At 42.9% G+C, this 144,179-nt stretch overlaps 1 protein-coding gene across 1 annotated transcript; it reads left to right on the top strand.

Annotated features, from left to right (window-relative positions):
- The first annotated feature begins 68,130 nt into the window (after window positions 1-68,130).
- On the top strand, window positions 68,131-121,720 carry VWC2L (von Willebrand factor C domain containing 2 like). The gene is made up of 6 exons (XM_030454494.1): window positions 68,131-68,214; window positions 68,609-68,928; window positions 69,378-69,478; window positions 71,039-71,505; window positions 90,549-90,678; window positions 121,572-121,720. The coding sequence occupies exons 4-6, from the start codon at window positions 71,095-71,097 to the stop codon at window positions 121,718-121,720; spliced, it is 690 nt and encodes a 229-aa protein (XP_030310354.1). The 5' UTR covers window positions 68,131-68,214; window positions 68,609-68,928; window positions 69,378-69,478; window positions 71,039-71,094.
- Window positions 121,721-144,179: the final 22,459 nt, after the last annotated feature.

The raw sequence follows: 144,179 nt of genomic DNA, 5'->3' as shown, positions 1-144,179 counted from the left end.
TTACAGCTGACCTCAGCTGTTCTTTACAATAGCTATTATCAAAATGAATTGATTATGTTCCATTTCTAGTGGCTTTTTGTTCTTCCTGCTGACTTCTGAAATAATGATGAGCTCCTGGACAAGCAATTTGCAGTAGTGAATTGGATGTTGTGGTCATCAGAGGTTTCATGTCTCTTTCAAATCTTCCTGAAGTCAGTGGCCTCAGAGATTCAGCAAGGTAGATTTGTACTGTGGACTCTTGATCTGCTCGAGATGCATAGGAAATGCAAATAACATCACTGTGGCTATGCTGGGTCAATATAGAGGATTGCAATCTTCTTTCCTTGTGTGTTGTAGACAGAGGAAAATTATCAGTATGGAATTTGTCCCTGACCTTGAAGAAGTCCTTGGACTAAGCAAGCTCTTTTGTTTTGGGTCTGTAGGCCAATCCCTGTTCCAATACACCATGAAGTCTAGAAAAGTACCTTTCAGGATTTCCTATAGTTTCATCAGGACCCCAACTTTGGATTCCTCCTGTTTCTAGCAAACAGTTTCTCTGAAATCTCTGCTTTTCTTGAGGAAAGCAGTGTCAGGAAGCTGCACGTTTAGCTTGGGCTTGCTGCAGTCTGCACTCTTGCAAAGAGTCATCATGTGCCCCTTCACCTCAGTGACCCACAGTGCAGGTGGACCCTTGGCCTTGATCTGGAAATACTATATAGCCCTTAGAATATATAGAAGAACACTGATGAAAGAACTTGCTAATTCTCTGTGAAATATATGGTGGTAGAAAAGTTGGGAAAAAAAGGTCCATCAGTTAATGAGCATGAAAGCCTGACTAATAATAATGAACTTTTTTTTCCTGTGTGTTTCTTCAACTTTTTTCTATTTTTGCATGTTAATTTTTACCATAAAAGTATTTATTTTGACAATAATAATAAAAAAAGTCTTAGATATGTCTACTTATGCTGAATTCACGCATTTGGACATCATATACTTTTGAACCTTACATATATTTTTGTGTTCCTTTTAAAAAACAAACAAAAAAACCAACAAAAAAAAACCAAAACCAAAACCAAAAAACCCCAAACAAACAGAAAAAACCCTTAAAAACGAAAAATAAAACCCAAACAAAAATTGTCATTTTTGTTGTATTTGTGTTTGTTATGTACTTATTACAATTGTCATTATAATGGTAGTTCTTAAAAAAAAAAAAAAAAAAAAAAAAAAAAAGGGGGGAAATGTAGTGAAATGAGGCAACCAGGTGCCACTAATTGCCAGGTAGTGGGCATGAGCTTGTGTTAAGCCCACCTGTGCCTGATTAGGGTGGGCCCCAACTGCACATGAGCAGGATTAGGGGGCCAATAAAAGGTGAGGCTTGAAGCACAGGCTCAGCTCAGTCCCGAGCAAGCCAGCAGAGGGATGGCACTGATCCAGGCTAGTCAACCTTGAGGGCTATAGTCTCAGAGCACTATTTGTGAGTTTCTGCTGGAACACCTGGTTGGACCTTGGAGCATCATGCCCTAAGAGAGATTCGTCTTGCTACATGCTTACCTGGTGAGCAGATTATTTCATTTTGCTTCCTTTTAACACATCTGTTAGCTAGAAATGAGTAACACTGTTCCTCTGAATTTGAGTAGACAAGGATGAAGTCATTTAGGAGCTTGAAATATTTCTTTTTCCAGCTTTTGACAGAATTCCTATTAATGCGAGTACAATATAGACAAGTACCCTGATTATGAAGATGAAGAGAGGATTTCTTTCAGTAACACCAAAAGCAAAGAAAAAAGGCCATTTCAGTTGCTTCATTGTTAGATAAAAATAATTTGACAAAAAAAATCCCAAAGTGTCAGCCATGAGAAAATCTAATTATTAATTAACTTCCAAACATCACTAAGTAGCTTTAATTGGCAGTGTGGCTGAAAGTTTGCTTAAAAAAAGCTTTCCTAATGAACAGAACCATCAGCATCTGAGGCAGCATACACGGGTTCTCAAATGTTTCATTATAGATGCACAAAAATGTGATTGAGGATGACCATGCATCTGATTTATAGTTTAGTCTCTCTGTTCATGGTAGAATATAATTTAACTATTTAAACTGTAAATACTGAAAATATTTCATTTCCAAAGGGAGAAAGTTCCCAAGATGAAATAATTTATCTCAACTGTTACTTTCCCTACTCAGTCAACAAACTTAAGAACATTGTAATATTTTTCTCTATTAGTAGCAGGGAAAAGGTTATTTTATTTGAACTTCTTTTTTATTATTTTATTTTTTTGTTCTTTCCCACATTAGACAGTTCACATTTTAGACACTTGGGGAACAAGTGGAATATGCACAGCGAGTGATGAGGCTGTTTGGGGACATACACAGCTGTTAGAAAATAACATCGAGAGCACTAAAAGCCCCTGTTAGTTCATTGATACCAAGGTGCATCCTGATGTGAAGGTGTGGAAGCTGCTGTGGGGAGTTGAGGCAGTTCTTTAGGGGTCCTCTGGTTTGGTGTGAGCTCTAGAAATCTGAGGGCCAGAGATCACCTTTCTGGCAGACTTTCTGCTTGTTAGTCTGTTCACTCCTCTTGTGATTGCATGATTACAGGACATTAGCTATATTGTTCCCAGAATCTTTACCAATAGAGAAGAAGATGTTCTTTTCATCCTTGGCCACTTCTCTTCCTACTCAGAGCAGGACAAGAAGTCTGCAGAGTATTAGATCTGTAGGATGTATTATTGGAGATGACTGCTGTAACTTTTCAATCAATATGTTGGAGAAATGTGAAGTTTTTCCTACTGCTGTTGTCTATGGGAAGGAAAAAGTTCTTCCTGTTTTATTTCTTCCACCCCAGAGCTATGCAGATCAGGTTAATGGAATGACTGCATCATTCTTGATGTCGTGTGAGAGAGCCACTCTCTGTGAGAGCTATGGAAATACATACTGATTTTCTTCACCTGAAGTCCCTGGAAGTCAATGATAAACCCCCCCCCCAGCATATCTGGCAGTCATTAAATTCAGTCTAAATTTTGAAGTTAAATCAAAGAGAAAAAATGAATGAAGTGGTAACCCTAAGGGGACAATGCTGCATGAAGCTGCCTGTAAACTGTCTAATTTTCATATGCCCACCTCCATTTGAGAAATTACACTTTTTTTGTGGCATCTGGATTTAGGATAGATGTTCTCAGATTTTTTGTGGACATGACTTAATCATTCCATAATTATCCTAGAGGAAGAATTGTGGAGACTTGCAATTAGTGTAAAACCTGTTAAATTTAAAACACGATGTACAGAATCCATCACAATATCAGCAAAAGCAAAATTCAGGTTTCACAGGAGGTAAGAAATACAGAAGTAACAGCATAGCATAGTAAATTTGGACATTACTAATTACAGTATGGGTTCACAATAATTTTTCTTGATTGCTCAAGCCTTTATCATCTTTTGGTAAGAAATGGAAATTTTTTAAATAACAGAATTATATACTATAGCCACTTGAAAAGTAATGTAAAAACATATTAATGCCTTTCATTTTGGATGCCTTTTTCTGACCTACTATGATAGTGATGCTACAATTCATAGCTTGATCTATTACTTCAGAAAATAAGTTTTTGGGTTTTTTTTAATTAATGTGGTCTGGAAAACATAGTGTTGAATGTGCATATTTGAAATACTTGGATTACTTTAAAATCTGGGATTTGAGTAATGGGAACAAATGAATGAGGGAGGATTCCCAGAGCTGTGAAGTTGTCAGTATGGATTGCCTACAGTTTTGGCACATTGTGATTTTTTTCAAAGACCTGGTTCATCTCAAAAGACACTAAAATGAACCACTTATGAGCAAGCATGAATTAGGAAGCAAAAAACTGGGTCAGTGGCATTTGCATTGATTCCTCCTCACATCATAGGGGGTCATTGCAAATCTTACAAGTAAGGTAAACACTGCAGTGTGGGAAATGTCAAGTTTTTGAACTGTTTGTGCTCATGGTACATGTACCAGTGGGACACCAGCTGTTTCCATTTTGAGCCTTTAGAACTTGTGTGTAAGTGGGCTCCATGTGGAGCTGCTTCACTTGTGCAGGTAAAAAGGATTATGGATGCAGTGGGTCAGGTGGAAATAGGCAGTGATTCAAGTCGTAATGAAATGTCCTGGCTCTTGAGCTGATTTTGTATCTAAATGAACAAATTGATAGAATACATTTTCATCACTGTTTGTAGGGGCAGTAAAGGACAACCTACTTTAATGATACTGGCTGTATTTTCCAGCTGTGCTTGCTTAAATCGTGGTGAAGTTTTATTGGGATGGTTAATCAGATTGTATTGCCTCAAAGAAACAATAGTTTGGCTTTAAATTTTCCCATTTCAGCACAAGAAGAGGTACTATATCAGCTTTGTAGCTTTAGTTGTTACCTATGGGCAAAAGCTTCTTTCTTGACTTTTCAGTAGGTGCCTTCTTAAGTGGCAGTGAAATTCCTTTTTGCTAATAGGAAATCAGATGTGAGCCAGAGGGCCAAGTAAGGGGTGGCTGAGTGGAGTCCTGAGCTGCAATTTACAGGCCATGCCTATGAGCAGGACTTCAAATTTGGCTCAGCATCAGACTGGTGTGTTTTCTGGATTAGCTCTTAGTCCATATACACAAAGAACAAGTCTGTGTTTTGAATTTCTCTGTGAATCATTTCTCTTTCAAAGGTGAATTGTGAAAATAAATGTTAAATTCAAGGTATTTGGATGCCATGCTGATGGCTGTATGATTGTGAGTATCTTGAAACCTAATGCACTATCTAATGCCTGCAAGTAGCAGACTGGGAATTTAGCCTGGTATTTTCAACCTACCCTTGAGTTCAAGGACTTGCGAAGAAGGGCATCAGACTTTGTCTTCAGATAAAGCAGAAAACATTTCCAATCCCAGGTATCCCGGGCACATTTTTATTTAGTGTTTAATCATTTACTTTTAGATGGCAGCGCCCGGCTTGATAACAGAGTGTGAATTTAAATGTTGTAAAGCAATATAAATGGCCATTAAGGTAGGAAGCAAAGTATGACCTTTTTGAAATATTATTCCAAACATTGTGTTTGCTTTGTTAGCTAAGTGGAACTTCTGGAAGCCTGTTGGTGATGAAAGGCACTGGTTAGGTCTCTGGGGAGAGAGCAGATTATTACAAGATGAATTTGGAAATCTGACAAAAATAGCAAACAAAGCTGTAAGGCGTTTCGATTTAAACAGGAAGAAATTCAGATTGATTGCTGGGACTTTCGTATGCCTTTATTTTTTCAGAACACAACAAATGCATATTTTATCTTTACCCTAACTTTTGGGCTTTAAAGATGTGCTATCAAATCCTGAAAGATGCTTGAAAGGGCAACTGAAGGAGAGCCTTAGTGTACACTTGTCAAATATGTATGTACTTTCAGTAGTAATATTCTAGCTTTTGTTACTAAGTATTAGAGCAGCAATTAAGAGCCCTTAACCAGTGCTGATGTCCCAGTACTATATGTGGTCGTATGAAAAGGCGAGGGAGAAGCTGGTGAGGCAGGCAGGAGGGTACAGTGTAAATGGAAATGAGGTGCAGTGAAGATGTGTAAAGGGATGCTTGGAGAGACTGCCTGGAGCCACTCAGGGTATACACAGCCCAGCCAGCATTAACCCTGGGAGCGAGGCAAGAGGCAATTCAATTCTGAATTCTTGAATATTGACATATCTAAAACGCACCCTGAAAGCAGCAGGAGGTATTGATTTTGTTTCTCCAGATTAAGCCTCAAAGCTTCTCTCTACACAAGCAACTAGAAGATTTGGACTCTTTCTTTTGGTGCAGAAGTGGTTGATCTTTGCTACTTTGTAAAGGACATAACTGCCAAAAAAAAAAAGTGATGAGGAATGGGTACTGGGATATTTAAGAGAAGAAACATCCCAAGTAAAACTGTAATCTAGTTCCAGTCACTTTGTTTGCAGCCCTTTCTGTATCTCCTCTTCAGTTCAGATATTGCCTCAATCATAGGTTTGCTCTTGAAGGAGAGTACCCCAGCATTAACAATAAGTTGCAGTATAGTGTCCAAGTTTTATGTATACCACAGATAAATAAGTAGCTTGCAAATCAACATGAAACTGACTTTGGGTCCTGGCTTTGTGGCTGATGTATCACAGTGGAATGAAGCAGTTTCTGTACTTACATTGTGGGCAATTGAAATAAACTTGCATAAGCTTTATGATTGCAGGGGAAATATTTGTCATTTTCTCCAAAATGCTGTGTATGGTGCTGTCCTGGAACAGGTAAATCACAGATATAACCATTTTCACTCTGCAGGAATATGTGGCTTAAACCATTGCTTCTCAGCTGGAGAGATACATCTCCCTTGGGAGTCATCCCAGCTATAAAAGTTAGGCTCATATTGTACTGCAGAAAAAGTGCTGAACTAACAATTTCAGCATTCATTTTGAAGAATGTTTATAACATGTTTTTTCCTCACCATTTCCTTACCATAGAAGAGAGAAAAAAGTGTATTTTCCAAGCACCTCTGGATTCAAAATTAGCTTTTACCTTTCAGTTGGCTCAGCATTGTCATGTTTCTTGGTAAGGTCTTCTGTTTATAATCTGTGCACTACAAATAGAACATAGTCTGATTTGCTTTTATTCTTGTTGCATAAAACTTTCAGAGAGAATGCAGTATTTTAAGCTTCCTTTTTATTTCGCCAAATACATTTTTTGTCCTGATTTTAAATTAAGTTTAAAAAAGGTTGAAAGAATTTCAACAGTGTACCTTTGAATACCATACCAAGATGCTTTAAAATACTGGGTTTTTTTAAATGAAATCTTGAAAGAGGATATCTAGTCATCTATTGCAGAAGACATTGTCTCTTCCTCAATTTTTTTTTTTTTAAGAAAGTTGGTGATTTTTCTAGCTGAGCTCATAGACAGCTAACAAGCTTTTCACATTAGCAGTCATAGCAATATGTAACCTTCTTGTGTTACAGAACCAGTCCTCTCAGTGTTTATATAAAAATGTTAACAGGTTCTACAAAAATTTGTCCTGCATGCAAGGCAATTATATCAGAAATAATCATTTATACAGAGCAGTTCCAAATCGAGCAGCTTGGATAAATTTCAGCGTATTAAGGGCTTTGCAGGAAGAAAGTGTGTACTTTAAGAAAATGTTTAGCACCTTTTCTAATAGCCTTGTAGCCTTCCAACCATACTAACCTTTTGTGCAAAGTGAGATGGAGACAGGCCTGGTCTTCACAAAATTGCTCTGTTAAGGCTTATGTACACTCCTGGTTGTAAAGCTGCATCCCTGATTGTATTCAGTCAGTTCTCATTCTAAAATGCATCTTAAAATATTTCTCACTACAAAGCCAGTGTTTGTATCAAACCAACATCCATGCAAAGAAATGCCTCCTAGAACCCTAAACATTTGCAGTCATCTTCTACAAGGAGCAAAGTCCCTGTGACTGTCAGACCCCAGAAGAGGAATCAAGCATGACCATATTAGTTCTTTCCAGCAATGGATCCCTCTTCCACCCTTGCCTCCACAAGGCTTTGTGTTTGCTAGGCTACCCTTACCCTGCAGCTGAGACTATGAGAGCTGCCAGCAGGCAGAATTTTAACATTTTTACTACTTAGTTGTGATCTGAGTAATGGGAACAAATGAATGAGGGAGGATTCCTAGAGCTGTGAAGTTGTCAGTATGGATTGCCTACAACTTTGGCACATTGAGATGAACCAAGTCTCTGAAAAAAATCACAAAAGACACTAAAATGAGCCATGTATGAGCAAGCATGAATTAGGAAGCAAAAAACTGGGTCAGTGGCATCTGGTTTGCATCCTGTCCTTGAGGTACGGGTGCAGCTCTTGTCTGTGCCTCTCTCCTGTGGGTAGACAGGAGATTTCTGGTTTGCAAGCCCATCGTGGGTTTGGTGCAGCTTTAGCCACTGAACAAATCCCTGTTAGTGATGACTTCTGAAGCACAATTTTAATAATTACATTCTTTACTTACGTGATGTCGCACTTTTCAAAGCACTTAGGAATTATTACTGCAGTGTCAAAATGCATCCTTAGGATATGTTTAGTTCAAGCAGTTCAGGTTGAGAAACAGAAGCACAGGGGTTTAAATAACTTGCCAAAAGTTGTAGAAGTTTGTAGTTATGCTGAACTGGATTCTTGGATCCCTGCTGTCTTCATGGGATATTAAGGTCTTTTCTATATCACTATTGAAGTTCTAACTTTTGTTATTGTCCTTTCTTTACTTTTGAAATTAAATCAGTCTTCTGAAGACTGGATTTTGCTTTTTTCCAATCTGGTGCATATCCAGTAAATAAAACACATTTCTTCATATGCCATGCAAGCTGGAAAGGGCATTTGTGTTGTAACACATGACTTAATTGCACCTTTCCAGCTAAGCCTGCTCCTGGCTTTGGTAGTGCCAGTACATCAAACATCTGTCAATCCACAGCAGAATTCTGAACTATGAAACACATATATAAGCAAAAGGCTGCAAGTACTTATTTGGGAAAATAAAAAGAATAATTATATGCATTGCTTTAAACAGTTGAACCTGGGTGCTCAGGTGATGTAAATCACCATAGTAACATTGCATTCAGTGAATTTCACTTTGCACAAACAGATTTATTCTATTTTTCATGTTTCCTTCATCCCTAAAAGACTTCAAGTTCCTCTCAGCTTCTCTGTCCTTTACCTTGTCACCTAACCTTTTGCACTCCTTTTATTAGTACTTGGATCATGTTCTCAGCAAACTCTTTCTCCCAGGATGCTCCTGTCTTTACAAAGCATCTCACAGCCACAGGTAACACTCTCCTTTCAAAACCAGCTGCCTTTTCTCACACATAACCCCTGACCTCTTCCAGTGACATCCCCACCTTCTGCTGCTCATTCTCACCTGTTATAACTCATCCCTTTTGCCATGTATTCCCTTGCTCCCCACCCCTTCAGCAACGTACCCACACACTTTCTCTTTACTTCCAGCATGATTCCTGTTCTTCATGGTTTGTCCTCTTTCCAGCCTGAATGCCTGAGTAATTAAGGCTTATATAATTGGCCCATCTGTCAGGCCTTTGGTGTGTTTCTCAATCCTTCTTTAATAACCTGGGACCTCTTTGCTAATTGCAAGAAAACCAGAAGAAGGGCCAGCATGGAATGAGATGGCAAACTCCCTAATGTTTCATGACAAGGAGTCATGTCCTCTCTTGGGGAGAGGACAATGTGTGAGCAGAGATGGAGGAATATGTAGCAGAGCTCAAACCTCATACATTACATCTTGCAGAAAATGTCTGTCCAGTACAATCCTTTCTGCAGCTCAGTGCTATTTCTAGTGTGTGCTGGCCAAATGGAACTGGTGGGGTGACCAGGGTGACTGTGGCAAGGATGGGAGAGCTAGGCAACAGAATGTACAAAGCTACCCTAAATCAGACAGCATTAATAAAATATCTCATAGGATAATGCTATTTCTTCATGTTCCTCATTCCATTTGGTTTTCCTTTAGCTTTTCTCCCCTTTCTTTTGCCTTCTCTGCCAGTTCTTGCCTCTGAAGTTTTCCTCTTTCCTCCTTTTTCCCCTCTTTCACCTCTGCGTCCTTATCCTCTCTTCATAAATTCCTTTTCTTCTAAGGAATGCCTCAATAGTAATTTCAGTCTTACCTTTCATCCTGCACTCCCCCCCACACTCTCTTGTTACTGCTAATTGTGCTCCCTTCCTGGACTGACACTCCTTCCCGAGAGGAAGGAGAACTGCTGTAATGATTGGTGGCAGCAATGTCTTAACCATGTTCTTAGAGCACAAACACTGTCACAGTGTTTGAAAAGATACATTAATTGAACATAGATTTGCTCAAGCTTCTCATTGAATGCATTTCCCTAGTGCCTGGCTTGTGTTAGAGCTTGTGTTAGCTATAGACAGAATTTCAGCAGCAGTCATTACTCCTGCCAGTGGCTGCCTCCACCAGATGCTCTTGATCAGAGCAAGGTCCTTTGTGTGCACCAGTGGAGGCTTTCCAGCATTTATGGACACCAACAACTGGGTGCTGAGAAGAATGCTTGGTTATGGAACTGGAGTGGAAAGAAAATGTGGCTTCACATGGCATAGATTTTACTTAAGATCGACTTCTGCCAAGAAGTTAATGTGCCACCTGTGTAGCAGGTTGTGGATTTGGGCTCTGCCCATCCTGGGACCATGTCTGCTGAGGGGCCTGGCAGGGAAAGGGGAGGGCTCTGTGACACATGCAACATCAGCTGCATTTGTGTGTCAGCTTTACTGTGTCTGTGTGTGACTTCTGTGTGTTGTGCACTGTGGATGTTCAAATATGTTCCTTCCCAGCTCTATTTCCTTTGGCTTATAAGTCATCAGCCTGCTGCCCAGAGTCCCTACAGAAGTGGCATTGCCACGTTCAGCATTCCTGGGAGAAGTCTTCCACCTCATCCCCAGCCCTTTTTTGTTTTGTTCATTTTTTGTTTGTTGCTTTTTCTTTTAGTGTTTTTTCCTGCAACTCCAATAATGCCAACAATGGTTTCCAAAAAAATGGAAGCGGTTGCTGCTATTTCCCTTGTTTGCCTTGCTGTTTGCTGGTTGCCTTGTAATAAACAAGGAGTGTGTCAACATCCCATTGGTGGCCGCTCACCAGTGGTGTCCCCCAGGGATCAGTGTTGGGCCCGGTTCTCTTTAATATCTTCATTGATGATTTTGAAGAGGAGGCTGAGTCCACCTTCAGCAAATTCACAGGTGACACTAAGCTGGGGGGGAGTGTGGATCAGCTGGAAGGCAGGAGGGCTCTGCAGAGGGACCTGGACAGACTGGAGAGTTGGGCTGATTCCAACGGGATGAGGTTCAACACGGCCAAGTGCCGGGTCCTGCGCTTTGGCCACAACAACCCCATGGGGAGCTCCAGGCTGGGCACAGAGTGGTTGGAGAGCAGCCAGGCAGAAAGGGACCTGGGAGTCTGGATTGACAGGAAGCTGAACATGAGCCAGCAGTGTGCCCAGGTGGCCAAGAAGGCCAATGGCATCCTGGCCTGTATCAGGAACTGTGTGGCCAGCAGGTCCCAGGGAAGTGATTCTGCCCCTGTACTCAGCTCTGGTGAGGCCACACCTCGAGTCCTGTGTCCAGTTCTGGGCCCCTCAGTTTAGGAAGGATATTGAGGTGCTGGAGCAGGTCCAGAGAAGAGCAAGGAGGCTGTGAAGGGATCCAGCACAAGTCCTGTGAGGAAGGGCTGGGGGAGCTGGGGGTGTTCAGCCTGGAGAAGAGGAGGCTCAGGGGAGACCTCATCACTCTCTACAACTCCCTGAAAGGAGGTTGGAGCCAGGGGGGGCTTTGTCTCTTTTCCCAGGCAACTCTCAGCAAGACAAGAGGGCATGGTCTCAAGTTGTGCCAGGGGAAGTTTAGGCTGGATATTTTGAAGAAATTTCTTTTAGTGAGGGTGATCAGACACTGGAATTTGGATGCCCAGGGAGGTGGTGGATTCTACATCCCTGGAGGTTTTTAAGAAGAGTCTGATGTGCCATGATCTGGTAACCACAGTGGTAGTGGATCAAGGGTTGGACTTGATGATCTTAGAGGTCCTTTCCAACCTGGCTGATGGTGTTATTGTGTTTTTCACAACTTAGACTGCTCCACAGCCACTTGTTGAAAGATCAGTACAGTGGTAGAGAGGTTACTCAGTCCATGAAGGTCTGCTAACCTGCAGGGAGTTGGGGACATTTTCATCCATGTTCATTCATGAATGGCCTCTCTCAGATGTGTAATTTCCAGGACATGAAGTAGTGCTTCTGCTCATGGTAATTCATCTATAGCCATGCACTTCTTACAATGCTAGTGATTCCTTATGATGACAGCCTTTGTTCTCAAGTGTGATTGGAAAAGCAGGACACATGGAGGCAGCAAGATAATTTCTGAGATGAGGACCTCCAGCCTCTTGCTGCCATTGTTGTCTGAAATGAATGTTCACAATATCTTGAAATTTTGCATATACATTTTCAACCCTAACTTGTGATTTCAGCAAATTTTAGATAAAACCAGAACTCTAAAAATTAAGAAGCTATGGCCAATATAAATCTCCAGTTAGAAATTCATTTTTGTCTTTGTTTACATTTTTGTGAAATCAGCAATAAAAACTGCTTCCAGGTGTGTGCTGGAAACTGATAGAAATACTCTAAAGCTCACCATATATGTTGCCCTGTAGAAGTGCTTGCTCATCTGAATAGATTTGAGATGTAAGGTTGTTGAGATCAGCCCAGCTAGGTATCCTTGTGTAAAACCATGGCCCATGGAGATCTATATCTCACAGGTTCTCCTGTGAACTTTGGAAGCAACCAGCTAAATATAACATCCCAGGCTGACCCAAGGAGCCTCCTGCTGCCTCTGTCACTGGAAGCAGTGTCAGTGGCAGTCAGGGCTTGCTTGTGTGTTTTTGTTTTATGAATACAACAAACCGCTGTTTATGTGGCCTTAGGTGCCAAACAAGCACAGCTCTGTGTGACGGCAGTGGAAACACCACATCTCTAGGAGCTCACTGCTGCTCTGTGAGCTGTACCCTGGGGGACTGTCTGCAATTGGGCTTGCTGATGTAGTGGTTTAGCTGGGGCACAGGTGCAGTGGCCCCGTACATGTAAGCAGGATGTATTTGCATTTCATCTCTCTGAATCAGCGCAATTCCCCTAACTACCCTCTTCAGTAAATTCCTAATTGCCAGCAATTTATGTCTTTACCTATTTATTGCAGCCTGCAAAGTTTGCAGTAAATTTGGCTTGTGATTTTGTGTTTGTGCAGCAGTTAAATCATTTATGTTCTGAGAACTTTAAAGAAACATATGCTTTAAAATCAGCAAAGCATTTATTACCTGTGCATACATGATGAAGTCTATTTTGTTTTATTGCATTACATTATGAAATAACCTTGGTTGTTATTCTTCAAGGTCTCAGTGTGTTGAGCCATTAACAACTATGGAATGTATCTAAACTGCATTATAGCTGCATAACTACAAGCTAAGGGGTAATCGAAGATCGGTCAGGCTTAACATAAGCATATGGACAGCTCTAATATAGGAGGCAAAAAAAAGCCCACAATTAATTTGGAATTTTTAGGCAGAAATCTCTAAGGATTCTTTTACTTAAGTGATCTTCAGCTTATACAATGCAACACCACTGTGGGAAAACAAGGAAGCAGGGGTTACTATTTTCTGAAAGGGAGAGGGAGCACATGAATTTTTAATATGTGTATCTATATAAAATTAGAACAGAGATTAAAATTTTGATGAATAATGATGCATATATTTAATTCATAATTTTATGCATTTTTAAAGAAAATGTAAGTAGGTGGAAGCTTGAGCTTAATTAAAATAGCAAAAGAAGCATTCAGGCTGGTTTATTCTCTGCTGGACATTGAAATACACCAAGACAACTTCTGAAAATTGCAGTTCCTGAAAGGGAGAAACCAGAAGAACCTGTGAGATTTTACAAGAGTTCTCGTTACTCTGTGGACAGTGGGCTTTTCACAAGGACTGCAGATTTTGTGGAAATACAGTATATTGACCCTTTCAAGGTTTGCCACCAGACATGCCTTCCATCATTAGAGCACCATCACTGCCAAAGCTGTGGAAGTCATCAGACGTTTTGACACTACACTGCTATTCTTTTTTGGGTTTTGTTCTAACTTTTGTACTATTAAGACCAAGTGATTAATACAGCCACTGGGAAATGGTATGAAATATATTTTCTTCTTTATTCTGAGAGCCACTGTCAAGCAATTTTTCAGGAAGAATGATGCAGTTTTGAGAAATCCAAATCTTAAGTTCATATATTGACTCAACAGGAGCCTAACTCTGTGCTGACTCAGATCCAGCTGATATTAGAGCAGAACAGCAGCCAGAGTGCAGATCTGAAAGAATCTTCCAAGGGGCAAGCAAAGCAGCTGTGAATTGCTGCATCCCTCCTCTAGGTACTCCCACACAGCTGGTCAATTGGTGTCTGTATTACCCAGCAACGCCTCCAAGCTGTAACCAGAATTGGAGTGGCATTGTACTGCTGTTACCTTCATCTCTGTAGGCACAATTTTTTTTCCTCCTCTTAGAGAAGCCACAAGATTTTATATACGAATTTAGAAGTGATATATGCAGTATGGGAATGGAAGAAGTACAATCTAATATGGGATATAGTAGAGTAAGAGGTAATACATAAAGAGAGGCACCGTGCAAGAATTACTAGCAGCTATTTTACTGGAATCAGGATAGATTTTTACTGTAATGTTTTTATCCGGAACTCCTGTATTGTGTTTTATTGAGAAGTTATGTTATTGCTTTTAATTTTGAAGACTCATCTATAACCTGTTCACAGGAATGAAAGGCAAGAAAACCATATGTTCAGCATATTGTTGTTAGTGCGTTATGTTTTATGCTTCTTGAAGATGCCTTAAATGACTTCTCTGTCGGCAGGTTTTTATTTTGTGGGTATTGTAGGTAGCTCTAGAATCCAAGTAAATTAAATCCTGTTGTGTTGCTGCTACTTCTTCAGAAATAATTTCTATCTTTATGGAAAAAAACATTGAGCAAATACATAATTTGCCCCCTGCTATTGTAAATACTATTATTGTTTTTTTTGTAATCTTTTTGAAATCAGTAAGCCTAAAAAGAAGCATGAAAATGGCAATGTCGTGGTTAACAAAAGAAATTGGGGAAGGATGAACAAAGATGTTTGAGAGGCTGACAAGCTCATGTGTAGTTACTGAGGAAACGTGCCAAATCAGGCCAGTCAAGCCACCCCTTTGCTCTGTCACAGCTAAACTGAGGCATAGTACAAGCTGTCTGCCATATCAAAAACCCATCAGCAGTGTCACGTTTTCTTCATTTCACTGACATGCACTGAATGTGCAGGTCATGTGTGGCATCTTTCTGTGTTTAATTGGACAGTTGCCAGGTCTGGATTATATACCTTTTACTGGAGTAGCATTGTCAAGTCCCTCATAAATCTACCCCCCTAGCAGTATGAAGGGTGTCTCAGCAGCACGCATGGAAAAAAAGACTCTTTTTAAAGGTAATACTCTTAGCATTATATCTGAACGTGTTCCCAAGTAGAAGGCTTGCATGTACATATGTGATGCACAATAAATCTGGAAAAGTTGTTTTGATGTTGCTCTACAAGCACTAACAAGCAGTGCCTTGGGAAAACACCGTGCAAGTGAGCCTGATGCCACAGGCAGCTTTGGAGCTACTTGGAGCTGGTGCTGAGCATTCAGAGATAACTACAATTTGTGTAATTTAATAGACCACCACGATATTATTTACTGGAGGAGATATTAACTGGATAGTTATTTTTAGTCTCTCAACCAGTTGCGGAGCTGGGAAGTCATGATAACTCCATTTACTTCTAGGAAAAAATGTTATGTTTTGTCAGGCATACTTGCTCACCTAAGACATGTTTAGTTAAAGGAAGTAGAAGTAGCAGGTGAATGTGTGTCATCCCAGATGGCTTCCTGCTGTTCTTCAGGAATATCTCCTGAAGATGAAGTTAAATACTCTGTGGAAAGGGTTGAAAGGTCTCGTCTCTAGCTAAATGCAATTCGTGCTACTGTCACAGACCCACTCTCTTGACAGAGATATGATTTGGACTCTGAAGTGCAGCAGGAAATTATTGTGTACCTCTGGTTCTGTGTGTAGAAATTCAATTTAGGAAAGTTGAGGTAAATCTAAGAACCAGATTTAAGTTGGTAGGCTGTGTCCGTAGCTATTAGATGTATGTATGCAAATGAAAGAGACAAACACCTTGCTATGCCTGCATATAAATATGCTTTAAAAATTACATTTTTTAGTATTTTTTTTTTGCCTGAAATTATTGGGTTCAAATTTTAGAAGTAATTGTGTTTGGGTTTTGTTTTATTTCCTTTTCTAAATTAGCATATCTCAGGTTGTTAGGTAAATGCATGCAGTGCTTTGTCTGTCAATTGAAGCATGAATTGCCTTATGCCTTCACACTATAGCAACCTGAATTAATTCATATTCCCCTTCACTTCTGTAGTTTGAGTGCCTGAGAAATTGTGAGAGCTGGACTAGGGCAATGTGCAAGAGAGTAGGGAGGGTTCTTAAGCCCTGGGTTTCGGTCCATGAATTAATACAGCTTCTGGGATAAGGTGACTGTATCTTCCCAATTCCCTGAAGTGCTTAGCTCACTATTTGTGTGCCATAAAGTAAGAGGCAATAACAATAATCCATGTCTGATCATTCAGAGGAGTGAATCCACCATGCCTTCAAGGAGTTCACAGTCAGTAAATGGGTTCATACGGTGCATACTATCTGCATTTAGTGTGACTGCCTGATACAGAGAATATTGATTATTTTTCCATATTATCATTCTGAGTTTATAGCCTCATTTCTTTTCCTATCAGAGAACCACTCTTTTAGCCCAGTGTGTTTCTCAGGAAAGAGAAACCTACGAAAGGAACAGGTTGGAACTGAGTGTGACTGGTCACAGTGCTCAGGGATGCCCACATGTGTGAATATGGTGGATCAATACAAAAATCCTTCTGGCAATAATACAGTTGACCATCTAATTTTTGTGGACTTTTCATTGCTTTTCATATATGCTGTCTATAAGAGCCAAAATAACACGACCATTCTTACAAGACAAGGAACACTTCTTTTTCACCAAAATGTATTCTGAAAAACTATGCAGATTCTTATATGAGAACTGTCAGGTTATTTGCTCTACACCTGGATTAATGGATATCGCTCATATGGTGTAAGAACTTAAGACAGCAGGTAGTACTTAGCTATTTTAAGAACTTATATTTAGTCCCAGGGAAATGTAGAAAGGATGTACCAGCTTTTGAAAGAGAGATGAAGGGCTGAGGCTGGTTTTCTGCCTTTCATCTTGATATATTGTGCAACACCAGTTGGACAGACAAACATTATCTTTCTAAGAAAGGGAGCAAGACTTCCTTCAGGCTGAGGGGATCACGTTTGCAGAATAGATGAAAATTCATGATAGGTTGATGGGGTGAGCCTGAGACAGCCTCAGGATGCTGGGTAACAATACTGACAGTCATTGCCACCACATGTTTTTAGATGCAGATGGGAGCTATCCCAAATAGGATGGCAAGTTATCAGCTATGATTCCACATTATTGTGATCCAGTTACTACCTAGGAGTAACTGAGTTTCCATGGATTTTGATGGTGATGTTTCACTTTACCATTTGCCAGCAAAATCACAGGATTTGTTTTCCCAGCAAACACAGGTAAATTTGTTTAGTTGGTACTTCTTTAATTATTCACATGCAACCTAGACACTGGAGCTCATACAGAATAAAAAGCTTTATTCCAAACTAACGATGAAGATACATTAAAAGAATGTTGGCAGCATTTTAAACTATTCCAACACTTTGTGCTTAGTGAGGAAAATGCTTTAAATGCCCACATACCATTGTTGCAGGAAGGCTGAAGTTGTCTAAGTGGACTCTTCCATTTGTGATCATTCCAATCCTTTCCTTTTTGTTTTATAAGCAACTGATATTAACATACAAATACAAAATGTAATACTGAGAGCTTTTAGTGAAGTAGATGCTCACACAAATTGTCAGAGGGAAGAAAAGAAATTCAGTGAAATAAAACTAATACTGAGTTTAGCTGCAGTTAACTAAGATGCAAATTCATTAAACCCAGTTGTTAAACAATTCCTCTTCATTTAGGAGCTCTAGAGTTCACCAATTAATTGGAAAGCTCATCTAACATCTAGAAACAAGTGGCAAACATGCTGTCACCACTGTTTTGAGGAGTAAAGACTTGTGATGTTGTAGCTGCTGCATGTACAGTTTAATCTGTACATGCAGATTTGCCCTTTCAAGGTGAAAAAAGCATTTAAATGAAGAACCCAAAACCTTGGCTCTGGTCACTTGACTTCAAGATGATAATTTTCAATTTCTATCATGGAATAGTCAAGCTCTGTTTCTCTGTGCCATTTTCCTTGCTGTGGACTTGCCATTCCTGTAACTCTGAAGTGTGTCTGCTTTGTATAACAGCTGAAGATCCAGCTCATTTGACATTATTTGCCATACTGGTACTCTGTACAGATCCAGGATGTGACCCAGAGCTGCTCTAAGTTAAACTGATTCCTCTGCTGAGAAACAGAGTTATGCCCCAGCTGCAGCTCTGGCATATGATCCCAATAAATGTTTTCCATGGGGAAAGGAGGTGATTTTGCTACTGAGATATAATTTGTGGAAAAAGTAAACCCAAAGGAAGTCCAGTCATGTTGAATTTGTGAATGATGGGAACAAAAGGAAAACCTCGTATGGACAAGTACTTTTTACTCTCTTGGTCTGCTCATTTTTTTTGTGGTGGAATAAAATGAGGACTGAGGGAAAGAATAGAAAAGATCAAAAGGTGCAGAAAGAGGGACATTGCCCTCATCAGGCAGCTGCTTCAAACAAGGATGTCCTTAGTGGGAAGACAAAGAGTTCCTGCCATATTAAACAAGCTATGAATCTGACTTCTGTTACTTTCATGTATTTTTCTTCATTTTTCTATTAGGGACATGTCATGCGTGCTTTCTCTTAGTGTCTAGGAAAAACACCTGCCCAAGAGCATAGTTGTAATGAATCCACTAACTTCATACCAAAGCAACATTTCCAATTATAAATCCCTATAGACTAGTTTCTTTCTGGGAATGGGAAAGCAGTTCTGGGTGGACTGACTAACATATTGATTGAGAAAACGTTTTGAAGACATACCTGTTGTTCATTCAGAGGTCTTGTAGAGAGATTATTCCCCTTTTCCAGGAAGCCCTGCACTGGCATATTTTGTCTTTGAAATTTTTCCCCTTCTTCTCCTGATTGTTATTCAGTGCTCTCCTGCTTGCCTTTTCTCCTTGGTAACTGCACAAAGACAAATTCAGTCCATAAATTCAGGAAAATCTCTTTTCACATTAAAAATTAATTTTATTTAATGCATCTTATGGCGAAGTATTTAAACTGTGATATTGCTGAACTTTGCCTTTCTGAGTTTCTTTTTTAGGATGACCCAGCATTATTTTCTTTTCACCATCCAATAAATTATTTCCCTCTGTATGTCTAACCTTTAATGTTTGCCTCCATTCAGATTCTAGGGAATGTTTCCTTTTCAATCCTTATTAAGGACTTAATAAATCCTCTGTTAATATCTGTTGTTTTGACTGAGTACCATGGAACTGCAAGAGAGTAACAGTGTGCCTGCATGTATTTTTCTCATCTTCCCCTTTTAACTCATGCTACAGCTTTTTTTTTCTTTCTCCAAGGGCAAAAATACAGAACCAGATCTTTTATTCTTGGTAAACTGTTTAGAAATAAATCACTGCCCTGATCTTCTGAGTAAAAAAAGGGAATTTGGAACTACACATAGGCAAAAGGTGCTACTGCCTATTGCATCCTGTACATTCAGATACAAAGCATTTAAATATTGGTGTGGCTATGTTTTTGGTAGTAATCAGACTGAATACTCAAATGAAAGAAATAAAAGCTCAACCTTTTTATACTAGTTCTCTGAAAATAAGCTGTGATCATACCTGTACTTCTGGAAGGTGAATGGATGTGATTAATGAAGCAAATAATGAATTTTAATGTGTACGATAAGACAGTTATTCCAAACGGAAAACAATATCTTTAGCAATTCAAAAGATTGTTATTTGCACCCATTTTTAATCTGTTTTTCTTTCAATTGCTTTCAAATTGCGGGTGGATGGCATTTATTGCCATGACATTGGTATTTCAAATCTTTCCCTTCCTGTTTGACTTTCCATCTTCTATGCACATAATGTCTGTGGCCATTCCCTCTCAAGCTGAAATGCTTTTTGTATTGCATGTTTTTCTAAGTCTTTCTGCAGAAAAATTAACCACATGAGGGAACTTTGCAGCGATCTTTCCTGTTGCTATTAAGTGGTAGTTCATAGTAGTATGCAAAGGGTAAAATATGTCTCTAAATGTTAGATCCATTAACTTCCCAACCTTTAAAAAGGTTGGATGGCAAGTGAAACTTGGTATGCCTGGTGATTTTCAGTCATTGAAAACTAACTAAAGCTGAGTGTAAGTGAAAAACTTTATGAAATACTGAGAATGCCTTTATATGATGTGTTTCGTATTCTACTGGATGTACTGGAAACCCACTGGTTTCAGCTAGCTTGTGGAAGAGGCTAGTTTGCTTCTTACATTATTTAAATAGACTGATTTTTTTCTGTGGTCCATTATTGTATGGCCCTCAGAGGTATGCATTGTCTAATGGTTTCACATCAGCTCTTGTTGACAATTTATGCCCTAAACCACAGATGTTTCAGTGCCATTCTTAGTATAGTAATCACAGGTGGCTTCCTTTCTCTTATATAAAGTTCTGAGATGGTTTTAAAAGTTTTTAAGCATTTTGGGTTTTTTTTTTTTTTTTTGTCCCAAATAATTCTACTGTAAAGCTGTTTGAACACCTCACGTTTCTAATGGTTTTCACTCCAAGGTTACATTTGTAATTGGTCAATTTGTACCAAATCATAGAATCAGAATGGTAGGGACTGGAAGGGGCTGATCTCTGGAGATCACTGAGTCCACTCAGTGTCCCAGAGTAGGAGAAGCCTAGGACAGGTCAGATAGGAATGCATCCAGACAGGTCTTGAAAGTCTCTAGAGAAGGAGACTCCCCAGCATGTCTGGACAAGACTGTTCCAGTGCTCTGTGACACTTACAAATAAAGAAGTCTTTCCTCATGTTGAGCTGGAGCTTTCTGTGTTCTGGTTTGTGTCCATTGTCCCTCATCCTACCACAGGGCACCACTGAAAAGAGACTGGCCCCTTCTTGGCACCCAGATATTTGTAACCATTACAGTATCTACTCTCAGTCTTGTCTTCTTCAGACTAAGCAGCCCCAAGTCTCTCAGCCTTTCCTCATAAGACAGATGGTCCAGTCCTTTGATCATCCTTGTAGACCTTGATTGGACTCTCCCTAGTATATCCCTGTCCCTCTTGAACTGGGGTGCCCAGAACTGGACACAGTAGTCCAGTTGTGGTGTCACTAGGACAGAGTGGAGGGGAAGGAGAACCTTCCCTATACAGGAATGAGCTTCCTGTAGGCTTTTCTTTCACTTAAAATGTCATGCTTACTCTTGTAGCTTACATTATCACATCAGAATTATACTCACTCACACCCCATTATTAATCTACTACATTACAACTTTTATGCTCCTGGTTTCCTTAATCTACCCCTTGGACTTCCCAAACGTTCTACTTTAGCCTAAGCTGTTAAGCTATAGTTTAAACAGTGTTCCAGATGAAGTTGCAGGAGGAATTAGGAAAAGGGCATTAATACTCCTGCACTTGGACTCTGTACTCCTGTTCGTCGTATGATCAAATGCATCTTTCTCAGACCTGACATGTTTGAAGGAGGTATGATCAGTGTGTGAGCTCTGTGATGGGTGGATTGTGTTGCTGTGAACTCATTAATAAGTCATATGCCAGTCTGTAGACCATCCTTAGTTTCTACAGAGAGTTTCTTCTGTGTTTAAAGTTCTGTGTTCCCAAGAACAAGGTGAGGAGCTGTTCCTTTCAAACATATCCCTCAATGTTTGTAATGATCAGTGTAAAAAAAACAAGTTCAGAGTCTTGGAAAACACTTTGAAGTTGATAGGTAAGGTGAAGTGTCACTGAGAACTACAAGGGAACTGAACTATTTTGCAGTGGTCTTATTTTCTAACAAGCTGAATGTTAGAGCTTACCCTATGCTGGTTTTCTATATCCCACTTTTCTCTATGCCAAGCTGCCTCCAGTTTCCCTCCAGACAGTCATACTCCTCAGCTCTGGCTCTTGGCATTGGCCAGGCTTTACCCTCTGGAATGCCTTTGCCTCTCATTTTGGTCTCAGATAAATATGACAAGCTAAAACACTGCTGCCTTGTGCTGCTTGATATTTCTTCTCCTATGGCCAATGTTAGCTTAGCCTTTGGATTTTGCATGTGTGTAGGCAAGTAGTGCACAGGCTGCTAGAGGAGTGGCTGCTTCTGTCAAAAAAAGGAAGTCTGAATATTATGAAGCAGTTGTTTCTTACACTGAGGTGGTTATCTGTAATAGTTTGCCTGCTAGCATGGCTGTGGGCTGGGTGAAACAGGAGTGTTGGGTGAAACCTTCACCTGGAAGTGGAGCTCGGTGTGCTCACCTCCCTCATATGTTGTTTCTCACTGGGAGCACCCTCTCATGTCCATGCTCTTTGCTTTCCTTTCCTTTGAAGCATTTTTGCTTCCAGCTTCCAGTCATTCAAAGCAAGAGTGACTACACCTCAAGCGTGGCTTTTGAAGACGATGAAATGCCAATGTTTAGCAGCTATTTCATATGCAAACTCCTCTATCGTGGAGCCTGCAGTCAGTTTGCTGGTGTGGATATTGCTACATAAATTATAGAATTGTCTGCTGTAACTCCTAGGTCTTCTCTTAAGATGCTGCAATTCACTTGGAACACATCTAGGTTTATGTTAGAAGTTTGATTAAATTAAATGTGCAATGAATCTTTGTTAAAAGCCACAATGTCATTTTAGTGTTTAATCCAAGCAGAGAAAATGTTTTTTTAAAAACATCTTTAAAAAGTTAAAAATGGTTTTAAAAACTATTTTTCTTTCATCAGAAAGCTAATTCCACTTGTGGAATACCCGATATGTTGTTTGGTTGTTACACTGGATGTGAACAGATTATTTTGTGATATGAAAATCAGTCATTTAAGATTGAAACAGTTACTGAAAACAGAAGATTTTACTGTGAAATATGCATCTTGTGGGAAAGAATAGTTCTAAAAAAATGTGCCTTTTTGTTCAGAGAGAATCTGACTGCTTCTCCAAAATTTACCAAATTAACACCAGTGCTTCAAGGAAACTTTAGAAATTGGTTTTCTAATGATATTCTGATGCTTAAATATGTTTAAACAAGGTCAGTAGTTTGTGAATAATAGACAGTTAGCATCTTTTAGTTGAGAATCAGGCAAAATATTCCATTACGTCTTCCTAACTGGTACAGTTTGTTCATTTATCCGTGAAAGATTCCATCTCAACTGTCTTTAATCATCCAGAATCTGCTCTCCCTGTGGTCTCTGGAGAGACAAAGAGCTATTTTTCTGAATGATTATTCATCTCATCCAAAAATAGTTTAAATAAATCACAAGTATATTTTAGACATCCTGCCTATGGATAGGTGGCATGGGGTGAGATGTTCTTCTCCTTTGATGGGTGATGTTGTTAACATTTTCATATGTGTTTATGAAAATGAAAGATTTGGTTTAAATGGCACATAATTAAGATCAAGACCACGTTCTATCTTCTACATGTTCTGAAGTGACCAATCTTTCCATCAGTCCATCTTCCAGGAAATTTGTGTTTACACAGATTAATCCTGAATTTTTACCATCCGCAGCTAATTTATAAGATAGCAAGAGACTGGAAGGAAGAGGCAGGGGGTCTTGTTGCTTCTTAGAAGAGCCTTTCACCTTCTCATGGTCCAACCTGGACTTGCTGCCTCCCAAGGCGTTGCATTGTTCACCTTGGGAAGTGTGCATCAAGAAAAGCCTCAATGAAACTCCTCTTCTAAACAGAGTGCTTGTATTTTCAAGGTTCCCACTGAAAGAATGACAAAAGCTGAAGGTTTTGTTTGAAGATGGGTTAATTATTGAGATGGAGGGAAATAGTCTGATCTCTTCTTCAGGGAACAAAGAGAAGCTGAAGCAGGTAAATGATGAAGAGGGGGAAAGGAGACAGCAAGTACCAAGCAGAAAGGACTGACTGAGAGCTCTTAGGAGTGCCAGGAGAGGTTTGGAGAGTTGTATTTGGAGAAGTTCTCATCTCATTGTCATCTCAGGAGTGTTCACTCTGTAGCACTTTTCATTCAAGTGTGTGTCTTTCTGTAAGCCACTTGAACACAGGTAGCTTGTGGCAAGGGAGCAACCTGGTTTGATCCTTCTCACTCTGAGACTGGTGCTATATCCAGTCCTGTACCTTGAACCAGCCAGTTTACCTCCATTCATGAAGCTTCAGCTTTCTCTGTAATAATAAGTGTACCAGAGGTGCTTCAGTTTCCTAACTAGACAGTTTTTGATTACAAAACTGCTTTAAAATATCTCTTAATACAATCTGTTGTTACCAGATACCTGAGTGAACCTGGTTTTAGTTCAGTATCTCCATGATCTCAGTCTCAATAGCTTTATTTTTTTTCCTTGTCGTTTTCATTATTTTTGCTTTCTTTTCTTTTTCATTTTTCTCTAGGAGCACGTTCTATAATAAATACACACTCAAGAGAAAATGTGCTAATGCTCTGAACAAAGCAGGCTTTGATTTCATGGTTTAGCAAATCAGACAAATTTTATCCTTCCTTGTCACTAGTTGCTGCTTCCACAAACACAACCTGTAGCAGCCTTTTTTTTTTTTCCTTTGGAAGGCTTAACTCCCTCACAAACAGAATAAAATAAATTCCCATTGATCAAAGCAAGAAAGAGGCAAATCCATTTGTATCAATGAAAAAGGCATTTAAGAGATATATTTGGATACTTTTGAAGTAGATTATCTCCATAAAAGATCTCTCTGACTTTGGTTATAACTGGGTTGCCAGTAGGAATTTTCCTCATGTTTGTAGATGTCTCAGAAGAATATATATATATATACTATATATATAAATACTTATCCCCCAAAACTCAAAGTGTTTGTGTTGAACTATCTGTGACCTGAAGAAGAAACAAATGGCACCACCAGATCTCACCTGATTTTATGGTGGAATGGCTGGAACCCTAATTTGTTAGCATTAACACACACAGTGCTACAGTCCACTCAATGTCACATCACTTCAGAATTATTGCTCAGTTCAAGTTAGGCAGAATGATGAGGACTTTGCAAAATTGGCTCCTTTTGCCTTAACTCTTTTCATTTTGTCAGGGGATACATAATGGGGGGAAGTGGGTCCAGGTGGTATAAAATGTGTGATCACACATACTTGGATTCCCATGGTAGTACAGTAGTACAGTATCTTTAAAAATTATTGATTTGCTAAAATGTCTTAGCTAAAATTAGTAAGACTATAATTTATCATAAATGCATTATTGATATTTTCCCTTTCTTTAAGATCCAAAAAAAAAGATAATAAATAAATGAATTGTGAACCTAGCAAAAAAAGATGCTGTCCAAGGCAAATCAGAGTCAACTGAAACACAGATATCAACATCAGTGGAACCTGAATTTTGGAGGATCTAAGAGAGGGAGAATGGTCAAAATTGGAACTTCAAAGACCCAATTATTTCTCCAAGAATCTTCTCTATACTGTTTCAAGTGCAGCCTTGTTCCCAAAAGTACACTTAAAGAGTGTGGAGGCCCAGGCAGGAAAAAGAGCAAGCTCACAATAGAAAGCCTTCTTGTAAATGCATTATGTACCCAGAGGATACTAGAATTTGGGGAAAATTGTACAATTGTACCCTGGCTGACAAAGACAAGCACCTATAATTATACTGTGTGGTATTTATTCACTAGTGAATTCTCTTAATTCTTTTCCCCCACAGGATATTCTTTATTTACAGGTCACATATTTTGGGTGTACTTCATTTTTAATACTATTCATAATTTTGTTTTGGAATCACGATCTTTATCAGAAGAGTATAGCCTATAAAAGCCACCTTTTTGCCTTTGTGCAGCTAAAATAAATATATATATATATAATAATACACATCCACATCAGTGATGAATATCACATACACTTTCACAGCGCTGTACTTTTCAGCATCCAACTCCATGATTTAACTCTGCTCTGTACTATTTTTTTTTAATAAATAGGACAGACTGGTGATCTATTTTGCAGTGCCTGGAATGTAAACAGTCCCTGGTCCCCTTCATTCTCTGGACACCCTCTGTTCTTTAAGATATTTATTGAAATGGTTGGTGAGTTGCAACAAGCTAGACATAATATTCCCCTCGCCTTTTGTGAGGCTACACTGTAATGAAGAATTAATGACAGATTCCTGAAGAATATTAATCATACTTTCAGAAGCCAGTGGGGAACAATTTAAGTGCAGGAAAATTAATGTAATGGTCCAACTCATAAGTCCATGCAGAAAGTCAGGAAAAATCTGTCCTGCTAGAGGGCTTTCCTGCCTAGCCAGCACGGGGTTAGGAAGGGCAGGTCCTGTCTGACCAACCTGATCTCCTTTTATGATCAGGGGACCCGTCTGGTGGATGAGGGGAAGGCTGTGGATGTGGTCTACCTGGACTTCAGCAAAGCCTTTGACACCATCTCCCACAGCATCCTCCTGAAAAAGCTGTCAGCCCACAGCTTGGACAGGGGCACTCTGTGCTGGGTTAGGAACTGGCTGGAGGGCCGGGCCCAGAGAGTGGTGCTGAACGGGGCTGCATCAAAATGGTGGCCGGTCACTAGTGGTGTCCCCCAGGGATCAGTGTTGGGCCCAGTTCTGTTCAATATCTTCATTGATGATTTAGATGAAGGGATTGAGTCCATCATCAGCTAATTCGCAGGTGACACTAAGCAGGGGGGAGTGTGGATCAGCTGGAAGGCAGGAGGGCTCTGCAGAGGGACCTGGGCAGACTGGAGAGTTGGGCTGATTCCAATGGGATGAGGTTCAACACGGCCAAGTGCCGGGTCCTGCACTTTGGCCACAACAACCCCATGGGGAGCTCCAGGCTGGGCACAGAGTGGCAGAAAGGGACCTGGATTTGACAGGAAGCTGAACATGAGCCAGCAGTGTGCCCAGGTAGCCAAGAAGGCTAATGGCATCCTGGCCTGGATCAGGAACAGCGTGGCCAGCAGGTCCAGGGAAGTGATTCTGCCCCTGTACTCAGCGCTGGTGAGGCCACACCTCGAGTCCTGTGTCCAGTTCTGGGCCCCTCAGTTCAGGAAAGAGATTGAGGTCCTGGAGCAGGTCCAAAGGAGGGCAACTGGGCTGGTGAAGGGACTCGAGCACAGATCCTATGAGGAGAGGCTGAGGGAGCTGGGGGTGTTCAGCCTGGAAAAGAGGAGGCTCAGGGGAGACCTCATCACTCTCTACAACTCCCTGAAAGGAGGATGGAGCCAGGGGGTGGTTGGTCTCTTTTCCCAGGCAACTCTCAGCAAGACAAGAGGGCAGGGTCTCAAGTTGTGCCAGGGGAGGTTTAGGTTGGATATTAGAAAGAATTTCTTTATGGAGAGGGTGATCAGGCATTGGAATGGGCTGCCCAGGGAAGTAGTGGATTCTCCATCCCTGGAGATATTTAAACAGAGACTGGATGTGGCACTCAGTGCCATGGTCTGGTAACTGCAGAGGTAGTGGATCAAGGTTGGAGTTGATGATCTCTGAGGTCCCTTCCAACCCAGCCAATTCTATGATTCTATGAAGCATTAGCACTGACCACTGAGCTGCCTCTGTCCTTAGCAGCTTTTGGTCTTCCAAAGAGCCTGGCCATGTTCTCCTCTCTCATCCTGAATTTTGTGCATAGGTACTTCTTGATCTGCACAGGATCAAGAATAGAACTAAATGGAAAGCATTTCTTCCTGTAAGAATATTCCCAGTTTAAATAAAAGGTGATCTGACAGTCACATTCATACATTAGCATATGGGGGGAAAAAATCATGAGGCAAGTGAAAATATTTACTTCTGATGCTTTAAAAATATTTCTTTTTGGTATCTTCAAAATATTTCATTAAAAATTTCATCCTGTATTATTTTATATTTCACCTTTTTTGTGGTTTTTAAGCAAGCCTCCCTTTGAATTTTTTCATCCTAAAGACATCAGAATGAAAATTCTGGTCATTTGTATGTTTCTTACCCAGCATTTTTCCAGATCTGAAGGATCACCAGAATCCTTTGATTCAGGGAAGCAGTTTGAATTTTGACAAATGGATGTTTCTAGAGGAAAAAAAATAAGTCTGTCAGACATGGTCTGATTAGCCAGAAGCAAATTTCCCAATGAGGTTTTACAACACCAAGTTTTCTTGACATGAAAAATCTACGATAACTCTGCAGTAGTTGGTGCCTTCTATTTTTGCAAAATGCAGGGTCAGAAGTTGACCCTGCAAAATGTCTTAAATGAAAAATTATAACGATCTGAGTATAACCTGTGAAGTAATTAATTTTTCAGAATCTCTTAAAATATTACACAGAGGGCAATCATGTTAAAGGAATCGTATTAATTAGACACTGTGTTTAAATTTAAAAGGCTTTAGGAAGCTAAAGAGTACAGTGAAGCTAAAGAGTACAGCTAAGAGTACAGTGTTTCACTGCAGTCTCGGATTTTTCATCAGAATAAACACATTGCAAGGAAGAGATGTATGTTTTTATTAAGCTCACAGCTTTACTAAATCAGGACCAAATCTTAGTCCCATAGTTAAGCATAGAAGTGACTACCAGTGGGAAGAAGGGACTGCATGTGAGTGTGATGATTACTTTGGGAGAAAAATCTTCTGGTCCTAGCTCAGTTGTTTTCAGAGGTTTGATTAACAGAAGTGACTCCAATGAAGTAGCCATGAAAAACTGTCATAGATACCCATTTAGCTGGGGCTGTTCAGCCTGGAGAAGAGGAGGCTCAGGGGAGACCTCATCACTCTCTACAACTCCCTGAAAGGAGGTTGGAGCCAGGGGGGGTTGGTCTCTTCCCAGGCAACTCTCAGCAAGACAAGAGGGCACGGTCTCAAGTTGTGCCAGGGGAGGTTTAGGTTGGATATTAGAAAGAATTTCTTTATGGAGAGGGTGATCAGACATTGGAATGGGCTGCCCAGGGAAGTAGTGGATTCTCCATCCCTGGAGATATTTCAAAAGAGACTGGATGTGGCACTCAGTGCCATGGTCTAGCAACCGCAATGGTGGTTCAAGGATTGGACTTGATGATCTCTGAGGTCCCTTCCAACCCAGCCAATTCTATGATTCTATGATATCATAGATACCCATGTCATAGATACCCAGTCATTTGCTATGCCCAGTGAATTTTTTGTTCATCTCTAATGTAAAGTATGTTCATGGTGTATAAGTGGGTGGGGTAGATATAGGTGGGATGCTCATTGCAGCAGGTGACAGTGGGAGCTGGAGCTGCTCATGGCACAATCATAGATGCTGGGGCTCAACTTTTCTCTTCTAGCAGCTCGTCCCACATGCTTCCTGCTGTCCTGTTGTATTAAATACTGAGGATAACACCCCTGACTGTGCACTTAGTCATGGGCCACTGTGCAATGTTGTGAGGAGCTCAGCCTTTCTGACAAACTAAGTGCTTAGAAATCTGAAGCAAGCCATGGGGATGTGCTTGTGGCTCAGAGGAGCAGTGTGGGGAGCCTTGCATTAAGGTAGCTGAACCTGGTAATGGTTATTCTTTATTTTCAGAGGAGCCTCTGTCCTGGATTCTGTAACAGTCTTACTGCAAAACAAGGACACAGGTCCAGGTTCATCCCTAGTCAACCAACTAAAAGGGACCTCTTGCCCCACTTAGCAATAAAGGCAGAAGATGTCCTTGAAAAACCCCACAAATAGTACAGACTCTAGAGACTCCAAGGCCTTTAGGATTTCTCTGATTCTTGCTTAAATATAGGGACAAAGAGGGTATTATACACTCCTCTTGTCTTCCTACACGTGAGCCCTTCAGGTAAAATCTCCAGATACCACACAACAGAAAAGGCTCAGTTTGGTTTTATTTTGCCTTTGTTTTAGGACAAGAGCATCTACGGGCTAAAGTGTTCAAATATTGATTCTGAATATGCATGCTGGATATAGATTTTGCATCTTTCAGGCAAAGGAGGAATGACTTTGCATGTTGAAAGCAGTAATCAAAATGCAGAGTCTAAATTCAAGCTCTGGTGTAAACGCTCCCCAAAATACCCATCAGCTCCTAGCAGAATTTCATAAGCACACACAAAGAACACCTTGATTAAAACAGTGGTGTAGTGAGCCTACTTTCTAACTGCTTTAATTCAAAGTTTTTCTCTTCCTGGAAAATTAAGTAGCAGGTGTAGTTTTAATGAACTGTAGCAGACTGGGCTTAGTGGTGTGGTAAATAGATTGTGATATTCATTTCCAATTAAATTTCTTCTGCAAAGATCAATGAAGCACATTCTCATAAATTGAATCACAGTAAACTAATAAACAAATATCTTTCAGCCCTCTGATGGCAAATTCTTATTTCCTTAACGTGTTAGATCACATAATGTTATAAATTATATGATGCAGGAGCAACAAAGAAGCAATTAGTTATTTAACAATAATTTTATATTTATTTTTACATTGGAATTATCTTTACAGGTAATTCCATACTTATAGGCAAGGAACATTAGGCATTAGAAAAAGGAAATTTCGTTAATATCTTTACTGTTTGACTTCTGTCTATCATCCAGAAAGATTTTTAGAAACTTGACAATTAAAGTGCTGCATCATTTGTTTTGCTGATTAAAAGGATCACTACATCTGGAAGGGTGCACTCTGACCTTGAAACCCAATTAGTATGAGACATGCACACCAGTAGTAAGTGTTCATGAACGACAGAGCAAAGGCTTAATTCTGAATCTGTAAACACAGTGCTATAGTAATATTAAAAAAGATACTAATTTACCAATCTTAAATGTCAGCAGCATGTTCTTAAAATATAGTAACAGTGTGGCAGTTTATTGGGAATCTACTCTGATTGTATATTTGAACCTATTTTGGTGCTGAATAGAACCCTGATTATTGAGTTCCCTGGGGAGATACCAGCACATAGACTAGGCTAATAAAAAGGATAAAATAAAGCTCTCACTGTATAATAATGTCATTTCTTGAGATTCTGTCATTATTGTAGGCATGCGAGGTGCCTATCAGAATGGATTAAGCATCCCCAGAAGCAGCTTTTTTAGGCTTCTACTACCTGAAGTTACAAAAGCTGAGCTCAAGGTTGGAAAGCCAGGCTTTCCTTCAGTCCCTTTCTAGGCTGCTGAAGAGAGATTGGTTTTGCTGGAGACCATTCAAAACCCCAAGGTTAACCTGCCAAATGCTTTGCATAAGGCCAAATAGATGATGTAAATTGTTCTCCCCTTGTCCACTCACTGTGACCCCATTGTAAAAAGCCACCACATTTGTCAGGCAGGGTTTGTCCTTGGTGAAGCCACACTGGTTGCTACCAACTACCTCCACCTTTTCTGGCATTCTGCCTGCCTTCTTTGTTGGGATGTGTGGCTGCTGGTCTTGGAGGAGGTGGCCCTTGACTACTGTCAAGCTTTCTTGGGCTCCTCTCCCCTTCAGGGCTTTATTCCATGGTTCGCTAACAAACAGGTCACTGAAGAGGTCAAAATTTTGTCTCTTGAAGTCCAGGGTTGTGATCCTGCTTGTTGCTTTGCAAACAATCTTAAACTCCACCATGTCATGATTACTACAGCCAAGGCTGCCTCCAACCTTCACATGCTCAACAAGTCCTTTCAAGATCCAGCAGTTCTCCTCTCCTTGGTGGTTCCTTCACCAGCTGTGCCATGCAGTTATCATCAATGCACTGCAGGAACCGTATGGACTTTGCTGGCTGTGTGGCCTTTCCAACAAATGTCAGGGTGATTGAAATCCCCTATAAGAACAGTCAGCTTCCTCATTCTGATCAGGTGGCTCCTCTCTCCCATATCACCTACCCCTTCATCTTTAGTCATAACCTCTCAACTGGCTCTTCCTCTGCCCCTGGGAGTAGCTCAGTACATCCCAGTTGTTCTCTCACCACCACATCTTGGTAGGCTGGTTTTGCTAAAAAAGAATACAACCATCCATGCCAGCATTCCAGTCTTGCAAGCTATCCCACCATGGCTCTGTAAAACTGCAATAAGATCATAGCCCTTCAACCACACACACATTTTTAATTCCTTCTTTTATTCCCATTGCTGCCTGTATGGGTGTGCAGGCTCTTCAGAGAGTAAGCTGAGTACCCAGCTGTCACCCAGAAGGTTGGAAAACCTCCTGATTCTCATCATAGCAGGTGTTTGAGGAACCTTTGTTATTGCTGATTCCCCAGCTGGATGTAGTGGCCCCCAGGTTCTTCAGTTTAAAACCCATTTACCTAAGCTGGCCCTCCTGTTAGTGCAGATCTCTTTGTGAGCCATGGATTCCTTTCATCCAGACTTCTCCGGTGTGCCCTCTGGAGAGGTCCATTTTTCATCCTCAGTTATAGAGAGAAAGAGAAGACTCTTGCTTGTTTTGTGAATGCCTTCTATGTAAGTAATATTTACTTGTAAATATTTTTCTGAATAATTTTAAGTCTAGGCTTACTTGTCTTCTGCAGTTTTTTTCACAGCATTCATGCATCCACAGCACTTTTTCCTCTGGCTTAATGAAAGCTGCTGCTTTATTGGACTTCAGGATTTTACCATCTTTTCTTTATGTCAGGCTAATGACTTTATTATTATTTAATTTATTGCTAATGACTGACTCCTGCTAGTTAACAGTTTTCAAAAAAGCATTCTGTTAGGACTACCCAAGTGCTTCAGAGCTGCCTATCAGTTTGCAAGTGGAAAGCTATTGTTTCCTGCTATGGATGGGCACTGACTGTGGAGAATTCCATTTTTGAAATTAATAAAACCCTGTGGTTGCTTTTTTTCCTATTTTTAATGCAAAACATGTCTTGGTGAAATTCTGCAGACAGCCAAAAGCCTTTTCCAGGCTTAAATGTGTGCACATTCAGGCTACCCAAAAATCCAGCATTTATTTTCCTTATGAGACCGGAACAGGAGATAGAAGGGAAAGATTTAGGTTACATAAAAGGCAACTAAAGTTGCTGGTGAATTTGTGTAGCACACTCATGGATCTCCTTTTCTGGGCTGCCCTTGTCCTTCAGTTCTTTGTGTTCCTCATGTTGCCTAAGAGGTGAGCTGTAAAATACAATCACAGTCATGTTCTTCAGTCTTCCAGCCACCATTCTCTGGTGAGAATGTATTTTCTATTCTTTTAAGTGATCTTTTACAAAAGCTTCCATAAAAGTGATTATTCTCTTTCAGTCATAATATTAAGTTTCTTGTGGGAAAACAAAAGGAGAGAGAAACCTGGCTGTAAATATAAAACATTAGGTTTGCAGTATGTGGCAGTTTTCAGAGTGAAGGATGGGTCTGTATCTAGGCATGTCAAAGTCTTGTGATGATGCTGGGTGGCCACAGTCACTTAAAAAATGTACTGTCAGGTAGCCCTTGCAAAAGATAAAAAAGTTTCCTGCTTCACAGTGAGCAGAGTCTGTCTTGGGTCTTATGTCTGCCTTAGAGAATTTTCAGAATCTTTTCCAGAAGGTTTGAAGTTGTAATTCTTCCAAACAAGCCCAAACCTGTGTTATCCTCAAGCTGTGGATATCTATGCTCAGAATGTAGATGCCTGGACCCTTTGTCTCACTGTGTGGCATCAGGGATTGCTCCAGGCATGGGTTCTCATTTGTCCTCTGAAGGTTTCTCTCTACTGCAGCTGTGGCTGTGACTCAGTATTGCCCAGTGAGATTTATGAATCAGTATGAATTAATGGTGATGAGGAGAAGTGTTAGTGCTAATCAGACACTAGCCAAAGGTACTGTAACCACTGGGAAGTACCATTCCATCTCATGCACTCAATTGGAGTTATTCTTTTAAGCTAACAAGTTTGGAAATGGAAGGAAAGGAACCATTTCTATAACATAACAGAGACTTGAGGTGGGAGGAAAATTAACCTCTAGCCTAACAGCCTGAGAAACACTCACTGTAGTACAAATAAGGTTGGCAGTATGATGGATTGTGTGGAACAGGATGACACAACATGAGAGAAAGTTTATACATTAATTTTCTTGAGAGAGCAAGGCTTGAGTGCATTTGATATCATCATCCCTGGTCCCTTCTTAGCAAAAAATACCAACAGCCCCACCAGCTGTGCAAGTGTTAATTGGGGTGAGTTGGAAGCCATACAAATGTGTGGCTGGATGGCTTGTGTATTTTTTTACATGAAGGTTTGTTTAATATGTGCACCTTTGTATGCAGTCACCTCAGATTTCTAAGAATTTTCTGGTTTTGCTCAGGATTCCTGGTAAGATTTCCCACCAGTGTCATTATAACACACTGAAAGCAAAAGTCATAGCTGCACTGTAGTTAATTATGGTATTCCCACCAACTTAATATAGGACAAAGACTTCTGCCTAGATCTTTAGGAGAGAGGATACGAGTTTTTTGTATTACTGAAAATAAAATGTATATTTTGGTAAAAATATTAATAGTACTGAAAAAACTAAATAGCTTTTGTGTATGAAATAGTAATTTTTATCCATAAAAGCTCAGAATTATATATATAACACCAGAGTTGGCAGCATGGAACCTGTAGCTGGTAAAAGAACACATGTAGTCTCTCTACAGTTTCTTGGTAAATTTTTCTGACTCTGATCTGTATCAACACATTGAGTTTCCTTACTTTGTCTCAGCTCTCCCTAAATTTTCCTTCACTGTCTCTCATTCCCATATTTCAGAGTTAAGCATTTTATCTCTCCTGTGAATTAGCATGACATCCAAGCCACTCGTGAGTAAAGTGGATATTTTATGTGCTAAAAGCTTGTGTAGGTTGGAATCAGGTGAAAGGCTGTTAAATGGAACTGGGCTACCCTGGCACAGGAAAGCTGCAGGTTGGTGACAGCCAGGAAATTATTCTAAAAAGTTTCACTGTGTCCCTACCCTCTTATCCTTTTTTTCCAGGCAGGGAGGGTTTAGATTAAATGGACCTTTTGACCCATCTGTATGGATTTTCTTATATTCTTAGTTCCTGTTTTATTTTGGTTTTTTGTTTGTTTTTTTTAATCTAGTACACTATTCACACCCCTGCTTAAAATCCACTTCTTCCAAAGTTTTTTTCTTCCTCCTTTTAATCGTACTCAGCCTTTGCCAGGGTAATAATATCATCTCTTATGACTGATGGAAAAAATAAATTTTTAATTCCTAAAAATAGTTCAAGGTATCTGGCAAACTGGGGGGATAGATGCTGGAGTGGAAATGATGTGGAGATTTGTTTAAAGATTTAGGCTTCTCTATTCTTGTGGGAGATTCCAACTTACACAGTTTGAGAACTGTGATCACCAGGTAATGATAAAGGTAACAAGACTGGATTTCCTGCAAGAAGCAATTATCTTCATTGATAAGAAATCTTGACAAAATTAATTCAAGAATTAATGAGACTGACAAGGTCATGGTTGATCCAGGAATCTACCTTGAATAGAAACTATTATGTGTTTAGAAGAAGTTTAGAAGAAGACAAAAAGTTCCACTAAAATGGATCATTTTTATCTATGCTGAGATGATGAGTGAAAACATTAGATTTTGCTTCTGATGGAGAATCTGGGTTGTGAAGATCAGGAGAGGTTTTTCCACCGAGTCATTTATAGCATTAGTAGTGCTGCTGTCCCTTTTTTTATACCATGAAGAATATGAAAATGACTTTCAGAATCTTTGTGGCCTCAAAAAATCGCCACAATCTTATAACTCTGTGAGGTGCTTTGACTGTCAAGAAAACTGGAGGTCATATGACGGGATATTATTCCTGCCTGCAGGATCATCTGCTGCAATCCACAGTGGGAGCCCTTAGGGCTGTCAGTGAGGCCAAAACACTTTTAAATTCATGAATCCTAGAAATAGATGAAAAAAGAGGAGATGATTTATAATTTCAAATGTAGCAGGAGTCATTTATGGGGGAAATAGATTTACACACCCATAATTGCTGTCTAAGTGATGCAGTGGATTTTGGTTTTTTGGTTTTTTGTTGCAAGTGGTAAGAAATGGATGTGAGCAATATAAAAGGTAACTGATACTTTTTAGTGGACTTTCGATCTGAGTGTTTGACATCAAATGAAAAATAAGATGTGTCCCAAATTTAACTGTATGGTGGTTTTCTGCTAAACTTTCTTGATGTGTCAAAACTTCTGAAACAGTCTCATTTAGAAATGTCTAACTAGATCTCATTCCAGCTCCTAGGAGTTAGGATTTTCATTATTTTCACTATTTTAATATTTACTTGTGCCCTTGATGCAATATTTTAATTATCACAGTCACAAAATATTCTGGGCAGGTTACTCTCCTCTCTTTTCCCCACTGTTTCTATGAGCTGGTTTTGGGGAAGTGAAATGAAAATTGAATTTAATCTAGGCATTTGTCAGAATATGGAAACTGTCATAATAAATCAGAGCCATGGCTCATCTGGAGTTGCTAAGGTATGTTCCCTGTGACAGGAGCCAAGACCAGATGCTTCAGAAAATTATTTAGAACTCTAATGGATAGTTCAGCAACATATTGGGGTGTGGGAGTTGGGAGTTCTGGCCAACTTCAAGCAGGTAGCAACTGCCTTATGTCCTGAAGTATGAAGACTGAAATCTCTTAAAACACTGGAACAACAGAATTCCCATGACTGGCCACAGAAACTCATTTAAATGTCACATTTCTCCTTTCAATGAGCACACAGTTTTGTGCTGTTTTCTCTTTAAGCTTCAATTTTCCCTACATTGCACTTTAATTATTTGCCCTGTACAGCTCTTCCCAGCCCATGCTTTCCTCTCTGCCTCCACCTGGGTAGTTTATGCCCATTTGAATAAGAATCAATCTTGTGCCTTGCAGCCTCCTGCAGATGCTCTTTTGAGCACTTGACAAGTGTCTCTGGTGCCACAGCAAAAAGGCACTGTCATCTGTCCCTGGTGCTGTAGATCCTGTCAGCACCAGCAGCATGTGCTGCCAGGATACTACAGAACATAAATCTGTTGGTAGTGACAGCTCTTCCACGGCCTCTTCAATCTGCAGTGATCAGAAACCTAGCTTTGGACAACAGCCATTCCTTCATTTAGCTCTTGGATGGATAGCTGGCTGGGTTGATTCCTGTCTCTCTGGAAGTGGTAGTACTTCCAAACTGCCTGGAAAACCTCCCTCTCTCCCACTGTGGACATGAAATTTCAAATACCATCTTTAAAAGAGAATTTGAATTGTATTTTTGAAGTGTCCTTGCAGAGAATTATGCGGTGCCTGACTGGTTTTTATTCTGGCATCTGAATGAATATACATTGAGAGTGTCTGGGTAGATTTATGTAGAAGCCTGTCTGTTTCAAATGCACAAGTTAATAAGAATTTTGAATGCAAAAGGGCCATGAGATGAGAACTGTGAACAAATCTGCCTTCCAGTGATTTCCTCTCACCCCCCCAAGTATTCTGCTGCCTGGTTTATGCTCAGATACAAAGTTATTTAATGTAAATGAATGAGAATATGCACTAGTTTGATCTCTTCCTTCTCTTATCTCCTCCTCTGCTTCTGGTGGTTGTAAGGAGGATCTAATGGTAAAATGCAGCAGTAGTGTGGCTTTTTTCTCTTGGGAAGAAAGCCTTGGCTCTGTTTCATGTCAGTGAGGTTCCAGATGAGAGCTGAGGTGGTCAGAGCTTGATTCTCCTCCTCAGTTACACTGGTGTTATGCTGGTTTGGTGCTCCTGAAAAAACAGCAAATAGACCAAAAATATAATATCTGCATATAGGTGTGGGGTTGGCTGACTTGTTTTCATCACTGAAACTCTGAGATGAGGTTCTAAGCTCAAGGATGTTTTCAGTACAATGCAAGACATCTTGCCACAATGCATGGGACTAGATCCTGAATCCAATGATCCATCCCTGCCTAAGATGGGCTTGGCATAGAGCACTGTGAAATTAATTTGGCACTAGAACAGATTATATACAAATATTGACTTTTTAAATCATTATCTTAATACAGTAGGGTAACTGCCTAAAGAAAAGCTGAGCTCTATTGCATTTAATTATGTTTTATGCTGGCAATATTAAAATTAAAAGAATCACTCTCTTAAATCTGGTCTTAGTAGAAAACCCCAGGTGTTTGTAATGATTTATTTATTACACTTCTTATGTTGCTATGAGTTGCTCATGATGAAAATACCATGGTATGCAAATGCTGTAGTAAAGCCATAGATTGAGGCTCATTTAAGGCAACATTTATAGCTATGATGCCTTTCATCCCCACACCCACCTCGTTCATTTTGTGCTCTTTCCAGGTCAATCATATCTCGGTACAGAAACTGTTTACATCTTAGAGGGATTTTTTCATAGTAATCCTAATTATTTTTTTATAATAGCATAACGGAAAGGAAAGCTCTGTCTTCTGAGTGCAGTCTGCTGCAACTCATGGAAGGATTTTCTGCAATGTCAGTAATTCACTTCTGTGTACTGTGCTTGGCCCTGTAGTGATGGTTTTATCCTTCCAACATAAACACTGAATATTTTTACTCACATTGTTTACTTGAGAAGGTGAAAAAAATTTACCAGCTTTCCTCATCTTCACTTTCAAAGATTCCCTGTCATTTATTTAAGAAAACTTTGGATTTCATCTGTGTCTCTTCTCAAGCAAATGTCTTGTCTTGGGTTAGTGCAGTGGTGGTTTTGAAGCAGGGGGTGACACAGGGCTGGCTTCTGCGAGAAGCTGCTGTAAGCTTTCCCAGGTCCAGTCCTTGCCCTGCATCTGCCCAAGGCCAAAGAGATTTGGGAAGCTGGATCTCTGCAGGTAATGTATTCAAGAAAGGGAAAATGAAACTGCAAAAATATAAGGAAAGGATCCACAGAGCAAGAGGATGGAGTGAGAGAAATGCCAGAGAAAACACACCAAGGTCAGTGAAGAAGGAGGGGGAAAGGTGCCCAAGCAGGGATTTCCCTACAGCCCGTGGTGAGGTGGCAGCTGTGTCCTGCAGCCCATGGAGGAGCACAGGGAGCAGTCCCTGAAGTACAGCCATGGGGTAATGTGGATTTGTAGTCCCTGAAGTGTCACAGATGGGCAGACGTGAAAATGACGTAGGTGTTTCTGTGGATCTCCAGTGCTTTTCTTCCTGCTGGGAAAAAATACTTTGTGCTCCTCTGCTCTTTGTTCTGATGATAATCTGTGGCCATGGCCTCTAAAGGATTTCCAGGGTCATCTGTATATGTGGCTTAGGGGGTAGACCAAGTTCATGGTCATCCTACAAAATCCTGTGCATTGAGAAGTCCCTTAAGGAGAACTTGGAGGATCTCCATCACCTTACTATTTGAGTGTTTTGGGCTGGTGTAGCAGGACTTTGTTAGCAGGGGGACAGATGTGGATCTTCAGCCATGGAGAACACTGTGCCAGAGGAGGTGACTGTCCTGAAGCAGCCCTGACTCTGGGGCAGCCCAGGCTGGAGCAGTTCCTGAGAGACTGCACCTGGTGAGAGGGACTCATGTTGGAGGGGTTTGTGTAGGACTTTCTCCCATGAGAGGGACCCCACACTGGAGCAGGGGAAGGAGGAGTCCTCACCCTGAGGAGGAAGGAGCAGCAGAAACCCCATGTGGGGAACTGACCCTGAACCCCCTCTGCCCTGAGGGGGAGGGAGGGGTGAAGTGATCTGGGCCAGGGAGAAGGGAGGGATGAGGGGAAGGTATTTAAGATCTGGTTGTGCTTTTTCTTTCTCCTGTTCTGATAGATTGTTATTTTCTTTTTTTCTCCCCAAGCTCAGTTTTTTGCCTGTTACCATAACTGGGAAGTGAAAACCTCCCTGCCTTTGTCTCGATTAACAACAGCCTTCAGGTGAATTTTTTCCTCCCTCTGCCACTCCTCCTGGTTAGTACTGGCTGGGCCTAAACTGGGACAATGAGCCAAAATAGTCAAGTCCCCAGAGCTCCTCTATCAGCAGGGAAGTGCCTGGCACCACATCAGATTGGATCTTGTCCCACACTGGGTGCATTTGGGTGCAAAACTCTTGCTGCAGCCTGTGGCACTGGGGTGTTGCTCTCTTGGGCAGCCCAGGCTGGAGCAGTTCCTGAGGGACTGTACCTGGTGAGAGGGGCTCATGCTGGAGGGGTTTGTGTAGGACTCTCTCCGTTAAGACCCCACATTGGAGCAGGGGAAGTTGTGGGGAGTCCTCAACCTCAGCAGGAAAGAGCAGCAGAAAGATCAGCAGAAACACTCTGTGGGGAACTGACCCTGAACCCCCCTGCCCATCCCTGTGCCCTGCAGGGGAGGGAGGGGCAAAGTGATCTGGACCTGAGAAGAAGGGAGGGATGAGGGGAGAAGGCATTAAGATCTGATCATGTTTCCTCTTTTCTCCTGGTGGATTATATAAGGGTTTTTGTTTTTCCTTCCTGAGTTAAACCTGTCTGGTATTTGCCTGTTACTGTAACTGGGGAAGGAAAAAGTCCCTGTCCTTGTTTTGATTAATGAACCTCAAGGTGGATTTTCTCCTCCCTGTCCCATGGTGGGGGTGAGGGGTGAGCAAGCAGAAGCCTGGTTGGGACCAGCTGGGCTTAAACTGTGACATTTCTTTAATGCTACTTCTGAGAAAAGCCAAAGCAGATGCAAATCTAGTTTTCAGGTTGCAATGTGGTGCCTGAAAATTTCTATAAAGTCACAATTTTTAGCATTATTAGAACCTCAGTACAAACATTATTAAGTTTCAGACTTTTTGGTTATTTAGCAGACTGTGAAATAGAGGATTGCGAAACTTTTCAGAGAGACTGTCATTTCCTTCTAGAATAAAAAGAGAATGTGTGTTCATGTTGTTGGTTAAATTGGAGACAAGTAGCCTGGCAGCAAAGCCACCTTGGTGATATTTGACCATCACTGAAATTTAGTTCTGTGTATGCTTTTCCCATTGTGCTTGCAGAAATGCTCTGAGAAATCACCAAGCACTGCAGTCACATGGATTCTGTTGATTTATTAAAAAAAATTTTAAAAGTCCAAGCCTATTTGAAACTTGCTACATTTTTTGATCTATTTTATAGTTGATTCTTCAATATTTTTGGACAGCTGATCCAAGAAATCCGAGGCCGTCATCTTAACCCCAACTTGGTTGAGTAGCAAATCCTTCTAGAAAGAAAGAAAAAAAAAACATACTGAAATTGCTAGAAGATAATAAAATTAATTAAAGCATCAAACCCTCACATTTTCCAAATGGCAGGTATATCAAAAGCTGTATTTTTATAAACCCTCCAAGTGAAGAAGTGAAGGCTGAGGAGGAGTGCAGCCCTGCAATCTCCCAGCACATCTGTTTGGGACTATGCAGGTGCCTGGTATCCTCCACCAAATGCTTAAATAAAATGAGTCTGGACACTGTCATAAACTGACACAGCACTACTTCAAAGTTGGGCTATTTCTCTGAAGCTTGCCAACCCTCACAATTCTGTTTTGCTGTATTGATACCACAGTCAATTCCCATCAAACTTGTTTGTAATGAAAATACATTAATAAGTGCAAACTGTATCTTAACTCTTTACAATAGTGGCCCTTCCCTGTGAAAATACCATATTTTACAAAGTAGATGACTGTCAAGAGTGTTCTTAAGGGCTAACAAGAAACAGATCTGGTTTTTAAAAACTCTGCCTTTAAGTAGTAGTCAGCAAAAATAACTTCAATGCAGATCATTGCCTGTTACTTTCTGCCCATCACAGATGGCAGGTGGTACATTTGGGACCATTAATAACAGAAGCTGTCAGTGATTCTTTTAATGATGCAACAGTGCTGCTTCCTCTAAATGGCAAATAACATGATTTGCTTAGCAAAAACTATTGCTTAGTGATAGGGACATCATCATCTGTCATCTCTGTTTAACTCGTTAGGGAGCTAATCAGGAAACTGGCAGTGCTTTAAACAACCAGCTACCGGTTGCCTTCTTAACTTCACACTCAGTGCAAAGCCAGGTTTTTTTCTTTTCTGTAACTGATCAGTTCTTCTGGAATACTTATTTGCTATGTTTCTGCATTCAGCCAGTGAGGTCTGCTATTCAATACTCTTATTTTTCCCCCAAAGATGCTTCCAGGTCTACTTGGTTTAAATCTGCAGTGTTCTGTGGGTTTTGAAGACGTCTGTGGACGCTGCAGTTGTTTTTCCCTGCTGCATTGGCTCTGAGACAGATTTGATCTCTTCATTTTAGTAGCATTCCAGACCTTTCCATTTCACTTGAAAGAGAACTTGGGCCTTTCGTGACGAATTCTTGGATTTATCATTATTTCTTAACTAGTCTATGATTCTGCATCTTATCCCTGATGCTAAGGGGGGGAGACTGTTTTGCTATACAGAGTCTTAATATTTCCCTGGACACAGGCAGGTCAGTTCTACAAACAATGAGGATATGCTATGAATATTTTCCCTTTTTGTTGACATGAATGTTTGTAAATTACATGTGTTTTCAGTTTGTTCTCTGGTTTGAATTTCTCCTGAGGTTCTCAGAAGTACTGGAAAGTTAAGCTTCCCATCTTCAGCAAGTCAGAAAGGGATTCACTATTCTCTGTGATTTTATTTTTTTTTTTAACATTCTATTGATGGGCATTAATTTATATTCATTTATATGTGCCTCTCTTCATACAATGAGAAAACAGTATAGCAGTACTGGTAGGGAGGAGAACATCACTAATGTTCCCTTGCTTCTTATTTAAAAGTTGATTCAGCTAAGTTTGTTTCATATTATTTCCTTTTATCTGAATTTATTTTTCTATCATTGCTTTTCCTGTTGACATATTTTCTTGGTTCGTTTTCCTTAATCCCTTATAATTTTCCTCTTGATATTCATCTCCATCTCTCTTTATTTGTTCTCTTTTCTTTCCTTCTCTTATTATTTTGCTTTAGTAAAATTCCCTAATTTCTTCTCTGTTTTTTATCCTTTTGCAAGATACTGCCACTCTATTCCCTGTGATCAAATAGCATAATTGTGCTTCATCTGACACGGAGGAGAGTGCCTGTCCTTTTCTTCTTAAGTGCTACAGACAGCTCTCAAGTGATGACAAAATTCAGCTAAACAGTGATGAAATATGAACGTTTCCTGGCACACTGCTGAAAGCCTGCATGGAAGAGAGGTGGGGCCATTTTGATTGATTTTCTGGGGGGATCCAGGGAGAGAGGGATGGAGCTGTTGAAGTGTTGAATGTCTTCACTACCAGCACATCTGACAGACTTTAAACAAGCCCTAAGGAAAATGTCTTTTGAAATTTAATAACAGAAGAAGAAAAATATTCCACGCTGCACTAGCAAATCTAATGCAACACAGTACAAGCATTATGAAGTGTCTTTTTAAATTTTATTTTTTTTTCTTTTTAGAAAAAGGAACAGAGTTGATTTATAAAAGCTGATTAAGAATGTGGTTTCCACATTGCTTCATTTCAGAAAATCATGCTGATGGCTGATGTGTGCTTTCCTGCACATTATAACTTTTGGAGTGTAATAACTTTCCCTGTTGGGGAAAATGTCATGCAAGAAAGTTGGGGGAGGTGTGAGGGGGCCTGACATCCATATTTTGCTGTCACATAAAGATTACTTCTTTAGACTCTTTAAGGTCTGTGTCTCTGTAAGAGTGACAGACTAATAGTTTCCATTCTTAAATTCTAAGCATCCTTGATAGTGTACCAAGGAATTTATCTAAAATAATAAATGAAAAAATTTCTGCTGATACATAGTTGCAGAAAGTCACTGAGAGATAGCTGAATAAAATTGAATTTCTCTTATCTTGTGGAAATATAAACACAGAGTATTGACATGCTTGTCTCTGAGTGCCTGTATCTTCACAGTATAGGCCCAGATGTAATTACCAATTTACTATGAATTTCATTTCCACCACAGGATCTCAAGTTGTGAATATCATATGCTCCTGATCCTGCAAGCAAATGCAATGTTTCCAATGGGAATAATGACTTCTGATGAAATGATCCATTGTGGCGTGAAATAAGTTCACATTGTTATGTGTATGTGGGTGAAGCACAAAAAAAAAAATATACTAGCACAGAAATAAATCAAATACAAACCATGTATTCGCCACCAGGTCCCTAAGATCAGAAATCTGGAGCTTAGTAGTACTGGGAACAGCTGAGTTTCAGGACTGGATGATACTGGTATTTTGCCTCTGATGCCAGAAGTGTTGAATCCAGCCATAGGTTTCTAGCCATGAGAATGCAGTAAGATGCTAGGTGAGCATTTTGAAGAGTGATAAGCATCATAAACATATAGAAAGCATAAGCTCAGATAGGGCAGGGAATTTGCCTAAACAACTGAGATAGTCAGTGAATTACCTGTTCCTGCTAAATGAGTAACTCTTAAAAGCATCCAGGTTGGCCCCTGACTGTGCAAAATAGGCAATATAAATGCACCTCCTGTCATTCAGCTACATACACACAAGATGAACCAAAAAAAAAAAAATTTTTTTTTAAGCAAATCAGGTGTCTTCACAGCATTGTTTTAGTTTTGTTTTGACTTGTCTTGAAATTGCAGAGTAGATAGGAGGGAAATGAAGATGCTGAATTGTGAACTGACTGCAAGAATATACAGGCAACCTGAGTCATGGTTCATCTCAGGATAGCATTGAGCTTACTTGGGAAGCTGTTTTTCCTAAGTCTTTCCTGATTCTTCTTAGCTGCTTTTCTAATGACTGGTATCAATCAGCAAAAATGCAATTTCTCATTCTACTCTAGAAAACTGGGAATTATCAATCATCTCTGATAGAAATGCAGCTCACCTCACTGTCCCTTGTCCCTCTCTGCTTTTTCCTCATGTTGCCCTTGTCCTAAATCCATCCACCCATGGCAATTAGAAGTTGAGCCCTGCAGTACCCTGTGCCTAACAGATACCTCTAATTGCCATCTCATTTTCTTTTAACACACAGAAAAATGCTAATTCTGAACTACTCTTTCACTGCTTATTTTCTTTTATTTGCTTGCTTTTTTTTTTTTTTAACATCCTTTGGTGTCAACAGTGTTCATGACCACAAATCTGGGGGGCAGTCATCAAGAAAAAATTAACTTCTTATTTCTTAGAGGGTGGAAGGTGGAATTTCTCCTATCCAGTCCCTGGCACTGCAGGTGTACTCTTGCTCAGAGCTTAGCTCCTGTGTAACTTCAGCTCACTTAACACTGACTTAACACTTAACACTGATTTATTCTTTCACAAGTGACCTCTTGCTTGATTTGATACACTTCTCTATCTTTTATGCCTGTGGCCTCCAAAGAGAACTTCCCTCTTCTGCCAGAATCAATTTGAGTGGTTTATTCCTCTTAATTGGTGCTATGTGCTTAAAATAATTTACTAGTTTAGATAAAACCAGGTTAATTTGAAATGATGTCTTGTTTCCATGCTTGCCTATACGATAAAATCACTCTACTCAGACTTGTTTTTTTTTTTAATTATTGTCCTACTTCAAACTTAGGCCAGACAGAAGTTAGCTCTTTAGCTAAATTTGACTGTGAAACATAGGAACTACTCACTTTCCACAAGGAAAGAGATAAATATTAGTGAGAGAGAGCTTATATTAATAAGCAATATAATGTTACTGGGGCAATATTCTGTTTTCAGACCACCTGAAGCTTGCAGCTTGAAGATACCAAAAAGGGGATGCTATTTTACCTGTAATACTGGCAGTGAACTTCAGTGCCTGAGCATGTGTGGATTTATAAATGCACCAAGAGGCAGGGAGTATGATGCCCTCATTGAGGGAATTACACTTCTCCATTTGCATGCACTTAATCTTTGCCATACATAATTATAATTATATTCTTTTTCATCTCCTAATTAATCCAACTACAGTACAAGTTACTAATGAAACAAAGATTGAAACATAGTTGTGCAGAAGATAAATGGGTGTACCAACTGCATACACTGGCAATGGAGGATGCAAACCATTTGTAATGTGCCCCTGCCTTTCAGAGTAATTAAAGCCTTAATCCATGCATCCTATTGAGGCAGCTGATGTGATGAGAAGCAGCACGTGTTTTGGGGCTAAGAGAATTTCTAAAGGTTTTCTGACATGATTTAACATTCTTGACAAACAGGTTCTACTTCAGGTTCTAATCCTGAATTTGCTCTTGACTTCTATTCATCCAGATCCACTACTCTGAAGTTTTTGCAGGCTTAAGGATCTGAATTATGGATATTCAAGTACTAAGGGAAAATTATTTTAATTTTTAAGCATACTCTCTCTTTAGCATCCACAACGAAGGACTTCTGTCTGTGTAGGTTTCTCTTCTTTTCCTGATTTACCTAAATTAGAGAGGCTTATTCACTTCTGCCTAAAAGTTGAGACTGATTTTTTCTTGTAAAGTACCAATATCTCTCATACAGGCCAGGAAGCTGCAGAAGCTTTGTTGGTACTGTGCACAGGATGGCTTGATTATAGGTGCTCTTTCTTCTTCCTGCATTTCAGTCTCAAAACTGCACTAAAAGAAAATGTTTCTGAAAAGCCTTCCTCAGTATTGCTGAATTGGAGCCAATTCATTCCTTCAATACCATGGAAATGAGGGGTAAAGTATCTGTGATAGCAAGCACTGAGGTTGGTTCTCTCAAGCCAGCATGTTTTCTGTATCCAACTTCGTGAATTTCATTAGCAAATTAAAACCTATCTCATTAAATAATTAGGTGGATTAACTGATGCCCTCCTCTGTTGTTCTGTTACCTCCAGATGAAGGTTTTCTAATGAAGTCCTGGATCTGTTCTGTCTCGGGGATGTGCAACTGACTCTTAGTTAATGCAGTCTTCCCATAATTGCTTTTTAATGCAGTAGATTAGAAGATTATCTTTAAATAAAACTGTATTTATAACAACAAAGGAAATAGCATGAATTATACGTTAATCAGAAGATTCTTCGAGTTGAATTATTTTCTAATACTAGTTATTAAATTACTTGATGTCTTTAGGACCTCAGATTTAATGAGTAGTTTACCCATGATTTATTGTGGTGCAGAAACCAAAATCATAAGGAACAAAATACATACCACCAGTGAGGACAGAGAAAATGATAATAACAAATTATTTCTAGTCATTATCATCTGTTTGCTGGAATTCTCATCCTTACTATCCCAGATATATTAGTTCAGTGACAGCTGCAGGAAGTACAGAAACTAGATTTTTTTCCTTAGGCTGGATCCCTTTTTGAAAGTTCTTTCATTGGTAAATGATTACTAGCTGCAAAGCACCAAAGTCCTTATCTTGTTTGTTGTTTACAATATATTTTTTCAGAGAAAGCATTGCTTGTGCAATGGAACTGGGGCAGATCTTTTTTAGTGCACAGGAGGTGCACTAAGAAATGGACTTGAGGGTCATATGCCAAATCAAAATTACTTTCAGCACAACCTGAGTCTTTGGTGCCCTAACTCATACTTCAGCTTCATAGGAAGCTGAATATGAGCCAGCAGTGTGCCCAGGTTGCCAACAAGGCCAATGGCATCCTGGCCTGTATCCGGACCAGCGTCGCCAGCAGGTCCAAGGAAGTGATTCTGCCCCTGTACTCAGCCCTGGTGAGGCCACACCTCGAGTCCTGTGTCCAGTTCTGGGCCCCTCAGTTCAGGAAGGATATCAAGGTCCTGGAGCAGGTCCAAAGGAGGGCAACCAAGCTGGTGAAGGGACTCAAGCACAGACCCTATGAGGAGAGGCTGAGGGAGCTGGGGGTGTTCAGGCTGGAGAAGAGGAGGCTCAGGGGAGACCTCATCACTCTCTACAACTCCCTGAAAGGAGGGTGTAGCCAGGGGGGGGTTGGGCTCTTTTGCCAGACGACTTTCAACAAGACAAGAGGGCATGGTCTTAAGTTGTGCCAGGGGAAGTTCAGGTTAGATATTAGAAAGAATTTCTTTATGGAGAGGGTGGTCAGACATTGGAATGGACTGCCCGGTGAGGTGGTAGATTCTCCGTCCCTGGAGCTATTTAAAAAGAGACTGGATGTGGCACTCAGTGCCATGGTCTAGCAACCGCAACGGTGGGTCAAGGGTTGGACTCGATGATCTCTGAGGTCCCTTCCAACCCAGCCAATTCTATGATTCTATGATACTAAAAACCTCAAGTCTACCCTGATAATTAGGATGGAATGCAGGTAAAAAGAGGTGGCATGGTTGCTGATTATAGAGATGTGTCCCTGATGCTGGGGTAAAACAGGAATAAACAGATCTGATAGAATCTGGGGCATTTTCCACCTCTTTCCTGCCTTCTTGATTTATTGCTGATACATTTCTACCTGCTAAACCATAGAGCATCTGCCCCTGTTCAGACTTCTGAATTTGCAACAAGTCCCATGGAAAGCTGTTTTCTCAACATTGATTACTAAAAGCATGAAGAAAGTTCAACAGGTGCCTTTGCCAAAGAAAAAGGAACCCTGTTGAACAGCTCTCTGACAGAGGAAATTTTGCATCCGTGGCTTCCATTGAGCTTATCCAAGAGTTCTCTGTGTTTTTGAAGAAAGTGTCAATAAGTTATTTGAGTCATAGAAGTTTTCATGCTGAGAAGTTCTAAGTGAATTAGGCAAATGAGACACTGAAAGCTAAACCAGTGGAATGGAAGGAGCTGAAAAAAAAAAACTTAAATGACAGGAATTCAGGAATACAGTTAAGTTATGTAGGAAAAAAATTAGAGACACAAAGGCACAACTTGAACTAAATCTCGCCACCTCTGTGAAGGATAACAAGAAGTCCTTCTACAGATACATCAGTGGCAAAAGGAGGGGCAAGGAAAACATTCATTCTTTAATGGACATGGACGGGAATGTAATTGTCAAAGATGAAGAAAAGGCTGAGGTATTTAACACTTTCTTTGCCTCAGTTTTTAACAGTAAAACGGGCTATCCTGATGACAGCTGGCTTCTGGAGCCTATAGGAGACAAGAATCTAAACACTCTCCCTGCAATCCAGAAGGAAACTGTCAGTGATCTACTGGGCTGCTTGGATCCCCACAAGTCTATGGGACCAGATGAACTCCATCCAAAGGTGATGAGAGAGTTGGCAGAAGAGCTCGCCAAGCCTCTCTCTATCATCTACCAGAAGTCCTGGCTCACTGGGGACATCCCAGATGACTGGAAGTTGGCGAATGTCACGCCAATCCACAAGAAGGGCCGGAAGGAAGACCCGGGAAACTACAGGCCTGTCAGCCTGACCTCAGTGCCTGGCAGGGTTATGGAGCAGATCATCCTGGGGGCAATCACACAGCACCTGCAGGATGGACAGGGGATCAGACCCAGCCAGCATGGGTTTAGGAAGGGCAGGTCCTGTCTGACCAACCTGATCTCCTTTTATGATCAGGTGACCCGCCTGGTGGATGAGGGGAAGGCTGTGGATGTGGTCTACCTGGACTTCAGCAAGGCCTTCGACACCGTCTCCCACAGCATCCTCCTGAGAAAGCTGGCTGCCCACAGCTTGGATAAGCGTACTCTGCACTGGGTTAGGAACTGCCTGGAGGGCCGGGCCCAGAGAGTGGTGCTGAATGGGGCTGCTTCCAGTTGGCGGCCGGTCACCAGCGGTGTCCCCCAGGGATCAATACTGGGCCCAGTCCTGTTCAATATCTTCATTGATGACTTGGATGAGGGGATTGAGTCCATCATCAGCAAGTTTGCCGATGACACCAAGCTGGGGAGAAGTGTTGATCAGCTGGAAGGCAGGAGGGCTCTGCAGAGGGACCTGGACAGACTGGAGAGATGGGCTGACTCCAATGGGATGAGCTTCAACAAGGCCAAGTGCCGGGTCCTCCACTTTGGCCACAACAACCCTATGCAGCGCTACAAGCTCGGGACAGAGTGGTTGGAGAGCAGCCAGGCAGAAAGGGACCTGGGAGTCTGGATTGACAGGAAGCTGAACATGAGCCAGCAGTGTGCCCAGGTGGCCAAGAAGGCCAATGGCATCCTGGCATGTATCAGAAACAGCGTCACCAGCAGGTCCAAGGAGGTGATTCTGCCCCTGTACTCAGCCCTGGTGAGGCCACACCTCGAGTCCTGTGTTCAGTTTTGGGCCCCTCAGTTCAAGAAGGATATTGAGGTCCTTGAACAGGTCCAAAGGAGGGCAACCAAGCTGGTGAAGGGACTCGAACACAGATCCTATGAGGAGAGGCTGAGGGAGCTGGGGCTGTTCAGCCTGAGGAAGAGGAGGCTCAGGGGAGACCTCATTGCTCTCTACAACTACCTGAAAGGAGGATGGAGCCAGGCAGGGGTTGGTCTCTTTTCCCAGGCAACTCTCAAAAAGACAAGAGGGCATGGTCTTAAATTGTGCCGGGGGAAGTTCAGATTGGCTATTAGAAAGAATTTTTTCACGGAAAGGGTGATCAGACATTGGAACGGGCTGCCTGGGGAGGTGGTGGACTCTTCGTCCCTGGAGACATTTAAAAAGCGACTCGATATGGCACTCAGTGCCATGGTCTAGTGACTGTGGCGGTAGCTGATCAAGGGTTGGACTCGATGATCTCTGAGGTCCCTTCCAACCCAGCCTATTCTATGATTCTATGATATTTATTTGGAGAAGGAAGTTTGGGTGCAGTTGAGGAGTGGAGACCATTGAGAGTGGTAGGTTGAAGAGTTGAGAGTGCTGATCTCAGGAGCAGCACTTAGCTCTGGGAGAGGCAGAATGGGGGTGGTTTGTTTCATTATGGACATTGTCCCAAAGAGCTGAGGGTGATTCAGTGGAGATGTCGTTGAAGAAGTGGTGAAGCTGTATATAATTGGGATGTTTTAATGGAAGACATTGAAGCTAATGTTCAGGTTCTTGACCTCTTTATTGCTCATAAAGAATAAGGGAGGCTGGAGAAGGCTCCCTTACAAGTTTTCTGTTATGATAAGATGGAGGCAAACCAGAAATCTGGGTTGGATAGAATTTTCCTGGTGGGTTTTCCCAAAGCATATTTCCTCAGAGCTCTGCTTTAAACATGCTCCTTGATTTTACAAGCAGAAATGAGAACAAAGAAACAAACTCTTTAAAATCAAGCTTATCAGGCCAGATTCCAGTGCTAGCAATATTGGCATCTGCTACTGCATTTATATCTGAAGATAAAATCTTGGCCCTTAGCCTGTGAGCAGCCATTTACGACTATTCTGGATACAGTTCAGAGTTATGCTAAGTGGTTCCAATTGAAAGACATTTTTCAATTATAAAAAAAACAATTTTGGGAAGAGGTTCTATTCAAAAGTACTTGTTCAGATTCCTGGCACAGTTGCTTTGGTTATATTGCTGGAGCTTTTGTGAAACCAAGCTAACACCCTGGCAAATGTATTTTCACTGCATAGGGAAAATAGGAGCTGAATCTGAATCAAACCTATGGATATATCTCTATATTTCCATATAAATATTCATATATGGGCTTGGAGATTTGAAAGTGAAGGCTGATTTTTCCCTTCTGTGATAAAAACCTCAATACTGAGCATCTCAAGCTTTGGAGAAAACCTAGAACCAGATTTGAAGCCTGTTTTAAAACAATTAAAGCCATGTGAGTTTGCAGCCTAAACTCAAAGGTGGTAGAACTAAAGGGTCACTTAGAGTTGAGAAAAGAACAGACACAATAAAAATATAATCTAATGGAGATGTCAGATTAATTTAATCATAGAGGTTATTAAATCTTAATAACAAACAATGAGTGTCACTTGGAGAACCTAAATGAAAGAGATCTGCACCCCTGGGAATGGAATTCTGGGAGTGCAGTGGTGAATTTAGAATACAAGGTCACTTGAAATAAAGGAATATCACCTTCCACAGACAATTTCCTGGAATTCTGCCCTAAAATCATCCTTCCTTGTTTATCAGAGGAGAATGCGGAGAGCCCTGTGTATAAATGAAAAAATATAATGGTTGGTGTTTTCTTTGGCTAAGGGTGGCAAATAACTCTGTCCTGCCAGAGAACCTGAGCTTTTCTTGGAACAGTACATGAGTCCACGTGCTGTCCCATAACACATGGCCCTGCAAAAATAAGACATGCTTTGACAGTGAAAATTGAGCACTGTAATAAGACTGTGTCTGTACAATATTCATAAGCAACTTCCTAATTAGGAATAATGTAGAAGACATTTAAAACAGCATTTAAAAATTGCATAGAGCAATGGAATTTGAGTGATTTTTGCATAAAATCATTTTTTTGTCATATCAGAATAGTCATTTAGATGATTTAGTAATCCATGAGGTTACATAAGCCTAGTTGCATCAATATGCTGGTTAGAAAGCTAAATGAAAAATATCTTTTTTTTTATTTTTGAGAAATCATCAGAAGAACGTGCAACTTGGAGGAAAAAAAAACAACAAAGCAATGGTTCAAGTGGGAAACGTGTCAGGAAAAGAGTAGGTTTTGTATGGGGGCTGGAAGAGAGGAAAGGATATGTTTTGGCCTGAGGAATGAAATGAGGGGTGGGTAAGTGGAATCTGTCTTACAAGAGGACCATAGCATAGGTGAGCATAGGGTGAGAAGAAGAATATGGAGTGTGGAATGAAGAACTGGACTGGAAGATGGAGGGCACAGAAAGACCAAGATCCATAGAGAAGAACACCTGCAGGCAGTTGTAGAGCTTCAGTACAAGGAGAAGAAAAATTATTGTTGGAGAAGGAAAGGAGCATCAAGTAAATTTTCAAAGAAAGGGAAAACAATGAGATATTCACCAGGAGTTTTCTGGGATAAAATGGAAGAAGTCAGGAAGGTTGCAAAAAATTACATGCTTTCATATGAAAACTATGGGGCTTGCATTCAATTCTTCTAAGATCTTACAAGCTAGAATTAGCTCCTATCACTGTGGGTTTGCCAGAATATAAACACAGAAAAAGCAGTGAGAAAAAATAATACAATGGTGGAGAAGACTGCAATCTTCCCTCTTTTGGAGACCATGACAGCCTAAATATTAACTGAAACATCCAGCAAATGAAAGGTGGAAACCTCTATTTGACAGGGTTGCTTTGAAAACTTGGCTTTAATAAACATACTTTAAACTACCAGTGCTGGTAGGAAGATGATGGATTGGATTTACAAAGCCCTAACTCCATAATTTCAGCGCCTAACTGGCTCTGGGAGCACAGGAAAGAGCAAATACCATCTCTGAGAAGCCAGAAGTATTGCAAGTGGCAAGTTCAAGGAGAAGGAATATAGTTCAAGGCACATTTTAAATCTTAACCTGACCTATGAGAGACTACAGGGGTATAGAAGGACATTTTCATTTTGGAAACTGTTTTACATCATGGTAGAGCAGTTCAGTTTGCAGAGTCTGAGACAATCTCATTCAGACTTGACCTATGCTGGCTCCTCGGGGAAGCAATGAATAATCCACAAAGAATTAAAAATACTTTTTGTCTGTGAGTAAAAGCAGCCGTGTACCAGTCAGTCCAGGACAACAAATGAAAAACAATTCATATGTTTCAGACCCTTACAGCATGGGTGCTGCCACAAAACGATCAGAAATGTTAACCCCACGTAAAACCTTGGCAAGGAGCACGGTGAGGAACTGCACTTGGTGTACTATAAATCTGTAAAATGTCTAATGTATCCTACAATGAGCTTTTTAAAAATGTTTTTTAACTATCACTTAGCTATAGTATTACAAGATATTTTGTGTATACTTGAAACTCTAAGAACCATATTAGATGAGGATTCCTTTTCAACACCCTAGCTACATCCAGTTACCTCACCACAGATTTTTATTGGATACAACCCAGTGATTCAGTATTAGTGTCAGAAGTGCCTTTATGAGTATAACAACATTTGTTATACTTGACAGCAGCATTCATTACTGTAAGCAATAGCAGCCAGACTGCATTTCCTTACAGTATTTAGCCATTCCTTGATGAGAGGTGAGACTAATTTGGCAGCCCAGGGAAGTGACACTGTGTGTTACCTCCCATGGTTCAGCTGATGCCTCAGGTGCTCGTGGAGGCAGGAGATTTGCTGTTGATTTACAGCAATAAACAGGTTGGGGTTTTTAGGGCTTTTTTGTTTGTTTTTTAATAACATCTAGAAGCTCCACTGGGCAAGCTGGGAGAGCTTCTACCCTGGTCATTTGAAGGAGATGTGCTGAACAACATAGTGCCAGTGCTTTCTGATGCAGGTGGGGAGCTCAGGCAGGGGGCAGTTCAGTGATTGGTGCTGTCAGCAAGTGAGGCACTTCCCAGAACAGATCTCCAGACTTGTCCTACCTCTGTCTCAGCTACAGTCTGTTGATTCTCCTCTAAAGCTCTTGTAGGGTGTTCATGGATTCGTGCATATAAAATTTATTAGTTTCCTGCAGCAAATGTTCTTTGGCAATTAAAGTACTTCAGAGCTAAATTTGTGTTCCCTTCTCTGTGAATAGAAACTCTTGGACCACTAATATGGATGCTTAAAGCTACATAACCATCTACCTATGGCTGCTGGTAGCTTAACTAACTCAAGCCACCTGAAAGCATGTATATGTATGTTTATTACACTCTTAGTTCTTGCAGGTGGAGCTTCCTAAATCTATTGACCACATGGGTTCTATGGAGCCAGGCACACTGTGACTGATTCGACTGTCACTAATAGCAGAGACTGCTGCATTGCAAGGATCCTGATCTGGAAGCTATTAATTAATTTCTACAAGCTTCTTAATTTTTTTTTATTAATTTTGTTTTTCACCAAGTAGTATATAAAAACAGGAAAGATTCAAAAAGGCATTCCAGAATAATTATGAGCTCAGGAAACTGCTCAGTGTCACTGGGGGACAACAGTGGAGCAGGATCATAGATACTCTCCCCCTGGTGAAATAAGTGTCATAAACACTGGAGGCCATTGCCTCTTCTTGTCTGATTTACTGCTTTTCCTCTTCTCCTCTTGATTTTGTTTCAATATTGAATCAAAGGAATTTTGCATTATGGAAAACTTACTGCCTACTGAGCTCATCTTCTCCATTAATATACCTACAGACAAAACAGTCCAGGGGGAGAAGGTTTATTTTAACCAGCGGAGTTTCACCTACTCCTGTCAATAATTGTTACACCAACTACAGCTCCCCACTCAAAACAAAACCAAAACCCCAAACAAGTAAACAAGTCACACAAGAAAGTTTAAGAAAATGCTAAATAAGGCTTCATTTTACAAATATAACTCCATGGGTAAGTGAGCCAGACAAATCTCTACAACAGATCTATGGCAGCAGGATTTTCTAGGATGGAACTCCAAGGGCACAAAAGTCAGGATTTCATAGTAGTGATTAAATGCTAATCATTGCATTAATGATATAATACTAATTGATTAATTATTGATTAATTATATGATTAATAATAAATAGCTAATGATTAAAGTTTCTGTGATGGTGGTCACAGTGAGAGCACCGAACACGGAAGCACCCACCTTTCTCTTAGGTGTTCTGACAGACTGATATTAAAGACCTGCAAGTGTCAGAAGATGCAGGAAATCAACTGGCCTCTTTACAGCACAGTGTTTGTGCTGGCAAGGCAGTAAATATGACAGTCCTGAAGAAATGACAGTAATAGGAATTCTTACAGAAAGGAAGAAGCTGCTGTTAATAATAACGTGCTTATGTTAAAAGTAGACTCTTCGTCTGAGCTCTAATTTGGATAAGATTTTATTAAGCCTGTTTTTTCTTCTCCTGTTGTTGTTTTCTTTTGTTTTAGAGGCTCCTTATGTGTCTGGTTTTACTACCATGGTAAAATACTCTTTAGTTGTAATGTGGCAGGAAAATACAAGTCATTCTGTAACACACACAATAGTAGTAGTTTCCATGTAGTAGTAGGCAACATGTAAAAACTGCATTGATCAGGATTAAAAGACACCTTTTTTTTTTTTTAATCCTGAAAAGTTTATAAAGAATGAAACCGATTTAAGAGTTGGAGAGCAGAAGTCTGAGAAAATTAAGGATGACATTGAATCCACCTATTGAATCCACCTATTGAATCACCTATTGAACGACATTGAATCCTACCTAAAAATGAGGTAATTTGTTGAAGCTCTGGAGTGAATGGAGAGTGGGGGCCATTTTCTTCCACTCATTTCTTTTCAGTTATCACAGAAAATGCCCAGACAGGTTCAATAGATTTAGCACAGAAAAGCAGAAAGTAACCTCAGGCTAAGCTGGAGGCACACACAGCGCAAGCCAATGGCTTTCCCAGCCACCTTGCAGCACTTAAACCATCAGAGCTCCTCTCCAGGGATCATAGGACTGGGAACAATTTTGCTTGCTGGGAAACCAGAATCCACATGCATTAGATCATCTTCTAAGCTTGAAATAATTATAACAAGAAACTACCTTAAAATGTTTCCTGATCTTACTTGCTAGAAAAGACTGATGAGTGCAAGAAGCATTAGGAATCAACAGTGTTCGTTCAGCCAGGGCTTGTGCTCTGATCTGGGTTCATAAGGACACTGGATTTCTCTTTATGTGCATGGCAAAACACTGAGGTAAAGCAATATAACTATTATTTTTCCTCAAAATTTTTTCCCTGCTAAAATAGTAGTTTTCATGACTCCTGCTTGAAATGAAGTTTGGCTTCCAGGGTTACAGAACCCCAGGAAAACTCTTTGGTCTGAGTCCACCTTCATCTCAGACTTCAGTCACCTGCAGTGGTTATTAGCTGCGGTATAAGACCTGGCTCTGGAAGACGAGATTTGTATGAAAAAGGAAGTGCTAATTACAGTCTGTTTCAATAAGCTTATAAACATCCTGGAGACAAGTCCATTAGCTCAGAGCTGTTGGGGTTACAAGATGTTGACAATGCATGCAGACTGCTCTGTTACCAAACACCACTGAAATTATGGATTGTTGCCACAGCCTGAGAGTTCCCCCAGGTATTAAACGTTGGGTTTGGTAGAGGTCATTGCCTATGTAACTCTGCATACTTTCAATGATATTTAAGAGCTAGAGGTGCATACAGGAACCATTACATTTTCGGTAGCTCTGGTGCACACAGGTGTGAGAGCAGGGCAAAATAGAGAACTGCTTTTGAAAATTTCTTTGGGGTGCCTGGTTGTGAGTTTTCAGTGGGATTTCATCTCACCCTGCCTCAGCCACCTGAAAATCAACTCTGCTGAGTCCCTCTGTAGCTGGTACACTGAGATGAACCCCTGCCCCAGCAGTCTGAGAGAGGCAGGGTGAGTACACAAAAAGGTCCAGAAGGACAACCCAGAAAACTCCAGGCCTGTCAGCCTGACCTCAGTGCCTGGCAGGGTTATGGAACAGATCATCCTGGGGGCAATCACACAGCACCTGCAGGATGGACAAAGAATCAGACCCAGCCAGCACGGGTTTAGGAAGGGCAGGTCCTGTCTGACCAACCTGATCTCCTTTTATGATCGGGTGACCCGCCTGGTGGATGAGGGGAAGGCTGTGGATGTGGTCTACCTGGACTTCAGCAAAGCCTTTGACACCGTCTCCCACAGCATCCTCCTGAAAAAGCTGTCAGCCCACAGCTTGGACAGGGGCACTCTGTGCTGGGTTAGGAACTGGCTGGAGGGCCGGGCCCAGAGAGTGGTGCTGAACGGGGCTGCATCAAAATGGCGGCCGGTCACTAGTGGTGTCCCCCAGGGATCAGTGTTGGGCCCAGTTCTGTTCAATATCTTTATTGATGATTTAGATGAGGGGATTGAGTCCATCAATAGCAAATTCACAGATGACACTAAGCTGGGGGGGGGTGTGGATCAGCTGGAAGGCAGGAGGGCTCTGCAGAGGGACCTGGACAGACTGGAGAGTTGGGCTGATTCCAACGGGATGAGGTTCAACACGGCCAAGTGCCGGGTCCTGCACTTTGGCCACAACAACCCCATGGGGAGCTCCAGGCTGGGCACAGAGTGGCTGAGAGCAGCCAGGCAGAAAGGGACCTGGGAGTCTGGATTGACAGGAAGCTGAACATGAGCCAGCAGTGTGCCCAGGTGGCCAAGAAGGCCAAGGGCATCCTGGCCTGGATCAGGAACAGCGTGGCCAGCAGGTCCAAGAAAGTGATTCTGCCCCTGTACTCAGCTCTGGTGAGGCCACACCTCGAGTCCTGTGTCCAGTTCTGGGCCCCTCAGTTCAGGAAGGATATCAAGGTCCTGGAGCAGGTCCAAAGGAGGGCAACTGGGCTGGTGAAAGGACTCGAGCACAGACCCTATGAGGAGAGGCTGAGGGAGCTGGAGCTGTTCAGCCTGGAGAAGAGGAGGCTCAGGGGAGACCTCATCACTCTCTACAACTCCCTGAAAGGAGGGTGTAGCCAGGGGGGGGTTGGTCTCTTTTCCCAGGCAACTCTCAGCAAGACAAGAGGGCAGGGTCTCAAGTTGTGCCAGGGGAGGTTTAGGTCGGATATTAGAAAGAATTTCTTTATGGAGAGGGTGATCAGACATTGGAATGGGCTGCCCAGGGAAGTAGTGGATTCTCCATCCCTGGAGATATTTCAAAAGAGACTGGATGTGGCACTCAGTGCCATGGTCTGGGAACCACAGTGGCAGTGGATCAAGGGTTGGACTTGATGATCTCTGAGGTCCCTTCCATCCCAGCCAGTTCTATGATTCTGTGATTCTTTACAAAGGAAGTTTTTTCACACTGGTAGCTGCAGAAGGAGTCCTGCTGAACCAACTACTCATCTTGGGATGGCAAGGTTAGATGAGATGAATCCCACTCTGTGTCCAAAAATGATTACGCATCTGGCCCTTCCTTCAGAGTTGATGGAGAGGATGATGTGCGTGCTGGCCAAGGGAAAAATAAATCAAAAAATAAATCACTGTTCACATCCTGGTCTCATCTTCTCTAATATATATGTCTTATTGTTTGAGAAAGGAAGGAGGATCAAAGAGGCTTTAGCTGAATGTCTGAGACATCTGAAAATAGAGGGAGGGGGGGGAAGGAGAAAGAACAGAATATTAATTAACAGGTTATTTTCTGTTCTGAGAATGCTTCTGAAATGCTGTTTCCATTAGTCAGAGCTATGTTCCTGCGTACCTGGAATTTTTCTTGTCTTTCTACACTGCTCAACTCCACTGAATTCTTTAAAATGAGACATCCTGATGCCTGAAATACAAACAGCTACAATCAAGTAGGAAGTTCAGAGAAAAACATGTTTTTACACCCAGATCTATACTCAAGAATTTCAGTTTGTGGTGACAGCAGTTTTGCTTTGATTTAATTTTTCTAAGTTTACTTGTCAGTAAGCTTTATTTTTATTTGTTCTATTAAATTTTTTTTAACTCGTGTGACTACTTTTTCTCTCAGACTCTTGAAACATGAAGAAACTAAACAATGTATTGCAGAGATAATATTAACCAGAGTACAGTACTTGATATGCTAGTCCCAATATGTAAGCTAAGCAGAAGAGAAAAGCTTGTTCTTCAGATTAAGATTCTAGTGTGGACTCTGACCATGCTCTGAAGACTTTGTCATCCCATAAAAAGTCCTTCAGAAAGTTTCTTTTGTATCCTTAATGTTGATATAAAAAAATATAGGCTGCATTTTTTTATTTATGAAGCGCTCAGTAGGTCTGAGGTTCTACTCTCAGTAGCAGTCCAAGAATTTTTATCAGAATGTCATGTTTAGATCTTCATCAGTTTGTTTGGAATTTTTTCCTCAAAAAAGGTAGATCCATTGGGAAAAACAGACCTATGTGTGTGTCCATATATTCTAGGTAACACAGAAAACTGTCTTCCTATTATAGGCACAAAAATATTCTTTGATGGAAATGTTCATGGAAAGGAAAGGAAAGGAGAAGGAAAGGGAAAGGAAAGGAAAAAGGAAGGAAAGGGGAAGGGAAGGGAAAGGAAGGGAACGGAAAGGAAAGGAAGGAAAAGGGGAAGGAAGGGGAAAGGAAGGGAAAAGAAATCCACAGACAGAAAAAGGAGATTGTTGTCCTTTTATTCTCAATATATTACATTTTTTTATAATCTAAATATATTCAGGCACATCTCATGAAAACATCCAGAAAGGTTTTGACATCTGGAAGACTGCCTGTAGTGAAATGAGACAACCAGGTGCCACTAATTGCCAGGCAGTGGGCATGAGCTTGTGTTAAGCCCACCTGTGCCTGATTAGGGCAGGCCCCAACTGCGCATGAGCAGGATTAGGGGGCCAATAAAAGGTGAGGCTTGAAGCACAGGCTCAGCTCAGTCCTGAGCAAGCCAGCAGAGAGATTGGCTGCTCTTGGAGCAATAGCACTGATCCAGGCTGGTCAGACCTGAGGGCTATAGGCTCAGAGCACTATTTGTGAGTTTCTGCTGGAACACCTGGTTGGACCTTGGAGTGTTGTACCCTAAGAGAGGTTAATCTTGCAACAACTGCCCCAAAAGTTTCTGCTTTAATACTCTGTAAGTTGTTTTGAAACTATTTTGAAAATCCAAGATGCTGCCAAAAGGCCATCTAAAATCTAATATAAACAGCTCAAGTCCATCTGAAAGGTAACTTTAAACTCTAATGGTCTGGGTCTAGAAATCCTTAGAAAAAGGCTTTAAGTTCTTTTATATAATGGATTTCCTTCTATCAGATAAGTGCTTTCTTTGCTCTAAGTAACTTTCTGGTGATTTTTTTGATTGAAGAAGGATTTGTTGAGTTCTAAGATCTGTTTAAGCTCTAGAAATAATGTTCTTTCATATAGGTCACATTTTCTACACTCTAAGAAGTTAAGTCCTCTTTTGCTATTGGCCAAACAACTCCACACCCTTACTCTTCTGAGGGGGGGAAACACATAATTCTCTATTCTACCACACACTGACTTCTCTTCTAGGACAAATCTCTACATGCAGATTTTTAAAGATAGTAACTCGATTTCTGTTAGCATACTGCCTGGGCTAATAGAGTTTTTCTGGAAAATTTGAGTTTTTCTGTGTCCTGGGAGAATCACTTTTGAGCTTTGTTAATTCCTATTGAACCAGTTCTCTAAGAAACTTGCCTGGAGTTACTTTTCTGCTATTATCTTCTTCTCATACTTGGGTTTAAGAAACCTGCATTACACATCCATACTCTGTCTATTAATCTGCCTTTTTTTTTTTTTTTTTTAGAAGTTCTAACTGTTAGTGTATTGTTAAAAGCCAAATAAAAGTAAATTTGTTCATTTGAAGACCCTGTGTCACTCAGTAGTGCAATAATGAATCTGTTTGTGATGCCCTGATCTGTCATCATTTAAGCATGATTAAAATGAACTAAATGACTTCACTTGCATAAGGAGAGTCACAGGTTTAAGTGCACACTGAGATAAGCTTCTTTTCCCTAATATACTTTGCCAAATCTGTCTATTCAAATAGTTCTGAGAAAGGGAAGAACAAAAAAAGAAAGGAAACAAAAAGCTAGAATCTTTACATTAGAGAATGACAAAAGATTATTTTTTTTTTGGTACTGATATCAGCACGTTGTTGGACCTCTCCTTTGTTCCCAGCTTGCCTTTTTGTCACCACTACTGAGATTATTTAGTAAATTGCTCCTAGTCAATTACGAACTGCTCAAGGTTATCTTTCTATCCCCTCTCTGATGAAGGACCTGAACAAAGACAGTGGGAAGGAAGAGGGGATTGCCATTATTTCCAAGACAACAATATTTAGGGGGGTTTATTTGCATTTAAGAATGGAGAAATTATAACAAGTTCAAAAAAGGGTATTCCTAAGCAAAATCTATTGTGTGTTTGGAAGACAAGACATCATTGCTATATTTATGGAAAGCTGTTTAGAGAACCAAAAAAAAAAAGTGTACATTATCTATCATATGGTGAAATCTGTTGCTTGGTAAATAACGTTGTGCTTGGTGTGACAGTAATGAAGAATTTTATCTACAGCCACTGCAACCATAGTTTGCAGCATCTGTTAAGCATTTTATTTACTCCTGTTTAGGTAAGTACACTAAGATTTGCATGAGGAATCTTTGTAGTGTTTGGTAACCCTTCTATCTCCCTGTCTTACACCCACACCCCAAAAAGTTCCTCAGAATTAAAGCTTTGTATCATTTCATATCAAGTAAAAACAGTGGGTCAGATGATGAGCTGGTGCAAAGCAATTCAGAGCTTTCCTCCCATCTCCCAGTTAAGGATCTGAACCCATCCAGTTTGAGTTTCTCTGCAGCACTGGTTGGTGAAGCTGCAGGTTGGTTGAGAAGCTGGAGGTCCCATAGCAGCTCTCATGGCTTGCTGTGTCCAGGGTGAGAAGGTGAGAAGCAAGTCCTATGGGCTGGAGGGTGTACACGCTCCAGGCACGCTCTGGATGCCTGGGCTGGCTTTGGTTAGGGTTGGCACCTGATACCTCTACACAGTGCTGTGTGCAAGCAAGAACTCGGAACCAAGTGGACTCCTCTGGACAGGGTGGCCATAAAATAGTTAAGTGAAAAAAGTGTTATTATGGCTAATTATGTGCATGCAGCCTTGTCTTCCCACATCCATTTGCTGTATTCATTATGGTTGGTTGTTTTTTGTTTGTTTGAAGGATTTTTTTGTTTGGTTTGGTTTTTTTTGTTTTTATTTATTTTTACTGTACTTAAACTTCAGATTATTCAAGACAAGCACTGAGCATTTTTGTCTTTTTATTTCTAAGCTTTTTATTTCTCCATCCCTAGGAGACCCTCTAGGTTGAGCAATCATCATGATGATGCAAATGGTTTTGGCTCCAGTTATGACAGAAGATCTTAATTCAGAGGGAATTAACCCATTAGAGCTTTGTGTTTTATGATGTTACCATGAAGAGATATTCCTTTTAAAAAGAACCCAGGAAAAAAAATATATATATATTTGATACAATGTGTTATATAAGGAATTGGCTGGCTTTGGTAAGTAAAGTTCTAATAAAACCCTTTCTCTTAAAATATATTCTATTGATGAACAATCATTTGCCAAATTAAGCTAAATTATGTTTTGCCTATTCTTGAAGAGTTTAAAATTTCTGAGTAATAAAATCAGTTGAACTATTAATCTAAGTCCTTAAAATTGATGTAGTTTCCTGACACATTCCATTTCAGGGCATCTTTCTTTAAAGAAACCAAACAAACAAACAAAATAAGACACACAAAACAGAACCAGATACTGCTCTACGTGCATAGGATGAATCAATGGATGGGATCAATATACACTCCACAGGTAATAAATGCTGAGAAGCATTTCTGTCTATCTAAATTGATCCTAGAGAATTCTTTAAATTGGTTCTGATGTGTATAAAAATCATTTCCCCATTGATCAAAGCTTTTCTTTCTTTCTTTGATATATTTCATCTCTGACATCAGTAATGGTCTCAGGCTTCTCAGTGCAGTTATGGTAAACAGAATTTCTTAAATCCATGCAAGATTATAATTTTAATGAAACAAGAAATAACTGGGTTTGTGTCTTTGAAGATGAATGCTTTGCTTACAGTTAGGCATGCAAGTAATTTTAATTTGGGAAAGTTACTGCATTTTAGTTATTTGCAAGAAAGTCTAAAGTACTTATCTATTTGTAACATAACTGAGCTTCAGTGAATGCAGTAACTTTGATTTTAAGCTATCATGTTCAAGTCAGTGAGGAGACTTCTGTAAAATAAACAAATTTATTCATTTATGCCAGATTCTTGCTTTTGACACTTTATGGCTTTGGCCTTTCTTAGGTTCATAACTTTGACCATTTTGAAAATGTATAGGGCCAGATTTCCCTACAAAGTAGTTTATTTTGATTACTCCACTCATCATGTCTTGAAAATAATAATTGCATCTTTTGAGGTACTCACTGATTTTAGGTTCAGTTCTGGTCTCAAAATCATACAGGGATGTGGTTTTAGTGTGAGGGATAGGTTTATCTAAAGGGGCATGAGTGATTTTTATTTTGTTAAGTACAAATGTGTTACCAGCCCAAACAACAGCACTTCATTTGCAAATAATCAATGCCTAAACCAGAAGCATTGCCACTCTGGAAATGCAGAGGGGTCAGGAAATGCACACAGAAGGTCAGGAGCAGGGGTTTTTCTCTGTTGGACATCGGGACTGGAAACCTGCAGTGGCAGCTTACCCAAATGCTAGGGGGAAGAAAACCCTGATATTGTGCTGGTAACTCATCATAGAATCCTAGAATGTCAGGTTGGAAGGGATCTCAAGGATCATCTGGTCCAACTCTTCTTATATTATTATTTATATCTCAGCACCCTGTCAAGCTGAGACTTAAAACTTTCCAGAGCACTAAAATCCGCCACTTCCCCTGCCAGACCATTCCAAAGTCTGACTGTCCTCAGAGTGAAAAGTTTTCCTCTTATGCACAATCTGAATCTCCCCAGGAGCAATTTATGCCCATTGCCCCTTGTCCATATGAGTCCTTGTAAATTGTGAGTTTCCATCCCCTTTAAGTACTGGAATGTTGTAATAAGGTCTTCCCTGAGCCTTTTCTTCTCAAGGCTGAACAAAATCATTTTTCTCAGCCTCTTCTCATCTGGTAGGTGCTCCTGTCCTCTAATCATCCTCATGGCCCTTCTCTGGACCCTCCCCAGCCTGCCTGCAAATATTTTTGTAGAGCAGAGACCAAAACTTCACACAGTACTCATGCAAAAAGAAAGGTGAGAAATACCATGTCCCATACCACGGTGCTTCTGACAGCTTCTCCTGCTGCCTCACAGCTCCCAGCCTAGCTGGGAATCAGACCAGCATTTTGTGGAAACTTTTTATTTTCACCCACACCACCCAGGTGGTAGCTCAGGGTCTGGCTCAGCTCAGGATTTCTCTGTGGGTCCCCAGGAAGGGTAACAGCAGGGATATCATGGGCTGTGACTGAAGCCTGAGGTTTTCATTTGGAAAAAGCATGATCAGCCAAGTACAGTGTAGTGTGCAAATAGTTTTCTCTGGGGTAACTATTCCTAGCACAGAAGTTGTTTATAGCTTTCACTGCCTTTGCTGCCTTTCTACTTTTTCTAACTCACTGCATCATTTTTTGAAGTGACCAGATGGTCAAAGCGTATGTTATTCTAAGGATATAATAGGGATACATCAGAAAAATTACTACCTATGTTCTGGAAACGGGCAACAGCAAATTAGCTGTAATTAGTACAAAGCCCGCTACTGTAAGGTCTCTTTGCCATGCCCATGTGCTTTGTCATCACTCCTGTCTGCCAGTTTGAGGAAGAAGGATGAGGTCAAGGCTGGCATGGAGCCAACCACAGCAAAGCTTCATTTTAGCTCCCCACATTTGTCTGTCCAGGAGGCCCAACAGAAAATCAGGAGGGGTTTCTTTGCAACCCCTGTACAGAGCCTGTGAGATCTAGAGCTCTGAGTCTTTGAAACTTTGTCTCTTCTAAGCAGAAACTCCTCATTTCCATGCAAATCAGAACTACTGAGCTAAGTGAGTTTTCTTAGACCAGGCAGACCTAAAGGTTGGACCAAAGGTGTGAAGAAAAACTTATCACCAGGCTTTTATCTTCCTGGGAGTGTTGTATCAAAATGCCTTTGTTAGTGCACAAATATCCTTCACAAAACCAGAGCTTTCCCTGACAAATCTGTAGTAGTTGTTGTTTGCTTACCTAATTGGAGAACATTTTGAAAGGGCAATAGAATGCAATTTGTTACCTCTGTCTGAAATGAAACGTCTATTGGCAAAAAGGAGGGAGTAGATTTACGTTATAAGGGGCAAATTTTGATGAGCCTGTAGATCAGTGTTGGGGTGACCAAAATGAGTTCTCAATTTTCTGTGTCCCCTTCCCCTTTTTCCCTTTGCACCCACATTTGCCTGTGCATGCTGCTGCTACTGAGCAAGGAACTGCTATACTCAGAGTCAAAAACTCGTATGAAATGAATTGTTCTTCTCCAGGTTTATTTTATACACCTAAAGCCTTTCCCCAGCCAGTTCTAGCAATGAAGCTACATGCAGTTTACTACTGCAGCTCCTAGCAAGCTGGGTTTTTTATATCCCCTCTCTATTTTCCTATGGATTTGCCATTTCCCAATACTATCAGAATATTGTCATGGATTGACAGGATGAAAGTGCTGTTGTTTTGCTTCGGGTATATGATTTATCTAGCAAGGAGTTTAGAAAAATGCACCCTTGGGGTCTGCTCCTGCCCTGCTGCCAAACCCCGAATAAGGGGGGGCAGGAGGGGGTGAATGAGACATTGAAGCTGTTGTTTCAGTTACCTGTCTGTCCTGCCTTTCCCTTCTGGAAGTGAACTGTATCTGTCCAAATCTTTTCTCCTTCCTGTCCCTCTCTCTTTGTAACGAGCGGGTTGATAACTGGTTTTGAGAAGCTGAAAGTGACATTAACCTCCTGCCCAGCTGTTGTGGTTTCAGGGCTTCAGGCAAAGTAGTATTCGTTTGGCTCCTAAAGAAGTCATCCCAGAGACTGCCTGGAGAGTCTGGCTGCAAGTGAAATCCATATGCAATGCTTCTGTCAGGAAAGACTTGCTGGAAGACAGTTTATAATAAATACTCACATCTGCTGCTTTGGACACTCTAATCCATCCTACAGATCTTTGCTGTGTCAGGTTTTGTTCTAGATGAAGAAACCAGGTAGTTATAAGGGTTTGCAAATAGGGCATATTTATCATGGTTAGCTCTACTTTCTAGTTCCCTTCCTTGCACAAATACCCACGACCATGCTAGGCACAACTTGTGATTAAATATTCTCAATGCATTTGGAAGATGTTTTAGACTTTGTGTTTCCTATGATGAATGGAGAAAATGGCAGTTGTTTACTCCACAGGTTGTCAAATGAAGCCACTGGATCTTGATGAGCAGAGCAGAGAACATCATTGTTATGAATTAAGTTTGAATGGAGGGACAATATATTCCCTGGGTAAACCATACATCACACAGGCACACCCAAGGCTCTGCAGCTTGCATATTATTAACACTGTGACACGTTCCTCCATACTGATTTTTGTTAGGCAATATGTTCCCATTGGCAAATAACCTGAATGATTAAAAACAGCAAAATATCTCCTCTTTTTGCAATCTTTCCAAAACAAACAACCTCCGTGCCAGATTGTCAGTATTAATAGTAATTATTCCTCTGCTGGTAACATCTTTTCCTTCAGAGAGAAAGTCCTGATACATAAAAAGAGCTGTTATCATTTGGAGGGTATATTGAATTTGCTTCTAATACAAGATCCTGACTGTCAGTACAACGATCCTGTGACTGGTAGGACCACATGGACTTTGAAATGAATGTCTTGGACCTCCTTTTTTGTGTGTGTTTCCATGAAACTCATTATTATCATATCCAGCTTCTAAAAGGAACATCCAGCTTCTAAAAGGAGACTGTCTTTATCTGTAGCTGGATAAGTAAAAGGTGCTTCAAACTAACCAGCTGCAACTTCTGCTTTTATTTGAACAGGAAGATAATAAGCCTATAAATACATTCTGCCTCCTTGAGAGGGATGAAAACAGTCTGGTTCATAAATAAACACAGGGAAATGGGGAGCTCCTTAGTATTTTTTTTTAAGGTTTCCTTTTATTTTTTCTGTTGTTAAGACCCAATTCTATATTAAGAATTTCATTATGGTTGGTTTGTCCACTAGGATATAGAGGAGCAAGGCACTCAGTTCAGTTAGATGCCTGACCACCTTGAAATCCAGTTGAAAACTCTCACCTTAATTTCTTAGAGAACTGTACAAGAAAAGCAGCATTAAGAGCATGGTCTGATGCTGATTACCTCCTGCTATCAGAACAGCATCTCCTTCTCCAGCCAGAATCTGTCCCTGAACAAATACTAGCAGAATTCAGGTGTGCTCCTAATGAGTAGCATGTCAAGGTCTCCAGATTCACTTACTCCAAAATCCAGTCTCATTATTATTGATCTGTCCAACTTCCTGATAATTTATCTCAGAAAACAGGAGAATATAAGACGTGGGTGCCTTTAAAGTGACGATCTCCAGACTTCCATTGCCACTCTCTTGCTTTGCCTGTGCAAACCTCGGTAACTTTCCTCTGCATCTCAAGTCTCATCCGTGGCTCTAACAAGCAGGGAAGGATCTGTTGAGGTTCTGCAACTGGAGTTAGGGCAGCTCTCCAGCCTGCGGGGCCACAGAGGTGAAGTGCACAGCGTTCTCTTCAGTCCCATGGCAGCTTTCCGGTGTGCCAATGGTACGGTTTGTGTCTGGACCTGAGAGGCAGGGTAATGTAACCTTAATCTCAAGGTGTTACCGAAATAAAACGCTTTGACAGCATAGCAGCAGGGCTTAGTCAAATGTCTTCATAAATTGCGTATTTTCAGTGGAGAAAAAAAGTCGTCCCAAATTAATATTGTTCTGCGTTCTATCCGAATAAAAGCTCACATTTCTCCTTCTTCCTTTTGACACTGCGTTTTGCCGAAGATCAAGCATCTCCCTTTCGGTTCTTCCCGAAGAAACAGCTTTACAATGACGCCTAATGTCAGAGCAGCCGAATTGCAAGATTGATTTTTAATGTATCACAGCACGAGAGGGGAGCGCTGGGAGCCCCTTCCCCGGGGCCAGCCCGGGGAGGGGGGGAAGATGTGAAGTTTTAATCAAGCACCAATGGGGAATTTTAAAATTATTTTCCCTGCATCACGGACTCCGGGAGAGCGGCGGGGCCGGGACCCGCAGCCCCGGCCGGCAGGGGAGGTCTGAGCGGGGAGTGGGGGCGGGGGTGGTGGCGGCGGCGGCAGCGCAGAGCCCCGCGGAAACACCGCGGCCGGACGCGGGGACAGCGCGCCGCTCCGCCCCACAGCGCGCCCGCGCTGAGCCCCGCTCCGCCTCAGTGCTCCGCAGCCGGATTTTGGTTGGGTTTTTTTGTTTGGTTGGGTTTTTTTCTTCCTCTCTTTCCCTAATTTATTTTTTTTCCAAGAAATTAATTAAAATAATAATCTGCAGAGAACGCGGAGCTGCGCGTTCCTGGAGCGGGTATGCCCGGTCCCCGGGCCGGGGAGTCCCCAGAGGGGAGCGGCGCCGCCGCGGGGGCTGCCCGCCCGCCGGCCGCGGGGCTCCTCCACCCTCCTCCCTCTCCCGACTGCTTCCCTCCAGCCCAACCAGCCCTCGCTCCCTCCTCTTTCCCCCGCCGTGGCAAATCCTGAATCGCAAGCGATCCGCTGGGCAAAGGGAAGGGATATATATGGGGGGGGGGGGTGTGCTTGGTTTTGCCTTTTTTTTTTTTTTTTTTTCCTAATTCTCTTCCCCCCCTCCCCCGCTCCAAGACCTGAGGAGATCCAGCCCAAGTTCGCCGCGATGACTGTGATGCTGGCATCGGGGTTCCTCCGCGGCATCCCTGCCTCTGGATCGCCTCGCCGCTGCTGGTTTTGAATCCTCGACGCTGGGTTAAAGCTCAGCTCTCATGCTGGGCTCGCTGGGCTGCCGCTTTCCCGTGTTTAGCGATGGGAGGTGGAGGAAAAGGGATTGTTTTTGAGTCAACACTGAAAATGTGATTAGGGGAAAACTGCTTTCACTGATCTGTTTCTAACCTTTTAGTCCATGTTGGCCTGTGACCCCTTTCAGCTTTCAGATCGAGCCTGATTAGGTAAGTGTAAATTATTCACTTGGGGTGAGGGAAGGTGGGTGGAAACGTTTTCCTTGGAGACTTTCCTATGATCCTGGCCACTCGCATGATGAGAAATGATGAGAAAGTTCAGCTGTAAACTAATTCTGAGCTGAGCAGCATTTGTTTACTTGTTGAAATCTGTGCAAGACGTCTGCAGTCTGTCTGATTTCCAGGACAGCCGCTGAGCATTGTGCTTTGAGTTGCTGTGGGACATCTCGGAGGCTGTAGCAAAACACAGTAGTCTTATTTATGATCTTTGGAGAACTTTTATATCTATATATCTATATATAATTTGATGAGCTTCCTCATCAAACTTGAACAAATTCTCAGTTGTTTCACATTTCCTCCAACACGAATTACTTCATTTGCTTTTTTTTTGTTTGTTTTGTTTTTCGTTTTTTTTTTCCTGAATGCCTGCTGCTCTGCAGTGTTGCAACCTACCTGTAGCATTTAAGTGGGCAAGATTCTCTTCCCTGTGGATCCATCTTCAAAGCAGCCCTATCTTCATGAATCAACAGATTCTCAAACAGTATGTAACGATATTGCTGATGGTAGTAACACAGTGCATATTCCTTGTGATGGAAACGTAGTTACTACTTCAATTAAGAAGATATCTTTTGAATTTGATAAAGCTTGTGTAATATCCGGTGTCTCCCTCTGTTGTGGCTTTGGAAAAACTGCTTTGTCAACAGGATCCCTTAGCTTCCTCTCTAGGATTGAAGCTTTCTCCTCCTGCTGCTGCTTTTTTGCTTAAATTAAGGGAGAATTAATTGCTGAACATCTGCAGTCCACCAAAAATCCCAGTATGTGAAAAACAGCTCCCAGAGGAGTGTGTGTGGGGGGGTAATGTGTGTTTGCTTGTGTGCCTCGGTCAGTGTATGTTTGTGCATGCACTCTGTCTGTCTGTCTGTGCACACTGTGGGTATGGAGTAATGACACACATATCTCATCTCTTTGGTGTGTGCCACCAACTACCTCCACCATCAATCCATGTCATGCTAATACTTCCTCTCATTTAAAAGTTTCCTTCAATGCTTTGCCCACTTCTCTTATGAGAGGTCAGAAACCATTTTGCAGCTGGACTTGCACTGGCTGCTGGCTGGTGTGCAGGCAGGACACTCTGCCCGTGGCAGGGTTGTGGCACCACGGGCAGCCTGAAGCACACCCAGAACAGGGTCTGGGAGCCTTCATCGGGAGCTGGCTCACCCCTGGGGCAGTGCTAAGCTCCTGTCCCTCTGTGGGCTGATTCTCTGGTCCAGCACTTGAGAGGTCTCCAAAGGTCAGGCCATTCTGCATCACTCTCAAAGTTTTAGAAAGGCTCCAGCCTAACCAGAAAAACAGAGTTTAGTGGCTCTGTGCATCACACAGGCATTTAACATACTGCTTTCTGCATTTCTCTCTGAAAATTACTGAAATGCTGAATAACGGATAAGGTCCATTATTACTTCTTTGCTTCTGCCAGGATTATATAGACCTGATGCAGGTTGTGCTGTGTTGCTAGCCTAGGTAGTTCCTCAGAAATAAATACAGAAATGCCATATAAAAAAATTCTACTATTCCACCTCTCACAGACCAGTTATAACCCAGCACTAGCTTTCATGCTGGGTGCAGATTTAACTACAGAGTATGCTTAATTTCATTTTTCAACTCAGATTTCCCACCTCAGTTTAATGATCTCTGCTTTAGGTAGCGCAGAGAGACAGTGGCTACAGCAGGAGATTAAACTTGGGTTAAACCCTGCTGAGCTGCCCACTTCCATGTAGTTTCACACAACTGGCTTAATTTCTGCTGCATCAGAAAACTCATCTGCACTAACAAGGAAAGTGAAAATTAGATGATTGCATGAGGCTCCATTTCTATAGATACTTTGTGGGCATATGCTTACAGGCATGTGTCTAATTTATGTACTTCATATCCTTTATTCTCTTTAACAATAATTGACCAGACACTTATTTCAAGTGAAATGGTGATAGTTACATATACAGTTTGAAAGGACTTATTTATTCTTGGGTGCCACTTGTAAATATGCCCTTCATAAATCAGCATTAGAATTTTGAGTTGGATCTCACTTTAAAATGTTTGTTTTCAGACCTCAACACTGGTCTCCCTATGGAAGCAGCTGTTTGTATTTGGAATTGAGAGCCCATGGAGAAGCTGAGGAGGGGGATGGCTCTTCATATCCATGAAGCCTGGATACTTCTGTTTGTAATCCCTGCTTTGGTCACTCCAGCTGCCATCAATCATGAAGACTACCCTGCCGATGAAGGGGACCAGACCTCCAGTAATGACAACCTGATCTTTGATGACTACCGAGGGAAGGGCTGTGTGGATGACAGTGGCTTTGTGTACAAACTGGGAGAACGTTTTTTTCCGGGACATTCCAACTGCCCCTGTGTCTGTACTGAGGATGGGCCTGTTTGTGATCAACCAGAATGCCCTAAAATCCACCCAAAGTGTACAAAAGTGGAACACAATGGATGCTGTCCAGAATGCAAAGAAGTGAGAAACTTTTGTGAATATCATGGGAAAAATTACAAAATCTTGGAGGAATTTAAGGTATGAAACCCTTTCTTCACTATTAGTATGCTGTAAGAAATTGTATTTCTGTTGGGGACTCTCAAAGGCACTCAATATTTTCTTACTGCTGTTAATTGGTGCTAAAGCTGAAGATGACCTTTTTAGCTTGGATGCAGGTCTGGCTGACCACCTCCTCCCTAACATGCACCAAGCAAATGCCAGTGGTCAGCCAAAATTCCCTATGTGAAAGGCTCTGTCTCCTACTCTGGGCAACCTCTTTTTCTCCTAGCATGAATCAGGTTGATTACCAGACAGTAAAAATGGTAGTAAACTAATACTGAGTGCTTTTCAATAATCCCTTGTGCAATTTGGGTAGCAAAAAATGATGGCAGGTGCTGAGAGCTGTATATATATTCTCATAGCTGTATGAGAGCGTGAAGAAGTAGGTGGAAATATTTTCATTTCAGCTGTGATAGGGCTGTCTAGAATAGCAGAAGATGAATTCCTCACCAGATAATCATTTTCAGTAATGACAAGGATGGGGTTTAATTTTAATGGTTGAGTTCCTGTCAGGAATGTTGTGAAGAAATCCTTCTGGAATATATCTTAAAAATAAGACCGGATTTTCAAAACCCATTGCCCTTTACACAACCTGCATCTCTTATGCTAATGAGTTTGATTGCATGTTTTCAGTTCTGCTGAGGAAAATAGCATTTCACCAGGAAGAGCAAGGTCTGCAAAAGCAATAGGTATACACAAGTCTGTTCTGGCTCTAAGATTAGTACTAAGGACAGCCCGTAGCTCTTCATGGCTGTATGCCTGATCTCATTATACACTTCCCAATTTATTTCCTTTTCTGATAATGAAAATACTTTTGCATAGGCCTGGGTACTACTCAAGTTCTCAATAACATTGATCACAATTTCCTTTCGCCCTGTTATTTTCATTTTCAGTGAAGGTAGTACTTAGTTTCTTTCTTCTGTTGTGTATGGTTTCTGTTAATTTTTTTATCTCTGTAACTTCAGTCACTTGGTATGGGCAGGGCAATTTAATATCATAGATGCAAGGCCAAACATTTATAAGGAACATCTTATTGAGGGCCATCCTGATCAACCTGTTCTCTGCTTTGCTGAGGAATGTGAAGATGCTGGTCTTGTGAACTGCTGAAATAACAATTTATTCTTACTGTAGGAAGACCTAGCCCAACTTCATCCCACAATCGTGCTGCAGTGGTCCCTTTTTGACTGCTATGTTGTCAGGTGGTGCTATGACAACACCCAGGTATAATTTTGACACATGATCAGGTGTCAAAAGTTATGAGAACTCTTTTTGGAGAGGTTTTAGGAAGGAGAAAGTTACAAGGACTGCTTATCCTAAGATTTCAGTAGGAGAGTAATGAGCTGGATCTTCTCATGCAATACGAAAGTACCAGTCTCTTTGCCTGAACGAACTAAATGCAGTCTGATAAGGGATTAAAGGATAAAGAAACAGAATTTAGGAGTGGAAGACTATTAGAGAGAATTGGAATTCCTTGTTTGTTGTGTTCAAAAGCTGAGAGTATTGGGTGGAAAATGAAGTCCCAGTAACCTCTGAGAAACACAAAGCTGCTGGTGGCATGTCCCTCTCACACACAGTAACCTTCAGCCCAGAACCAATGTGAGATCCATCAGACTTAATTCAGTTGACAGTCAAGCTTTTGACCCAGACCTGTGTTTTGCTGAGAGCTCAATACCTTGTGGAATAGGGCAGAAACGGATGTTTTGGAAATCCATGTGTTTACCCAGAATAAATACAGAAGATCTCTTGTTTCCTCTATAGTGGGAGAGATTTAGACAACTGAAGATTTCTGCACTCTTCTAGGAGTGCTTAAGGGGAAAAAAGGAGCACCTGTGAACTATGAGTTTATAAATTCTATAGGAAAGACAGAACTTCAAGATTCAGGAAACTACTGCTATGAAGTGAAATCTTGACTTCCCTGAAGCACCCAAGCACTTTGCTGTTCATTGCAACAGAACAAAGATTTTATCTGTTACCTCCACAGAAGAAATTCTGAGCAGTTCACAGCTTGTACAGGCTCTGAGTTCAGCTCCTCCCTCATTCTGTTGAATTTATAAGGTTTGAAAACTTTCTCAAGGCCATTCCACAGACTCTCAGCCCCTCTGTCTTTGCCAAAGAGAAGAGGCTTTTTCTGGCAATCTAACTCGATAGCAAACTGCTTTCAGTAGTAACAGAGGCACTATTTTACACACTTGATTTACTTTTACTAATATGTGGGTACTAAATCATCTTCCATAGAGGTACTCATCACTGCTTGGTTGCAGCTGAAATTAGCCTCTGTTTAAAAAGCTTCTGCCAGTGTGTCTATGTGTGTTCACACAAGCATTCATACTTGCTGTAGCAGTATCACCAGAATTGACTCATCTTGCAGAAATGCCAACCACCTGATCTTTTACAAATTAGGTTGGGTTTTTTTCTTTCCATAATTTTTTTTTTCTTGAGGGTATAAAAATCTTTGAGACGTTTTCACTTGACTTTTCCTGTCTTGTTTTTAGGTTTCTGTTTAGGTTTGGGGTGAGAAGCCCAAATGCAATTTACCCTTTTTTTTCTTTATTTCTTACCACTGACAGTAATTGTGACTCAGGGTAAAGTAGCAGTTATTAAGGCCCATTTCTGTAATATTTATCTTTCTTCTATTGAACTGATCTCATAGCTCTGATTGCTGAGACTAGTAAGAGCCTAATATAAACAGGACAACAAGCCATTTAGCTTAGACAGATGTCCAAATGTTTATCCCTGTGACTCTAAATTATTAACACGTACAAATGAAATGCTGAGCTGGAGTTCAGTTGTAAATATAAACACATAAGTAGTTTTTCTTGTATTCTCAGTAAAGACTCCTGTCCCTGACAGATGGTTTAGTAACCCCATGTAGTATCTTTATAGTTCTTTTATGGGTCCTGGGAGATCTTTGTGGATTTTGAGCCCCAGCTGCCTATATGGAGCCTGCCTCATCCTTTTTTTTTGCCTGGGACATAGCCCTAACTTCAGATGAAGCTGTGGTTCCACCTGGAAACCCTCACAGAAAAGGTCATCATGGTCTCCCTAATATAAATCAAGAAGCAGCTGAAACATCTTTAACACGTAGATTGCTGGCCCATGTTCAGGATTTTGATGCATGTGGAACAGTACACAGGAGAAGGGGAGCAGGGGTGCTCTGGTAGCTTTTACTGGGATCTCTCCATCCCTTTCCTGACCTCACTTTCTGCTTCTGTCCTTGTAAGCCTCAAATCTGCTCCCTTGGGTCTTCTCCAGTCCAAGAGTCAAATGCAGGGTGAAGAGCAGCTGTGGTGGCTGCAAGGATGGTGTGAGGGATTCAAGCCTCAAGTCTCTCCATTTTCCCCCAAGAGATCTGGTGGGAACTTTTGGGGTCATTTAGCAGCTTGCTTTTTTCTCCTCCACATCAGCTGTGGTTTGATTTCAGTCCTGGAGGTTAAGGTCCCAGTCCCAAATACTCCCAGCTCTCTTCTGCTAACAGAGATCTTTCAGGGAGGTTGTTAACCCTCCCCTTGCTTCCCAGTGAGAAAAAATAACAACTGAGAGAACAGTCTGGGTTAGTGTAAGTACACATGGTTGTATTTTAAATGAATGTTCCCAGACAGCAGCTTATATAAACCTGAGGAGACAGTGTACTGCTGCTGTGATGGATGTTCATTGGCAGCTTTTGGAAGAACAGTGCAAATGTCAGTGAGACAACAGTTTTCCTAAGTGCTGATTAGTTTCTACTCTCCTGCATAACTTGCTGACAGAGAAACCTAGGTTTGGGAAATGCAATTGAAGAGTCTGGTTTAAGGTACATTTGTAGCCACAGTTGGGAGCCATTTGAAGATTGGATTAGGTTGTTAGTTTGGAAAGTCCATAATCACTTCTGAACTTCCTAGATCTCATCACCCAACACAGGTATTTCCAGAATATCATCCTTTCTATGGACCTATATGAATTTGTAGCAAAACACCATTGTTGGTTAATGAATGATCAGTTCACAGTGGGGTTTCAAACTGACATCTTGAAACAGTCTCTTTATTTTAGACCTTACAGATGGGAGCAACTCTGTGTCTCTGCAGGAGAGTGAGTCCAATTGAAATGGGTTTTGGTAGCATGATGCCATCCTTCTCAAAGTCATTGGCAGAAATTTTCTAGCCCCAGACATTAAAATACCTTGAATTGTCTAGTGGGATATTGGGTGATTATTCAGGTGGGAACACAGGAGGTTTTGGCATCATCACATCCTGGCCGTCTGGTCATATTCATGTCAACCTGAAGCTCTGGATCAGAGCTTGGAAGCAGCTCTGAGATCCAAGTACATTTTTTGGGTGCTAGTCAGTGGCCACCATGCTTTCTGCCAAGCACAGGGCTGCCATTTCTTCCAGCCATTGTCTCTGCCAATGCTTAACCTTTGCTGGTGCCTGTCCTTCCCAATGACTGCTCCACCTCCTTGTCCACTCTTTTTCCATCTTCACTGGTTCCAAATCCATCCTTGCTCATAAAGTCCCTAGATGATGCCCAAATGTTCTTCCCTTTCATCAAGAGTGAGTGTGGAGGGGTGGAAGAACCCTTGCCCTGGACAGGCCTTCACACTGTGGAAAAATGAAAAAATAGGAAAGGGGAAATTGCAGCTTCATTCCAGGGTACAATCTGTACTGACTTGGAAAAAGCCAGGATTTCACTGTTGGAATTCTACTTTGTTATTCTTTCCTGTGCTTCTTGCCACTATATTTGAAGTTCATTCCACTTTTTTTTGTCCACAAATCATCTGTAATCCTTCAGCTGTAGCTTCTATATCTAACTGACTTTATTTCTTCTTGAACAGCACTTTACACAGTAGGGATCACAGCTCTAACAGCTCTTTGGGGTATAATCAGAATCCAAAACAAATGAGGGACAATATATGCACAGCATTATCATCTGCTAATTGCAGTGATTGCAGTAACTGGAGTGATTGTCCCTCTGTGATTAGCTCTGGTGAGGCTGCACCTCAAATCCTGGGGTCACTTTAGGCACCTCATGATGAGGACATTGGAGGGCTGGAGTATGTCCAGAGAAGGGCAACAGAGCTGAGGAAGTCAGGTGATAGAACAAGAGAAAATGGCCTCAAGTTGAACCAGGGGAGGTTTAGATTTGATACCAGCAGAAACTTCTTCACTGGAAGGGTTCTCAAACACTGGCACAGGCTGGCTGGGGTGGTGCTGTAGATGTGGTTTTCACCTGGCTTAAGCACAGGTGCTGCCAGGTTCACCAGTAGAGTTAGGTGAGTGGTTGGACTCAATGATCCTAAAGGTCTTTTCCAACCAAACCCATTCTGTAATTCTCAGCTCATTATGGAAAACTTAACTTCAAAATAGTGGCACCTCCTTCTCTTTGTTTAATGCTCTTTAAAAATGTTTTATTGATGTAATTGTCTCAGTATTACTTAACAAACTAAGACCTCTCATCAAAAGGTGTTGGGTGTCTTCAGCTGCTGTCCCAGCATCAATCAGTCCCTGAAATGCAGTGTGTCCATTCTACCAGTGGAGAAAAAGAATCAGTGAAACTAAAAAGTGATTCTCCATGCCTAGAACCGTGCCAGATAGAGAAATTAAGTGGTGCAAACTGGAGCTGTGCTCTGACCACACTCAGATGAGTGCAACCTCATCAAATATAAATGAAACACTTGGGACCTTCCCAGAGCATCATGACAGAGTGATGCTGTTAAGTGAGAAACAAAGAGTGTGTTACAGCCCTGTGTTGAAAGGGAAGGTGAGAAGTGAGAATGATCCCATGCCTGGGGTGATGCAGTGGGCTGCTTGGAGCATGGGTTGAGCTGTCCTGCTGCAGGTTTGGGGTGTGGATGCTGCAGTTTATGGCCACATGAGAGAACAGAAATACAGCACCTTAAATCTGAGGAGTTTCATTGGGCCACTGGAAAAACAAAGTGGGGAGAAAAGAAAAGTTCTTTTTGCTGAGTTTTCCACTTTGTAATATGTGTTCAGTGTCCTGGTGTATCTTGAAAAGTGCTGAAATCATGGCAAGCTCTGCAGTGCAAGAACTCATGTTATTAAAGCCCTTTGGTAGTGTGCTAAGCAGTCAAATCAGGTTTTAGATCTTTGCTCTTAGATTACAAGAAACTGATTACTAACGCAGGTCATTGTGGGCCCCCCATCTTAATATTAGGTTTTTTTCTCCTTCTTCTTATCCAAGATATGTGCAGCAGTTTTTTTTTTTACTGTGACTCAAACAAATGTGACTTATAAAATTTTTTTCCTTCTTGTGTGTTCTGCAATTTAACATATGGTTAGAAAATCATAATACAAAGGAAATTTCAATAGCATGCCTATGCTTTAATAAAAGGAGCCATGAACAATGCCAGCTCTGAAGATAGCATACAGCCATTGAAATCAGACAGGGGAAACAGAACATCAGTCAGATGGAAGAGTATGATTTATTATCTCCCTCCTGGCAAAATTATAGTGACAATGTCTGTGCAAAGGAATCTGAAATTACTGTATTTCCGTCATAATTTGTACCAAGAAAACATTCTAAAATAGATAGGCATGTCATATATTGATCTATAGTGAAGCCTGTTTTTTAAATGATGTTATGTACTTAGATACAGATTCTATAACATATATATTACATTATGCACAAGTACATTATTACAACAGGTGAAAGAAGATGGGCTGTGCTCGGAATTTGGCTACCAAAAATCCATGTTGCTGTTTTTCCCAGATCTCAGTAATACCTACACTCCACAAAAAGCTCTGGGGCTCAGTGACACCAGCAGCTTGGCACATGTCCTATCTCAAAGCTCCACATTGAAATAGTTAATACCCAAAACTTAAGCATCAGCATGTTTCAAATGACCAGAAATTAAATACAAGCCCTCGTGTTTTAATCCTACCACTGACCCAAGTGGGAGTGCAGGGCAGAATTTGGCCTGTATGTGCAAACCCAAGGGATTGGTATTTTTCCAGTAAATGTGACATAAGAATGGACATTTGTATCACCAAAGTTGTGGTTAGACTTTCAGATACTTGCTCCAGGAAAAACAGACCATCAGCTTTTCATGCTTCCAGCTGAGCTCACTTTTCCTAGTAGTGTTAAAAGAGCTGAACAAATGTGAAGCTCACACAGATATTTTGCCTGTGCCCAAAGAGGGTCGTGCACCACACTCTCCATCCCTAGTCCCACCTGTCATATCTGTAACTTTTCAAAAGGAGCCTGTTCCTTTGGCAGGTCTGAACAAAAAACGTATTGAAATAGATCCATAAAAGTTATTGCCAAAGTACTAAAGATCTCCAGTCCCCTCAGTCCCAGTGTAGGCAAGGTGCAACTATTGTAATGAGTAAAATGAAACATATATCAAAACAAAGAGAATTCTTTTCCCCCCAGAGTGTGGTCATATTGGCATGGACAGTTCCACTGCTGCTCTCAGGGGAGAACAACCATGAGACTGCAGAAATGCAGCTCCTGTGAAAAAAGGGCTAGGGCTGGGCTCGAGGTTGTGTCTCTCATCAAATGTGATTCCAGAAGTTTTTTAAACCCATCAAGTTGTATGGCACATAGCAAATATGACAAAATTTGTATATACGTAGGATAAAACATATACATAGTATAAAGCTCCTACCATCACAATCCTGAATCACCAGACGTGGGCCCAGGGTACCCGTGGTGAGGCACATAGGTGTTTCTGTCCCTCATCTGGCTTACTGATCTGTAATAGCTCCCCAGGAATTTTTACAAAAGGATAGTAATGTAGTTCTCCCCTTCTACTCTGCTCTTGTGAAAGTCCACCTGGAGGGAGAACTGTGTCCAGTTCTGGAGTTCCCAGCATAAGAAGGACACAGAGCTTCTAGAACATGTCCAAAGGAGAGCCACTAAAACAATCAGAGGGCTGGAGCACCTCCCCCATGAAGACAGGCTGAGGAAGTTGGGGTTGTTCAGCCTGGAGAAGTGGAGGCTCTGAGGTCACCTTATAATGGCTTTCCAACACCTTGGGGCCCCCAAGAAGGCTGGGGAAGGGCTTTTTGCATGGGTGTGTAGCAAGGGGACAAGAGGCAATTGTTAAAACTTGAAGAGGGGAGATTTAGTTTACATATTAGGAGAAAATTCTTTACTATGATGGTAACCACTGGTAAATAAAATTGAGCTGCAGCATCTGTAGGCTAAGAAAATAGGAAATTGATCTTCAGCCGTCTTGTGGTGGGACTGCTTTGAGTATAAGATGGAGTCAGTATTTGTAGAAAATGTTTGCAGTAGCAGATTTATCATAGAATCAGCTGGGTTGGAAAGGATCTCTGAGATCATCACATCCAAACCTTGATCCACTATCCCTGTGGTTACCAGACCACTGCAGGCTCATGTTCAGCTTCTTGTCAATCCAGGCTCCCAGGTCCCTTTCTGCCTGGCTGCTCTCAGCCACTCTGTGCCCAGCCTGGAGCTCCCCATGGGGTTGTTGTGGCCAAAGTGCAGGACCCGGCACTTGGCTGTGTTGAACCTCATCCCGTTGGAATCAGCCCAACTCTCCAGTCTGTCCAGGTCCCTCTGCAGAGCCCTCCTGCCTTCCAGCTGATCCACACTCCCCCCCAGCTTAGTGTCATCTGTGAATTTGCTGATGATGGACTCAATCCCCTCATCTAAATCATCAATGAAGATATTGAACAGAACCGGGCCCAACACTGATCCCTGGGGGACACCACTAATGACCGGCCGCCATTTGGATCAGCACTTTTCAACACCACTCTCTGGGCCCGGCCCTCCAGCCAGTTCCTAACCCAGCACAGAGTGCCCCTGTCCAAGCTGTGGGCTGACAGCTTTTTCAGGAGGATGCTGTGGGAGACGGTGTCAAAGGCCTTGCTGAAGTCCAGGTAGACTCCATCCACAGCCTTCCCCTCATCCACCAGACGGGTCACCTGATCATAAAAGGAGATCAGGTTGGTCAGACAGGACCTGCCCTTTCTAAACCCGTGGTGGCTGGGTCTAATCCCCTGTCCATCCTGTAGGTGCTGTATGATTGCACTGAGGATGATCTGCTCCATGACCCTGCCAGGCACTGAGGTCAGGCTGACAGGCCTGGAGTTTCCTGGGTCCTCCTTTTGTCCCTTTTTCTGGATTGCTGTGACATTCGCCAACTTCTAATCACCTGGGACCTCCCCAGTGAGCCAGGACTGTTGGTAAATGATGGAGAGCAACTTGGAGAGCTCTTCCACCAGCTCCCTCATCACCCTGGGGTGGATCCCATCTGATCCCATAAGCTTGTGAGGATCCAAGTGGCTCAGCAGGTTGCTAACTGTTCTCTCCTGGATTACAGAGGGGCTATTCAGCTTCTTATTTCTCTCTACAAGCTCTAGAAGCCATCCGTCCTCTGGACAACCTGTCTTACTGGTGAAAATTGAGGTAAAAAAGGTGTTAAATACCTCAGCCTTTTCCTCATCTTTGGTAACTGTAGTCCTTTTGCCCCTGCTAGACAAATGAAGCCCCTCTGAACTGAGGAGACTTGGTACCATGGAATTTGCCCCACTGGTCAAAAATCCCAAAATTCTGCCAGTGGCACCATTCCTTTAGCCACCTGTTGATAAGATGGGTTTTCCGAGTCCTCTCCTCATTCATCCCTGCTACTGCAGGAGTTGAGGCAAACCCCACCTGTGCTAATGTAGTGAAATGAGGCAACCAGGTGCCACTAATTACCAGGCAGCTGTCATGAGCTTGTGTTAAGCCCACCTGTGCCTGATTAGGGTGGGCCCCAACTGCGCATGAGCAGGATTAGGGGGCCAATAAAAGGTGAGGCTGAAGCACAGGCTCAGCTCAGTCCTGAGCAAGCCAGCAGAGAGGTCAGTCGCTCTTGGAGCAATAGCACTGATCCAGGCTGGTCAACCCTGAGGGTTATAGACTCAGAGCACTATTTGGGAGTTTCTGCTGGAACACCTGGTTGGACCTTGGAGCGCCGTGCCCTAAAAGAGGTTCGTCTTGTTACATGCTACTGTTCCATTAACTAATTGACCCAGCACCTTGAAATCCTTTTTAATTTCCCTGGTACTTCTTCCATTAATGTCGTGGCTGCCAGCCTGGACTATGAACAGTGGATAATAATCTGAGGGCTGGATTAGCTCAGGGCATCTCCTACTGCTATTCCTCAGTGGGGCCCCAGGAAGGCATCAAAGACCTCCCTGTGGGATGGGTCTAGTCAGCATACAGGGCCTTCAGTTCCGCTCAGAAGGGAGTCACCAACTACAACTCCCCTTCTTTTTTTTCTTTATAGTTGTAGTTGTAATCCATCTGGTAGATGCGGTGCAGTCAGGAGACCCTGCAGACAAGATCTTCCTCTTGACTCTCCTCTATCTGATTCTCTGGGTCCAGGGCCCCATACCTGTTCTTTCAGGGCACCCAGAGAGATGATGAGAGTCAGGAGGGAATTCTTTTACCTCTCTGGTCAGGGATCTGTTTCCATTCCCTGTTATCTACTTGGTTTGGTCCCTCTGCCTCATGGCAGGAGGGGCAGGGCTCCTGCTGAACTTCTTTTGGGGGCAAAGAGGTGTGGTTCCATCAGTCAATTTCCTTCCCTTTTACTTTCCCTAATGCTTCTTAGCCTCTCCACCTCTTCCTTGAGCTCTGGCACCAGACACAAAAACACAGATGCCACTCACACTGTCCTCTGGTACTAAAGCCAGGACCCTGAACTGCAGAGACCTGAGCTGCATCTCTCTTGGTGTCCTCCTTGGGGGGTTTCCGTCTGTGTTGAAACACTCCTTGTGATAACAGCTTTCACTTTTTTAGAAACCATGGTTGGGTTTACTGGAGTTGTGGAGGAAGAAAAATAAAAAAACAACACAAAACCAAACCTCACCTGAGAGAGCAGGGAGGTGGCTGTGCCCCTCTTGCTTGCCCTGCCTGCACTTGTCTCTCTGTTGTCCTTTCAGCTGAGCAAGAAATTTGTCATTTTGTTTCAGTTTTACATTAATGATGCTTCTGTGTGTTTGGGGCTCCCCTGGAGGTACAGGAGCTCAGCATCCACTTCTGCTGCTCCTTGGAAGCCAGCTCCTGTTTTAGCTGATCTGCTGTATGGTGCAAACATTTCACAGTTTTTGGATGGCATAGTCCATTTGTATTGCCAGTGTTCCATGTAAGTTGGGTACAGATCCAGTCTTTCACTGCAGATGAATTATCTAATGACTTAGTACTTTTTTCCTGTTGCAAAATCATTTGCAACCTGATGGTGTTTTCAGTGATAGCACTTGTCTAATAATCAACTACCAGATTGTTTATTTGAGCAAATTTCCACCTATGGAAAATCCTCAGCATTACAATGAGAGCCATTTAGCAAACTTTTAACACAGTTTAGACAGTTATTTGTATGCTGCTAATAGTAAAGTCAAAGTGAGCAGCTCAGAAGAGAAAGGGGCTGATTTCAGTCCCACCCTCAGGTGGCACTTGCTAGCTATCCCACTCTCCAGTTTGGCACCTGCAAAATTTGTTGAAAGCTTTCTCTGAACTTGCCTGCAATCTCCTGATAATCTGCCTAAGATCACAGGCAATTTCAATAACAATGAATATGATTCTAATTTCAACTCCAGGAGTATCTCGCATGAATGCTACCCCAGTTTCATTTTTATTCAGCTCCCCTGGTTTATGACTTCTCACCTCAGCCATAATACAGGAACCCTTTTTACCTCCGATTTTATTCATCAGTTCTTTTTTAGCTTTCTTCCCTTTCTTGCTTCCCTCCCATAAATTTGCCACCTGAAACTGTAGCTACCAAAATCATTTCCATCAGAATTGCCATTGTCCTTAGTGTCATTAAAAGTTACAGCTACTCTTAAGATGTAAGTGCCCAATTTGACAGACTTCACTTTATATCGCTCTTCTTTTCCTGCTGTTTTGTCTGCATGGAGCAGGATGCCATCAGTCTCAGTCAAGCCTGTCTGAGGGGGGAGGTGGGATGTGATTGCCTGTGTAAGCATTGGCACACACTGTCTTGAAAACTTCAAAATGCAGAGATTGGCAGCAGTGATGGTTTTCAGCTTTCCTTCCCTTGGAGTCCAGCACTTCCTCAGGATAGGTCACATTCAGACCTTGCCCCTTCCCAGGGATTTGTAGATAGGAGGTGCGTGTGGATACAGCTCATGGATCCAAATCTAAGACAAAGCATTAACAGCTGTCTGCAGAAGTACCAGCTTAGATCTGTTGCATTCAACAGTACTTATATATCGATAGAAATTGAGATAATGGCATCGCCTTCTTTTTAAGGAGTTTGCACTTCTTTTTCTAACATGTTCTCAAAGGCTGAGGTGGGGGAGCTGCAAATCCATATTCAGTAAAAAGACCATGAAGAGCATTTTTCCCCTTTGCAATATAACCTAGAAAAGACATGTATTTATACACCATTTCCTTTTTGATGTTTAAAGGAGGTGGGAGCTAATGTGCCTGGTTCAGGTTTGCAGTTATATCAAAAGTCCTGGCATCTGCTCTGGATTTGCTCAGGTTTGATGGATCCTTGGGTTTCCATGGGGCTCAGAAAGAAAGCTTCTGGCTTAACTTCTGGGCTATACACTGCTTCAAATTCCAGTCAGCCAAGCAGATTTCTTCAGTCATTCTGCCTATTTTGTAAATATACCTATTTGACTGTGAAAAGCACCACCAGCTTAATAGTGAGTCTGTTCAAATCAGTGGAAGTACTTACGCTGATTCTACTAACATTAACAGCCCCTGCATGGGGTTCAGCATGTGTCTATTGTAATGTGATTAGGTGGCTGCAAACATTTACATGAAACCTTTCAATTTCTTTCCTCAAAAGAAATGTCAAGCATTTGTGATACAATATTTCTAAAGTTTGCCTTGCTCTGTGGTTGTTTGCAAGCATCTATAAATGCTGAAGGGCTGTTGTGCAGTGGTCAGGCAGCATGAAGACATGGTCCTTCATGAGATCTAGTTAATGAGATGAAGTCTTCAGGTATGGGATTGTGGGACATTCTTGTACCGGTACCCTCTTTGAGCTTATCTGGAGAATGTAGGAGGGAAGGGAGAAGGGAGCACCCCAATAAATCCTGATAACTGCCACTCTGAACAGATGACTATAAGGCTTTTGTAAGAACTTGCAGTAGCTTTGAACAACTTGTACATGAGCTCCAGCAAAGACGTAAACCTTCTGCCATGAAGCTGAAAACTCAAGCACAAAGAAAGTACCATGCAATTCAAAGCCTTTTCTTGAAAAGATGAGGAGAGGTCCGAAGATTCAAGACGCAGCTGTGCCAGAAGTGCCTGGAAGAAATCAGGAACCTAAACCTAAATTCCTAGAATGGGAAATTTCATGTAGTAACAGGTCTGTGTGTAGTCTAAGGCTGTACAATCCATTGGCTCTCAACGTACATACATGGCAAATAATGCTTTGGTCTCAGAGGGCTGTTTGGAAAATGGGCACCATTTTCCTTGCTTCCAGAGGGATATGAGCCACAATCCCCAAGTCTGAAGCCAACTACTGACAAGCAGGCTGCAGCCTTAAAACTTGGTGTGAGACCTCTTCTAAAATGGATGACAGCCCACATATTGGACTGAAATGAGTGTGCTGGTGGGCCTGGTGAATGTGACTGTAGAAAATTGACTGGGGAAAATTGCTTCTGACTGACAGAACAGACAGGCAAAGAAAAAGTATCAGTCAGGTAAATCTCCAGTTTTTCTCATTTGTCTTAGGTAAATCACTGCCTTTCCGTATCTCTAGAGATGTTTGTGTAGAAGCAGCTAAGAGTGATTGACAAGCAGGCATGGAAACAGAGAAATACATATTGGAGGCAGGGAAGAGGAGAGCTGCATTAGAATGTTTCATATATATATATATATATATGTATATATATATGCTTCCTCCATTCACTCAAGGACAATACTGCTCAGCAATAAGCTCTTGCAAGGCAAACTGCATGTTATAGAAAAGTCTTTCACCAGTTGAGGTCAACAGAGATGTGACTTAGGGTGCTGTAGCTGTGAACAAGTCATGATCCAAGGGTGAAATACAAGTGAGGTTCAGTAACTATTTGGGACAAGAGAATCTCTATGACTAAATGAGATGTCTCCATGCAATTTTAAAGTTAGGTCTTGCAGGAGCTTCTTCCAAGATTTTGCCTAAAAACTTGGAAGTTTTGTGTATTGGTTACTTGTGTGATTGTACCAGATGTTTTGATCTAAAATAAATGCTTAATTCAAATCTATTCACCTATAGAAGCTATTCAGCTTAAGAGTGGATTTAGGTGCTGAATTTTAAATTCCATTTCCCATTTTCTTTTCTCCACCTCTCCCTTAAGTTTGGGAAGAATTAGTATTTTAGGCTATTTTCTGAAGGAAGTGTTTGATACGTGACCTCTGTGTGTGTCTGCCAGTCCTTCTGGGTGGCTTGTGGATTTGCTGAAGCCCTGAAGCGTAGACCTCTCAGAGGTATGAAAGTTCTGTAGTATGAAACCTAGTAGCTGACTAAAGAACCCATGTGGTGTAAGAGAAGGAGGCCCTCAGGAATAGCTAGATGATATTAGCAATTGTGGTTCTAATGTGGCATTTGCTTCCAAAAAGAAAGTGTAAATGGTGGGGAGCTGGTTTGTACATGAGTTAGGGTAAAGAATAGGAGATCCAGTATCCACATCTTGTTTGGCTTCCCCTGCTCAAGGTGCATCTTGTTTTTCATTCTGTTTCCTTTGCTGCCTTTTTGCTTGTTTGTTTGTATCATCTATCATGTTTATCACTATGTGCTCATGCACATAAAATGTTTATTAGCCATTCATATTCTCTATTCTCTCTTTTAAATTTCCTTCCTTTTTAACAACTTCTGCTGACTGCAGGTGTTTCTCATCTGAGAGCACCTGACACTGAGGTTTTCCAGCCATGTAGCTGGATGAGTGCTGGCTTCTTCCTTGGGCCACTCCACTGGGTGGGCTGGGGCTATCATCTGGTAGAAGCAGGGAATGAACCTGCTCTCCTGGCCAGACCTAGGGTCACAGTCCTTCTAGAAAGAAGTCCTTCAGAAGAGAAATAGAAGTGGGGCCATTATCTTAGGGGTGATTAAATACAGAGGTGTTTAGGGTCCACATCTTTGTGCTACTTTGATTTCTTGGAAGCAACTGGCTGAAGCAGAGGGTGAAATCGGGGTCAGTGCTTTGAAGGTCCTTGGTGTTCTGTATCCCACTTCATCTGTTCTCAAAAGCCTTGGAATGGTGGTTAGATGTTGGCCACATCTATTTCCCACAACCTCTGCTCAACTTGGCCCTGGTACTGACAACAGTAACAGAGAACGTATTTCCTCACTGGCCCTGAGGGTCAGTGCTCTCACCCCTGTTGGGCTAGTGGAAAAAGAATTTGAGGTGCTTTGTACTTGTTTTCCCCAGTCAAAATGCTGTACTGATACTTTAACAAAAGGGCCCTGTTTGCTCTTACGGCTTTAATGTTAGGACCATTTCTTAAAACTCATTTGAACAGTAAGGGACCTTGCAGTTGTGTTGTAGACACATATCCATCTTATGATTGGCCACTGTGAACTTTTGGACTACAGTGAGAAAAGTGCTCCTGAGCCAACATGTCTTGTAATCCTTCTTAACAAATCCTTCCCTAAGGAGTCTTCTAAGATTATTCTGCCTAAGACAGGTGGAGCAAATAAATCACCTACTGGACCAAGCCTTTTGTGATCCCTTAATCTTAACACTTCTTGCAGAATATCAGTTTAAGGGGCACCAATGAAGTGTCTGCACTATCTGTGTGGGAATGGCATAGCCTTAGATTTGTCTCCTCTCTCCTTCATCCTTCAGAAACCTGTATTTTTTCAACTCTGTTTTTCAGTAGAGATTAGTGTTTCTTTTCAGCTGCTGGTGTTAGCTGGTGTTTCAACTTGAGTGTCTGCAAAAGTGTAAATCACCTCTCTTCCATGGGGGTTAAATCCTTAAATCCAGATTCCAGGGCTTCCCCAGATTGACAGAGCTGCCTTGTGAATCCCATGAAGCACTCCTGATTGTGGGCAGTCCTTGCACTGGGGTGGAGAGCAAACAAAGTAGCAGCATGTGGGTGTGAATGCCACTGACCACAAAAGAGTAACTGATGTGATCTGAGGAAAAAATAAGGAAATTAGTCGATGGAGGAATCAGGAAATAAAACTCTGGGACATCTTTCACTGCTTCCCAGTTTGTCACTTTGCCTCGTGGTCTGTGTAACACCTGTGTAAATATATAGAGGACTTTTTTGGACGAAGTCCCGTAGTTATTCCAAAAACAAGGTAGTTCCAGGGAAATTAACAGCAGGGATGCAGCTCAGGGGAGACCTCATCACTCTCTACAACTCCCTGAAAGGAGGTTGGAGCCAGGGGGGGGTGGGCTCTTTTCCCAGACGACTTTCAACAAGACAAGAGGGCATGACCTTAAGTTGTGCCGGGGGAAGTTTAGGTTGGATATTAGAAAGAATTTCTTTACCAAGAGGGTGATCAGACATTGGAATGGGCTGCCCAGGGAAGTAGTGGATTCTCCGTCCCTGGAGATATTTCAAAAGAGACTGGATGTGGCACTCAGTGCCATGGTCTAGCAACCGCAATGGTGGTTCAAGGGTTGGACTTGATGATCTCTGAGGTCCCTTCCAACTCAGCCAATTCTATGATTCTATGATGCAGAGCATACAGACAGCAGTAAAATGATACTCAATAAGTATGCTTGGGGCAAAGTCCTTTCCAAAAGGGCAGAGGTTTGCAAATCAGATACCAAAGCACATCCCATGATAGAAACTACCCTAGACATTCGTAACATAATGAATGGAGTGGAATAATGACAGGAATGCTGGAGCTGGCCATGAGGATGAGCATCTGGGTAAGAGCCATGGTGAGGGGCACTGACAAGTGAATAAAATTGTCAGGTGGAGGAAGATCTTAGAAGCAAGGCCAAGTAGCTTCAACTTGGTAAGATGGGGAAGAGGAGGTGGCTGTGAAAAGTCTTGCCAAAGCAGCCTTTGCATTTTCTGGCTCCTTGTTCCTTGTACTGCTGAGGTGTGTTTTCTTTATTTGTGTGTGGTTCTTCTCTCCTGAAAAGCTGCTTGAAGTGTCAGGCAACATCATGGTTCATTACAGTGTCATTTTCAGGTTACACCAACAATGCAAAAGAAAAAGATGTGTATGTCATGTCTCATTTACTCAGCTGCAGAGTCATTCAGGGGCATCTTCTACTTGTGCTTATCATCTTTAAGCCGTAGATTGGGTTGAAGACCTGGAAAAGCAGCATGGATTTCTTAGCATTGCAGCCACTGTAGTAGTGAGGATGGGGACAAGTCCTGAAGGGTACATCAGGGAAAGCCTCCGCATATCACAAGATTTAGTTCTACTGCTCCATATAATTAGCAATTAAAATGAGTAAAAACAAAGCAGCAATTTTCTTATTGATCCCTCAGCAAATAGTTCTGTCTATTTTCTTCTGTATTGTTTCTTCATATTAAACAGCCTTGAATAAGAAATGTCAGTCAAATGAACTTAGATCCCTGGTGCTTCAGACAGAAATCAAAGTAGGATTGGATGAGGAAAGATAATTAGAGAGAGGAATTCCACCTCCACAGACTTCTTCCCTTGCTCAAGGAGTGCTGATTTTATCTAAATTGCCAAAGCTGTGAGCAAATGAGAGGTTGTGGGAATTATAGACTCCAGATGCTGAGACAAAGCAAAGGAAGCTTTAATTAGTGCATTTTAAGGTAGAAATTAATTTCCTGGGAATAAATTATTTGACTCAAGACATATGGACCCTGTTAGAGGTGAACTGAAAAGCTTTTTAGCTGCCAGAACTAGGGCTCACAGATTGTATCTGTCTTGTAGAGATGACTAACACACCACTGGTGTCTGTACCCATGGGAATGAATCCTCCTTTCTTCTCATCTCACTTTTTGTTTGTTTGTTTTTTAATGTAGGAATTCCCATTGCTGCAGATTTCCACCAATTCAACAGAAAGGAGATTTTTTTTTTTTCCAATACCCACTTTCAGTCATTCAAGCATTAATGACAGATCTGCCATCACTAAAGAACTGGGAACATACAGGTACTGAAAGGAAGTCATTTTCCTTTCAGTTTCTCCTCTTACTCTCCTTACTTATCTCTGTTGTCATCCTTCCATCACACTTGTGCATACTAAAGGACACCAGGAATCTGAAAACACTGATGTTTCTATTTTTTGAAATGTTTCTACAGCTTTTTAAAGGGTGAGAGAGTGACAATGCTCTACTACTAATCTCTACAGAGAGATTCCTGTTTGCATTGATGGAGCTAAAATGAAACCATTTAGCTGGGTGCTTTGATCCAGAACTCCCTGACTTCAGCAGAATTCTTCAGTTCTTCTCTTAGTTACTTACATATTCTCTGTGAGGCAGTTGTTGCTCACAAACCTTGTTGAAATTGGCAGGAGTGGGGCCAGGGCCAGATCTAGTGGTAATGGTATGGGAGTGCTTACAGACCCCTGATGCAGGTCCTGCACTGACACAGAATAAAATTGTTTTGCCCTTCCAAGAACACCACTATTCTTCCCTGCTCTAAAAAATGAGAGTAGAAGAACATCCAGAGACTTCAGATGGACAGGCTACCCCAGCAGTACCTTTCCAACATCCTAGGGTTTACTGGAAGTGTTGGTCTACAAAAGATTTGAGTATGGCCTGGAAAACCACCCTGTCGTCCCTTCCTGGTGTGAACCACCACTCATGATCTTCCAAAAATCTTGCTTTGCTCTTGGCCAAATGTGTAAGATAACAACAGATGGGTAGAGCAGAGGTATGACCTAGTGGCTTCAGCTGAGTCTTTTTGATGAAGAGAGCTGAAGTCTCACAAAATCTATAAAAACCCCACACCCTCCCTGGGACAATGAGTACCACGATCACTGGTTTTTCTGATGCTCTGGTTGCTTATTTCAGCTGCTGCTGTTTTGTCCTGTAGGTTACTTTGTGTTACCCGTGATTAATGAATACAGTCAAGAGGTATTGCACGCTGATGTGTTTCTCTTATGGCAAAATAGAAATGTTGCAAACTTGTGAGCTTGGAGGAGGAAATGGGCTAATTTTAGATTTGTTCCTAGCCCTCGCCATGCGAATGGTGTCGCTGCGAGCCCAGCAATGAAGTTCACTGTGTTGTAGCAGACTGCGCAGTTCCCGAGTGTGTCAACCCAGTCTATGAACCAGAACAGTGTTGTCCTGTCTGCAAAAATGGTAAGAAAGTACTGTATTGGCTTTCACAAAGAGATTTAAAGGAAACATTAAAATGTTGTTGCCTCGCCGGGAGGTTTGCTCCCGTTGGCACAGGCTGGAATCGGGGCTGGTGCTTCTCCTCGTGTGTGGGCTTCAGATATGAGGTGGCAACTGGGAAAATGGATTCTGCACTCCCCGGGCTGTGCCTTGGTGTTGAAGCTGATGGTATTGCTGCCTTGAGTAAGGCTTTATAGGACTGAGCCATGACATTGGTGATAGTTGTTTCATGTCTTTGCTTTTTGTCTCACAATTAGTCTAACATGAAATCAAATAAAAAAGAGAAGAGATAGTCTTTGTCCCTAAATTAAAAAACCAATGGTTATTACTTAAGTCTAGGGGAAAACTCGTTGAAATCAATGTGAAAACTCCCATTGGGCCAGTAGGGAATGCTCCCTCCAGGCCTGTAATGTTGTAGGTTATGTCCTGAAGTCTGACTGGGTAGAGTTGGCCCTCATTGTCCTGCTGAAATAATTTAAAGAAGTCAGATTCAGCAATACTTTCAAGAAAGGTTTTGGATAACTGAAAGTGGAAAATAAATGTTTCCAAGATGTTTTTCCAGTAATGTTTCCCTAGTCTTGTACCTCAGCCCGTACACTCATATGTTTCTGGAAAAGCACCTTTCTCCTAATACAGGTATCAAGAAAAATTAAGAGGGGAGCTAGTATCACAAAGAACTCTTCACAGCTCTCTTAATATAAGGAATGCCTGCTTAGACTCATCTTCTCATGTTTAGAATTTCACAATTCATATGTTTTCTCTTACACACATCCACTGCTGCTCGATGAGACTAATGCTTTTGGATCTAAATGAAAATGTTTACAAAGAAATAACATTTTCAACACATTTTCTGCTCTTTAAGACAGCAAGAAAGGAAACAGTTGGAAATGCAAAATATTCTTACAAAAGGAACTGGCAAAATTAAGACTTGTCTGAAAAATTATACCAAAAATACTACTTGTGATCCTGACATTTTATTAAATTACTATTTGTACTCAAAAATATTTTGAAAGGCTTTTATTTAGAGCTTTATGTTTCTGTTGGAAAGCAGAAAATGTTAATAGGGAAGTTCATTGGTTTGAGGCTGGTGGTGATCTAAGAGAAAAGTGATGTTAACCAGCTCTAGCCATCACCTTTGCATATGGCCCACTGTGCTTGGTTCTGAGGCTTCCCATCACACTCAAACTAGATTGGTGTCTTGGGATGCTGACTTTGAGGGGTAACACTGGCCATCACTGTGACTGTCACCATAACTCTGATTCTTTAACACCTAAATGAACACATCTCATGTGTTTGGCCTCTGGGGGGGCTATGCTGAATCCCCCTCATTCACAGGGGCAGCAGCACTTGCCAATTCCTTCTCATCTGGTTCACGTCAGGTGAATCCAAACACTTCCCAGGAGTGCAGATGCAAAAGTGGCTTCACACAGCTCCAGGAGCTGCTAGATTTCTCTGCCAGCCCCTTACCACCATGATCATAAACCCCAGTATCCAGACTCTCCCTGACACTAGAGGTTGGTGGGTTTCTGTGTCGCAGTCACCACCATCCTTGGTGACCAGGAATGCACACCATCTTTCTTCCAAAAAGAGACAGGGTGCCCAGGTAACCAGGAGGAAAGGAAAAGCAAAATCTTCTACTGATGGGAGCGAGGACAGGAGGACAGAGGGAGAATCCAGGGCTCCAGGGCGCAGTGTAGTGATTAGGACCATCAGTGAGAAGCCAGGAGACTTCCTGCATGGTTTCTCCATTCCTGTCTTCATTCATCTGTTGATCCATACAAGTTCTCTGAAACCTGTTTTAGGCAGGGCAGTATTTCTTACTGCCCTCTGAAGAGCAACCTAGGTGCCTTGGGGCCCCTTTTTTGGGGGGCCAGGGAGGCTGAGGCTTGCAGCACAGCTGTGAGTCAATGGGAGATGAAGGGGATTGGCAGCGTGGTGGCATGGATCTTCCCTGGGACCAAGGACTGTGGCTGGGTAAGGGAGAACTGTGGAGGAAATTGAACTCCTCTTGCCTCCCAGCTTGGCTGTAGGGATGAGTTGTGAGACCCCACCACTGGCAGGGCCTTCTGCTTCTCCTGCTGCAGCTGCCCTGATTGGCTAATAGGTCTCCAACACTTGTGATTTTTACTTTATCATTTCACAAACGAAATTAAATCATTCACAAAGTGGTAGAAATTAGTGGATACCAAGGTAGTCTCTGTCATCACAGAGAATCTGATGAGCAGATTTTGTTACTGCCCTTGGACATGTGTGGCACACACCCTTCACCTCCCATTGACATTGTAGGAACCTGATGTGAAAGAGTAAGAGGCATCACTGTGTCTCTGCCCTCTCAGCCCCTCTGACACATCCTGATGAATGAGGACTGCAATGCTTTGAGCTGTCTGTTCATCTTGAGACCAAGGTTTTATCTTTCAGCTCTCCATTGCAGCCAGTCAATTAAAGCTCTGTTTCACAAATGTGCAAAGGTAACACAAGCTGACAGACCCACTTAAATGAGTGAGCCCCTCCTTTTGTAATTTATTTGTTGTTTTTTTTTTCCTTTCCATCCAGTAGCTTTTGCTTTCTGACAAAGTGGTGAAGACAGTCACAGTGCCATGCCTCAGCATGATGAAAAGATTTTAGCCTAGTTTGAGTCACTGCAATCATCATTTTAGACATTTAGGAGAGCTGAAGCAATACAGCTGTTGGAGGAGGAAAAAAAAAAAAAAAAAAAAGAAAAAAAAAAAGGAAAGAAAAAAAAATGTTTATCCCCCTGAACAACATGTAGTGCAAATCCCAATATCAAAAGTTGCTCCTTAGAATTTCGATAAGGAAAAGCCTTGGTTTGTATTAAAACACAGCCCTGCATCATCTGTTGCTGCCATTAACAGGAGAATAATTTCCTCTCAGTGCATTCAGATGGATTTCCATGCCTTTCTTAATTATGTCTTGCCAAGGGCAGAAGTGTTGTGAGGCGGTGAGGCTGATGCAAAAATCTGTTGATTCTGACATCCCTAACCTGAAGATTCATAAAAAGCCAATATCAGTTTCCCTCCCTCTACCACCATTTAAGAAGAGGCTGAAAAAGTCACTTTGGAGATTTATTACTTATTGTCAGAAGAAACAGAACTGTACCCTTATGCTTTACTAGATGTGGTATAGCTCGTGCAGAACTGGCTGTGCTCAGTGAGGGACCAGGAGGAGTTCACTGGGAAAATCTGGGGAGGAGGGAGGGAGGGAGAAGACACATCTCCTTTGGGTCCTCTCATCCCATTTGTCAGAGTGGGTTTTAAGGGTGATGGCTCCAGGTACTGTGCAGCATTTCCTGGCATGGAGATGAAAGGTCACAAGATTTCACATGTCATGGTAGTGACAGACTGCAGAGTTATGGCCCCAAGTTGTTACTTCTGGTCTTTGTGACTTCTCTAGACAAAAGTGTGTCAGTGATTGCCGACCCAGTCTTCTGTGAGATCTAAAACTTGTCTATCAATCAATCTTAAAATCAATCTCGTGGCTGCCACCATCTGTCCTGTCCCTTCTGCCCTCAGGTTCTCCTGCAGTTCATGAAGTACATCCATCCATTCTGCTTATGCCTAAGCCTTTCCAAGCAAAAATCCCCCCTGAGGTCCCCATCCTCTTGAGTCCAGAGCTGTAGACGTGCCAGTGTAGTGGTGTTGCTTTTATCCCCACTGGGTCTTCTCACCTGATCATCAACTTTTCATTTCAAAACATCTGCTTCTCCCTTCCTATTAATCCATCCACTGTTGCAGGTTGAACCTCATTACTAATGGAACATGTAGTTTATAAAGCCCTTCCTTGCATACCACTGCAAGATTGCTCTTTAAGTTTCCTTCAACTCTTTGGACATGGTCTGGCAAGGATGTAGGGATGCAGGGGAATTCCCAGTGGATCATCACTCATACCTCCTAATATGGTTTAATCTGTGATCCAGGTTAAATAAATGCCTCTTATTCAGCAATGCAGAGCAACTCTCACCTGCTGCTGGGCACAAAAGGGAGAAATTAATACCTTTTTTCTTTCCCCAAATGCTAATTGCTCAGGGCCCAACCCACCCACTCCCAACATGCCCTTTTGGGTGGGGAGTGTGTGGAGAGGGGGATGAGTAGATGCTGGGAGTACCTGGGTGGCCTTAAAGGTCCTTCCTCCAACACCCTGTTGAGTGTGTGGCATGCTTATTTTTGCTCTAATGGAGCTCAGCTTCACACCACTTATGCATCCCTCCTTCCTTTGCTGCTCCATGGAAGCAAAACCAGGTGCAATTTAAAATTGGCAGGTAACAACCTGGCTGCTGCTCAGGGAAAGGCTGGAGGTGAGCAGAGGCAAGGCAAGGACAGTGCAGGATTCCTGGAGACCCATGTTCTCCTGATTTTACAAAGTGCTCCTTCAGAATAGTATTAAAAAATGATCTCAACTTTAGCAAAAATTCATCATCGTGGGGGATTTTGTGGCACAGCTGTGTTGGGGAAATTAATTTTAATATTCCATTAAGTGCAACACTAGGATTGGTAACTACTCTCTGAAGTGTGGAATTCTTCTCAGAGCAATTGAAAGACACCTTCACCCATTCAGACCTACATTAACACAACTGCTAGCACCAAGGTCTCTTTTCCAGGTTAAGTAAAGGTGGCCTGTCCACCTATAAGTCTTATCAGGTATGATGCATCATGTTTGAAGTAATCATTACAAGATCCATTATTTGTCCCATTCCTATACCACATTTGCCTTGGCACTTTCATTTTCTTGAGCAATTAACAGGATAAGCATTATAAATTTCTGTTTGAGGGTCTGGTTTTGCTTTTAATTTAATTTTGGTGGCCACCAATTCTCAACAAAAGAATTTGTTACTCAACAAGACAAATAAAAACTAACACATCCACAATGAAATACTTTCTGGCAATGTGCTTACTCACATTAGCATGGGCTTCTGGAGGCATTCATGATGAAATACTGGGCAGCAGGAAGACATTTTGTGGATAATCTGTCTCTGAATCTTTAATTAAAGATTTAAATTATCACAGTTGATACAGATTTCAAAGTAAAGAGTCTGATCTTGCCCTCTGCATGCAAGAAAAAGATCCCTTTGACCTTCAACAGATTTTACCTCAGTTAAAAGCGTGGATTCAGGCAAAGCTTTTGTGGGCATTTATTATAACATGCTACGAATATTAATCATTATGTACAAACATCTTCATTTTTGAGGGCAAGAGCAGAAAAGCTATTAAATAATATTTTATTTCCACGCATGCAATGCCACATTTTACCTGTTAATTTTCTGTTAATTTTCACATTTTCTGTTAATTTGCTGAGAATACAAACTTGCTGCTCATTATTTCTCCATTCAAGTTGATTTGAAATAAGCATTCTGCACCCCAGCCTGTTCCCTCAGTCACACAGTGTGTTTTGCCCAGAAATCCCCAATGATTTTCCCAGTCCATTGAAGCTGAGGGCAGCTTTTTTTTAGCAAATAAAATCTTGTGCCTCCTACACATGTCCCTAAGTGAATTTTACATGTTGCTATGTAGAAACAGACATGCAAGGCTGCCTCTTCTTAGCAAGTGGTTCAAGAACTTCATTTACATTTGTAATTTAAGCCAAGTTAATGCTGATTGTTGCTTAGGTGAGTGGACCTTCCAGGAAAATCTAGATGCCACTGAAAGTGGTATTGGTGATGCAGTCAGTGAACAGGGTTCACTTTTCTGAATCAGGGAAACAACCAGGTCATTGCCCAGGTGTTGTCTTTGATGGGCAGTGCCATGTGCTGTTTTTTCAAAAATTCTTGGGATTTTGGGGGACAAAAGGCTCCATACAAATGTAAATTATTTATTGTATTTTAGGTTAAGGTAGTGGATTAACAGTGCAATTTGTTAAACAAAAGAACTTTTCCACTTGGTCTTTATTTTTCCAAATGATCAGCTATCTTGAAAAGTGCCAGGATTTTAGTACTGAATAATCCAGTGTCTGGATATTAAGTTATCTGTGCTTTATTGCATAAATATAGCCTGTTATTTATCTGCAAGATTTGGATCACTGAATCTCCAGGTCATTGTTTTGCTTCTAACAAAAAAGTGACAAAAAATCAGTGAAGTATGGAAAAAAATTACTATAAGTTTTAGGAAAAAAAAGGAAGGTTTTGGGGAGAAGATGTTTTGTCTGCCATTTGATTATATACAGTAGTTATAGTTTCATGCAGGATAAAGATGACACAGGAAAAGTGGCAAGAGGATGAGAGAAGACTTCATAATCATTTACTGTATGGAGAACAGTCGAAAAAACGACTAAATAAAATTCCTCTTCTAATTTATTTCAGGAATTCCTGAAATGGCCAGATTTTAAGATTGCAGTTAAACCCCCTTCAGTCAAAGTCTATGCAATATGCTGATTGATTGTGCAGATGCAACTTGAATGTGGCCAAGCCAAGAAGAAGAGGTATCCTCCCACGCCAGACTTTGATGGACTCCATGATCCTCTTCGTAGGTCCTGGAGACTGAGGTCGGTAGCGTAGCGTAGCCCCATCATCACCCTTTGTTCTTGGTGGATGAAGTATTCATGGTACCCAGTTGACCCCACCAGCAGCACCCCATTCAGAGGGCAGGCTGAGAGGTCACGGGAAGGACCTGCTCCTCTTTGGGCAGATGGGAGCTGGTGGTTGTTTCACCCCTGACTCCTTGATGCTGCTGTGCTGAAGTGATGTCCCCTGAAATCAGGAGTCGTCTTCCATTTGTGGAGAACCTGTAGAAGCTGCCTTAACATTGTGGTGACAGAGCACAATGCACCGAGGCTTGGTGGCCAGCTGTGAAAATCCATGGATTTGGAAGGCTGAATGCAAGAGAAAATTCCTGAGACTACAAAGGATGTGGGTTTGATTGTCAACTCATGTTCTATGTGTTTACCAGCAGGAGTGTAAACTGTGGTGCCCTGTTAGCTCAGTCAAAGGAGTGATTTGATTGCCAACAGATGGAAAAAAAGGATTGATTTAAAAGCTAGTGAAAGATCAAGACTGAAAACAAGGTGGTGTATTTGGGCCAGACAGTCACTGACTTGACAAAATACTTCAGTACTTGCTTTGCTGTTCCTTGAAAAAGAAGTAATTTCACTGAAATTTATTTTCAGTGTAGTTCATTCGCTTCCATCACTTGGGCCAAGTGGTTAGAGACAAGTAGATCCCAAATTTATTGATGAGAGTTAACCAAGCATCTGTCAAGGGCTCACCCATCTGTGGCTTTGGAAATCTCATGCAGTTGGATTATCCAGATGTTTAAATGCCTTGTGACCTGCTCCTTGTGGACACAGCTGTTGGAAGAGTCAGCTAATAACGGTGGAAAGCTTTGGAAAGGTGTATAGATGTTGAACTTTCCAAAATCAGACATCCTGGTTTTGGATAGTTTCAAGGAGAGCTGAGTTGAATATGCCACCTCCTGAAGTTTAGGAGAAACAAAAAGAGCAAAAGGAAAGGGGAGAAGCCTTCAGAGAGCAAAAAAGCCATGAGCTGAACAGCACTTAATGTGATTAACTCTATCACACAGCTCAGTGCTCACACAAAGCAGTAGCTGCTGGACTGTGTCAGGGTGACAGGAACACTGCCAGGAAAAGCTCAATTCCAAGAGTGCTGCAGTGGGGAGCCAGCAGGGCAGCAGCTCCTTGTTCATCTGCACTCTTACAGGTCAGCTGCTGCTTCCAAAACTTTTGTGGTCTCTTCCTTTGCCCAGGGAGCAAGACAAGGATAATCCAAGGCAGGAGAAGACTCTGCCAGACAGCACAGGGCCAGGCAGGAGCTGAAAGCTATCTTGAGCTGTACCCCAGGTCCTAACCATGTTTACATGCTTCCACCCCAGCAGAGTTATAGATAAACGTCTACAGGCACCCTAAAGAGCAGGGTTGGGAGGATTGTGAAAAGCCATTTGTTGGATGGGACTTGCTGCAGAGCTCTCATTAAGAGGACACAGCTCACAGGGATGTAGGAAGCATCTTACATGGTCTGAGTTGCTCTTTAAACTCACAAATATTCATGGAGAACCATCTGCTCATCAGTCATTTTTTCCTCATGGGAAAATGTTGCAGAAATTTGTATGCAGAAGCTTATGGCAGTGGTAGTTCAAGAGCCATTATCATCGTGGTGGGATATTGTAGAGGAGGAGGTGGGTTTGGGGTTTATTTTGAGGAAAAGCTTTCCTAGATTCAGGTTGGGAAATCAGATTCTGTTTGCAAAACACAAGCAGCCCAGGCAATACTGAAATTAAAGGAATGGTGTTTGCTGGTCCCCACCTGATCAGGTTCTTGGTATAACTTAAAGACCAAAAGTGACATTGCTATCCAATCAGCTTGCTATAAACCATTTTGCTGCAAGAGAAGCCTAAAGCCAACACCTGAGTCTGTGTCACTTGGTGTAATTCTGGCAGCACTGTTTTATTCTGATTTACCACAGCTGAGGACCTGACCTGCAAGAGCCAATATCTCTGGGTGACTCACAGGCAAATTGCAGGAGGCTGGAGTGTTTTGCATGGACGGGCTTTCTAAAAGGATTAGAGATGGGTTTCCTTTTGCTGCTCTAGAAGATTGGGATTATTAAGCGTATCTGTATAAGAAGAGTGGCAGACACTGTCTTCATGTATTTCTAATTTAATGAATTTTTAATGCTTCTTTTATTGGAGCCTACATATATGTAGAGTAGAGGCCTTTAACAAGAGGTTGACTTCTGTCAAATAATTGATGTTTGAGCTGCTCTTTTTACATGAAATCCAGACTTTATAGAGCAAAGAGACTGTAATGAAAATATGAATTAAAGATTAGAGTGAAGCCAGTCTGAGAAAACAGAATTAAAAAAAAGGCACTTGGAGTTTTTCTCCTCCTGCTTCTTTTCCTTCCCTCTGCCTTGTCTACATCTTCATGCTTTCTGCTTCTTTGGTAGGGTCCCACATTTCAGCCTCTCTCTTCTGCACCTACACACCCCTGTGAAGGAAATAAGTGCAGTAGTCTCCCTCTGTATGTAACTATATGCTTGCACATCTTCCTAGCCTGTTACACATGCCAAATCACCAATCAGTTCAACTGGAGAGACTAAGAAGTATTTTTAAGGTGTGTTTTCCTTAATCTCTATCCCTGTTTTGCTGGGGAAGTGCAGAATGAAAGTCAATGCAAGTTTTGGGTAACTGTTTGCCAGATGGGCCCACAATGTGAAGCTGCTGTGTGGCAGTGGTTGAACCGTGTCTGCCTGGAGAAGGTTCCTGTAGGACAGGCTTGAGGCTGGTACAGTGCCAAGGCTGCCATCAGATATTTCTGGTCCCTCTTGTTCAGGGGTGCTCTTCTGCCATAAATATCAGCATCCATTTCCTTCCACCCCCTAGCCCACCCTTCTCCTCTCTCTGTTAAAGGTCTTCATGCTGACTTTCTATGGGTGCTTTCAGCTCTTGGTGCCAGGGCATTGCTTCTGCAGCATGAGGTTTTTATTGCCTCAGTTCCTGCAGTACAAACTGCAAGGAATTTAGCTAGCTGCAGGTCATTTCTTGCTTTCTGTGCCTTTGTTTAGAAACCCATCTGCAATGGTGACCTTATTTCATACCTGAGACTGAAGAGTTTAGGCTTGGTAATCAGAAAATAGAAGCCTGGAGGAGATCAAGAGAGGATGTTTCTTTCTTTGCTTTGGCTGGTTGAGTTGGTGTGGTTTGGTTCCTTGCACCTCTGGCCAGGTTGGCCCAGCTAAATCAAGCAGGGTTGGGCACTGCACTCGCCCATGGGACCCTGATTGTCAGAACATTGTAATGGGTGTCACACCTGGGTCACAGCAGTCAGACAGTGCTGTTATAGCAGGCTTTGTATGCTCCATGCACCCCATACACCCTTCACACCAACTTCAAGGCATGTATGGCACCCTTGATGCTAAAGGACACCCTCCTGCTAGCTCAGGCAGACTAAAGAAATGCACACAAAGCAATTACACTTTAGGGTGAAGAGAGCAGGTCCTGGTGTCTGGAGGAGGTCCAAGAAATGCTGAGTGGTGTGGATGTGGTCAATCAGCCACATGGCATTAGAGCCAGAGGAGAGTCTCATGCCCTGTTTTACTAGCAGCATGGGTGTGCTCTCTTTGAGTCTGTCCATAAGAAAAGCTGTCACGCTCCTCTTCCCTCTTATCATTTTTGTCTCCAGAAACACTGAGACACTGGGAGATTGCATGTGTGGAGACTTAAAGTGCAGAGCTTACACCTGAAATTGGGGCTGGGGAGGAGAGGAGGGCAGTGATGCACCTCAGGTGATAGAGTAGGTCACTAGCAAAGACAGTGGTCCTCCTAACCTCAGTCTGTGTCCTGAGGATACACCAGGTTTCTGCTGGACCAAAGGAACCCATCCTGTGGGCTGGAGGGATGTACTAGGTGGGCCTTGTTGGAAAACCTGGTCACTTTTAGCAACCCTGTGGAGGCATGCCTGTATGCCTTCTAATTTCATTTGGTAAACAAGTTCTTGAAACTTAAAACTGTAAAAATCAGAATTTGTTTATTATGTAGGACTGCCAGCCAGCAGTGTTTTCCATACTGTTTTGAACAGGGTTTAGCTTGATTTTTTTGAGTTTCTAACCACGAGCAGAGTTCGAAATCTGCCCTGTCCAGGATGCACTCAGGATGCGTGTTTGATTTAACCTTATTTTTGCACAAGAGATGACTGCTTCAAGTTAGATTTCATCTCCTAAGAAGATGGAAAAGACAATCAAAGCTGGAGTTAGGTATCCCAGGGCTCCTGCATCCTCATCACATGTATTCTGCACCATGTGAGGAATATTATATTTCTTCTGTGTAGAGGCTCCCTAAGTTTATTCTTTTTGGGTAACTCTAGTACATATGTATTCCACTTGTACCCATTTCTGAAATCATAATTGCCACAAGGAAATCAGTAACACGCTTTAAGAAAAAAGAAAATTAATATGGAGCAGTCCTGCAACTGATGTGAACTGGCATAACTCATTTTACATCAGTTCAGTACATTTTTGTCCAGGCTAAAAATACTTTGTGCAAGGTAGTGCTGGTAGGGAAGCTCAAGTTTGTTCGAATAAATGGAGCGGGAGCTGATGTACCAAGCAGAAAAGCTGTCCTGCACAGGGATTTATTGAGAGAAATGGGGCTGTGTGAAGATGAGTGCACAAAGTTCTCCCCGACCTTTAAAAGCTCAGACTTTTTTTCACAGCAGCTGGAGTTTTTGACAAAGATGGGAATATGTAGTCAGAAAATGCTGACTCACTGAAATGTCCCTGGGAAAAAGGCCAATTACAGAAAACTCACTGTTTATACGTTAAAAAATGGTTGGGGGGGAAAAAAAAACCCTTGAAATGATCAGATGTGCTATTTTAATGCTTTCAAAATGAAAACTCAAATCCAGGAGGGCAGAGGGAGGGGGCATGGTTTTGCATGTAGATCTTTATAATTTGGAACATAAAAAATAAGAAAGATAGAAAAGAGAGCTTTTCCCTGATGAATTATTTCAGCCAACCTGCCCTGATTTTTATTAAGACCAAAAAGTGCTTCTGACTTTGACTTTCCCCTCCCCATTTGAGTGAGAGAAGAATAGCAGAAACAGCTTCAACTGGGTTGGGAAATGTCCCTCCTGTTCAGCTCCCCCCCCCTTGCCTGGGTAAATAGTCAGGTCCAGGATGGGATTAAAATACTCCTCTGGGGTTAGATGTGTTTGGGGCCACCACCTTCCATACCTGGCTGGAGAGGGCTGCTGGCACCCCGTGCTTTTCGGGAAACACTTTGCACCTTGCAGGCTCAAGCCCACGGCCTTTGCTATTTGCAGATTAGCACCTTGAATTGCACTTTGCCTCTCAGTGCAAGGCATGGGAAATGTCAGGAGGTGCTGCTGGAAGAGCCCCGCTTCGATGTTGCTTCGGTGCTCCTGAGTCTCATTAGCTCAGGTCAGTGCACTTGCCTGTTTTCTGCCTAGTGATCCGAAATACCAGCGTCCTTTCGTGCGTTTCAGCTCTTAATGCATACAGAAAAGAGTACAAAAAAACCAGGGAGTAAATAATGCCCCTGTCAGCTCCTTCGGCAGCGTCTGAGCAGAGGCTGGGGAATGAGCTGCAGCCACCACGCAGCATTTGGGTGCAGAGCCAGCTCAGTTTCCAAGTCAAAGGGGCCCAGAAGATGTTGGGCGTTCCTTCCAGAAAAGCCTCATTCTCTGCTCTCTGACTCACCACAGCCACCTCTGATGTCCAAGGGACTCCTTCTGCATGAAGATTATTCATCTCAGCCAGGTCTGAGGCAGCATCCGATGGATGCGGCATCCCTTATCTCCCAGCAAGGGAGCACCAACCCGGTACTGACAGCAAGGCAGTGGCAGCCCTGCCTGCTGGGTCACAGATCAGGCCAGTGCCTGCCAGCTATCAACAGATGAATTCAGCTTCATTTTGTTCCACTCGCCGCGGTTGTTGCCTGTGAGGCTCTGGTGCCCTCACTGTGCTACAAGAAAAGCAGCAAGAGAGTTTGATGGGTTTTCTTTGGGTTTGGGTTTTTTGGGTTTTTTGTTTGGTTGGTTGGTTGGTTGGTTGGGTTTTTTTTGCTTTTCAAGCTGCGTCAAACAAACACGAAAAGTACCATAGGAAATGTCGAAGGATAATTGTTGAGAACTTGGAAAGCTGTGATTCAAAATGGAAAGCTGTCTGTGAAAGTAACAGATATATTTGATATGTTTTGAACAGAAACCATGTTAAAGACTTGGCTACTTTTGTGCCCCCTTAAAGAGCTGACTGTTGTAAATTGGGTGCCTTGCTCCCAGGGAACCGCTTATGTTTCCCTTTACCCACCCTCCCCTTGGAGCAGCCTCCCAGCCTCCAAACTGGGGGATGCTGCTTGGTGTGAGCCTCCCTAGAGCCTCTCCTTGAACAGTTCCACCTGTGTGGAACTCAGTGTCCTTGAGTCCACTTGAGGGAATTCCCTTCCCAAATGGTTGCTTAGGTTTCCCAAGTGAGTAAGCCCCTGAAATGGAGCTCATTACTTTTCTTTACAGATTTAGTCTGACTTATAGCCATGGATCAAGGAGCAATGATGGAAGGAGAATCGCCTTGGAGGGGGGGGATTATAAAACCCCAGCAATAAACCCAAGACTTTTCTTCTTCCTGAGTTGCATTCAGTAGTGGTTTCTTGCAGTGTGCATTGCCCCTTCTCTCCTGCTTGTTTTCTCCATCACAGGGAAGCTCTGGCTTGAGCCGTCCCTCCCTCCATGGGTTCATGGGTGATCCCACAGACAGCTCATCTCCCAGCCAAGGGCTAAAGGTGGTGTGGCAGCTAATCCTGTAGCCAAGACACAAGATGAGAGGAGACTGCTGGCTAATTGGGAGCAGTGGCAGTGATCACACTTGGCAGGTTCCCATGGGAGGCTGATTGGCACCATCAGACTGGCTGGGACAGCCTGTGCCCAGAAAAAAGGCTTGGGCTCATCCAGCCTTGTGCATGCTGCCCAGGGCAGTGGTGGAGTCAACATCCCTGGAAGTCCTCAAAAGACCTTGCTCTTCAGGATGTGGTGGTGTTGGGTTGACAGTTGAACTTTATGTTTTTAGAGGTCTTTGTCACCCTTTATGATTCTATGCCCCAGGGTTTCAAAGCAGTGTCCGAAGGCTTCTCCTGTTGGAATAGGATTTGGCAGATGTTAAGGATGAAGCTGAAGGAGCATCAAGGAAATCAGTGCACTTTATCCTCCTGAGAGAGCGTCAGGCTTTCTAGGCTTGGTCTGATCTAATACATGAAACTGGCACAGGAAAGTCTGCAGTAAACAAGATATTGCATATGCTGGTTGACTATAGACTTCTAGACTGGGCCAGCCTGACGGTTCTCCATTGCTGTAGGCATTAACAGGCAGGTCAGTGCTGGGGGGGTCATCAAAGGAGCTTCATATTATTGCCTGTCTGTTTTCCACTAATCTGTTGGGAGAAGAAAAAATTAAATCAAGTTCCCCACATAAGCTCATCATGTCCAAAACGTACCCAATTGGTCAAGGGCAAGGCATCAGTGAGTCTGGTATAGCAGCATAGCACCTTTTAGTGTCATTTTAGTAGTGGAAGCTTCAAGTAGGTCTTAATTGCTGTCTTTGTGGGGTCTGCTGCACCCCTGTCTTTCAGTGTTACCCCTGCTGCCATCACAGGGGGAGAAGGTACCCACCTAGGGCAGGGCTGGGCTCTGACTCTTGTAAATGGGAGGGAGGCTTTCTGGCAGCACTGAGGGGGTTATCCTGGCAGGAAACTGGCAGGCACCACCTCCCTGGGTGGCATCAATGACATGTCCCCTAGGCTAGCATATTTCACCCTGAGGTCCCTGAGTGTCTACATTTCTCAGCTGAAATCAGCTTCCTCTGCCAAAGATTTTGGCAGTGCACCCCAAGAGGGGATCTTCAGGGCAGAGCAATACCCCACACTTGGACATCAGCATTTATGTGTCATCCTGGCCCCTAAGTTTCCCCAGGACCCATCCTGATTTTTCTCCCACAGTTTTCCAGCTGAGCAAGACCTCCAATGAAGACAACAAACTGTATTCACTTGTTTTTGCAATCACTTCGTGGCCTGGGGATGCCAAACAATGCTGAGTCTGGGGGCTTTAAATAGGTGCTGGAGGTTTCCTCAGCCCTGGCCTTTGTGCTCTATAAGTATTTAGTCTTGTTGGCTTGTGACTCGATTGCACATGGTGCTTGGTAGCTTAACACAGATGCTTATCCCTCCTGCCCACTTTCTCCCAATGAGTACAAAAGGAGACAAAAAAAAAACCTCCTTGGGCCCCACCAGAGAACCTCATCTGCATTAGTGGGGGATCTGTCTTGAGAGAGCTGAGGCGATGCTGTCTTCAAAACAAACATTTCTCTGGCTTTCTTCTGAGACTAAAACCCTTTCTGAGACAGCAGCGGTGCTGGTGATTACAGCCCTCTGGATGCTGACTTTCTCATTCTCACTGCAATTGCTGTAAAGGGATAAAGAGGAGGAAAAGGAAAAGGTAAGAAAAAAAAAAGCGAAGGGAAGGAATGCAAAGCCAAACTAATGGAGTAACTTCTGGTGCTGGCAAGTCTTTATCTTCCAAGGTCAGCCTTGATTTTGTTTGAAGATTATTTAGCTCTTTTTAACAGTTTTGGCTATTGCAGCCATTCATACAAATCTGGAAATCCTAGAAATCTGTTCCCTAATTTAGCAAATATTGAGTTTTCCTGAGCCCATGTTTGCTTGCAGGATGCAGCAGCTCCGTGTTGAGCTTGCCTGGGCTTCTGCTCATGTCCCCAGCAAGGCAGGGACTGTATGCAAGCCCATGTGAAGAAGTCAACCAGCTACGGTGTGCTCAAAGCCCTTGAGCTTTCCTAGGAATTTCTAACCTGCTTTACTGTGGGAGTTTGGGCAGATCTGGATTTGGGGGTGCTTTTTTCCCATCTTTTACTGCATGTAATTCTTTAGCTCAGCTTTTGTGATATGCATTCAAGAGTACAAGAGCATGTTTCATTTTCCAGATTAGAAAATGCTCAGAGGTATAATCAGGTCCTTCCACAGTATTTAATTATCCCTAATTAAAGGCATCTACACAAAGTACTGGATTTTCAAAGGCTGTTCTTATGTTACATTGCCAATGAATTAAGTAATTAATTGGCATTGAAAAAATAGAATAGGAAACATCAGTCTCTTAAAGGAAAGCATTTTTTAGGCATTTTATAAAATCATTAACTTATATCAGGTCAGTAGATGTTGTAATGCCTAATTTCCCTTCTGGCTTTAAAAAAAATCAAAATGCTAAAGGACAAAATTCATGTAGGAAAAACAAAGCAGGGAGTACCTGCTTAAGAACCACAGATTCATAGAATGTCAGGTTAGAAGGGACCTCAGGGTGGAAACATAGAGAAATGGGTTGTTGGAAGTTGTTGTCCATCACTTTACCTCTCTGTGCCTTCCCCCTGCCAATACAGTCTGAACCAACTTCCATCATGTTTGAGAAGGCAGTTTCTAGCCTCAAACCAGTGCTATTCCCACAAGTTTTGTTAAAAACAGTTGTCTGCTGGGTTTAGTTTTAATAACCCACACCCCTTCAAGCAGCACATTGCCTCTGTGCCTCAGTTTCCCCGGTGCATTTCCCTGCTCCATGGGGATGCTGTGATGATAACAGGCTCTTGGTTGTGATACTGAGGTGCTACCAAGACCAGGGAGGGAGCAGCAGTTTCATTCAGTACTGAAGTAATAAAAACATCAGCATGAGGGGCAATGAAGGATTCTGAAATTTGGGAAGAGGGAAGCAGAACCACATTCATACATTTTCCCCTACATTTCCTCATTCCTAGCTGCTACCTTACAGTGCAAAATAACTATCCTGTCCCCAGCACATCAGCAAACTATCACAGGACACCTGCTGTGGTATAAAAACCCGCATAGATTGTGGTAATGTATTTTGTAGTGGCACCCTGAGTTATTAGCAAAGCAAAGGACGATCCTTTTCCATTTGATGACTTCGTTAAATGCAACTATTCACATGCAAAACCAGCACCATTCATTTTATTTTTATTAGCAACCTGACTCTTTGCACAGCACCATCAGAAAGCATTGTGCAAATACCATGGATACCATTGAATTCAGGTAGCATTATGGACCCTCGGAAGAGCAAAACCTGAGGACAAAACATGGATTAAAACTGCTTCTGCAGCTGTTGGGGAAATCAGAGTAGGACCCAGCAGAAGGTTTAGGTATCTGTTTATTCCAGAAGCACTGACCTCTGCATGTCCCATCTGTCTGTCAGACCAGGCTGTGCCCATCCTTGTGGTGGTTTGCTTTCCCTGTGTGTATCCTCAAGGTCTGTCTGTCCATCCATCTGTCCATCCATCCTGTCATCCTGCCTCTGCCTCTGCTGCCTCTTTTGTCTGGAGCTGCAGATTTTGAAGCAGCTGCCCCATGTCCTGTCAGTCGAACATTAAGCTTATTGGTTGCTTGGGCTGGGGTTAGAGGGGAGGTGTTTTCTCAAGTTTCTTTTTCTCTGTCCCAGGTAGGAAGTTAAATTCACTAAACAAATTAAGAAAGTATATTTCTGAAGCTGTGGTTAATCCCTTTCTCCAGGTAATTGATCATTTGTACAGAATTGCATAGAAGTGGGAGCTCTGCTACTGCAACCTGACCTGAAGGTTAGGGTGGGATTATATTCAGCAGACTTTAAGGATTTAAAAAAGGGAAATGAAAAGGCTGATGCTGCCTAGTTGGGTTAAACACCCTTGAAAAGAGTCCATCCTCTGGCTGGAAGGGGAACTTTTGGTGACTTCAGCTTCTAGCTTTTATACATGGTCATTAAATTCACCTTTCACTTAGGTCTTGCCTGCCCATGGCCACTGTTGTATCTGCCAGGAACGGTGCTATGGAGGCCAGAGGATGGGGAGCAGTGGTGCAGATGGCAGGAGATGGGCTTGCTGAATCACATAAAGTGTGAAAATTGGGTTCTCCTCAAAACTGCAGCAGAAAACCCACCAACACGGACAAAAAAACAGGAGTTGAAAGAAATGGAGCTCTTCAGCTCTGTTCTGTACATTAAAAGTTTTTGGTTTGCTTTGAAGTTCCATTTCTAACACAATCATTAAAAACCTTTATCAGAACAAGCTGACTCTGGGTGAGGGGAAAAAAAAAAAAAGTGACCGTTCTGGTGCTCACAAAGCATCACATTTCATATCACACCAGCAGAAGGGCATGAAAAGGCACATTTCTACCAATTGAGACGTTCTCAATCCATATCGTCTGGATTGCAACAAAGCTCTGTTTCTCAGAGCTTTGGAGCTTGAAAGTTTGTCTGGAGTGTGGGTTTTCCTACAGCTAAAGGAACCTTTTCACACCTTGGCAAGGGGGTTGGGCAGAGATTTAAGCATACAAATGAGCAGCCATTGCTGCGAATAATTTGGGTAGTTTTGTGGCTTGTTCATTAACCACAGCAGTTTCCTTATCCAGTGGTGGTTGGGTTGGGTTTTCGGTAGACTGCACAGCTAAATGCACAGCTCAGATAAATTTATAGTAACCTTTGTTCTTCCTTACCCATTTTGCAATTTTTCCTTATTTTGTACAAAATTAGCACAGTCACAGTTTCCACTTCAATTATGACTGATATGGAAAAAACACCCCACACTCCCTATAAAACATCATGCACAGCAGTAGTGACCAAGTTAGATTCAGTTCTGGCTTTATTTCAAGTTGATGTGCAGCCAGCTCTCTTCCATACATCTGTGATTGCAGTTAAGGATGAAATACTGGTTTAATTCTTACACCAAATGTGGGGCTTTTTTCAGAAGAAAGGAGACATAAAAATGTTAAAATGGGCCATAAAAATCATTAAATTCTCACACTGAGCACAACCACGAGGTGAACGAGTTGGCTAAAAGCTAAAAAAAACCTGAGAAAAAGTCCCAGTTGTTATTCTTTTGTTGTTAACCTTCACCTTTGAATGGAGATAACCAGGCAGAGAGCACAGACCTAGTACTTTGGCAATCAAGGGCTATTTTACCACTTTTCCCTAGATCAGGGTTTCCCCTCACGTCTGCACATCCAAGGAGCTGTTGCTGCCTGCCCGGGTCCAAGGATGGTGTCATGGGAGGTGCCCAACACCCCGTTGTAGAGGGCAGGGTGAATGTCCAGACAATTCCCCATCAGGGTTTGCTGTTCTGCATCTCAGTTCCTCTCTTGGGTGACCTGGGAAATTACTGACCTGGCATGGTCACCTGGAACCTGGACCAAGCCTGTACCACAGCACATGTCCCACAGATGCTCTTTGGACCCAGTCTGGTGAGGTGAAGAGAGCAGAAACACAATGCACCTCATATATATATATATATATATATGTATATATATAAAATATATATATATATCCATATATCCTCTGGCTGTATATTTCTTCACTTTAAAGGTTTAGTTTCTGAAAGATCTGACATATATATATATTTATATATATATATATATATATAAGGTGAAGAGAACAGAAACACAATGCACCTCATATATATATATATATCCTCTGGCTGTATGTTTCTTCACTTTAAAGGTTTAGTTTCTGAAAGATCTGACATATATATATATTTTTATATATATATATATATATATATATAAGGTGAAGAGAACAGAAACACAATGCACCTCATATATATATATATATATATATATCCTCTGGCTGTATATTTCTACACTTAAAGGTTTAGTTTCTGAAAGATCCGACTTTGCCTCCCTTTGCTGCTGATTTTCTTAGTAACACTATTAGCTGATTCAGGATTTTAACAGCAGTTTCATTAATTATTTCTTTTAAATGAACGTAGTTCATACCAGCTCCAAACAAAACCACCTCACCTTATTTGCCACACTTCAAACATTAAAAGAATTAATGTACCTTCAGAGCTCCTGGAGTTCATTTTAGGAAGTGCCTATTAAGACAAATTTTTAAAAGCCTATTACTTACCTGAAAGATTATAATGATCTAGGAGTAGCTTTCATTGCCTGCAATTAAAATTTACCTATATTATACATATATATATATTAAATCTATGGTATTCTCTCAAAGCTTTGCTGTCTGCAAAGAGATTTTTGAGCAGTTCAGGAAGGATATCGCGGTCCTGGAGCAGGTCCAAAGGAGGGCAACCAGGCTGGTGAAGGGACTTGAGCACAGATCCTATGAGGAAAGGCTGAGGGAGCTGGGGCTGTTCAGCCTGGAGAAGAGGAGGCTCAGGGGAGACCTCATCACTCTCTACAACTCCCTGAAAGGAGGTTGGAGCCAGGTGGACGTTGGTCTCTTTTGCCAGACGACTTTCAACAAGACACGAGGGCATGGTCTTAAGTTGTGCCAGGGGAAATTTAGGTTAGATATTAGAAAGAATTTCTTTACGGAGAGGGTGATCAGACATTGGAATGGGCTGCCCAGGGAAGTAGTGGATTCTCCATCCCTGGAGCTATTTAAAAAGAGACTGGATGTGGCACTCAGTGCCATGGTCTAGCAACCACAACGGTGGTCAAAGGGTTGGACTTGATGATCTCTGAGGTCCCTTCCAACCCAGCCAATTCTATGATTCTATGATTCTATGATTTGGTCAGCTAAATTTTGAAACGTGCATTTTTTCTTAATAGATGGATATTGCTGTCTTCAAGGTGTTGCTGTTTTCCTTCTTGAGCCTTGAATGTCCACAGTAAAAATCTGATTCAGAAAAGCTCTTTTAAATGCACAGTCTCTGCCTGTGCAGCACTGAGTGCCTTGCCTGAACCTTTTTTTTTTACCATAAGCTAAACTTTTCAGTGCTGATGAAGGTATTTGCATATGTAGCTCCTTTAAACTGGAAAGGAATTTGGTGCACAGATCCCATAGATAACACTGAACATGCCAGCCTACATTCTGTATTAAAGGGGGGGAGGGCACCCTGTATGTAGGGCTAGGTCTGCAGCCCTGCATTTTGCTCTCCTGCTGTCTGTGCACTGGATCCCCTCCAATGCTGCCCTCAATTTAGGTGTAGGATTCAATCAGCAGAGTGGGGAAATCATTACAAATTTGATATTAGCTATTAATTTGCACTGCAGCAATGCCAAACCCACTGGTCAACAGTCCATAACCCACCACTGGGTTAGAAATTCAGTAAAATGGGGAAACTGGGGACAGAGGGCTTGCAGGGAGTTCAAAGTGCTCTCAGATGTGCTCCCTGTTTTGGTTTTGATGCAGTTGGGAGCAGAAACAAAGAGTTTGGGTGCATGGGCTTGGAGGAATTGCCCATGCAATGAGGCAACTACCCTTAACCTAAAGAAGTGGGAAAAGAACCACTTGCCCTGTCTTCTTTCACATATCCAGATTCATTTTATTGGATTATCTGCAGTAGCCTTGGCTTGTTAAAACTGATTAAAAAGAATTGTGAGACTCCCAGTAGTTTATTACAATATCTCAATCCACAATATTCCTGCTGGAGGAAAAGTTTTACTCCTTCTGAGCTTTAACCCAGGGAACTGCTCAGTTTGGCATCCCCTCATACCCTCCAGCAGCAGCTTCAGCTCTCAGTCATTGTCACCACCTGTGGCTGGTCTGTTTTCTGCAGATACCTGTGCTGCAAATGAAATTTTCTCTATCATCTCCACACTGCCTTCCCCACAGCAAGCTGTGCCAAATGAGCCAGAGCTTCTCTGCTGCCCCAGCACAGGTATCAGGAAGCAAATGATGGTGCTGGCTGGGGATGGTTAGGTTGGAGGTGGCCATCAAGCTTGGGCTTGGTGCCCCGTTGCTGTACTCATCCCACATGCACAGAGCATGAAGAGAGAAGCAAGGCTGCAATTTTCAGTGGGTGCTTTTTATATGTCAGAAAGCCACTGTCTTCGTTTGGCTTCCTGAGTGATAATCTCAGGTCTGTCTGCACAGCTCAGGTCTGGGTCGGTGCTGGAGGACGTCACCGCTCCTGAACAGACTGCTTTTAAATTACACCCATAGATCTTTCTTGCACCAAAACATCCCTTCTCCAGTATTTAGTGATGCCTGAAGTTATGTCTCCACTTCAAATTAAGTAACTGTACTATCAATAAAGAGGAGTAATGTGGTGTATTCTGTTCTGGATGTCTCCCTGTCCCTCATTTGTTTGCTGCTCCTGATTAAGACAGATAATGAGCTATCAGTAATTTTCTAACTGCAGTGCAAAGCACAGAGGCTGAGATCAGTCTGTGTCACTGGGAGCCAGGTCATCATTTAGGGAACTCGAGTGGGTCCTCTGCATTCATTATACTCCAAGGGAGCAGATGCTCAGATGTTGTCTGAGCAAAGCCTGTATGATATGAACGTCACTGCACAGGAAAACCAGAAGGTGACATGGGGCTACCAGGAGATCCCTGAGACCTGCAGGTGTGTTTTTACCTTATTTATTTTGATGGCTTAATCATTATCAACTATTCAGTGGAAAGGCTCCCAAAGCCCTGAAATTATCTTTTCCACTCAGTCTCACCTATTTAATGCACTCCTTTTAATGATTTAGGGCTTGCTTTGAGTGAGCAACTTGGATTTAGATTGGAGGATACTACAGATGCCTCCAGAGATTAAATAACTCAGCAATGTGAGTTACATCTGCAAAAATCGCTCATGTAAATAGGCAATGCTTGAGACAGGCTGTTAGCATCATCTTCAGAGGAGTGAAATATGCAGGAATGATGGAAAAGAAATGCAGATCAGCTTTGAAGGAGATCAGTTCTTTGGGACAAGCAGGTGCAATGTTGTGGATGACTAGGAGATACCATCAATTGACTCTAGAGGGCTTTTAGCCAGAGCCAGCAGGGTTTTTCAAGGAATAAAAAAGGAAAAGGCACTCACTTTGCAATATAGTAGGCAGGAGAGTGAAATTTGAGGCATTTGTTGGAGGTGCCACCTCTCCATGGGTGGCTGGACAAGGCAGCAAAGGAAGAGGGTACCTTCCACTTTGGGGCCACCTTGAGGAGGTGACACCGTGTTATCACAGCTGAGAGATGTCATCATGTGATACTCTACCTGGAAGTGTAAACATTCCAGGCAGAAGGTGCCTTGTCACAGAAATGTCACTTGATGCAGTGTTTCATATAGTTTCTTCCAGCAGAGAGGGCAGGAGTGACGTACCCACCTTGCTAGCAGCTCTTTACAGAGAAGCAAATACTGCCTGTGCTGGTGAGTGAAGACCAGAGATAGCTGAAATCTGGTGGAAAAGTTGGCATAGACCTTCTGTCCCTCTAGGAAAACGCTGGCTGAAAGTAAAATAATAATAATAAAAAAGGTTGTGGGAAAATATCTTTCAAACTTGATTATCTTTGCTTTTATGTAGCCCCACACCTGCTTGTTTGCATACTTCAGGTCTGTGCAAGGCTTTCTTTTGGGCTTTTAAACCATCAGCAGCGACAAAAACCAACCAAACAAAAACAAACCCAAAAAACCCCCAAAACCACAGGCAGCACAGAGGAATTTTTGACCTTTTGCATGGCAGAAGAGAGCTGCTGTGGGCACTGCTAGCCCTGTGCTGGCTCACACCTCCTGCCCAAAGGTTTCTGTCTTGAAAACAGAAACCTGCCTTGGTTTTCACCTCCCTACACATGGGGGACGACAGGGGGGAACCTACAGCCATTTATTTCATCCTTGTACCCGTGGACCTTTTTTTTCCGAAGACCCAGCTCTTTTTTTGCCTCTCTCACCCCATTCACCACCCACCCCACTGTGAGACAGTGAGACAGAGCCCTCACCTCCTGCCAGATCTGGAGCTTTCGCCTTCCTGGCAGCCACCACACCGGACAGGGCTTTGTGACACCTTCCGACACCCACCCGCGGGATGCCACCCACCCCTCCGTGTTGGAGAGGATGGTTTGTTTTTGCTGGTGACCAACTTTCACCTACCCACACTGAAAATATTGACGGGCTCCAGCGCTCAGCACTTTCAAGCTGCGATATGCGGCCGATTTAGCATTTGGTGTGGCAGATGGCTCTGCAAAGTGTTTTATTTACAGAGGCATGGACTGACACCTCCAGCATCCCCCGCCTGCTCGCTGTAGGGATTTTTAATTTGCAGAGCTGAGGCTGGCTTGGTATAGTCAAATCCTAGTCCCTCCCAAAGATGGAGCAACATCCAGATTTTATTGAGGTGCTGGCTGAGGTGTTATGGTCTGTAACTATTATTTTACATTTTGTTTGTGAGGATATATCAGCCTCTGCTCGTATACGTTGCACAAATTGCGAAAGGTAACAAGTTTTACAATTTAAATAAATTACAATGATTTATTTCAGGGGAGAAAAAAATGACACCACGTTTGGAAGAGAGGTTTCTAGTGGGAGAAAAGTTTGCAAGAGGAGAGGTTTCTAAACAAATGAGTCACCCTGGGAAAGGGCTGTTAAGAGAAGAAAGAGAGCAAGTAAGCTTTTCACCCTCAGTCACCTGGGGGCTGTGTTTGTCACAGGCGAAGCTCCTGGCCGGCTCTGCTTTTCTGGGTTGCTCCTCAAGTACTCCACGGATGCTGCGGCCGCTTCCACTGCTGCTTTCTCTGATGCTGATTTCCCCCTTTTCCCCTGGCTTTTTATGTAGTGAAAACTTCTTTCTTTCCATTAATTATTGCCAGAGGGTTGCAATCGGTGACTTGGGACCTTCCTTTTGATATTCAGGTCTTTCCCGGAATTCTATAGTATTTGCTATCAGTTTGCTATTAGATGTCTGGTGGCCAGTATTAATAGCATTTTATCTTTTTAGTCCTGATTAGATTTTACAGGTGGAGGCAGGCTGGATGCATTTTGAACAGTGTAAACTAAGCTGGGGAGCCAGAGGGTTAAGTTTGCTCCAGTTTAACAGAGTAGTACATGGTTGGGGTGGGGGAAGAAATCTGTTCATTAGAGATGGCTTTGATTCTGCTGAATCAGGAGACAATTTCATATTTTCAGGGTGTCCGCATCAGGTGATGCAGCCTCTGTGTTTGGAGGCAAACAGCTTAGGAGAGATCATCTGCTTCTGGAGATGGTGAGTGGGCTGGAAAGGGGTTTCAGAGACTTGCTGGTGATATGGATCTGAAATTGTCCCTTTTCCTGCCTTGCAGGAGCTGTTGTGCAGCTTGGGTGGGGACTGAGTTGGGCTAAAGGGGAGCCCAGGGGTATTTTCCCTTGGTGTATGTATTGGGAGTATGTGGGATGAGTAGTCCTGGAGGGTGTCCTCTAGTCTGCAAAGAGCTGTGTCCTCCATAGCCTGGGGGGTATGAACATAACCTCCAGCAGCAGAAGGGAGGAGGCAACTAGACACAGGCTCAAGGTTAGACCTGGATTTTATCGGGGTGTAAACTCCCCACCACAACATGCCACAGTCAGAGCAGCCCCATTTCTGATGCGCCTTGGGGCTTCAGTGGTGACTTTTATTTGGGACCTTTGCCTCTCTTTCTAATGCAGAAGAACTCCAGGGCTGTTATCTTTTGGTGGGGGTTGTAGCCCCCCACCCGCAGAGCATCACTAAATTTAATTTTCTGTAAGGCACAAGCACAAGCAGCTGACTTCGTGTCTCACCTCTGCCTTCACCCGCTGCCTTCTTCTTCCCCCAGGGAGAGGGAGGGCAGGCAGGCTTGGTAGCAGGCAGCAATAGCAAGATTTTTTCCCCCCTCAACTCGTTAATTAACACCACAAATTGAGGTCTTTTCTTGCAACCCAAAGTAATGGCATAAATAGCGATGACAGAGCTAAATGAACATCTGAAAAGATCCTGCAGAATCAGCAGAGAGGAGCCGTGTTAACCTCCAGAAACAGGGGCTGTCATTAAAGACAAGATGCTATTTTTTCCTCAGCCTGGATGTAGAAAAAGTCCTTTGCACCAGAGCCTGGGGAGCACTGGTGTTTCTGCTGTTTTACCCTTTCTCTGTTGGAGGGTTGTCCATTAGCATCCTTGTGAGGGTATCAGGGTGTAATCCTCACTTGGTCATTATGGCTTTGTGAGTGGTTGTTTCAGCCAAGGGATGCTGGGAGTGCCAGACACCAGCACATGGCTTATGGATTGGGATGGCTGTGGTGAAGACCATGAGATGCCTGTTTAGTGGAATCACACAAAGCAAAATTTACCCTCTCACTGTGAGAAAACTTGGCCACATTCACTATAAATGTCTCCCATGGTTTGGTCCAGCTTGACAGCAGCAAATTCCCACTCATGGTCATCCTTCAAAAGCAAAATCATGAAGACTCATCCAGCTGAATGAACATCCATAGGGATGTTTTTAAGCTGTATCCATTCCTAAATGCTGCCTTCTGCTTATCCCTTGAAACTTTAATTTTGGGCACATCACACGAATCTGAACTACTGGGGCAAGCACCTCTGTCCTTGCCTGAATATGCTAAATTTTCTTGAAGTCAGCCTTAATATGTCCAAAGGGATGAGGGCTTTTTAAAAGAAATGGCAGGAAACATAGGATTATAGTCAGAAAATATGTGAGTAAGAGGAAAATGCTGCTCTTTGGCTGTTGTACCATGAGAAGTCCTGGTGAAGGCAATGAACTTCTGGTGCAACATGCAATTCAGGGCATATCTGAATACACAGTTGGCCTGAGGTGATTCATGCTTGCTTCAACACTTAACATTTGATTTCCTTTCATTGCTTCTTTGCACATATGAAGATAAATTCAGAGCTGCTGTAAGCCACAGGCAGAGCCACCCAGGAAGCCCCTGGAGCTGAGCTGTATTTGGCACCAAGCAACCCCAAAGCATCATCACGACATTGCATGCTCATGGTGTTGGAGGGCATCAGACATCAAACCCTACTCTCCTGCTATTTCCAGCTTTAACTCAGCATCCATGCAGAATGTCCTTGAATTCACATTTTCCTCCACTTCCCCATAGCACTGTGGTGAAGACTGTGCAAAAGATACAGTTTGTTCATGAGCTAGAATGGTTGCTCCTCTTGTAGTTGGGCTCCCAGTGTGAAAAGGAGTAACAGGCTGGGGGGGGGGGGGGGTTGAGTTTCTTTAAAACACAGATACACCACTGAATCCTAAGAGGACTTAATCTCACACCTTTGGTAGTATTAAATTAATGAATGACAAGGGGTGGTATTAGCTGCATGTATTCCCTCTGTCCAGGGGTGAAGTTCAGCAGCACATCGTGGGCCATCACCCAGGTATCTAGTGTTGCATGCTTGGTTGCCAGATTTGCCATCTTTCTTCCCAAGCAACAATCTATATATGATTTTTCTACATCTTTCCCATAAAAACATCTCAATGTCCCTAACATATCCCCACAAAAAGCTTCATGGTTGTTCTAGCAAACGGCCTGAAGTGCTGTGTTTTTTTATGAGTATTAATTATGTTAAGCAATGCAAATCTTACAGTTGTATTGTCTGTGGGAGCAGCAAACTTCTCCCATCAGTCTCCCTGAGCAAGTAAGAGTATGATTGCTGTTCTGGTTTTGTCATACTCATGGTTTAAGATGCTTTTACAAAGAGTAGGTTGGCAGCCCTTGCCCAAAGCAGCTTCTTGTTCCTACTACTGTTACCATAAATAACTTTCTTGATGTGCTCGACATCTCATTAAATGTTTCTGATCAGTGTCTTCCTTCAAATAATAATGATAATAATAAAAAAATTTTACTGTGCTATTCTCTCTCATTCTTTGTGATTTCTGACATCAATTTGGCAGATTCTGGTCTCAGCCTGCTCCTCTGAGCAGCACAAAGCCACAGTGGGAAAAGCTCAGGACAGTCCCCAGCAGCGTGGGATTGAGGCACTCAGCTTTGGAAATGTTGGGAAGCTGATATAAAGGAAGGGGGGTGGTGGTAAAAAAAAGAATATTAGAAACCTTAAAGGAGTCTTCTTAGCTCTGCTGCAAATGAAAAAAAAATGACTTGATGTCTTTCTGTGGGATCAGGTCGTGGCATTATGGGGTGAAGCTCTTCCAAGACAAACCCATGTAGCATCTTTAGGTGCTGGATGTTGTCACTGGCAATGAATTGTAAGTCAGCTCTATAAAAGCCCAAGGTTTCTGGAAAACTCAGTGGCTTGTGCCATTGCACAGAAAATGCCACTTTTGGGGGACATATTTTCATCTAAATTTCAGCAGTGTTCCTCTCCAAGTGCAGCTTTTTCATGCCTTAGCCATGGGTGAGGCATGAAAGTTTACTGCATCCACTTTTGAAGTTTAAAGGTGGAAGAAGTTTAGATGGGAAAGAAAATGGGCTGGCTGACATCAGTTCTGCTGGAAAATGGGATTCCAGTCAGCTGGAATTTCAGTTGAATTATCAGAAATGCAGTGTAGAAATTCTGCCTTCTGTTAGAGATCCATGTTTTTATAGGAGTGGTGATAGCAAAGGGAGAGAGACAATGCAAAAATGTTCCATCCAGCTTGCTGTGATGAGCAAAAGGAAATATTTCACTTTGGCAATGCAGTGGTGGCTATTTTGAGAGAGCTCTGGGGGAAAAAAACCAACAAAAATGGTCCAGAACAGTGGTAGTGTTGGCCTAAATTAAGGTCGAACAGAAGAGGTGGATGCCCTGAAATAGCACTAAACCATCTCATGGGAGGGCAGATGTCAGTACAACCCAAAGCCAGGTTCTCATCCATTTTGCTAAAAGCCAAGATAAAAGAAAACAAACCCACAGTTCCATGATTTTTCGAAAATAGCTGTTTTTTAACTCTTTCCCTTGCCCATTCCCTTCAGGGGGTTTGGCAGCATCCCAAGGATTTTCTGTTAGATGCTGAGGTGCTTGTCAGGTCCTTCCTGGCTTGATAGATACAAGAGATGAGACGGTCAGGTTATTAGTGTTTAATTACTATTTTGCAGAGCTGTCCTATGGATTTGGCTGGGACAGGGACCTTGCTGCTGTGGTGCTGTCCCCAGAACAGGTCATCCTCTCTGTGCTGGGGACCTCAAAGGAATGGGTGTTGCCCACTCATTCTGCTCCTCTTTCTGTCTTGGTGCCTGCTTTCTACCTCTCTACTCTGGGATAGGGACATTATTGAGGGGTGTCTGATTATTTTCCTTCCAAACAACCCCCCCTGGAGCAACCCAAGAGAGAGAAGGGATCTGGGGCTGCCAGGAGGAGGAGGAAGGGCAGCTGTGGCCATGCTGGAGCAGCCAGGGGATGGACAGATAAGCAGGATGCAACGAAAAACAAACATTTTCCCCAGTTTGTATTTCCCCATTGCCACTGCCTCCCGTGTGCTGTCAGCTGCACTGAGCAGGCTGGTGAGGCTCCAAATGCTCTGTCTGGGTCTGGAGATGCATGTAGGTATCGAGGCAGTATTGGCTGCTCAAATAAGATGATTAACTGGCAGCTGCAGGGCTACAAGAGAGAAAACAGTCTTCCCCTTTCTCTGCTACCCTAATCTCTGGAGGAAGCCTTTTGTTTAAATTTAATGAGAAGGTGTTTTTTTTTTCTGGGAGCACGAAGCAGGCTGTTGTGTGGAGGCTGCCCATCCTGAGCATTCCCAACATCATCAGGCAGTTAGAGAATCCTATTAATGAGGGACAGGCACTTACTTAAACTTCAAATACAGCCAGCTGCAATTATTGGCATTTTCACTGCATTTGCATCCCGGACATTTAACAGCAGAAAATAATCTGACCTGATGGTGAAGCTCATTCTGGGTGTCATCACACTGTGACACTCACCAGACTTGATGAAGTAGGCAATTAAAATCTGCACAGGTAGCAGCATGGGGCAGCCAGCACAGGGACACAAAAGCCATGGGGAGAAGTGCAACTTCCCTGGGTTGCCAGTGAAATTCCACAGTTGGGGTCACAGCCTTTCCAACCACAACTGTGTCTTCCAGAGAGAACCAGCTTCAGAAATCTTCAGCTTGTGACCAGAACTGGTCATGAATTTTTCAATCCTACATACATAAAGAAAAACACATATGGTATATGTACATGTGCTTACACAGAGTTTGGTCTCTCTGTATTGCTGCATGTCCTTGGCTGGTAAGTCCTGGCTTTGATGTTCTTCACACCATGGGATGACTGAGGTTAGACAGACATTTGGAGATTGTCCAGCCCAAAACCCAGCTCAAATCAGACTTCAGCATCCTCATGCCCAGTGCAGTGGTCCTCAACTGCCTCTGTAGCTTCAACTCTACCTCAACAAGTGGTGTTGGATTTCCTCATGCCCCTTTCACAGAGAAACAAAGATTTTCATAGTGCCAGAGCCCGCCTTCCCAGATCCTACTTGTGGAAGGAACCTACATCCTGGGGTACATCCTGTCACCCCAAACTCTGGTACAGGAACCATCTGAGGAACCTTTCTCAGGCCCTTCTACTGTGGGTTCATGAAGAATGATGTGAAAATTTGCTGTAGAGCTGATTTACATTTGAAGAGACCTTTAATAAAGGAGGAGAGGTCACTTAATCACATAGACCATTGAGGAATGGTTTGGCCCAGCTTTTTCAAACTCATGGTCTGTTGAGCTTAAATGTAGGGTCCCAAAGAGCATCTAAATAAAGACAGAGCACCAATAAATCAGTGAGTTGAACTGAGTATTTCTCTGAGACTATAAAATGTGAGACCCCAGCACAGGCTTTGCTACAGCTCAGCCCGTCTCCAGCCACACAGGGACCCTATTTTCCCCTTCAAACAGTTTGAAGCCTTATTTAAACACTGAAGACTCATCTGTAATTTCATGTCTGTACATGCTCTCATTTTTCAAATGCACTTCGTGCACCAGAGACAGATTAAAACCGGTGAATAATCGAGGGGTGACATTTGAGAACAGTGCTTGAGCTATGAGACACTTTTCAAATGTCTTCATGCTTCCTCAATGCCACCAATGTGACCACCTTGATTTTTTTAATTTTTTTTTCCTGTGTGCTGCTTGCTCCCTGGCACTAACTGGTGCAGGAGTGGAGGAGGAGAGGGCTTGCATAAGGCCAGCTGAGCAATGAGTATTCCCCAGGCTTTTATGAGAGGGAGGAAAATAAGATCCTTGCTGACTTGCTGCTCAGCTTTGACATTGTGTAATAAAGCAGTCAAAGCAATTACTAACAATTAACAGATTAAAGGAATCACCCTTGAGAAAAAAAAACCAAACAGATTTTATCAGAAAGCTTCTTTGGGAAGTGAATGCTTTTAGTTAATTTTATGACATCAATAATTTATGGTTAAAAGCCCTGAGGTGGTGGGGGGGTCCCTGAGGTTACTGGGTGCTGTTGGGGGATGAGTTGTTTTTGTTCCCTGCAGCTCCATCCAGGCCCACTGGGCTTGAGTGCCTGCAGGCACTAAACCAAACCTGAGACAAATGGTTAGCATGGGGCAAAGCTGGGAGAGGTGCTGCTGATTTCACTGCAGCTGGAGCACAGAGAGGATCTTGGGCTGAGCACCTGCCTGCTCCCGGGTGCCGATAGCAGAGCTACTGCAACCCATTTTAAAAAGAAAAAGAAAAAATAAACAACAGAAGTATTGATTTCTATTGCTCACCTGTGTTGTTGCAGGTCCCAACTGCTTTGCAGGAACCACGATAATTCCCGCTGGCATCGAAGTGAAGGTGGATGACTGCAACATCTGCCACTGCCACAACGGGGACTGGTGGAAGCCAGCACAGTGCTCCAAGCGTGAGTGCCAGGGCAAGCAGGCTCTGTAGTGGCAAAACCCCTGCCAGCCACACTGCCAGGCAAAGGACACGCCGGTGATGATGATGATGATGATGATGATGATGATGATGATGATGATGATGATGATGAAGGAATGGCTTCAGCGCTGCACGTGCATCCAACCTCCTGCCAGCTGCAACAGGGTCACCAGCAAAGCCTGCAAGGGTGTCACACAAGCAGAGATTTTACTCACAGGGAAGGGTCTCCCTCTCCCCCCTGCTCCTGCTCTTCTCTCACTTTATGTATCCAGGATCTAGGTATCTACTCTGCTTTTTGTAATTCGCAGTGCTTGGCAGGGATGTGGTGGTCAGATATGGGGAGGACAAAAAAACCCAACAGCCTACACAAGTCCTTGGACTCACGATGCCTCTGAGACACTGATGGATTCACCACTCTCACTTTCTACAATGTGGATCGTGGGATTTTTCTCATTTGTTTATTTATTTAAGATTTTTTGCTATTGTGTTTCTGATTTTTTTAAAAGCCTCTTCCTAAGCTGGGATCATCGGGGTAATACAGCTGTGACTGAAGTGATGGATTTTTATCATGTCCACTGGTGGGGGGCCAGCAAAGACAAGAGGGAGGTAGAACATAGAGGGAGGGTTGTTTTTTTTTAACCAAACAACTGAAAGGTAGATGCACAGGTACACACTGGGACACCCAAGACACGAGTTCTATCTGTGTTACACTTTCTCCACTGAGTGGGGACAATAAAGTCAAAGACACCACACAGTCACTGTGACCTTGACCAGTGAAGGAGCCAGCACCAGCTGTGTGGGCAGCAAGCTCCAAGAAAGCAAGATCTCTGCTGAGCTGTGTCTATGTGATGGGCAGCTGGGGGCATCGGCGGTGGAAGGGAAGAGGGTCCCAACTTGGGTGCTCCCTGCCTCACCCCAGCTCTTTCCCCGTGGCTGCTTCTGCTGGAGCCAAAGGCACCAATTTGTTCACTTCAGCCACAGCCGGACTTGGCCACCACAAATCAAAATTAAAATACCTAAACCCTCTCCTCTGTTCATCACCTTTAGGAAGGTTTTGAGACATGTCTCATGCCTGTGCCATTGCTAAGCTGGCAAGACCCTTTGCTGCAGCAGAAGGGAGCTGCCCTTGCCCTTCCCCAGTCCCAGGAGCATCTGTGCTGCTGGGATGATGCAGGTCAGGGTGCACCAGGGCTGGGGATGGGCTGGGTATATCCATGGGATTTGGCCCCCCTGGGGCAGGGTCTCCAGAGCACAGCCAAATATCTTTCTACAAGGAGGAGAGGTCCCTGCTCTAACTGCCCTGCTAGCAGCATCTAAGGAAGGGTCCCCCTTGGGGAGTTTTGCACCATTGGCTTTCTCAGGCTGCAGCTTCTGAGTGATACTGTGAGACAAAAGCCACCAATGGAATTTTCCCGCTCTGCCCTGGTGAGCACAGGAGCCTTTTCCATCACTGCCCATGCTTGGTTTGCTGCTTTTTTGGTCATTAGGGCAACGCTGCTTATTTTGTTCAGGCTTTGGCCTTGCACCTGCTTTTAACAGCGTTGTCAGCAAATCCTCCCCACAGCATCCTCCACCCAGGCAGTGCAGCATGGTTGGTCCCAGTTTATGCACACTATTGCCTTTTGCTGCCTTTATGTTTTTATTTCTTCCCTGGTTTTGTATTTTACTGGAGAGCAGGGGGTAGGATGGGCACTGGTGCAGTGATTGCCATGTTCTGGCTTCCTGCAGTTTGAACTGGGATGGTTAAAGAAATCATCACCACATTTCTTTGCAAGTTGTTGCCTGTCAATGACTTACCTGGTTTCAACATCTTCATTCAATAGTGTGCCTGAAACTAGCAAGAAAACAAAACCAACAAACAAAGCTATTCTGTAAAAAAGGGGGGTCTAGAAATATTTGATGTGTAAAAGACTATATTATTAAAAAATTATTTTGTTAAATATAAAGTGTGTGAACCAGGAAAAAAACCCCAGGATTACATATTTGTGGTGTACTTTACTGATCTTTTCCCTCAAGCTCCCAACTCCCCATCACATGAATCACAGAATCACAGAATTGGCTGGGTTGGAAGGGACCTCAGAGATCATCAAGTCCAACCCTTGAACCACCATTGCGGTTGCTAGACCATGGCACTGAGTGCCACATCCAGTCTCTTTTGAAATATCTCCAGGGATGGAGAATCCACTACTTCCCTGGGCAGCCCATTCCAATGTCTGATCACTCTCTCCGTAAAGAAATTCTTTCTAATATCCAACCTAAACCTCCCCTGGCACAACTTAAGACCATGCCCTCTTGTCTTGTTGAAAGTTGTCTGGGAAAAGAGCCCAACCCTCCCCTGGCTCCAACCTCCTTTCAGGGAGTTGTAGAGAGTGATGAGGTCTCCCCTGAGCCTCCTCTTCTCCAGGCTGAACACCCCCAGCTCCCTCAGCCTCTCCTCATAGGATCTGTGCTCGAGTCCCTTCACCAGCCTGGTTGCCCTCCTTTGGACCTGCTCCAGGACCTCGATATCTTTCCTAAACTGAGGGGCCCAGAACTGGACACAGGACTTGAGGTGTGGCCTCACCAGGGCTGAGTACAGGGGCAGAATCACTTCCTTGGACCTGCTGGCCACGCTGTTCCTGATCCAGGCCAGGATGCCCTTGGCCTTCTTGGCCACCTGGGCACACTGCTGGCTCATGTTCAGCTTCCTGTCAATCCAGACTCCCAGGTCCCTTTCTGCCACTCTGTGCCCAGCCTGGAGCTCCCCATGGGGTTGTTGTGGCCAAAGTGCAGGACCCAGCACTTGGCCGTGTTGAACCTCATCCCGTTGGAATCAGCCCAACTCTCCAGTCTGTCCAGGTCCCTCTGCAAAGCCCTCCTGCCTTCCAGCTGATCCACACTCCCCCCCAGCTTAGTGTTGTCTGCGTGCTTGCATCATGCCTTGCTCCAGCCCCAGCTCTGCAATGATGTGGATACAGCTGGAGTGAAGGGAGCAGGCTTGGAGCCTGGAAATAACCACGGAAGTTCTGGAGGTGGGATGGGTTGCACAGAGAGCTCTTCAGCAGTAGATCAACTTGGTTTTGTCACAAGATGCTGCCAAAACAGAAGTCCCTTCTGGGGAGTCATCATGGCCCAACATAGCTCTATATGTTTTTTGCCTTTTTCTGGTGCCATTTTATATTTTATGCTGTTTCCTGAACATGAAAATTTGCTTTCAGTTCACAAACTCCATTTGGTACCTCCAGATGCATCATTATTTACACTGATTAGTAGTTACTCTAATTAATTACAGCTTAATTACTGTAGTTAATGCTTGTACAGTGCTTGGAACAAGTACAGCACTATGGTTGCCGCATACTATTGTGGGTTTTTTTTCATTACTAATTAAGCACCATCTCCATTCCATGCTGTGCTACTTCCTTATTTCCTGAGGAGCTGCACTAGCACCCTTATGTCCACCCAGGAGCACTTCACATCCCACTGGGATGCTGCAGGACTGTAGCTCTCCCCGAGGAGGAGGGCAGTGGTAGGACAAGATTCAGGATTTCAGGGAGGAGCTGATGGACATGGAGCTGGGTTTACCTGGGGGGTGCATGTGGGAATGTGGGAGAGCTGCCAGTCATGGGTGGGCAGTGTTTCCGTGGCACCTGGGGTGCTTGGAGCATTAACCTCCAAAACCACTGCCGCCATCTGATTTTTGTAGCTACCCATCTCCAGCCAGACAGGGTGGATCCAGAATTTAAAACCTATCAGCTGCTCTCCAGAGATGCTATTATCTTCTGAACCAAAGAGTTTCAGCTTCATCTCCATCTCCTGCCTTTCTGCTTTTTTTTTTTTTTCCTTAAAATGTTTTAGTTCATTTCTCCCTTTAATTAATCACAGCTCTGGGCCAGCCAGACCCATTAACTACTCTTCTCATTTAGACCTTTCAGAGATGCAGTTGCAGATGCAATTTAATTTGTTGACCCATGATCGATAGCAATTAATACCATCTCTTTAATCTTGTTGAGAGCTCCGTCTTGGGCTTCCAGAGGCTGCCATCTCAAGGGAAAGGTGTCTGATACATGTGTTATCAGATGGGGGAGCACAACCTCCTCCCGGGATGCTGTCCTTCCCATCCCCCTCCCTGAGCTGATGCTGATGAAAATACAAGTGGTGTTTGTGGGAGATGAAGAAGAGAAGGTGGAAAAAAGTGAGGGAAGGAGCTGAGAGGTAGGAGAGAAGAGCAGGGAGCTTGGTAGGGCAGGAAGTAGGGGAAGGTGGAGTTGATGGGTTGGAAAGATGAGGCATACAGAGGACAGCATGAGAGGAGATAAAAATGATACAGCACAGGGGCTGTGGATAGAAAAGGGTAACAAAAAGTCTCAAATTGGAGTGAAAGAGCAAGTCTGAGTGTGGATAGATTACAGGCAACACCTTCAGCATGAGTTGCAGTGAATTTCACATATTCAGATCCAGCAAGACACCCCTCCTTCTGGGGTGCTTTACATCCAAGTCTCACTTTGGTGTGATGTCATTTTTTGTCCCCTGTACCCCCAGGCACAGAAGCTGTGTACAGCCTCCCTCCTCGTCCACCCCGAGAGCATCACCATTTTCCTACCCTCATTATTATGCCATTACCCAAGATTGTTTTATAATTATGGGATTATTTCCTGCACACCCTGGGAGGGAGCTGTCTCAGCTCCTGATCACCTGTGAAGCATCAGCAGGGGGTTGTCATTCTTTCCCAGAAGTCTGCAAGGCAGACTCAAAACCAGGCTAAGGCTGGGAAAACCCTGGGCTTTGGGTACTGCCCATCCTACCATCCCACCCAGAAGACTCCATGAAATACCAGGAGGGTGAGGAGCAGCAGCACTCTTGGGTCAGCACCACAGAACGGCTTCAATGGCACATGAGTTGAGTCCCAACTGATGTGACCATCAGGGATGCTGAGTGGGCTTCAGCAGCCCCTATTCAGCCACAGCTCTGTCAAATGTAAAGGCAAAGAGCAAATCCAGCACAGCATCAGGAATGATGTGTTTTTCTTCAGTGGCTGTTAAAGGGAAAAGAGGGCCCTTGTGACTGTATAGCATACAAATGCCTTTTATATAGGAAAATTACATAGTTTCGAAACAGCAAGTCAAAATAGAAAATGAAAAACTTATCAAATATCCACCTTCCTTTGTAATGTTGAAGCTGAGCTTTTAAAACACAAGGAAGAGAATGCTTGGAAATGAAGTAAGTGCCTGTATTTATATATTTAATATGCTAGATGTATATAATTGCAGATATACTTCCTACATTTTCAGAGTGACTTTTTTTTTTTTTTTTTAGGGAAAATATCTTTTTACCAGAACTAACTTCAGTATGTAAAAGATCTCTGTCCTCAGAAGATGCCAGTCCATGCCCCCACTCTTCCTTTGTGCTACCGGGAGAGCAACACCCCAGTGCCACAGGCTGCAGCAAGAAGTTTGCACCCAAATACCCCCAGTGTGGGACAAGATCCAATCTGATGTGGTGCCAGGCACTTCCCTGCTGACAGAGGAGCTCTGGGGACTTGACTATTTTGGCTCATTGTCCCAGTTTAGGCCCAGCCGGTACTAACCAGGAGGCAGAGGGAGGAGAAAATTCACCTGAAGGCTGTTGTTAATCGAGACAAAGGCAGGGAGGTTTTCACTTCCCAGTTATGGTAACAGGCAAAAAGACTGAGCTTGGGGAGAAAAAAAATAGCATAATCTATCAGAACAGGAGAAAGAAAAAGCAGGACCAGATCTTAAATACCTTCCCCTCATCCCTCCCTTCTCCCTGGCCCAGATCACTTCACACCTCCCTCCCCCTCAGGGCACAGAGATGGGCACAGGGGGTTCAGGGTCAGTTCCCCACACGGTGTTTCTGCTGCTCCTTCCTCCTCAGGGTGAGGACTCCTCACAGACTTCTCTTGCTCCAGTGTGGGGTCCCTCTCATGGGAGAAAGTCCTACACAAACCCCTCCAATGAGTTCCTCTCACCAGGTACAGTCTCTCAGGAACTGCTCCAGCCTGGGCTGCCCCAGAGTCAGGGCTGCTTCAGGACAGTCACCTCCTCTGTCAGTGTCTACCATAGCTGAAGATCCACATCTGTCCCCCTGCTAACAAGATCCTGCCACACCAGCCCAAAACACTCACATAGTAAGGTGATGGAGATCCTCCAAGTTCTCCTTAAGGGGCTTTTCAATGCACAGGATTTTTGATCATGAACTTGGTTTGCCCTCTAAGCCACATGTACAGATGCTGACCCTGGAAATCCTTTAGCAATCATGTCCACAGATTATCGTCAGAATAAATAGCAGAGGAGCACAATGTATTTTTTCCCATCAGCTCCATACAGGAAGAAAAGCACTGGGGATCCACAGAAAGACCTACAACATATCATGTTACTGAATTGCTTCTTTTGGCAATTCCCTTCCCTGTACCCATGGACATGAATGGGGAGGGAGTAGGCAGGCCAGCACCAATATCCTACAAGGAAACAGCAATCAGAGGCCTTGATGTAGTCAAAGGGATCCATATTAATCCATGTAAAAAATTATTTGGAGCTTTTCTTTGCTTTAAATAACCAGCCCAAGGCAGGGAAAAATAAGCCATTGCCAAGACATGGCACAATTCTGGACACAGGATGTTCAAGCCCATACAAAGGGATAATTATGTACTTGGAAATTGTAAGGAAAGACAAAACCTGACAATAAAGTTAAGTTGGGCTCCTTTGGGAGATGACAGACCTGGACAGTGTCCTCCCTGTCAAAGGCGGGTGGGCAGGTGATGGTTGTACCCAGCTTCACAGACAGCCTAATTCTTTGGGCAGGCAGACAGCTGAGTACTATTGATGACTGTTAAGCAAGAGATGGACAAAGCCTCTCATTTCTCGGGCAGTTTGTGTTCTCTGACCATGCTGGTTACCCTGGGGGTCACGAATTAATTAGTTAGCTGCATCACTGGGAGCTGCCAGTCAATAATTCTTGGTACCAGGCTTTCCACAGAAAGCAAGAGGGTGGTAAGTGTAGTGTCAAGAGACATTATCTGACAGTTTTAGTGCGCCCTTCCCTACACAGCCTTTCTGAATCTCAGCTCATGCAGCATCCCTGGTGCTAGTTCTGGTGCCTGACCCCCCCCTGTCCCCTCTATGCAATGCCAGAGTGCTTTGTGCTCACCTGGTCCTGCTGGCTCTGCTTCATCAGCTCAGCCAAGGGGTGACAGGACCCCTTGCTCTGGGACTTTCTGATGGTTGCTTCAGCTGCAGGAGATGGTGATGTAGGGAAAGGAAGGAGACAGAAAGAGTGAGTCTGAGCTATTAGACATCTTCCAGTGGGATGGAGCGGGATTTCAATAATATTAACAACATTAAGATGCTCATTTATACTGTAAGGCAATGGAAAGGACACTGTCCAGGAGTGTTTGGTCATTACAAGACACACACATTTTGTTTGACACTGCTGGGTTTTTTTGACTGATAAACCAAGAATGTTTGAAGACAAACCACCAGGCTGCTCTCCCTCCTAGTTACCTGTAATAATTATCCCTATGGGTTTTCATTGGTGGCTTGACTCTGTGTTTGGAGAAACCACCAAATCCCAGCTTCAGGAGTTCTGGAAAAAAATCTTATGAATCTGCAAGGCAAACTCCGAGGAAGCAGGTGAAAAATTAGGCTTGCCAAGCTTTACACTGTCCCTCCGAATGCATCTAAATAATTCATGATGATGAAAGTGGAGATTGCAGATCATGCCTTGGAGTGGACTGGAAAGATGGAGCATCCCATCACCAGCTGTGCAGCCAGTCAAGCAGGCACTGGGTGGCTGGGGCCAGCAAGGCTCTGGCTTTTGGAGCCTTCAGTCTTACCTCAAAGAACTTCAGAAAAGGCTGCAGTAAAGCCAGGGTCAGACGTTCAGCTGGCCTGGTGAAAAGGGTCACCTGAAGCATTTACATCATCCTCAACACTGCCATCAAGCATTTGGTTAATAAAAATGATTACAATTTAATCCAAAAGCAATATGATCTTTGCTCTTCTCACTAGTTAGCTGGCTTCATAGATGCAACCTCTGCTTTGCTTGAATAAACTTCTGAATTTCCTAGGGTCTGGCTGTGTTCCTACAATTAAGCTGTATTTGCTATTTCTCTTTTTTTTTTTTTTTTTGAAGGACAACAGCTTTGTTAATTTTCTATTTATTAATTACCTTATTTTCTGAGGAGGTGGTAAAAAGCTTCCCAGGAAAAAGCTAATCCTTAATGTTCTGAAACAGAGCTGTCAACTGGCTGTCTTCATCTTGACCGTGGATGGACACCTACACTTCCTGGGGCAGATGGGTTGGGGTGGGAAAGAAAAGAGATCAAAGTGTGAGGAACTTGCTCTCCCTCAACTAATCCACTCCCATATATGCTGAAATGCTCATTTTGCAGTCCATTAAGTTCAAGTTAATGCAGATAGAGTATGTCTGGCATAGAGAGGATGGTAAAGGTTTCGGGTTTTAATTTTACTCAGATGAAAAATCCTACAGGTTCTTGGCTGGTGTTTGTACTTCTGCAGCAAAGACAACAGGCCCCGCAGGAAACATGAGGCCAAGGTTAAAGCACTTCTAAGTCAAGATGCTATGATACCCAAAGAAGCGATTTCCCATTGTATTGCTTATCTTCTGGCACTTTTATTGGCATGAATAGAAACTGCGAGAAAAAGGGGTGCGCAGGGACCCATTGGAGCTGCAGATGGCTCTAAATTTCCCCTAACTTTCTCTGGATTCAAGGTTATCCCTCAGCTTGCTGCAGGCCTGTGCACTTGGGCTAATTGTACTTGTAGTGCTACTACTACTACAAATAGTAGTATTGCTCCTCCTGGTCTCACCACTATGAAAAGAAAGCAAATGGAGACACGTCTGGAAAATAAAGTGTTCGTTACCACACCGTGAAACCCCATGGGATGTTTAACCCTTGTGGTTTTAGTTAAAACGTCCTAAACCACCTTGGTTTTGTCAGCAGTATGAAAAACAACAAATGGAAGGAGATGTGGGCACCTTGGGCAAGGGTGCAGAAGGCATGTAGGGAAAGACAATCCTTTGCAACCCTTCAGATTTCCCTGATAGTCAAAGAATCTCCCTGGGGTAGTGAACAGCATGGGAAAAGTGGAGATACCATAAATCCCATGAGGTGAACATACCACAGATGCCAAGAGATGCTGGGGTTTCTCTGCCTTCTCCTTTTAGTTACTTCTGAGAAGATGCAAGGTTGGTTTCCATCCAGCCGGAGCCTGGGGACTGACACATCATTTGCAGTCCCAGCTCTCACCAGAATTGTTTGCAGCACCTCCGCCTCCATCCTTCTGGATCTGAGAAAATGCATCAAAACCCAAACACATCATTTCCTAGGCCAGTCTCCCACAGTGTTTGCATGCTGCCAGTGACTGTGATGCCTTGTAGCACAAACACAAGAATTTTCTTCTGCAAAATAAAAAACTGTTGAATGAAAGGCAAGACTCTGAGGATTAGTCAATATAGAAATAGAAATTTATGTGGATACATGTCTGAATTTCTGACCAGTGATGTAGACACACATCCTTTGAAGGACTTACCCCAGCAAGGAAAGTTCCACTGGCCAGGCCTGGCCCATTGCACCTCTAACCTTGAGCAGGGTGGAAAGGATATTTTGAGAAATCCACATGCACCACAGACTTGCTGTGCTGTTTTGTCAGATGCACTTTTCAACTAGTATTAGCCAACAAGTGGCATCTGACCATATTTTTTTGAGATAGAATCAAAACACCTGTAGGAACACAGCACATAACAAAGATTTTGCTACCTCCATGTGCAGGGGCAAGCAGGGGGCAACTGCAGTCTTGTCCTAGGGAAGCCTTGAGGTGTCACAGCTTCATGTTACAAATAAAAAGGAACTGAGCCGGTTAGAAAACATGAAAAGAATGAAACATAAAACCAGCTGAGCCTCACTTCTTTCAGACACACACAGATTTGGACTAGAACCTGGAGGGGTCAACTTGGCCACATGAGAAGATGCTGCACCCAGCACCAGTGGCACCAGGAGTCTCTTGCCATTCCCAATAATCAGAACAGCTCCATTCACCACAAGCAACAGGCCCCTCAATCCAGGTTCCTCAGATACATCTGGTGATAAATGTACATTAATAGGGTGCCACGTAATCTGTACCTCCTCTCTGATCCTGGGAACTTTTGCCTTTTTTAGGCAAAAGTGAACTTGGTACTTTTCCAGATGCTTCTATTAGGATTATGTGTAATATCAAAGCGACAACAACTGAAATTAAATACCCATAGGAGAGATCACATCAAAAGCCAGGCCAATTTTGTTACATTAAATTAGTGCAGAGTCTCAGAATCCTAAAAAGAAGTACCTGGTATAAAAGTGATACAACTGTCAATGTACAGTTTTATTATTATTGTTTTTTATTCTTCTCTTGTTGCAGTGCCATGTGGTAGAGGGTGAGGGCTTACTTAGCTGTAAAGCAAGAAGAGCCTTATCACTTCTTCCAAAATAGGTAATTTACAACAACAAATGGTATTATTCAAGTTTGAGGATAGCCAATTGCAGGGAGCTGTTTCATATCATTATAAGCAAGAGCTAACTTGGGGAAGAAAGATTAAATGTTAACCAAAAAGTCATTTCCAAGAGAAGCAGGCCTGCTGTACATCATCAAACCAATAAAAGCATGCAGCACAAGGAAATTCCTACTTCTGATCACAAATAATTTTTAAGCCATTTTCATGCCATATCCTGGGCTGCATCACGAGTCCTGGCTCAAGGGAGGGGATTTTCCCTCTCTACTCCACTCTCATGAGACCTCACCTGGAGTAACTGCACCCAGCTCTGCACTAAAAACCAGACATGGGCCTGTTAGAGCTGGTCCAGAGAAGGGCCACAAAATGGTCAGAGTGATGAAACTGCTCTCCTAGGGAGAACAGCTGAGAGAACTGGGGTTGTTCAGCCTAGAGAAGGCTTCAAGAGACCATCTTGCAGCCTTTAGAAGAAAGATGGGGACAGACCTTTTAGCAGGGCATGTAGCTATAGGGCAAGGGGTGATGGTTTTAAAATGAAAGAGGGTAGATTTAAACTAGATCTAAGGAGACATTTTTCACAATGAGGATGGTGAAACACTGGGCCAGGTTGCCCTGCAACTGGAAACATTCAAGTTCAGGTTGGATGGGGATCTGAACATCCTGATGTAGCTAAAAATGTCCCTGCTCATTGCAGGCAGGTTGGACAAGAGGATCCTAAAAGGTGCCTTCCAACTCAAACCATTCTGTGATTCTATGTGTTCTCAGTCTCAGAATGCATCTGCAGGCTTTGATGAATTTTGTTGTTGAATTTATGAGGCTCTTTATTGCTTATCCATTTTTTCTCCTCTTGGTCTTTCTCATTAATGAATCACGGAAGCATTAATTAATGTTAAGTGGCAGATAGCAGAGCTTTTTTTACTTCTGTGGATCACTTAATCAAAGGTGAGCCTGTGTTGTTAAGTTGCAAGTGGAAATCCAGAAATGGAGAGCAGCTCTATTTTCAGGTTGTGCTTTACATACCCAGCAGGAAACATTTTAGTATAAAATGTTAAATTAAAAGAGGGGACCTAAAGAACATAAGTTTCCAGAAGAGGCCCGGCCTCCACCAGCTTTTCTGCCAACACTTTAAAAGTTAATTTTATGTAGAAAAAACCCAAACCTACTGCAGTGACCTCTTTGAAAACTTGACTCAAGGCATCAGCTCATGAGAAGTCTTGGCAGAATGGAAAGCAAAGTCTGGAGGTGGGTGCTGCTCTTCTGTCTTGGTGGTTGAGGAGCAGAAGAGCCCTGAGGTGGGCTCTCACACAGGGTCTCTGTGAAATGCCACCAAGGTCTCAAAAGATGGGACACAGGTGTCCCCTCAGCCATTGGTACCTGCACCCTGGCTCATGCAGGGTACGTGCACAGGCTCTTTCCCCCTGGTTTGTGGACAGGTAGGTTTGAATGCTTAGGATAAAGCAGCTGTATTTTATGGGTTCTTATATAAAACCCATTTGTTATCATTGAAACAATAAAGACTGGGGGGCTTAGCACTTCTGAAAAGTCAAGTTTGGGGTGTTTTCAAGACTGACATCCTGAACTGATATAAGAAACAGACTAAAGGGACCAAAATAGTTTGATGTGATTTAGTCCAGGGCTTTGGCACAGGCAGAGCTGGACCCTGGGTGCCTCAGGATCCTGTTCTGCCACCAGGATGACAGAAGATACCCCATGGCAAGGTCTAAGACTGAAAATGGAGGAGCTTGGAGGCAGAAAAGGCTACCTGTCTTTTTATCAGACAAACCCTTCAGCAGACCCTCCCAAGGCACAAATCATTTTATGTGTGCCATCTTTCTAAATGAAATGTTGCTACAATAACAGATCTCAAGTGTCCCCTGAAGGCACACTGTTCGATATTTATAATCACTTAATAAACACATGAGAGATGGCAGAGTACAGCCCTACATAATCTATGTGCAATGATCCTTGGTGACAAAGTGTAAGTGACCAAATCCCTTCCCAGGTCTAATGATATTTTGCTCTAGTAAGCCAGTGATATATCTCATATGGCAAAAATAAAGCACTCATGCATAAAATTAATACAGTAAGCTCTGAAGTCATAAAGCTTTCAGTCTGTGATATATTAGATGAGAAAATGACTAATCTGTAATTCAAGTTCTCCTGGTGCTTTACCCAGGATAAGTTGTAGGGTCACCAATGCACTGCATGATCAAAGTGGGCCATTTCAGAAGCATATGAATTATTAACAAACCAGGTAGGAAAACCATTTGGGTCACGTATATAAAAAGCCTTTGTGAGGACACAGCTTCTTCTCAGAGAGGCCAAATATTTCTGCTCTTTCCACACCCATGTGAGAAAACTTGCAGCTCATCACCTCCCTCTGTTTTGGTCACCTCCCTCCTTCTAGAAGGGCTCACCATGAAACCAAAGGTTGCTTTTTCAAACATCACCTTATTTTTCAGTCCTGTGAGCCTCTGCAACATCTCCTGCCCACCAGCCCAGTGCAAGGGCACACTGGCTACGTCTGACAGGCTAAACCATGGCTGTTGTGTGCTGCTGCAGGCTCAGTCTCCAGAGCCCTTGGGCAGCACTTGCAGTGCCCTGGCCTCCTGCACCAGTGTGAATTTCTCCTCTCACCTTGGAAAAGTGAGGAACCATCTAGAAAGCAATAGCAAGGGGTGGTGAAGTCACCAGCAGTGTCAGGAGCGTGCAGCATAATTGAGGGCTATAAAAATGCTTTGCCATGGCAAAACCTGTTCCACACAGCACATTGCTGGCACCCAATGAATAGCAGGGCATGCAGCTGCATACAAAAACCCCTTCAAAATTATATTGTTCGGTAGTGTCAGATATTGAAATCACCTCTCTACACGTGCCTGGATCAGAAATCCAGCCCAACAACAATTTTCCAAGGTCCTTCGATAAGAAAATTCAGACACAGCTTGCTCTGACTGTGAGGGCAGCAGGGATCACACACAAGAACAACTCCATCAATCTGCAATCCATCCCTTGTTTCGACCAGAAAAATAATTATCTCATGTATGTGAAATGATCTAAGTGCCTTTAAAAAAACCAAAACAATAAAAAACAAGTCAAATTCCAGCTCCTCAATCAGGAGTGCTGCCAAGCTATCAAATCAATATGTTGTTTGATACTTGAAGTATGAGAATATGTGAAAGCTATCAAATGATTTCTTTGTTAATAAACTGCTGCTGTAATTACCATTAGAATAGAAGTGCAAAGATAGGGATCAGAAATGGAAAGCTGTGAATGGTTTCTCATTAATTGAAATTAAAGCACGTAAGGTTTTTTTTCCTTCTCTTTTTGGCCTTGATTCTGCAATGTTTTCAACATACTGCTCATACTGTGCACCTCCATTTCACCCAAGTATCTTAAAGTCAATGAGCCTCCAGTGGGAGAGAGCTTATCTGGAGAAGAACTGAGGTACTTATGTGAGGAGATTATGTGGCACCCTATTAATGTACATTTATCACCAGATGTATCTGAGAAAACTGGATTGAGGGGCCTGTTGCTTGTGGTGAATGGAGCTATTCTGATTATTGGGAATGGCAAGAGACTCCTGGTGCCACTGGTGCTGGGTGCAGCATCTTCTCATGTGGCCAAGTTGACCCCTCCAGGTTCTAGTCCAAATTTGAGGAGCATGGAGATGCTGTACCTTGCAGAACAGAGCCCCCTTCACAGGGGCAGAGCAGCAGCAGCAGTCATCACAGAGGTGTCTGCACTGGGCCTCAAATAAGACCAGTGCAGGTGTCCTCTGGGAGCCACAGATTTTAGGGCTAGACACAAATCCTCAGTCTGAAAAACAACGTGGTACAGGGAAATGAGAGTGATGAGATTCAGCAATCAGGAGCTGCTGGTTCACAGGACAGTGAGCTAACCATGCCCCACCTTGCACATACCATGTCTGCTCTGCTATGGATACTGTGGAGCATGGAGAACCAGGTTAGAGCTGTGGAAGGACCTTGGGAAAACTGAGGGTTGAGTCCTGGTTCAGCGTGGTCAAGACAGCATAGGAAAACTGAGGGTGATGGTGCAGCTCTCCATTGGGCCCGTGGTAGATGGGTCCAAGAGCAAGAAGGTTAAGTCCATGCTAACTGTGAGGTAAACACAAAACCAGCCAGCATGCGAGTATCATGACCCAAATTCTTCACTTTCCAATGTCTATGGTACTAAAACATAAGGTTTCAGTTAAGGAACATGACAAGCTCTGCAAATACATCAGGAGCCAGAGCAAAAAGCCAGCCCTCCCTATCCCTCCTGCTTGACTCTTGGGGTCATTAGAGCAATAGATTTTTTTTCAGTGAAAAAACTCGACCTTGTCTAAAGCCAGAGAGACTTTAGGTCAGAAAAAGCAACGAGATACAGTTACACTCCAATTAGTGGGCTAGAAATTATCATGTTGGCTTTAGACAGGGAGGAGGGAGAAGACCATTTGCTGCAGGCTGAGGAATAATCCAGCTGGTAAAAGTGGCTCAGCTACCCACACAACAGTCTGAACTGCTCCAACCATCATTTCTCCTCAGCTGAGACAACACATGGGTGAAAGCACAGCTTCCAACATGACATAGGAGATGCAGAGCAAGCAATTGTGTCAATGAAAAGGGAAGGTTTTAAAATCCTGAAATCTTTATGAGGAAAATAAATGTTGTGGAGGTTGGAAAACACCTGGAAGGTATTATCCCACAGCTGCAAAGCCCCCTTTACCCTCAGTGCTTAGACAGGACAACATTAGCAGCCCCACATCTTTGCCCAAACAGAATTTCAAGTGCTTCCTTTGAGACCTAATGTATCTACTGAAATTGGTTGTCTTGTACTAGTACATAAAGCAGAAGGAGAAAAAAAAAAAAGAGGACTAATGGAGGTACATTAACCTTTTGGTACTAGATTTCCCGATACCAGCTACTAATGCAAAATCCATTAGAAGGAGATGTCTGAGAACCATGGTGTGTAAATGTTATAACACAGTGAACAAGTCTGTAAAAATCAGAGTGGGCATGGCAGGGACAGGGAACCACGCAGAGGTGGTTGCAAGTGCAAGACAATTCAAGAGAGCACTCTGATTTGCTTGGGGCAAAGAAGGCTCTGGCGAGGTGAAGATTTAGAAAAGCAAGAGCAAATACTGCTGCTTTTCCAGGGAATATTTTGTCACTCACCCAAAGGGCAGAGCTCTGGAGCACCTGCACAAACTTCCATTGCTAGACACATTTTTTTCTTGCATCTTTCTCTTCCTTTGCTTGCCTGTGCAATCATTGCCCAGCACTGCCCGGGTGGAGGCTGTAATAAGGGATTTGAAATGGCTTTGCTTGCTCCAACACAGCCTTGGCTGAAGGGCTGTGCAACACCACTCTGTACAGACATAAGCTCTTTCTCAAGTTCTGTTGGCCTGGACAGCATCAAAATGATGATTTCCATCCTCTGGGTCACAGGAAAAGTGACCCCTGATCGGTTGCAGAAACTTCACAAGAAGGAGTTTTTCCCAGTGAGACATCACCCCAGAAATGGCTGCCCAGGGAAATCTTCTGTTCAGTCCTCCAAGCACGTACAAACTGAGCCTTTATAAAGCTTGTATTTTGAAGATGGAAAAAAATACCAGGAGCAGCCTGGCCTCAGGACAAGCAGGACCAAAAGAGGTGAGGGTCACTATGGCACTGAAGACACAGAACAGCCTTAAATTCCTTCATGTGAGGATTTCTCCACTCGCTGGGTGCTTTGCTTCTAAATTGTAACATTTAGTGCTTATCTTTTAGGGATGTGAAGAAAAAGGGGAAGAAATGAGACCAGAAGAAGTTAATACCATCACTTAATATGCAAAGACAGTTTCTACAGTTACCTTAATATGCACTAATTAGGTGTGGGAATACACAACACATCCCAAGGGCTGGTTACAGCCTCTCTCCCTGCTGCACTTGTGCGTATTTTGCTACCATGATCAAATATTATAAAATATATACAAAGATTTATCACCTGTAGGACAGAGAAGAAAACTGATTCAGCCTCCTTGGCTAACAAGCCCCTTCCTAAAACAGGAGAGGCCATGGTCTCATTTCATTTATAGCACCTGGAGCCAGCCAGAAGCCATCAACACTGACTTGGGATTCCCTATGGCCGACAGGAACCTGGACAGAAGCTCTCTCTGGGAGCTCCCCATTTCATCTTGCACCTGCCCATGAAACCTCTTTGGGTCTCTGGTTGTCCTTTCCTCCTGCTCACAGTGAAGGTCTTGAAGGGCTAAGTGTGGGTATACACCAAGAGCTTGAAGGCAGCTTGGACCTCAAATGGAATCAGAATGAGAACTTTTATACATTCACTGTCTCCTCGGGCTTTCTCTAGGGTGCCACACACCTGGGGTGAGAGTGAGCCAAACAAAGTGACCTTCCATCCACACCCCTCTGCTGCTGGCTTTAGTATTGTCTGCTTAAACACAGAATCACAGAATCAGCTGGGTTGGAAGGGACCTCAGAGATCATCAAGTCCAACCCTTGAACCACCGTTGTGGTTGCTAGACCATGGCACTGAGTGCCACATCCAGTCTCTTTTGAAATATCTCCAGACACGGAGAATCCACTACTTCCCTGGGCAGCCCATTCCAATGTCTGATCACCCTCTCCGTAAAGAAATTCTTTCTAATATCCAACCTAAACCTCCCCTGGCACAACTTAAGACCATGCCCTCTTGTCATGTTGAAAGTCGTCTGGGAAAAGAGACCAACCCCACCCTGGCTCCAACCTCCTTTCAGGGAGTTGTAGAGAGTGATGAGGTCTCCCCTGAGCCTCCTCCAGGCTGAACAGCCCCAGCTCCCTCAGCCTCTCCTCATAGGATCTGTGCTCGAGTCCCTTCACCAGCCTGGTTGCCCTCCTTTGGACCCGCTTCAGGACCTCAATATCTTTCCTAAACTGAGGGGCCCAGAACTGGACACAGGACTCGAGGTGTGGCCTCATCAGGGCTGAGCACAGGGGCAGAATCACTTCCTTGGACCTGCTGGCCACGCTGTTCCTGATCCAGGCCAGGATGCCATTGGCCTTCTTGGCCACCTGGGCACACTGCTGGCTCATGTTCAGCCTCTGTCAATCCAGACTCCCAGGTCCCTCTCTGTCTGGTTGCTCTCAGCCACTCTGTCCCCAGCCTGGAGCTCCTCATGGGGTTGTTGTGGCCAAAGTGCAGGACCTGGCACTTGGCTGTGTTGAACCTCATCCCGTTGGAATCAGCCCAACTCTCCAGTCTGTCCAGGTCCCTCTGCAGAGCCCTCCTGCCTTCCAGCTGATCCACACTCTCCCTAGCTTAGTGTCATCTGTGAATTTGCTTATGATGGACTCAATCCCCTCATCTAAATCATCAATAAAGATATTAAACAGAACTGGGCCCAACACTGATCCCTGGGGGACACCACTAGTGACCGGCCGCCATTTTGATGCAGCCCCGTTCAGCACCACTCTCTGGGCCCGGCCCTCCAGCCAGTTCCTAACCCAGCACAGAGTGCCCCTGTCCAAGCTGTGGGCTGACAGCTTTTTCAGGAGGATGCTGTGGGAGATGGTGTCAAAGGCCTTGCTGAAGTCCAGGTAGACCACATCCACAGCCCTCCCCTCATCCACCAGTTGGGTCACCTGATCATAAAAGGAGATCAGGTTGGTCAGGCAGGACCTGCCCTTCCTAAAACCGTGCTGGCTGGGTCTGATCCCTTGCCCATCCTGTAGGTGCTGTGTGATTGCCCCAGGATGATCTGTTCCATAACCCTGCCAGGCACTGAGGTCAGGCTGACAGGCCTGGAGTATCCTGGGTCCTCTTTCCAGCCCTTTTTGTGGATTGTGCTCCTCCTGCCCTCCCACACCACATCCTGTCTGTCTTCATGGGCTTACAGCATGTTCCTTGTATGTTTGGGAAGACTTTTCTCTCCTTTTCTGCTCACACTCTGTCACTTCTGTCCTCATGCCTGTAGTGCAAGTGCCATCTCCAATTTAACAGATCACTGCAGTGCCCTGCAGAGAGTGATGGAGCCTGCACTGCCTTGCCTGGCCTTCAGTAGGAAACAAGGTTCCCTCAGACTTGTCATCTTGGACTTGCCCTCTGAAGGGCCACAAATGTGGCATCTTAACATGCAAGTTGCTGCCTGTCATCACTTGTTCTTTCAGGATTGAATTTTGGGAGGGCTTCAATTTCAAAGCCTACAGCTCCATTTTGGATTACCTGTCTTTGTAGTCCAAATCCAGTTTAAAGTACCAGACTGCAGGTGCTCAAACTCAAGAGAAAAATTTCTGGCCTATCTCCAAACTTGGTCCCTTCTGATAGTTGAGCTCACTGTGCCTGCCCCAGACACTGTTAGGCCCTATCTGCTGAAATGCACGGGCTCTATCTGGAAGAAATAAAATCAAGGTTATGTGATTCTCCTTGGATTTGATAAATGCAGGTGGAACGCAAGAATGACAGATCAAATCCTTGCCCCTCCTCCCCCCAACACACTTTCTCTGCCTGTTGGTAAGAGCACTTACAGAGACTGGTAAAAACTTGCCTTGCTGGCAGGGCCACTTATGTCCTATGCCAGCCCAGGCTATAGGAACAAGCATAAGCATCCACCCATCTCCTTGGGCAAGTCTCGTGTCCTGCAATGGGTGAGAGAACACATTTGTGGATCACAGACCACAGAAACTTCTAATTCAATGTAAGCAGTTTTTCCATCTATTATTGCTGAGTCAAGGTCCATTTCACCAAGCAGTTTCTCTTAACACACTCATGAAAGAGTCTACAAGACATCACAGCTTACTCCAGGCCGTTCCCAGATGTTTTCATCACATCTCAGGTACTCAACAGGTACACAGACAGCAAAAGTCAGAGACTGGAAAACTTGTATTGTGAGTGGACTGAGCTGGAGAGAAAATCTGCCTCCCATTTTGCAGTTAAACAAAACTGTTACTTTTAATTTAATAAGAAACTTCTGCCTACAACCACAGATAAAATCATTCAAGCTTGACTAAGTCTAAAACCAGAATCTGGCACCTCTTCACAAGCCCGGGGTAGAAAAGCTTCCCATTTTGATACATGTAGCTGCTGGGACTCAACTGCTGAGAGCAGGAATGAAGCTCTGCATCAGGCCCAGGCTGCAGAAGCAAAGCACCATGACAAAGGAGGTCATGGGAAATATTCAATTTAATGGCAATATTGTTTCAGTGGGCTTTAAAAACTGTCCAGTGCTACAAGTCACTGTTTACATCAGCCATGCAGGTGACCCTGACTGTATATTGTCAACCAGAGGACACATGAAAGACTTCAACCCAACACAGACCTTGGCTCCTTTGCCCTCTACCCCTGTGATCATCCCCTGCTTTCCCAGAACAAACCCAGGGGACGCAGCAGGGCAGAGCCTTTCTGCATTATGTTGCTGCACAGCATAAAATAAATACAGGGGAAGCGAGAGATGCAGCACCACAGAATTATTGAATTAAACATTATTGTGGCTAACAATACAGCATTGATTGCATAATCAATATTAATATCTAATTCAATGTAAAGGCCCCCAATTTTTTTTTTTAAATGTTCTTACAGATCTTTATGCTACAGGAAAAGTTGAAAAGTTACATTTTTCTACAGGCCATGGAATTCCAGCTGGACCCAAACTATAGCTGACAGGGTTCTCTCTGGCACCAGCTGTTCAAATATGGTTCAAAGCTGCCACCAGCACCCTGCACAAACCCTGCAGAGAGTCTGGAACCAGGGGAAAGGGGTGAACATGAGTTTGTGGGGCAATCGAGAAGCCTCACTTTCCAAGGCCTTTATATAACAACTGAGTCTCACACCTGCTCCCTTCACAAAATACTTTGATTCCTCTGAGAATTGGTAGTTTGCTAAACTAGCAGGAGACTGACCCAGCCTCAGACCAGCTGAAGGAAGATGTAAATCTGAGCAATACAGCCAGCTTAGCTGTGCCTTCACATCCCATTTTATATGTATATATATTTTAACACCTACCCTGCCATGGATACGTTTGGCTCCTAAAGGTAAGCACTGTGTGTGCTTGCCCAGCACTTGTCATGGCACAGCACTTCTCTTCAGAGAGCCTGCTGCAACCAGATGTAGCCCCAAAGTAAACTCAGGCCTAAGAAAGAGCTGCTGTGATTTACAGGGAAGAAACCTCTCCACTTAAACACTGCTGGATGCCCAGGGCAGACACTGTAACACAGCAAGCCACAGCACTGCACAGTTAACTTCACCCAGCTGCTGTGCACAACCCTTCCAACATCCACTGGAGCAAGACTTGGCAATCCCTGCTGCATAACAAGATGCTGGGTACCAGCCCTCCTGCTGCCTGTCACTGCCTCAGCATCTCTGCTCAGCGAGTGACATCAATGCCTCAAACACAGAGCAGGAGCTGATGGTTCTCTGCCACTTCATCAGATCAGACCTCCTGCCAGAAATTAAACTGAAGGACACAAAGTGCCTCTTCTCCACAGGAAAAAACCAAAAAAAAAAGGAAAGGTAGGAACCTTTCCCCCCTTTCACTATCTGATTACATACCAAATGTTCTGCTTTTAAGGGCAATTTAACACTAACTTAAACCACTCTTAATTTAGATCAAACAAGTCTGAAAAGATAGAACATGCGGCGCTGCTATTAAAACCATCTGAATCTTCATTTGCTCCATCTGACACATTACTGCCTGTTTCCTAGCTAATACTATCTGGCTGTCCAAAGATCTCTTTCTGTAGTTCTTAAAATTATATTTTAAATTGTATTTATGCCTGCTTTGTTGGCTGCAACACACTGCAGGTTATTTTGATATTGAAGATTCAAACCTTTCCATCACACTGTTTCTCCTTGCAAAGTACGGAAGTCAGATAAAGAACATGTGGCCAAACTGAGTAACAATTACTCTGACATCAAATTCATTCTGTTTCCAAGAGCAAATACCAGATTATCCTCAAGCAGTCCCAAAGAGCTTAAAAAGGAAAAGAGAAGTTTTGCTCTCCTGTGATTCATAGGTCTGTCCTCAACAAAATCCTGAGATGTGGCTCTCCAAACTTTGCTGGCAGTTCAGCAGCTCCACAGGCCAGGCCAGCTGCTCCTGGCCAGCAGCTCCACTGGCACTGCAGTGCTGACACCCAAAAATTGCTTTTTCCTGTTCCCGCTGCCACCCCTGACAGCAAAGCTAGCCTGGGTGAATCAGAAGCAGCAGGGAAAGCAGGAGGACCAGATGATCCCTAAGTTTACATGTTTTCCCAAAATACTACATATTAATATGTAGTTTTACAATCCTCTGTGGCTTTCACACAGACATGCATTTTAAGCAGAATATTTGCAAGAATTTCATGAGCCAAAGTACTGATCTGCTGGAAGATTGCAGCATAAAATGCTTCAGACTAAACTGGGTCTTGAATTAAGGCACTGGGCCTAGATAGGGAATACAACCAGATACAGTTCTCTGCCTAGAATTATTCTCCTCGAGTCATTTCTCTTCAATTGCTCTCACTCCTTCTGCAAGCCCTGCCAAGGTGATCACAGACAGCTTTGTGTTAGGTCCCACACAGCAGGCCAGGCCCAACCTCAGCTCAGACACTTGTGACAGCAGAAGAGAGAGTCTTAATTTCAAGCCTAATGAAGGCTGCACAGAAATCAGCTGGGCAAAGCACCTGATGACATCTTTGGTATTAGAGAGATGCAAGACTTTGCACCCTCCTATGTTTGTTATTCATTCAGAAGAGGACTGCATGACTGCCCTGAGCACCTCCTGGCTACCACTGTTCAGTATTACTCATTTGCCTGTTGTTTTCTTAACACACTTGTAGAAATAATGCAACATCCACCTTTCCTGCGTTGCTCTTGATGAGGTTTTTATGGGCCACTCACCTCTACCTCAAAGACACTTATGAGTATATCAAATAACAAATAAATTCAAAGTGTTCAGCAACAGAGGAGAGGTTTTATTGTATAGCCAGAGGAACAAAATCCAAAGAGAACTACT

This window comes from Calypte anna, chromosome 7 (genome assembly GCF_003957555.1).
Source record: "Calypte anna isolate BGI_N300 chromosome 7, bCalAnn1_v1.p, whole genome shotgun sequence".
In the NCBI taxonomy this organism is placed as follows: domain Eukaryota; kingdom Metazoa; phylum Chordata; class Aves; order Apodiformes; family Trochilidae; genus Calypte; species Calypte anna.
This window is presented reverse-complemented; position numbering and strand designations above follow the sequence as displayed.

Coding starts and splice junctions, on each gene's coding strand:
- VWC2L (XM_030454494.1), top strand. CDS start 71,095: ATGGAGAAGCTGAGGAGGGGGATGGCTCTTCATATCCATGAAGCCTGG. Junction 71,506..90,548: donor AAATCTTGGAGGAATTTAAG/GTATGAAACCCT, acceptor ATTTGTTCCTAG/CCCTCGCCATGCGAATGGTG. Junction 90,679..121,571: donor TTGTCCTGTCTGCAAAAATG/GTAAGAAAGTAC, acceptor GTGTTGTTGCAG/GTCCCAACTGCTTTGCAGGA.